The sequence below is a fragment of the Dryas octopetala genome, chromosome 3, assembly GCF_963921425.1.
Source record: "Dryas octopetala chromosome 3, drDryOcto1.1, whole genome shotgun sequence".
In the NCBI taxonomy this organism is placed as follows: Eukaryota; Viridiplantae; Streptophyta; class Magnoliopsida; order Rosales; family Rosaceae; genus Dryas; species Dryas octopetala.
The window spans coordinates 27,842,078-27,985,175 of NC_141368.1; the positions used below are offsets into that span (position 1 = coordinate 27,842,078).

General features: G+C 36.3%; 10 protein-coding genes and 3 pseudogenes across 18 annotated transcripts; 6 read left to right on the top strand and 7 right to left on the bottom strand.

Moving 5' to 3' along the window:
• Positions 1–13,529: 13,529 nt before the first annotated feature.
• On the bottom strand, positions 13,530–17,579 carry LOC147292221 (vicianin hydrolase-like). The gene is made up of 13 exons (XM_086235213.1): positions 17,362–17,579; positions 17,182–17,251; positions 16,730–16,788; positions 16,512–16,587; positions 16,077–16,154; positions 15,887–15,974; positions 15,518–15,770; positions 15,230–15,345; positions 14,921–15,141; positions 14,759–14,790; positions 14,311–14,413; positions 14,101–14,209; positions 13,530–13,807 (listed from the first exon to the last, which is right to left on the bottom strand). Exons 1-13 carry the CDS (start codon positions 17,548–17,550, stop codon positions 13,639–13,641), a joined length of 1,563 nt encoding a protein of 520 aa, XP_086091339.1. The 5' UTR covers positions 17,551–17,579; the 3' UTR covers positions 13,530–13,638.
• Positions 17,580–21,724: 4,145 nt separating this feature from the next.
• On the bottom strand, positions 21,725–29,649 carry LOC147292222 (beta-glucosidase 12-like; annotated as a pseudogene).
• A 14,062-nt stretch (positions 29,650–43,711) lies between these two features.
• Positions 43,712–50,733, top strand: LOC147292223 (phosphoribosylaminoimidazole-succinocarboxamide synthase, chloroplastic-like). 2 transcript variants are annotated; one of them, XM_086234767.1, is made up of 13 exons: positions 43,717–43,875; positions 44,976–45,549; positions 45,748–45,849; positions 46,038–46,167; positions 46,984–47,076; positions 47,152–47,240; positions 47,549–47,629; positions 48,181–48,270; positions 48,386–48,475; positions 48,620–48,670; positions 48,766–48,812; positions 50,157–50,214; positions 50,303–50,733. In XM_086234767.1, the coding sequence occupies exons 2-13, from the start codon at positions 45,232–45,234 to the stop codon at positions 50,360–50,362; spliced, it is 1,209 nt and encodes a 402-aa protein (XP_086090893.1). In that variant the 5' UTR covers positions 43,717–43,875; positions 44,976–45,231; the 3' UTR covers positions 50,363–50,733. The 2 variants fall into 2 exon arrangements, with proteins under 2 accessions (XP_086090894.1, XP_086090893.1); XM_086234768.1 differs by lacking the exon at positions 50,157–50,214 and having other exon boundaries at positions 43,712–43,875.
• LOC147292224 (glutathione transferase GST 23-like) lies at positions 50,556–53,094 on the top strand (annotated as a pseudogene).
• Positions 53,095–56,266: 3,172 nt separating this feature from the next.
• Positions 56,267–62,200, bottom strand: LOC147292225 (HIT-type Zinc finger family protein). 3 transcript variants are annotated; one of them, XM_086236519.1, is made up of 6 exons: positions 61,964–62,200; positions 59,666–59,905; positions 58,895–59,096; positions 58,344–58,412; positions 58,113–58,242; positions 56,267–57,457 (listed from the first exon to the last, which is right to left on the bottom strand). In XM_086236519.1, the coding sequence occupies exons 1-6, from the start codon at positions 61,989–61,991 to the stop codon at positions 56,840–56,842; spliced, it is 1,287 nt and encodes a 428-aa protein (XP_086092645.1). In that variant the 5' UTR covers positions 61,992–62,200; the 3' UTR covers positions 56,267–56,839. The 3 variants fall into 3 exon arrangements, with proteins under 3 accessions (XP_086092645.1, XP_086092644.1, XP_086092646.1); XM_086236518.1 differs by having other exon boundaries at positions 56,268–57,457; positions 59,666–60,025; XM_086236520.1 differs by having other exon boundaries at positions 56,268–57,457; positions 59,666–60,058.
• A 6,937-nt stretch (positions 62,201–69,137) lies between these two features.
• Positions 69,138–73,294, bottom strand: LOC147292226 (Protein kinase superfamily protein). Of its 3 annotated transcripts, none has more exons than XM_086238644.1 (8): positions 73,135–73,294; positions 72,225–72,739; positions 71,712–71,877; positions 71,572–71,622; positions 71,288–71,470; positions 71,061–71,154; positions 69,950–70,719; positions 69,138–69,840 (listed from the first exon to the last, which is right to left on the bottom strand). In XM_086238644.1, the coding sequence occupies exons 2-8, from the start codon at positions 72,686–72,688 to the stop codon at positions 69,490–69,492; spliced, it is 2,079 nt and encodes a 692-aa protein (XP_086094770.1). In that variant the 5' UTR covers positions 72,689–72,739; positions 73,135–73,294; the 3' UTR covers positions 69,138–69,489. The 3 variants fall into 3 exon arrangements, with proteins under 3 accessions (XP_086094770.1, XP_086094771.1, XP_086094769.1); XM_086238645.1 differs by having other exon boundaries at positions 69,138–69,837; positions 69,950–70,722; XM_086238643.1 differs by having other exon boundaries at positions 69,950–70,722.
• Positions 73,295–83,184: 9,890 nt separating this feature from the next.
• On the top strand, positions 83,185–89,414 carry EML4 (Emsy N Terminus (ENT) domain-containing protein). The gene is made up of 10 exons (XM_086235258.1): positions 83,185–83,578; positions 85,922–86,136; positions 86,236–86,345; positions 86,462–86,726; positions 86,825–87,043; positions 87,150–87,218; positions 88,049–88,291; positions 88,390–88,458; positions 88,564–88,627; positions 88,959–89,414. Exons 1-10 carry the CDS (start codon positions 83,551–83,553, stop codon positions 89,000–89,002), a joined length of 1,326 nt encoding a protein of 441 aa, XP_086091384.1. The 5' UTR covers positions 83,185–83,550; the 3' UTR covers positions 89,003–89,414.
• Positions 89,415–91,664: 2,250 nt separating this feature from the next.
• On the bottom strand, positions 91,665–92,369 carry LOC147292228 (uncharacterized). Its single transcript, XM_086236152.1, has one exon. It carries the CDS (start codon positions 92,367–92,369, stop codon positions 91,665–91,667), a length of 705 nt encoding a protein of 234 aa, XP_086092278.1.
• A 6,189-nt stretch (positions 92,370–98,558) lies between these two features.
• Positions 98,559–99,178, top strand: LOC147292229 (uncharacterized). The gene is made up of 2 exons (XM_086236153.1): positions 98,559–98,831; positions 98,891–99,178. The coding sequence occupies exons 1-2, from the start codon at positions 98,559–98,561 to the stop codon at positions 99,176–99,178; spliced, it is 561 nt and encodes a 186-aa protein (XP_086092279.1).
• A 6,858-nt stretch (positions 99,179–106,036) lies between these two features.
• On the bottom strand, positions 106,037–110,309 carry LOC147292230 (DNA-binding bromodomain-containing protein). The gene is made up of 3 exons (XM_086238723.1): positions 109,695–110,309; positions 108,986–109,610; positions 106,037–107,331 (listed from the first exon to the last, which is right to left on the bottom strand). The coding sequence occupies exons 1-3, from the start codon at positions 110,099–110,101 to the stop codon at positions 106,249–106,251; spliced, it is 2,115 nt and encodes a 704-aa protein (XP_086094849.1). The 5' UTR covers positions 110,102–110,309; the 3' UTR covers positions 106,037–106,248.
• Positions 110,310–112,622: 2,313 nt separating this feature from the next.
• LOC147292231 (protein N-terminal asparagine amidohydrolase family protein) lies at positions 112,623–117,696 on the bottom strand. 4 transcript variants are annotated; one of them, XM_086236258.1, is made up of 9 exons: positions 117,518–117,696; positions 116,526–116,711; positions 116,048–116,112; positions 115,841–115,940; positions 115,675–115,713; positions 115,379–115,570; positions 114,799–114,977; positions 114,448–114,567; positions 112,623–113,968 (listed from the first exon to the last, which is right to left on the bottom strand). In XM_086236258.1, exons 1-9 carry the CDS (start codon positions 117,569–117,571, stop codon positions 113,848–113,850), a joined length of 1,056 nt encoding a protein of 351 aa, XP_086092384.1. In that variant the 5' UTR covers positions 117,572–117,696; the 3' UTR covers positions 112,623–113,847. The 4 variants fall into 4 exon arrangements, with proteins under 4 accessions (XP_086092384.1, XP_086092385.1, XP_086092386.1 ...); XM_086236259.1 differs by lacking the exon at positions 115,675–115,713; XM_086236260.1 differs by lacking the exon at positions 115,379–115,570 and having other exon boundaries at positions 117,518–117,695.
• Positions 117,697–118,403: 707 nt separating this feature from the next.
• Positions 118,404–125,179, top strand: LOC147292232 (proline-rich family protein). Its single transcript, XM_086237143.1, has 7 exons — positions 118,404–118,907; positions 119,785–119,834; positions 119,956–120,001; positions 121,503–121,580; positions 123,360–123,479; positions 124,129–124,208; positions 124,621–125,179. The coding sequence occupies exons 1-7, from the start codon at positions 118,509–118,511 to the stop codon at positions 124,727–124,729; spliced, it is 882 nt and encodes a 293-aa protein (XP_086093269.1). The 5' UTR covers positions 118,404–118,508; the 3' UTR covers positions 124,730–125,179.
• Positions 125,180–131,615: 6,436 nt separating this feature from the next.
• On the top strand, positions 131,616–132,389 carry LOC147292233 (secreted RxLR effector protein 161 pseudogene; annotated as a pseudogene).
• Positions 132,390–143,098: the final 10,709 nt, after the last annotated feature.

Here is a 143,098-nt window from a genome sequence, read left to right on the forward strand (position 1 = left end):
TTGAATCTATAATTAAAAATTAAGTAAAATTAAGGAGAAAAAATTTAAGCAGAGGATCCGATATAGGTATAGTAACAGTCGGAAGCAGTTTTTAGTTGGATTTGAATTCACCCGACTACTCTTAGTTTCTGATAGCGAATTTTCTTTGGTTAGGTGTTAGTTTTGTTAGCTTCTTGTTTCGGTGCGGTATATTCTTTGTACTTTGTTTTTTGTTTTGGGTTTCTCCCTTTTACTGCAATTCTTTTTTGGCCAAAAAAAAAAAAACACCGACTAAAAAAATATTTAGATGGTTTACAAACAAGATAGTTAGGGTCATTAACAGAACAATATGTACATAAGTACAATCTTACTGTTAAAAGCCGGATCCGATCCGCCCTATCTATTTGTCTCTTTTTTTCAAATGGGTATAAAAAATTAAAGTTCAGAATCAATTTATATTTAAATAAACGAAAACTTGGCATATCAACACAAATATTGATTGGATGAATGTAGCTTGATGGATGATATTGTTGGGAGGGTTTTGATTGAGAGAGAGAGACAGAGACAGAGAGAGAGTGAGAGACCAGAATGTTGCTTTGTGAAAGTATCCCAGATACTTGGTCCCCTTCCATCTATAAATGCTGCTCCTTCAGACTGATAGAGTGAAGAAACAAAATAATTAGTTCTAAGAAAATGATTACACACATGCTAAAATTAATGTACATATATAACAAGAAAACTTGTATGTGTGTGTATATGAGCGTGTGCAGAGAGTGTGTCTATTTCAATTATCTCGTATAAATTAACACACCTGATAGGCGGCTGAACCAGCACCAAAAATGAATCCAGTTGGGAAACTGGATCGATTAAATGGCATGGAATAATGAGTTGGTGTTGGTGTGGTGGTGGTGGTGGTGGTGGTGCTGATGACCAAAAAGCAAGTAGCCCGCAGCTGCAGGGCTACAATAAGCTGGAACAACACCAAGCGTCGACCTTCAAATGCCATATATAATGTCTGGCTCGAATTGCTCTTCAACCCTAATGGCCAGGCTTTATTTATACACTTCCTAGCTAGCTAGAATGATCATGTATGGTGCATGTCTATCAAAACTCATGCAGCTCGATCGATCAGCTACACAGTAAAATGACTGACCACATTAAACCATTGACAGTGCTGATCGTGCTGCTGTCGGAAATGATTATCACTTATCAGGGGTTGGAGACGCTACCCTCTAATACATTAAAAGAACTCGTGTATGTATAAATGTATAATAATAATTTAATTATTTGACAGACTTTATTATATATTTTATTAAAATGATATGGATATATGTATATATCTGCATTATCGATCCTCCATTAATTTACTGATTCCATTGATGTGACCTGCCTGCGCTGGACCCCGAAATGTTCGTGCCAAAGACTTTTGTGATGAGAGAGAGAGAGAGAGAGAGAGAGAGAGAGAGCTACCAGGCAGTGGAGTGGAGCTAGGACAGGTTTTGTGGGCCTTAATGTAACGCCCATTCTTCATTCAAAAGCAGGCCTCATGCCTAAGCCATTTTGAAAAGAAATTTGAGATCAGACCCAATTCCAAAATCTGGCCGGTTTTGGCTGGCATCTGTGAATCATTAATTTGGCTGAGTGAGTCGTAACCGAGAGAAAAAAAAAAAAAAATTCCTAGTTTTATGTCATCAAGTGAATCGTTAAATCTGTTTATATGGGACGAATACATGCCATTTTATTTTTGATACAAATTTTGACACAAATTTTAATAGATTTACTCTATATAAGATTTTAACGATCCAAACCATTTATATTTTAAATCTTCATTAAAAGATCATTCTTACAAATAATTAAGTAAATCGAAAACTGTTTACCTACAAAAATTAAGTGATCAACAAAATAAACAGTTAAAATATTGATCATTTAATCTTTGTAAGTAAATGGTTTCCGATTTACCTAATTTTTTATAAATATGATCTTTCAATGGAGACCTAAAAAATAGATAATTCGGATCGTTAAACTTTTGTATGTAGTGGGCCCTATTAAAAACTTGTGTCAAAACTTGTATAAAAAATAGAATGTTATGGATCCATCTCCCTGTTTATATATCATATGATGTTCGTGCTACATTGAAATTCTTTCTTCCATAAAATGAACCTTACATTGAAATTCTTTCTTCCATAAAATGAACCTCCGGTAGTTGTTGTCCTGAAGATTTGGTGTGGTCATAATTAATTTATTTGTAAATAACCCTTGATTAATTAGCATTATTATTAATGGTTGCTGCCATATATGCAACTAATTATTTTAAGCATTAGCGTGAAACACATGCTGGGCTTGAAAAGTAACAAGCACATTGTTCCTTTGCTTTCTTGAATTTTTATAATTTTGTCGATAACTTGGAAGGGTTATAACTTATAAGTAAGTGTCAACATATATCTTTACAAAAAAAAAAGTGTCATTTATAGATTGCCGGCCCTACTTTTCACGGAGATTTGCCCTACTATTCAAGGAGATTGCCTGCCCTACTCTCGTATCTTTTGTATATTTGGCAAAAAAGAAGAAGTAAAAAATTCATTGCGTCCTGATCTTTAAATTTAATGAAAAACCAACCATGTGTGTATTTGACAGCTGTACATCTTATGCACCTCTCCTTGTCCAGGCAAGAAAACGACGAAAAAGGAAATAAGAAAAAAAAAAACGTGAATTGCCCCTGAAAGGTCAATATCTTATCAGTACTCGCCTCTGTATGTATCATCAAAGCCCGTTTTAAATTAAAAAAGAAAAATTCATAATATAAATGTAGATATTTTATATATAGATGCGAAAGGAATTGGAAAAGTGAAATAATGTACAATTTGAAGTATATAAGAAAAGAGTAAATTATAAATTTAGTCTACTTATTTTATACTTAGTTCAATTTTAGTCTATGATTTTTTTTCAATTCAATTTTGATCTACTTATTTTATACCTAGTTTACTTTTGGTCTACGATCTTTTTTAAGTTATAATTTTAAATCATTTTGATTGTGTTGTTTCTATTTTATAGTCATATTTCATCATTTCTTCATCATATAAACCAATTTGGAGTATTAGTTAACAATTATTTATTATCAATAATATTGAAGCATTTTAAAATAAAACTTCATACATATTATTTAGGCTTATTTGCACATTTGGCACCTAGCTTTAAGGTTTTATCTCAATTTACCCTTTTACATTTTTTTTGTCTCACATAACCTCCTAAACTTTTATGTCATGTCTCACATTGCCCGATTCTGTCAACTCCGTCTATACCATCGTTAAAAATGTTGACGTGGCAGGGTAATTTCGTCTTTTCAGCCACAGAGGTGCCATGTTTGTGCCATGTGGTAATTTGTGAGACCCAATATGCCATGTTGGCAACCCAAAATTCTAGATTGTGTGGGGTGGGTTGAGGTGGGGCTGGAGGCGGAGGAGGAGGGTGGGAGGGGTTTGAGTGGGGCGGGGGAGGGGCTAGGTTGGGAGGAGACAATCGGGGAGAGGCTGGGGTTGGGGGGAGAAGGCCGGGGAGGGGGGCTGCTGCTGGGTAGGGAAGAAGATAAAAGGGCGGGCAGGCTGTTGCTGGGTGGGGGTGCGACGGGGCTGGGTAGGGGTGCGATGGGGCTGGGTGGGCGGGGCTGTGGCTGGGTGTCTGGGGCTGGGTGCGGTGGAAGGCGGGGCAGGGCCTGGGCCTGGGCCTGGGCCTGGGGGGTGGGCCGAGTTGGGGCTGAGCGGGGCAGAGCAAGGGCTGGTTGGGGGTGGGCCGATCTGGGGTGGGGTTGGGCTGTGTGGGGAGGATCGGGGAAGGGTGAGGCTGGGCGGGGCGGGGCTGGGTGGTACGGAGCTTGGCTGGGCGGGGAGGAGTTGGGGCAGTGGGTGGAGGTGGAGGTGGGGTGAGGCGGGGCTGGGTTGGGGAGGGTGGACAGGGATAGGTAGGCAGGGAGGGAGGGAGCTGGGTAGGTGGGGTGGATGGGGCTGGGTTGGGGTGGTGGACGGGGATAGGTAGGCGGGGAAGGAGGGGGCTAGGTGGGTGGGGTAGACAGGGCTGTGTTGGGAGGGTGGACGGGGATTGGTGGCGGGGAGGGAGGGGGGTTGGGTCAGGGTTGGGAGGAGTGCGACGGGGTCGGGTGGGTTGGGTTGGTTTGGGGGGAAGGTGCGACATTGCGACGATGGAGGGGGTGGCCGGAATGGTGGGGAGGGGGAGGGGGAGGGGGCTGGCATGCGTAGGGAAATGAGGGGTTTGGTTTTTTTTTTTTTAATTTAATTGATTTTAAATATTTTATTTTTAAAATATTATTTTAATTTAAAGTTTTATTGTTTTATTAATTTAAATATTGTTTTAAAAATATTTTACGGCTGAAATGACAAGATTACCCTTCCACGTCAGCATTTTTAACTGTGGTGTTGACGAAGTTGACGGAATCGGGCAAAGTGAGACACAGAATAAAAGTTCAGGGAGTTATGTGAGACAAAAAAATATAAGGGGGTAAATTGAGACAAAACCTTAGAGTCAAGTGCTAAATGTGCAAATAAGCCTATTATTTATCTATTTGATTAACAATATTAGTAACTCTTCTAGTATTGGGCTTATATTGTTCATATTACAACAAATTGAATCAAAGCCGATGACAAACACATGGTAAAATAGGTGACTCAAATAAAATTCATGACGAGGTGTAGTGGGACGCAAGGATGAAAATATCACTAATATCGACGATATTTCGACCGAGATATCGGCTTTTCTAGAGGCCGATATTTAAATGCCATGTAAAATATTTCTTTCGTATATCAGCGAGCGAGTGATCGGAGGTATTAGCGAGTTATTGAAACGGACTCTTGATCAATAAACCCCTCATGGCTCAGATCCTTATTTATAAATTAAGAATAAGGATAAGATAGTCACAATAAAGTAATAAATTTAATAAAATGAGGACGAGCATAAGCCATTGGGTTAGTTGGTCACTGCGGCTTATGCTCACCCAAAATCTCGTAGAAGAAGAAGTATTTATGTTGTTTTGAAAAACAACTTCCGGCAACACCCTTTGTCGCCATTACAGAAGGGCTCCTTTAAAGTCTCAATCCTAGAAAGCGAACAAGTAAAAGTGTACACTTAGAATAGTTAGAAATTGCAGTGGATATTGAAAGACCGGCAGGTTTATTGCGAGTTATCGGCAATTTCAGTCTCTATCACTACCAAAAAAAGGAAAGAAAAAAAGAGCTTAGGCGACGAAATGATTTCGTTGCCCAAAATACGATTCCGTTGCCTAAAGTTTTGGGCGACGAAATCACTTTGTCGAGAGATTCGTCGCTCAAATCTCATCGCACTGGACATTAGGGGACGAAATCATGCTTTCGTCGCCTAAGGCTACTTTCGGACACGAACCAAAATTCATCTCCCCTCGTTGATTTGGGCGACAAAGCTATTAATCGTCGTCTAAAGATACCTTAGGCAACGCATATATTTGTCACTCAAAGGCACTTTAGACCATGAACCATAATTATGTCGCCCTAAGATATCTTAGGAGACGAATTTGATTCGTCTGCCAAGACCTTTTTGGGCGACGACATCATTTTTTTGTCACCTAAAGTACCTTTGGGAGACGAACCAGATTCGTCAACCAAGGTTTTTTTATTTTTTATTTATTTATTTATCATAAAACTATATAACACAAAATTTATTAATAAATTTATATTAACACAAATTAGCAAAAAATTAATAATTATATCAAAATATCCATACAAACAATAACTAATGACCCTAGTGGTCAATCTATCCTAAGTCGATCGCATCATCGAAATCCCTGGTTGTCGTGGCGGCGGCTTTTACATCTGAAACCCAGGTAGGTACTAGGTGAACATCTGATGCATGTGTGCCTGCATGTGTGCCTGCATCTGACTCATATGTGTCTGTATCAAGGTCTCGCGAGTCGCACTCTAGGAATCTAGCTGATGTTGCAACTGCTCTACTCGAGCGGTCAGTTCAGCGACGGCTGCAAATGGCTGAGAATAAGACGAGGAGGCGTTGACGTCACGAACCCGACCATATCTCATGTCGCGTATCTCCCTACCGGGTCTAACACCCAATGCGTCTGTCATAATACAAAGGCAGGAATCAAGAACGAGTACTTGGATCGACTCCAATGGAGTGTCAGGAAGGTGATGGCTGACCAACTCCTCCAAATACCTCGTCCTTATGGCCACCATCTCATCCTTAAAAATGGTATACACAAGTTAGAAATTAGGAAATTAAATATAAATAAAAAAATTGTGAAAAAATTAAAAGATAAAAAACTAACGTGTTCTGCTATGGCCGCATCACATCCGGGTTGCACATAGACATTTGCGTAGGTGTCGATCTCTAGGAATTGCGAACCTGCCTGAAAAAGAAAATAATGTTTTCAAAGTCCCAAATAATACTAACGAATATATATGTATTATATTAAATAATGATGTACCAAACGTCGCGACTCCAACCTGTATGAGATGGGCTTCGAACCACCATGATGGTCAATCCTTGTTGGCGCTTTCCGGTTCTTAACATTGGCGGTCAACTTCTTCTGTTAAATACAAATTGTAAATGTGCTAGTGCATATACAATAAAGGTATAACATAAGAAATAGTATTTTGAAGTCTTAAAATGATATAACGTACCAAATACTTAGGAGTCTGGAATTCCGTGTACAAATACTACCACTGGTCAAGCTGATCTACCAGTTCCTCAGGGGGGTTGGCCAATGCCTTAGCTACCGACGCCCACATCATGTATTCTCTATGCAGCTTGTACTTCCACTGCTTGTAAGTACTGTTGAATAAATCCTGCACATACCGAGTTGTGATGGCATCCTCCCCTACGTTGTAATATACCTGAAAAGAATAAATATTAAATTTTTAGGGTTGATCAAATTCATCATTTTGTATTAATCGAGCTATACTCACAGAGATTAATCTCATCATGCGATCCTTGTGAGCGAGATCAAGCTTTTTACAACTGGGGCAAGCATGGGCAGTTGGTACGGACAAGCCCCTTGACGTCGTGCGCAAACATAATGTGGACCTTCAGGCCAGCCGATCGTCGGTGATCATCCGCGAACATGATTGGAATCCTCGTCTTCATCGCGCGCATGATATTTGCCGACTTTAACCCTCTACATGACCCCATCGACGCTTTGGTACCTACAAAAGTAAATATAACAATTAATTTTATTGTAATCTTATAATGTATAAATACAATTGAATCTAAACAAAATAAGTATTAACATTTCTCTTACCCTAGCCGGGTGATGTCTCTCCATCTCTCAGACATCACCCGGGAGTTATGACGATGAGGCGTGGGCAGCTGCATCACCGACCTAACCATAATTGTGAGATCGGCGAGCCCTCTGGGACACAGGAGCTGACCCAGTACTCGAGTCAGGTAGTGGAGGTATAGTGGGTTTCGAGGCGACCTTGGGCTGGATAATCGGCCTGGACGTCCTAGATCCACTCGCCCTTATTATCAAACTCATCTGCACAATTTAATAAATATTTATATTAATCAGAAATAAAATTGTTATCTGAATCACCAACTTACCATTTAAATATATGACCAACTTAAGAGATATAAATAGCAAACCAAAGTAATGACTTACTAATCTGAATCACCATTATCACTAGAAATACTAATTTCTTGGTCATCTGAACTACTTGCATACACCACTTCAACATCAGCATCATCATCATCATCATCATCATCGATGAAATCATCAACATCAATTCGCGGAAGAGACCTGAAATCAATTGTTACGGCATCAATCAAAAAAAAAAACATAAATTCCACATAGAACAAGAAATAAATAAAAAAATTACCCACAAATTTTAGGTAGGCTTGCTGTAAGGAAGGTTTAGGGGTGGGGGTGGGATTTGTGGGTTTCGGGGGTGGGTTTTTGGGGGGCTGAAGGCGGGTGATCGAGAAAGATGGGAGAGAAAGATAGGAGCTAAGGAGCACCGGCGATCGGAAAGAGTTTGGTTTTGAGGATGGGTTTTGGGATTAGTGGGTTTCAATCGGAGAGAGATGGGAGAGATGAGGGAGAAAGAGAGCTGGGCCAGGCTGGGAGAAGCACCGGCGTCGGGGATGGAAAAAGATGGGCTGGGGTGGGCTGAGATCGAGAGAGATCAGAGATGAGAGAGTTTGAGAGTCACATCAAAAGAGAAAGAGAAAATGGGATTAAAAATCCTGAGCGCTTTAGGCGACGAAGCCCATTCGTCTCCCAAAGAATATTTAGGCGACGAAATGGTATATTTGTCGCCTAAAGCATGCTTTAGGCGACAAATGTGCTTCATCGCTTAAAAGACAAAATATTAAGACGTCATTTCACCCCGCCAAAGTTTTTACACTTTAGGCGACGGCCCATTTCGTCGCCCAAAGCATACATTCGTCGCCTACGGACCTTTTAATTAGAAAAACCATGATCGTCTATACATTCAAGATCTGATATCTAACTTCTACATCTCTGATTGACCTAATTTTTTGGAGGGAGGATCTTTGAGTAGAGAACTAAAAAATGAACGGTTCGGATCGTTAAAAACACAATCGGGATGTGAGTTTCTATATATACATACAAATGAAAAGTATAATTCTATTAACTTTTTCGTTGAACCCTTGTTGTTTTAATAATTATGAAGACCACAACGTGATTTCAACTATTGGAGCCGTTCATTTTCTATGTTCTTACTCAAAGATTATTCTTATAAAAAATTGGCCCAATTGGAATTCATATATCTATTCGATTATTATTAGAAAAATCACGATCGTTCATAAGTTCGAGCTTCGATACCTAACTTCTACATCTCCGATTGACCTAATTTTTTGGAAGGAAGATCTTTGAGTGGGGAACTAAAAAATGAATCGTTCGGATCATTAAAAACATGATTGAGATGTGAGCTTCTATATATAAATACACTTGAAGAGTATAATTCTATTAACTTTTTCGTTGAATTCTTGTTGTTTCAATAATTGTGAAGAGCACAACTTGATTTCAATGATCGAAGCCGTTTATTTTATATGTTCATACTCAAAAATCATCCTTGCAAAAAATTGGCCCAATCGGAATTCATCTACCCATTCAATTAACATTAGAAAAACCATGATCGTTCATTACTTCGACCACCGTTACCTAACTTCTACAACTTCGATTGGGCCAATTTTTTGCAGGGATGATCTTTGAGTCGGGAACTAAAAAATGAATGGTTCGAATTGTTGGAAACATGATCGCATTGTATGCTTATACATGCATAAAAATGCATACAAAAAATGCACTTAAGGACTTGGGAGACTAATATGCAGATTCATCGCCCAAAGTACCTTTAGCCGACGAATTCAACATTTCGTCGCCTAATGTTCCTTTTAGCAACTACATACCTACGTCGCTCAAAGTAACCTTAGGCGATGAATGTCGTATTTCGTCGCCCAAAGTACACTTAGGCGACGAATCTGCATATTCATCGTCCAAAGTACGACGCAAAGACCATTTTGGCACGTAACATTAGTTCATCGCTCAAAGGTTGTTTAGGAGATGAAAGTAATATTCGTCACCAAAAGTCTCTTTCGACAACGAAATATTGCGTCGCTCAAACTTTTATGGTTTTAGGCGACGAATATGGAAATCCGTTGCCCAAAGTGGGTTTAGGCAATGAATTTAGGTTCGTCGCCCAAAATGATTTTTCTTGTAGTGTATCTGGCTGTTGCGTGCAAGGATGAAGCTCACAGTTTGTGGCAAAAAACAAACAAAAGCTAGCAATTATGGCCTTATGGGTGGGTTAGGGGCTTGAGAATGGACTGATCCATATGGGCCAGTATGGATGTAGGCTGATATATTGGTTAAATAAATAATAATTTACTAGTATTTTGGGTAAAAAATAAAATTTACTAATATGTTGGGAAAGTAACTAATAGATTTACTTGAATATGGTTGTTTAATGTAATATGCTAGTGGGCTTCTATGTAATATGGGTTTGGAGATTTGGTTATGTTATTTAAGATAACCAATTAGGTTTCCTTTGAAAATTAAATATGTTCGTTAAGTTACACTGATATTTTCGATATCGATATCGATATATCCATCAATATATCCGTAGATTTACGCACCGATATTTAAGGAATTTCTAATATTTTCAACCTTGGTGGGCCAGACTCAAGAGGGCTCAATTTGGTCCGTAGTACAACAAATACGAGTTGAAATCTATTATCCCTTAAATCCCTATCCCTTCATTGTCTCCTATCCAAATTTTTTAGCATTTGTCCACTCACTTAACACCTCTTAACCAACATTAACATTATAACAAAAACAAACAAAAAAACTCATTCCTACTAGTTCCCAATCCGAATTAGCCATAACCCACTTCTCTTTTTTCATTCATTTCATGCCCAGCAATGAAGGTGTTCATAAGTTGCTCATCAAACCAGCTCGTTGCTCTATAGGCCATTTTAATAAATTGGGCCTTATACTCCTTCACTGGGCCCGTTTGGAGTAAATTGGTCATTTTTGCTTCAAAGACTGAAGAGTTACCAACCCCAAACTGATGGAGCAATAGATCCAATAACAAGGCCCAAGAGTCCTTGCGATACCTATGTTCGAATCAACACATCCAAAGGGATGCATCACTACCAAGCTGTATGCGACCACCGATACATTATGATGATCCAAAATTTCAAAATATTCGAAATATCATTCAGCTGAGGCAACTAAAACATAAGGGTCTTTGTCTTGGTAGCCATTAAAGTTAGAGAGGCCGAGCTTGGATTTGGAATAGAATGGGAAAGCTGGGTGGGGTATGTAATTTCTTGAAAGGGTTTGAGAATAGAAAATACGAATAGGCAGTGGTTGGGAGAAGGTTTGGGTGGGGGAAAAACTAATGGGTTGTTGTACGTGTTGGCTACATTGACTGGGTATAGTGGGTTATGTAAGCATTGAAGATTAACAGGGGTGGTCGTGTTAAGAGGCATGAATCGTCAAAAGCGGTTGGGAGGAAGGCCAAAACCTAGGACTGGTATAGGAAAGCCATGAGGGAGAGGTGGAGGAGCAGTTAAGGGGATGAAATTGTTAGGCAATGGTGGAAGCTTAAAGTAGGGGGTAGATAAGAGGATCGATATATATTAATTGGTGGGCAATAATGAGTAGGAAAAAGAACAAAAAGAGGGGGCTTGGGTTTTTTCAAGTTAAGTAGTATCGTTGCTACCTGTGTGATGTTAGCAGAGTTTGTCCAAAACTTATTTTTGAACATAAGCGATTTTGAGCCAAGGGATGCCTACATCGTTGTTTGTTGTACATATAGTCAAGGAGTTGGCGGAAAGTTGCAAACATGCTAGGAGTGTTGAAGTTAATGTCTAAACTGATATTTGCACGAAGGAAAAAGTTCTGGAAAATGTGGCCCAAGCCAACTTCTCCAGAAAACTGGAAGTTAGGAGGACAATCAATCGTCAAGACACTAACAATCGATCGTCAAGCCAACTTTGACAGAAAATATCTTTTATTGTTTTGCTTTTTGCTTTGACTTATATGTTAGATGGTTTGACACTCAAGCTCACAATTGATGGTTGAGATCATTATCATAGATATTTATGTTATTAAAGCTAAGTAGGAAGGTTTCATACTCAAGCTCATGTAATTGTCTTAGATAAACCTCCTCAAGATATTTATGTTGTCAATTGCTATGCAACTTGATATAAATATCACTTAGATGATATTGTATCAAATAGGCGTAGAGACACACTATGAGATGTAGATGACATTGGATCATCATCTCCATGAGTTGTAGGTGACAATGGATTATCACTTCCATGAGTTATAGATGACAATGCATGGATCATCACACCATAAGTTGAGATCTTTATGTTGTAGACTTAGGGACTTGTCCTAAACTTCACATAACAATCGATAATCATAATTAATGATATATGAAAAATGAATCCTCCAGGAGCTGTAGATGACAATGGATCATCACACCATGAGTTGAGATCTTTTAGGCAAATTCTTTTCTTTTATAAACTGGTGATTAGATACTGAATTGCAGGTCATAAATTTCAACTTGGTATCAGGTCTTCAAAATTCCAACATGGTATTAGAGCTTTGTTGATCAAAATTTCAACAAGGTATATGATCAAATTTCAACAAGGAGAGTCTAGTGTGCTTCTTGCTGGCCCAAAATCGAAGAGATATTGTCACCCGCTTAGGAAAGCTGAGCCGCCAACACTATCTACTGAGTCGCTTAATTTTGTAATTATCATACAATCACAGTTTGGTAACAAATATACTGAGTAGGGCTGAGAATGGGTTGGGTCGAGTCCATATCGGCCAAAAAACTAACGCACCCAATATTGTGGGTTGGTTGATGGTTGGCCACCCGACTTTGTCCATTGAAGTCAGGTCGGTTATGGCTATGGCCCGACTATTTTTTTTTTCACAACACAAATAACAAATTATACAATTATATACTCAATAGAGCTTGTAAAAACCAAATGTTTGTTAACTATAAAGAAAATAAGGATAACCACTTTCAAATATTTCCAAGTATTCTACTATAATTCCAAGTATTATACTATTCAAATTTCAGGCAATAGAACAGCATAATCACAATTCACAAGTTAGAACATTCAACCAAATACAAGCATTGGGCCTAATTTCACAACAGTTGAGGTTCAACAACATATAGTTGAATCAAACTCAAACCAATGACTAATTGAATATAAAGACAGAGAGGCTGAGGAGAGAGATCAGAGATGGACTTACATGAGATTAGCAATCGCAGACAACAGAGAGCAGAGGAACTGAACTGAGTAGCGGAGGTGGCTTCTTGGTCGCCGGCGAGAGAGAAGATGAGAGTGCAGAGATCACGGTCAAGAGAGAAGATGAAAGAGCACAGATTAGGGCTCATAGAGTGAGGGTGTGAGAGTGAATGATGTCTGATGAGAGAGCATAGATTAGGGCTTCTTGTTCGCTGAAAAGAGAGAAGATGATAGAACAGAGAATTAGGGCTGAGACTAAGAGAGTGATGAAATGAGTGAGTCGAGAGCCAGAGAGAAAGAGAGGTAGAGAGGAGAAGGGTCCTGGGCTCTGGTTTGTTTCCACTCTCACACAGTCACACACAAAGGCTGGTGCTACACAGGTAACACAGCCCAAGCTACAAAAGGCCCAAATTAATTTCATAAGGTCGGTTGTCGGGTTGCTGACTATCTCCCATATCCAAAAACGACCATCGAACCAACTATCGTGGGTCGGTTGGTAGCAACTGAACTGACTTTGTTGGGTCTGTTGTTGGTTGCATATCGGCCACAAAAACGGGTCGATTGTCGAGTAAAAATCGACCCATTTTAACCCTTAATATTGAGTGAGTGTTCAAATACTTAAACTAGCGTTTGAATGTTGAACGAGATTTTTAAGCCCAAATGAATGTCTTTCGTCCGCTTAATTTGTTCTTATACTAACAAACAAAAAATATGTACTACTTAAATTGGTATTTAAACTGATAAAGCATAAAGTTTTAATATTTAAAATGAATAAATTAAAAGTTGGGTATTATATAACAGACAAATTCGTGGCCTCGATATTGGGCTACGTATATTTATTCAACATGCTTACAATTATTGATTAATCATCATTAATCATTTGAGGAGGAACATCTTAAACCAATAGGCAGAGTACTTGAGATATCTTTTCAAGTTATTTTTGTAATCTATGTAAGTGAGCCCAAATCGAATAGTGTATCCTGAATCCCATTCATACACATCCAATAACGCCCATGCGAAGTATCCCTTCACCTTAACACCCTCCCTGCACATATCAAATTAAAATTCAAGTGCGTCAAAACTCAATTAAATTAGCTAGTACTATATATTTCTCTACCTCTTCGTGTAAGATACTTAAATTGAGGGATAAAATTATATTTTAAAGACTAGATTCACTTTAATTATTATTTATTTCAACAGTTATATTAAATTTAATCATTAAATATGTTTTTCATCAATTTAAATTTGGAGGTATTTCTATATTTTATTAATTTATATTACTTATTTATGGGGAAACCATATATATATATATATATGTGCTTGTACAGTTGTACTCACTTGATGGCTTTTAAAAGATATGAAAGATGGAGATAATGGTATCTTATCCTTGTACTATCCTTTAGAGCATTCTTAATGGGTAGGGAGCTATTATTTGCCTCACCAACACCTGCAACAACACAAAACAATATAATAATGTTATATATAGAAAGTTGAGAAAATGCAGTCATATATAGCTAGTCCATTAGAAAATTTATTAATTATATATACCATTTTCGGTAATGTAAATCTGCGGATTGTTGTAATGTTCCTTTATATGTAGCATAAGCTCGCGAATTCCCTTTGGATAGATGTAAAGCCAGCTCAAAGCAGTCTGCAAAATCAATCAATTAATCCACTGTCAATAAAAATGGTACACACATATTGACACATACATATGCATATTGTTTTCGCATAAATAAGTAGTGCACTAACAATTTGCCATTTTCATCGACTATGTACCTTTCCATGCATGTTTGGACTAATTTTCTGGATTACTATTTCTTGTTAAACAAATTTATATATATATTATCATACTATAAATTATAATCACAATCATGTAAACTCATGTACAAATGTGTGGTTCTAGCTAATTTATTATTTCTGACAATATATTATATCAAATATATATAATGTACATATACTCAAATAAAAGAGTGAGATTGAGAGGGAAGAGTACCGGTGAACCCAAAGTAACCCCATTTTTCTCATCTGTGGCAGAGGCAAAAGAGTAATTAAATGATTTCATTAATTAACAGGGAATAGATGAATAATAAAAATGTATATAGATCCAAAATTATATATTAAGTAAATGAGGTAATTAAATTAACAGTGAGCATACAAGAGAGAGTGGTATGCATGTCTCCAAAGAAACTTTGGTTGACAGCGCTAAAGGAGAGTGAGGACGCATCTGCATAAGTACTTGTGTAATAATTGACACCAAGGAAATCTAGGGATCCTTTGAGGAGCTTAGACTCTTCAATGGTGAATTTAGGCAACCTATCTCCCACTGTAGATCTCATGGTTTGGGGATAGTCCCCAAATGTAACAGGATGAGCAAACCTACAAATTAATTAGAATTACAATTACAATTAAATTGATAATTAAAACTAAATTGGTTGTCCTTGAAAAATATTAATTAATTGCTCACCATCCAAAAACATAATCAAGAGACCTAGAGGCTGCCCTCTTGCTTGCAGCTGTTTCCGATTTTGCTAAATACCAATATGTTACAACTGAAATTCCAATTTCGCCTTTCTGAAAGGCCTGCATTAAATTCAAATTTAGAATCTTTTACCACTTTAAAGAGAAAGAATTAAAATAATTAGTTTTATGAAATAGAAAATAAAATGAAATTAATAACTACAACACATAAAAATGAGGTATTTTCGGGTTTACGATTTAAGGTTTAGGGTATTTTTGAGTTCGTTTTACCAACCTGATACTTGGTCTTGTATAATTTCACAGTGTGTGCATGAGCAAGTAGTAGATGATGACCCACAATGTAGGGCTCTGTGGCAGAATTACCGACAGTGCAATTTCCGACATAGTTGGAACATCGACCCGGTGCATGAGTACCACCGTTGTACCCATTAACACAATATGTAACGGGTTCGTTCAGTGTAACCCAATTCTTTACTCGATCGCCAAATGTTTTGAAACAAAAGTTGGCATAATCTTGAAAGTCATCACTGTTAACCAAATTATTACCATTTAATACTATATCACAGTGATCTCCATAATCTTCAATTATGCAGGATGGGTTAGATGATCGAATTTAGTTTTGTCAGATATATTGAGGACTTACACAATTTTGGGGCTTAAAAATCCACCATACTTATCTTCAAGTGCCTGTGGTAGATCCCAATGGAAAAGCGTCACAAATGGCACTATTCCTGTTGTCAAGGAATAGGACTATATAAGTCAATAATAGGAGAATTAAGGGCCACTTTGTTGAAAGGAATAAATTGAGGAGAGGAAAATTGAAGAATAAATACCATTGGATAAGAGCTCATTTATAATATTATTGTAGAATTTGACCCCTTCGTGGTTCACTCCACCTTTAACATTTCCCTCTGTGGGGACAAATTAATTTGCAAAATATTCATCAGCATCGATCACTTGCAAATCAATTATCAAAACATATGTTATCAAAATTTAAATAAATAAATTGAACATACATCTCTCACATGGGTGCTCTTATTGAGATGAGCCTCAAAATATATATTATGGAACATATATATATGTGAGAAAAATAAGAAAATTAATGTTGAAAAAAATTTATGGTTGGGTTGAGTAGCATTTTTCATTTTCAAAATGATATATCCCCAGTACAAATTTAATTAAATTATGAGATCACTAGGTAGAGCAACAAATTTAAGCATACTATGCATGGTGGAGATGGATTAATCATTCACAGATGATATTCTTACTAGGTAGTATTCTTGACCATGAGATCGAAAATCTGAAGGAGTCCAAGCCGATTTTTTTGATCAATTTTATGTCTTCCTGTGTAACGTACAAATACAATAGAAAGCTGCATTCTATTAATTAATTAAAAACGTACGTATTATAAGTTTATCATAATTTAAAAAATAAGTATAACTAACACACAAATATATATATATATATGTTAAGGGAACATATATACCTTATAACGATGGTAAAAATCGTCGGCCACATCCCCATTGCTACCATCAGAAACTTTTTCTGCCATAGCAACTTAAAATTGGTAAAAAACATAATGGAGAAGTAACAATATTAACAGAAGGAAAAGGGATCCAGTATTACCATAATTTTGACATGAAAAAAAAAAAAAAGTTTTCATATCCTGTTGGTAACTAAAATATGGGTCGTCATCAATATATTAATCAAAATCTCCAAATACTATAGTAATTTATGATTAAACAAAAGATACCGCAACTGGGTAGAAGTGGACAAAGGGCAATACAACTGTACATCAGTGCTTTGCTTTTCGATGTAATTAAAATAAATATTTATTTTAAATTTATGAGTTTTGAATTTAGGGTCTTCTCCTACAAATTATAAATGAAATTATAGGATATTGAATAGGAATGGGAGGAGATTATGAGAGGGAGAAACCTGGATGTTTTCTGGTGAAAGTATCCCATATGCTTGGTCCCTTCCCATGGATAAGTGCTGCTCCTTCAGACTAATTAAAAAAGCAAGAAATTAAACAAATTAAAAACACATGGATAATAAGTATGGGTTCCAATAATGGAAGTGGGTGCACTATTTAATTGTATACACACAGTGACACACCTGATAAGCAGCTGTGCCAGCTCCAAATATGAAACCAGGTGGGAAGCTACTTCTATTAAATGGCATTGAATAATGACTGGGTTTCACTTTCACAGCACCCTCAGCGTTTCTTGCTAAGCCAAAAGCTATGACTATGAATAAGCAGCACAAGAGAAGAGGACCTCCTCCTCCTTCAGTACCCTTCATCATCCTGCAGCTTGCTCTGGTTTTCCACTCAAACCGCCTACACAATTTACATTATAACTACCTTCAATCTCTCATATTATATAGGACACTAGTTGGGTCACCCCTCTCTCCAAAATTACAATTTCGGTAGTGCCAGCGTATGATCAGAATCGTTTACTATTTAGATCACTTATTATAAATCATCTCTGCAAAAAATCAACTTAATCAAAAATCATTTGGTTATATAACTGTTGTTAATTAAATAGAAAAAATCAACGGTTTGGTCAAAAAATCACTCTTTAATTGAAAACTATCAATTTTTTCTACTTAATTGACAACAGTTATATAACCAAACGGTTTCCGATTGATTTGATTTTTTACAGAGATGATCTTCAATTGGTTATCTAAAAAGTGAACGGTTCCAATCATACACTGACATTGCCAAAATCGAAATTTGGGGGGATGGAGTGACCTTGGAATACCCCATGAGAGTGACCCAAATATTGTCCTATTATATATAAGGAGGGATCGAGTTCAAAAAAATTGCCTGTTTGGTATTCCAGTAGTGGCAATTATTGGGTATTATTGCACAGTGACAATTCTGACAAGGCTGCGTGTGCTGAGCGTTGTGCCCAGTGCATTTTTTCAGGTGATTTCATTAAGGTGGACTGTACTGGGACTTACTTTTTTTTTTTTTTTTTATAGTGGGCCTTAAAAAAAGTTTTTTTTTTTCAAAAACAAAAACATGTATTTTAGATATAAAATATGTTTGGTAGACCATTATTAAAAACAGATTGTAGAAAAAAAAAAAACAAGCCTTTTTTAAAATTGATAAAACATTGTTTTTCTTCTTTTTCTTTTTTTTACGCTTCATTCTTTTTTAGAAGCCATTATTTTTAAAATTTAAAAATTATTCTCAAATTTCATACCAAATAAATTAGTTTTCAAATTTTAACAATTAATTTTAAAAACTCACATTTGAAAAAAAAAAAATTTGAGTGATAACTCAAACTTACAGAATGAATAATTGACTGGTATACCATTAATATTATACAAGACATGTTTCCCACATGGACCTGTACATCATTCAATATGATCAAAATGTCACAAAAATAATTGGTGGTGTCCTCTACCCATATGAGAAATCAAATAAATAAACAGTTTAAAATATGTAAAGTCGTCCATATTGCAATTTTTAATGGATTATTATTTCTTTCTCAGTCTATCACTAGCGACTAAGTTATTATTTCTTTACTAGTCCGACAAAACAATTATTTATATAATGGGGTGGACCACTCTATGGTAACTGGTATGAAATCTTGCCGCCCACAGTGTAAACTTTGGATAATTCTATAAAAAAAAAAATATGTTTGGATTTAAAAAAATCAAATTACAATTTACACCTTTGAGATTTGGAGTGTTTCACAATTTGCACCCTATAGTTTTAAATTTTTCAATTTAATACCTAATGTTTTGATTTACTTACAATTGACTACTATCATATTTCTGACTGTCTAATTATACGTCAATTGATAACTTGACAATTGCGTTTCTTACATTTTTGCCAACCTGTGAGGTCGAACAATCTCTCTACATATGTATTTTCAGTACATCAAATTTGATATGAATTTTAGGAAGTCATTTAAAAATCAAAAATTCATATCAAACTGCTGAAGCACTTCTTATGGGTCTTGAGAGATCGTTCTGCCTTATAAGTCAACAAAATATGGGACACGCATATTTCACGTCATCAATTAATATTTAATTAGTTAGTCAGATAAAAATAATAATTAATTATAATTAAATCAAAATATTAGATACTAAACATAAAAAAATTAAAATAATATGGTACAAGTTGTGAAATGTCTAAATTTCAGTGATGTTAACTGTAATTTGCTAAAAAAAAAAAAAAAGAGAAAAAAGAAGCAGTGACCAGTTGTCAAAAGCACAACACGTGCCAAATGACAGTGGGGAACACAACACGAATTGCTTTTGTCTAATAATTGTACTAGCTAAAGTTAAAAGGAGCCCTTGCCTTTTTTGATTTGTCATTAAAGGAGCGCTTTTTTATACAATGCATGCAAAAATTGTCGCAGAGTGGAGTTGGACTGGTGTCACTGGCCACAGGCCCACAACTCATTACCCCATTCATCACCTCTCTCCATTTATTTTTTTGTTACCACTATCTCTCTCCACTTCATATCTTATGATCCCACCAAAACAAATAAAAGGGGACCATATATTCGTTTCTCTTCATGTAAATACTAAATAAAGATTGGAAATAATTTTGAAAAATATATCTTGAAAATGAAAAGTCATATATATATATATATATTTTGGTTGGATGTGCATTTATATCCATTAGGATTCACCAATATATATGTTAAATAAATTTCCTAAAAGGAAAATTAACTGTTGCTTTGCATATATCCAAAAGGTTCCTATTTACGTATGTACTAGTGTACTAGTATAAAAGGGTATCACACCTTCTCGTTTTGGCCGGTTTTCGCTTGCTCTCTTTGCAGATTTCATGGATGTCGTTTCAGATGGTACAATTTGTCAATTTGCATGTTCGATCTCCGGGGAGTGACTCAAGGCTAATTAGAGGATTATGATGAATTAGGGATTTGCTACTCGGGTGCTACCGTCAAATTGTTCGAATCGTTGGCCGGGCCTTCTTTTGTGTTTGGGATTTGGACCTACCTTTTAATTTGTTGGCTTTTTGAACCTTTATGTTGTACTTTGTTTCTATGTCTGTTGGGCTTCTTAGATTTTGCCTTTTGCTTTTGCACTAGCCTGGTAGGTTATTGGGCTTTTTTATAGCAAAGTGCAAATCTTTCCTTTTAATCCAATGTAAGTACTGTTGAAAAAAAAAAAAAAACAGCCCTAAAAAAGCATTGTCAGAAATTTAAACTCTCTATAAATTAAATTTTAAATCACACTATTCATTTTATCTCTCAAATACATTACTTTGCTTGTCATAGCTACATCATACATGTACAAATGGTAATTAATTAGGAGTTCTCAATCTTCTTCTTGCTCACTTATCATAAAATTGGGCATGAGTTTGAAAACTGCCGATTTGGATGCAGATGTAAAACATTAAATCATTCATGGAGAGATGCATAATATGACAGGAAATTAGTAAAATACTATTTTGTGTACAAATACTATTGGTTTTTCCCAATTAAGGGTTTTCTACATCCACAAATCTATGTGTTCATTGTGTTTATTTGTGATTGCCATGTTTTGTTGATTGATTCATATTAATTTAATCCGCTGATTAATTAATCAATTTGGTAAAATTAAAATTAGTTAAATTTTTTAGAAAGTCTAGTCACCCTCCTCTAGGCTTATTTAGTGATCTATTTGAGAATTTCACTATGTATTTCCTTGGTTGCTCTACTAAGATTGAACTTTCTCTCAATACCAATTTTAAATGAAAGTCATCTTTCTGTAGTCTTCAATCAAATCTTATTGCTCTTGTATTTATTTTCTTGGTTATTCATGTTCAAAGTCCTAGATAATCATAGGCAAGAAAAGAATCTACATAAGTTTTATGTTCCTTTCCCTGTCGTACAATCGTTGGTTAAAAGTTAAGGACCATGATCCTCTATCCATTTGCCTCTCATGCATTTAATCTTGGCTATCAACTCTCCTACATCTTCCCCTTTCTTTCTCTCTCTACTCTCTTTTTGATGGCCAAGATAAAAGCATAATAGAAAAATGAGTAGGCAAATGGGTAAGGGATCCTATTCCAAAAGTTAGATATTTAAGCTGGCACATTAAATTTTGTTTCTATTTTTCGCATAAAGTCTTATCATTTTTTAATCGACTATTTCAAGTCGATTAGTGGCATGCTCGCATCCACGCCAAAGGTCGAAAACCTCGCATCGCCATAGGCAAGGCATGTTGTGATCGATCTCGGCCATCCACAAGGCCAAGACATTTTTTGGCCATAACATAAATATATACTCCTATATGGATCATTTGTAGGAGTGCCCAATAAAAGTTGAGCTTCATTAACATATATTTATGTGACTGATTAGTGCATCCTTCTTACTTTCAACAATGCGCTGTTCTGAATATGAAGTTCTTTGAAAAATGTAGCAGATCGAGTTGATCCATATATATATCTTGTTATAAATGATCATTTGTTGGTTTAATCTCAGTAATATGCATAGATAATAGGTGAATGTCAATGGATAAGAAACTTGTTAAACCATTTGGCTGAGTTTTTGGGATATCTTCTCAACCCATCCTTGTAATCAACATAGACCATTCCAAAGCGGACAGTGTAACCATCACTCCATTCAAAGTTGTCCAACAATGACCATGCAAAATGTCCCTTCACCTTCACCCCATTCCTACAAATTAAAATCCAATTAATCAATTAATTAAACTCATTGATCAGTGCCTGCCAAACAACAATATTAAATACTTGGAAGCTGGACCTAGTGAATATTCATGTAATTAATTAAATTAATTAAAGACTCACTTTATGGCAATATGGACAAATGAAAGATGATCAGCATAGAAGTTTATTCTCATATTGTCCTCCAATGACAATGAATCATCATTATGCTCGTCGACTCCTGCAAAATTAAGGATTAAGAGGGTACATTTGAACTAATCCATGTACCAAAACAATTTAATGGTTGGAATATTTGAATTTTTTTTTTATACAACTACTCTCTCCCATGACCGCGAGAGAATTAATAGTTATATACAATCATTTTTCTCAATATTTACCCAAAAACTGTTAAACGACCATTGTAATTAAATTTTACCATTCTCGGTTATATAAATGACTGGATCATGATACTTGTTCTTTATGTATACCAATAGATCGTGTATTCCTTGTGGATAGACATAGAGCCAGTCCGAGGCAGCCTGTCATTCATTTACAATACAATCAGACTATTTACATTAATACATATATGCATGATTCAATTGATATACTATTAGTTTTCTTTCCGATTACATTAGAAGGAATCCAACATTTAATCTATTCTAATTCTTTAAGTTAATTTGACAGATGATCAGTCCATCGTGCACTAAGGCACTATGTCATGTATCCTCTAGAAATTATCATGAATTAGCTTGTACTGCTATTTAGACAACTTCAACCGATCATCTTGTATATCATCTTTTTAATAGAGATAGAAATCATACAAGTGAGTTTCACATAAATGAATATCACCTCTATTAGAGAGATAATACACAAAATAATCAATGTATATAATCCAAATAGTTTTATTATTGCTTATTTGATTTGTAAACATTTATATTGTATAAGTATAAATTAATTGTCAATGACTATTTGGTCTAGTGGATGACATCTGATCTCTCTTAATTTATTGGAGTAGATCCTGAGTTCAAATCTAATGAACGATAATTGAACGAACAATAAAAAAAAAAGTATAATTACTCATTTCTAAATAAGTTCATATATACCTTTCGACCAATAGGCACCCCATGTCGCTCAACTGATGCAACAAATCACATGAACAAATAATGTGAAAATTAATTAGGTACTATGTATATATTAAAAAACCATGCAGAACCAACTTTAATTAATAATCAATTAGCAGACTAATTGATGAGTACTCACTGGTAATACCAACGCAATTGTCTGTAAAGTAGCTTGGATTTTGAGTTGTGCAATAAGAACCATTTCTTGCATAATATGCAGTGTAATAGTTTAACCCAATGAAGTCGAAAGACCCTTTCACCATTGAAGATTGCTCTTTAGAAAATTTTGGCAGTCGATTTCCAACATAGGCAACCATCTCAGGTGGGTAACTACCTGAATTTAGTGGTTCCATAAACCTGCAGGAAAAGTCGTGATTATCAAAAGAAACATATACATATATATATATATATATATATATACTAGTCTTCGGTTCAATTCAAGGATGCAGCATATTGAGCACCCTCACTGTATGTGCTTCTAATTTCTAAAATTCTAGCTCACCACTCATTTGGTTTTGTATTCATTGATGGATGTGTATGACCCATAATAGTAAAAAGTTAGCATTATTGTTTTTATTTGAGAGAGCACAATTTAAAAGTAAAAACTTTTTCAATATCACGAAGAATAATATCAATAAACTAATAATTAGTAGCACAAAGTAGCATTGTATAAAGATACATATATAATAAAATTTCTTAGTAGGTACACTCTGTTATTAACAGCCATTCAGAACAAATGTTTATCCATATTGGATGGGATCGAACTCAAACTATGGAACATAATTTCAACTCTGTTTTAGAGACAAAATTTTAAAAATACTGTGGGGTTTTTTCTTTTTGGGTTGTGGGTTAGATAGCCTTGGAAATTAAAGAGATTTTTGTGGACTGGGTCGGGGTATAGCCCAGTCAGCCATCCAAGTGGCTTTAATGTTTTATCACATCGAAATCAATTGCAAGATACATACCAACCAAACATGAAAGCAAGGGCTCGAGATGCTGCTTCCTTGTCTGTAGTTGACTGAGACAGCGGCTCTACCCAGGGAGAATTTAGTGCAATGCCGATTTGGCCTGTCTGTGACATCTACAAAAATCATATATACGCACACTTTGAATTTGTTGTACCTTTAAGTTATATATAAATTAATTACTTTATTGGATTTCTAGTAAGGAATAAAATTTTAGATTTCGAGGGAATTTCAACAAAAATTTTGAAGATTTTTAAATTTCAACAAAAATTAGACGAAAACGACGAAAATTGCTATTAAAATACGGAAATTTTGAATGAAACTTTACCATATGTTTATTTAACATATTATCTACTACACTGATAAAAAACATTGAACAAACCAAATTATATGGTAGATTTTATGTAATATGTGATGAATATAATGCGCACTAGAGGTAAATACTGTTAAATAAAAGTAATATAATGAATAAGGACCCGTTTGGCACTGCTTCTTAGAAGCACTTTTATTTAGTAGTGCTTTTATCAAAAGCGCTTATGTTAAGAAGCACATATAAATTTTTATAAAACTTCTAATTCGTTTATGCAAAAGCACTTGAAAGTGCTTCTTGAGAAAGCACCTGTTAGGTGCTTCTCAAAAAACCCCTTAGAAGTGCTTTTATAACTTAAAAGCACTTCTAATTATTTTTGCCAAACGCTATCAAAAGTGCTTTTACTAATTTGAAAGCGCTTTTGACAATTTTAAAAGCAGTGCCAAACGAGCCCTAAATAAAATTAGTATATTTTTTATATTCTATAATCTATACATGAAACTCTATACATGAAACTCTATACTTTATATGCCCTAATGTTACATTAAACTCTATATACTCTATATTTTTTAGGATATGATATAAGATATTAGGATTTATGCCCTTCAGAGTATTTTTAATTATTTTTTATATAGAAATGTATTATGATTTAAGGTTTAAAGATAACTAAACGAAATCTCAAGAGAATCAAACGAAACCCCAAACCCTTTTTTTTCTTTCCAATTGTCCAAAGACCTCAAACCCTAATCAACCCTAAACCTTTTTTTTTTTTTTTCCTTTCTGGCTTTCACTTCTTCCCGTGACTTTTTTCTTCCCTTTCATTTCTCTCTCTCCCAGCCGCCACTGTGTCGCATACTCGCATATCAGCATATGGCATATAATTGATATATCTCTTTCTCTTCAATCTCTCTCCTCCGGTCCTCTCTCTCTCTCTCTCTCTCTCTCTCTCTCTCTCTCTCTCTCTCCCTCCCCGATCTCTTCTCTCTCGTCCCTCCCCAATCATGCTGGTGGCTGAGTTTGTAACTGCCAGCAAGGAGAAGACAGACAGAGAAAAATGGCTGGGTTTGTTCCTCTGAGCGAAATTTCGAGAAATTCGATAATTTTGGCGAAAAATTCATGAACTAGTGTTAAAATATTCATACCCCCAAAAAACGAAATTTAACTCCTTAAGGCTATACCATAAATATATCCTATATTATTAAATTTACTCAACCCTACCTCCTAAACCATAAACCACTCCAAAGACCCTAAATTATATTAAACTTATATACTTACAAACTTATATAAAATTATAAACTTAAATACTCCATAGTGATATTTAGTTTATAAACTTATATAAAATTACTAAATGCATATTATAATTTTTCTATAAAAAAAAAAAACCATATTATAGTTTATATTGTTTTAAGGGCAAATTACACAAAAGTATCTTAACTAACCACCCTATTTTACTTTAGTACCCCAATAAAAAAAAGTTGCTCGTAGGTACCTCAATTACTGATTTTGCACACCCAGGTACCCCCGTCAACTTTTTTGTCAGGCCTGCCGTTAATTGCTTACGTGGCACACTGACATACCCTTAGAAACATGCCACGTGGACAAAAAAATAATAAAAATAAAATAAATTTTAAAAAATGAACTAATTATTTAAACAAAAAAACAAAAAAAATGGAGTTGCAGGGGCTAGCTTGCAGCCTCCCTCCGCCTCCTACCCCACCCTCCGAGACCCACCCATCTCCGACCCCAGCCAACTTGCCGCCAACCCAAACCACCACGCCGCCGACCCACCCCCTCTCTTTCCACGCCCCTCTTCTCTCTCTCTCTCTCTCTCTCTCTCTCTCTCTCTCTCTCCCCGAAACCCCAGCCCAAGCCCAACCCCGAGCCCAGTGACCCACCCCCTCCTCCCTCCGCCTCCCCCAGTGACCCACCCACCTCCCTCCCCTCTCCGGCCACCAGCTCCATCTCTCTCTTTCTGTCACTCTCTCTCCCTCTGTTTCTCTCTCTCTTTCTTATAGATCTGAACGAAGGTGGAGCTCAGGGCAGGCAGGCGGGTCGGGGCTGGGGTTTCGGGGAGAGAGAGAGAGAGAGAGTAAGGCAGAGAGAGAGGGGAGAGAAAGGAGATGGGTGGCTCGGTAGGGGAGAGAGAGAGCTAGGCAAAGAGAGAAAGTGAGGGGCGAGGAGAGAGAGAGAGAGTGAGGCAGAGAGAGAAGAGGGGGAGAGAGAAAGGGGGTGGGTGGTCGAGTGGGTCGGCGGTGTGGTGGGTGGATCGGCGGCAGGGTAGCTGGGGTCGGAGGGGTGGATGGCTGGGTTGGGTGGGTCTCAGAGAGAGGGGTGGGAGGTGGAGGGAGGCTGGGAACTAGCCCCTGCAACTCCATTTTTTTAGTTTTTAATTTTTAATTTTTAATTTTTTTTTGTTTTTTTAAATAATTAGTTCATTTTTTAAAATTTATTTATTTTTTATTTTTTTTTTGTCCACGTGGCATGTTTCTAAGAGTATGTCAGTGTGCCACGTAGGCAATTAACGACAGACTTGACGGAAAAGTAAACGGAGGTACCTGGGTGTACAAAATCAGTAATTAAGGTATACCTACGAGCAACTTTTTTTTTATTGGGGTACTCAAGTGAAATAGAGTGATTAGTTGAGGTACTTTTATGTAATTTGCCCTTGTTTTAAACTTTTAATTATGTTTTATTACATTTTTAATACCCTAATATTTGACAAAAAAAATCTTTAAGTATGTACTGTATATAGTTTTAGTACAAAGTTTTTAATTAAACTAGTTAATACTTAATAGTAATACCCATAGATTATGTAATTATGTTTTTTTTTTTGTACAAAAATTATATAATTATGTGTATATAGTTGTTTAGTTTATATATGTTTTTATTTTTTTATTAAATTTTTTATACATGAAATTTCTAAAACTCTAAAAATCTAAAAAATTATAAAACATATTACTTCCACCACATGATTCGAACACAAGACCAATAGAAAAAGGAAAGCCCAACATTGAATTGTTATGAGTTTTTGTCCAAAATATTATATTTATACTCATATTCTTTAATAAACTAATATTAATATATTATATATTAAGTTGTTAACCAAAGAACCCTAACATATGATACATATCTGATATCTCTTAAGTGTTCATTCTTTCTCAACTTTGTGCCGCCTCTTCTCTTCTCTCTCTCTCTCTCTCTCTCTCATATCTTTGTTTCTCAGTTCTCTCTCTCCCCTCTCTCTGTTGCATCTCTGTCACTTTACTCTCTTTTGCCCGCCGATCTCTGTTTTGGGTCACCGGGAAGGGGGGGAAGCCAGCGGGGGAGGGAGCTGGAAAATGTAGAGAAGTCGCCGGGGGGGTTGGGAAGTGCAGAGAAGTCGCCGAGGGGAGGGCTGGAAAATGCTAAAAATGGATGGGTTTATTGAAATTTGGGCGAAATTTCGCCGAAAGTTTACAAAAACATGTGTGATGCCACAGCTTCGAAATTTCGGTAGAGCGAAATTTCACGAAATTTTGAAAATATATTTCGTCGAAAAATTAACAAAAATTAATAGATATGTTATAAAATTTCGGGATCTCCAAAAAACGAAAATTTCGCCAAAATTTTTGAAATTTCATTCTTTGGTTTCTAGTGAGTCGGTGTGTAGTAAAAAAAAAAAATTGAAAAACATATTATTTCTAGTAATTAGGAAGCTTCAAATAAAGTTGTCCTTATTTTAAGATTAGTAAGACATCTTCTTTAGGCACCACTCAGTAATGCAGTTCAATAATTCAAACTGTTCATTTTTTAAGTCTTTCATTAAAGATTATCCATGCAAACAGATAGACAAATCAGTAATTGTTTAGTTTTCGAAAGTATGCAGAAAAACACATTTCGGTAAATTAAATTGAATTGATGTTGACCATAATAAACTAGCTAAAAAGTATCTGATTTGGCTAATTTTTTACAAAGTAATTTTTTAATGATGTCATAAAATAAGGATAATTTTGATCATTAAATTGTTGGCCCAAAATAGAATGTCTTTATTTTCTTAAAGTACATACATCCTTATTTAAGCTCCATGCATTTTCAAGTAATGAAATATAATTACCTGGTATTTATCCTTATAAACTTTGACTGCAGCTGCATGAGCTAAAATCTGATGGTGAGAAACCAAGTAGGGTTCAATCCCTGAATCACCGCCGGTGCAGTTCAAAGACATCCACTTTGAGCATCTTGCTGGTGGGAATATATGCACCGTTTGCATATCCCATGGTTGCGAATGTGAGTGGCTCATTCAGGGTGATCCAGTGCTTCACCCTATCACCAAACTCTCTGAAGCATAACTCAGCGTATTCTTTGAAGTCATTTCTGTAATTAATTAGTCAGATGATTATCATATATATAGTTAGTTAATTTGCATTAATTGTTTAAAATCATGCATAGTTTGAGGTAGTTTAAGGACGTGTTTGGAAGTGTCTTCAAAAGGCTTAAATGTGTGTTTAGATAATCAAAAAATGTTTTAAATTTATATCATTTGGCATAAATAGTTAAAAATATTTTTTTATACAAGTACTTTTTAGTGTTTTCTAGAGAAGTTCATGTGTAAAGCGCATCTGTCAACGTAAATTAGACCGACGAGCACTCAGCAGCTGTATCTGCAGTTTGAGGTAAATATACAGTTGAGCTGCATCTATATTTACAATTACCGCTCAATCCAAGCACTTGACACTTTTTTCCGAATGCTCTATATATGGTAATATGTGTAGGAACTTGATTTTGCAATCAGATAACCTTGTGAATATGTGTGTAGGAACTTGATTTTGCAATCAGATAACCTTGTGGTTAATATCTGGTTAATATTAATGTTTTTTATCCTTCTAATTAAAGCACTTTTAAAATTATCCAAAATTACTTACACAATTTTGAAGTGCAGAAAACCCCCATATGCATCTTCCAGGGTTTGTGGAAGGTCCCAGTGGAATAGAGTCACAAATGGCTGCAATCCTGAAAACTAGAACAAGATTAGAGGTATGTAAACAGAAATGTTTTTTGTCAAATTTTGAATCTGTTGCGCCATTGATGAAGTGGAATTTTGAATGATTTATGATCCAAATTTACATTCTGGCAAAAAGTCATTGAATTCTGACCATTGGATAAGAGCTCGTTGATGAGATTGTTGTAATATTTGATGCCAACTGGGTTCACTCCCCCACTTAAGGTTCCACCTAAAACATATATGCTTAAACTTTAATTCATTAGACATTAGCAGGGCATTAATATGAATTTTGAAGTTGAGATGGTTGATGTCGTACGGGGTAAGAGTCTAGACCACGAAATCGAAAACCTGTAAGCATCAAATCCGATGCCCTTCATTATACCAACATCTTCCTGTCAATTCAATTCGATCATTTTTTAATTAAATTACAACATTGTCCATGGATTAATTGGCTGCATGATATAGCATTCCTCTATGGACCATATATAATAAACAAAATCAATGTGATTTCGAGAAGTTAAATAAAACAAAATGATAACGTGCCATGCATTTCTGAATTAAAAAATTAAATCGTGCCATGCCTATTAATCTGGAAAACAAGAATAATTAATTAATAGTGTGGCCGGCCAAGGCACTTGGCACAGTGATGAGGTGATTAAAATATGGTCTCATTTTCTATAATGATATATATATATATATTCACATTATACTCTAAAAGTATTTATACCTTTTTTTTTTAATATTTTAATTTCCTTCAGATCTACTTTAAAATGAAAGTTTTCATGCATATATACAACCGTCCAAAACAAATTAAATAGGTTGGCGTGAAGAATACCTTATAACGGGAATATGAATCAATTGCTCGCGCTCCACTACTATGGTCCTTAATCTTACCTGCGTGCAGCACCCAAAATTATATCTCCTAATATTAATTAACTAATGATTATTAAATTAATGAGTATATATAGGAATTAGCACATAATTACAAATAGGGATGTAAATGGTGGTTTTGGTCATTTACCTAATAATGCTTCTCTGCTTATATAACAATTTTCATTCAACTACTAGTACTAGGTACAGTGACGGATCCAGGATCCACACCTTGGGGGGTCATGGTGTAAATGTGGTGGTGGGCAGTTGACCGGTGGCGGCGGCGGTGGGCAGGGACAAGCGGCGGCAAATTGTTGTTGGGTGTTGGTTTAGGGTTGGGTATTGAGAATTTTGGGGTTTGGTTCATGGGTTAATTACTTGAGGTTCTGCAATTTGGGGGCTAGAAAAATGGGGGGCTCGAGTAGAGGTTGATGTGTATTTTTTTTTTTTTCCTACATCCTGGCTCAAAACGGCGGGATACTTAAAAAAAATATTAAGCCTGTCTCAAAACGGTGTCGTTTTGGCAGGCAAACCAGAAAAAAAAAAAAAAAAAAAAAAAATGCAGCAGCGAAAGCTACTCACCTGCTCTTGCTCTGCTCAAGGGGACAATTCTTCAAGCAGGTGGTGGGCATTTCATCAACTTGGGGTCTTGGGGGGTCGCCGTCCTGAGCTTCGGGGGGTCACCATGTCGCTGTCCACAGCTTCGAGTGCTTCATGCTCCAGCCTTTGGGGGGTCGCCCGACCTCCTACCCATGAACGTGCGTCCATCCCTGACTAGGTATGCACATGGCTGGCACAATCTTTTTGAAGAAATTTAGGCTTTCATTTCAAAACTAATTAATAATAAGAAAAATAGTTCAAACCGTTATAAATCATTAACAAAGCCATCATATTTTCAATATGAGATTTCTCTAGACACTTTTTTCTTTGGTGACTGAGACCGCAGCTACTTCTCTTTAATTTTAAATATATGGCATGCCTATCAGTCTATCAATGGGTGCCACATCATGGTATAGATCGAGCATATATAGATAGTGGTGGCAAAGTGGTCATTTTAGACGGTGATTAATTAATTGGTTCCTGCACGATCTCTTGCACTCCCAAGTAGTTGAGAAGAGTACGTGGTCATGGAGGATAACCAACATTAGAATTTAGATTAATGAAATCAAGCTAGCTAATACACTACTACGAGATCTAGAGAGAGAGAGAGAGAGAGAGAGAGAGAGAGAGAGAGAGAGAGAGTCTTACCTGGGTATCTCCAAGTGAAGGTGTCCCATATACTTGGTCCTCTACCAAATTCATTCGCTGCACCTTCATACTGTGTTATCAAGAGGAAATTAATTAACCAAATAAAATCCCTTCACACTGGTCATATATATTTATAAGTTTCTCTTAAGAGACTGTAAATCTCAATCCATATATCCAAGTAAAAATCAACTTAATCAGATTCAAAAGTGTATTTTTCAGTTGTCATACATAAATAATTAAATTCACATAATTAAGTGTCTTAGATTTTCATTTTAATGGCGAAGGCTTAATTAATGCTACTAAATTCTCACAAAAAAAAAAAAAGGCTACTAAATATAATTATATATGAAAATTTAAGTACCTGATAAGAAGATGATGCAGTGCCGAAGATGAAATCTGATGGGAAATTGGTGCGGTTAAACCAAGTGGAGTCATTATTTTGTTTTTGTGCGACAACCACTGCATCAAGCATTGAGTTCAGCATTACAACCAGGATAAAAAACAGACAGAGGTAGTGGTGGTGGAGACGCCCCTTAACCCCCATTCTTGCGTTGTTGATCACCTAATGAGCCTTGATTTTCTCACCTATTGCTATTGCACGAACTTCATATGTCACCCCTTTGTATATATATAGTCTAATAAATTCGATCAATGGAGCAGAGCATAACATTCATGAATCTATTATTAATTTCTGACCTTTTCTATATGCTTTTCTTATCCAATCAATGACTTCCGCATCACATATCCGATGTGAATTTTTTATAAGCAAAATTAGAATTTAGTCCTAATATTTCTTATTCGAAAAAAAAAACTTTTTGATTTTTTTTTTTCTATATAAAATCTTTGTTTTTTTAAATAAAGTCTTTTGACTATTGCTTTGTCAAATAAATATGTCATTATTTTTATTTTTTGAGAGTATAGGGGGTACGGGTTCACCTCATACCTTCCTACGGTATAGAATGAGGTTTGTGGAGGTTGCATATTAGGTTTTAACTCTAGATTTTGGGCAGAATCTCAGAGTTAAAACTTAAAATAAAGCCAACAAACCAAGGCTTGAAGAATAAGTAAAAATACATTGCCGAGCACTCGACGCCTGGTATGTGTGAAAAAAAATAGAAACTAATGCACCAATATTATGTAACATGGAATGATTACAAAATTAAGACTTTAGTTAGAATTTTAAAAGCTAAAAGGTTTTATTCAGTAAATAATAAAACTAAAAGACCTAAATGAAAGTCTCTTTTTTGATATTCTCAATACGCTTCCTCATATGTGGTTGAATTGTGCTAAACGTGTGAATTGATTTTAGTGAGTGACGTGGAGCATGTATATAAGACCAATTAAGTCTAACATGTAGATGTATTTGCCTGCTGATATGCCACGAACTAACTAAAACCCAATTAGTAATGTATAGAAAAACGACTTATGAGGTTGAGGTGAGTAGTGGTCTCGATACGGAGGTGGAGGACTGAGGCTACTCTATATCTCTATTCCTCTCTCTATTGAAAGGAAGAGGCGACTGATTCCGATCGTAGTACTTCGGGGCGGTGACTTGGCGGGTGGTCGAGGTCCCTATCGGCTCTGTCGTTGCCTCGGTCTCTTTCATCTCTGTCCCTAAGAAAACCCTAAATAAAAAAAAATTAAACCCAAATCAGTTAGGGTGATGAGCTTCAGTGACATAGAGAAAGAGAGAACCCAGGATGAGATAGAGAGAAAGAGAGAACTCATGAGTGATGACTAATCTTACCTTTTGGCTACAACCTAGGATGATGAGGCAAATCGCGTGCACTTAACCACCAACGCCAACGCCAAGGTCCACCACGCGATGGCAACTTCGACCGTGAGAACGAGAATGAGGGCGTCGAGTGTGGTCTTGATCAGTGAAGGTGTGTGTGTGTGTGTGAGAGAGAGAGAGAGAGAGAGAGAGAGAGAGAGAGTGAAGTATGAGAGTGTTTCTGTTTGTGTTTGAGAGGGGAGGGTATTAGGTGTAAGTGTTGGGAATATAGTCAAAAAATTTAATTTGTCTTAAAATTTTTATTCTAATTTTTTTTAGCTGAAATAAAGATATCAGTTTTTACATATCAGTAACTTATACCAAAAACTTTAGATATCAGATTTTGAAACATAACGATATATAAATGTGTTTAGACATCAATTTTAAAAAACTAAAAATCCATCTGATATTAAAAACTTTTACAATATCAATTTCGTTAAAACTGATATCTATGTAGAAATATCTATTAAGGTTTTTCTTATAGTGAATTGTTCTATGGCAGCATGAACACACATATCTTTAGATTACAAATTTTTGCTAACCACGTTAATACTAAACAAAATGTCATGCTAAATAGTCATACCAAGTAAGAACTCAAAACTTTCAAGATCTTTTACTAAAGTTTTAGCTTAATTCTCTCTTTGTCTTGGCATCATCACTTACTTTTTTTAATTCCAACAAAGTTGTTCTTATTTGGGAAGCTTGATATCTTATGACTTTAACACTATTAATTTGACTCTCTCAACAAGTTGTGGATAATGCCTTTAAAGTTAAACCATGTACATTATTTTGTAAAATTTTCCATCTTTTAGGAGAACTAGAAAACAAACAATATATGCATTGAACCACTCCAAAAAAAAAAAGAAACTGCTTAAACACAAGAGAGTGTCATATCACTAAGAGTTAAATTAAGACTATGACAAACTCATGGAATGTACAAAGCTCTAGGGTTTATTTCACGCAATCTATTTTGCACCCCTTGGTTTTTTCCTTTCATGTTAGAGCCATTATTAAAACCTTGCCCCCTCGCATTATTAATATTAAGATCAAGAGATTCATTAAAAAGACTCAATTCAGATGTATCATCCACTTTTAAAAACTCTAAAAAATACTCTTCTACTATTATTGGACTAGTTGACATGTCTACACTTCGTAATTTTAAAGTCATTTGCTCTTGGTGGCTTACATCTGGAGTACAATCAAGAATCACCGAAAAATATTTAGCCTCTTTAATTTTTTTAATGATTGCATTTCTAATATTAGAGGCTAACACATTAATCAACTCATTTTGAATTTTATGACTAAGATAGACTAGTGATGATGAATTGTATTTTCTTGAATGCGTTGGATATGATCTTCATCACTAAATCAAATTCTTATTATTATCTTGGTAAATTTTCTCATTGGTTCCATGAAAAGTCAAATTATATTTAGCAATAAATTTTAGGCTTATTATCACTTTCGCCCCCTGACATTGTAACTAAATCTCGATTTACCCCCTCTCGTTTTAATTGTCTCAGTTTGCCACCTGATATTATACTTTGTGTTTCAATTTGCCATTTTGGCTCAATTCCGTCATAACTTCTGTTAGAAAAGCTGACGTGGTGCCAATGCGGCATGACACTTTGGTCATTTCGCCCAACTTGGACTACTCAGCATCTCTCATTTTGTCACATAGACTCAAAAGTGTCACCCATTTAATTTAATACAAAACTTAAAAATGTAAAACAAAAAATTAAAATAAAAAAATTATAAGAAACAAATTTAAAAAAAACTCTCTCCCTCTCCACCCTGCCCCACCCCCACTCCCACCCCTTCCCCCTCCCCCCCAACCCGACCCCTTGGCCACGTCGCACCTCCCCCTCCCACCACCACCCTCTCCCTCCTCTCCTCTCCTCCATCGCCAGCAACTCCATTCTTGATTCTTTCACAAAAAAATAAAAACGACAAAAAACAATCGTCGTCTTTGCGAGTGCAAGACCGAATCTTGTAAATAAGATTAAAAACAACGAAGACGCAACAGAGGGAACCGAGAGAAGACGCAATCTTGGCCAGAACTTGAATCCCATCGGGACTCTCCGATTTGGGTTTCGCATTGAGGTTCTCTGCTTTCGAATCCTTCTCTTTCTGCTTCGAAACGAGTGAAACGAGCTGCTCCAAAGCCTCCTTGGCTCTCTTCTTGGCCAAGACGGTCTCCTTAACGCGGCGCTTAGCGTTAAGCCTGGCAGCGACGGCGGCTTTGGTCATTGAAGAGGCGGTGACGAGGGCCTTGGTGGAGTCCCTGTTGACGATAAGGGTTTTGGGGTTATTGTCGTGGTGGCTGTTGGGGTTGAAAAACGTGAAGGTGGGTTGGGAGCAGGGAGGGCACTGGAAGTTGTTGAAGGAGGAATTGGCGGTGATGCAAGGGAAGTGAGAGATGGAGGGGCATTTGAGGCACATAACGTTGGGTGGGAGGGGGAGGTGCGACAGGGCCAAGGGGTCGGGTTAGGGGGTGGCTTGGGTGAGGGTTGGGTGGAGGTGCGACAGGGCCAGGGGGTTGGGTTGGGGGGAAGGGGAGGGGTGGGGAAGGGGGTGGCCTAGGTGGGGGAAGGGGTTGAAGGCTGGGTTTAGGGGGAGGGGCTGGGTTCCGGGAGGATTTCTTTGATTTTTTAAATTATGTTTTGTTTTAATTTTTTGTTTTAAAGTTGCGATTTTTTAAGTTTTGTACTAAATTAAAGGGGTGGTTCCACTTGGCCAAAAAAAAAAAAAAAAAAAAAAAGGGGTGGTTCCCACTTTTGGATCTATGTGACAAAATAAAGGATGCTGAGTGGTTAGGGTGGTCAAAATGACTAATATATTCTGTCAGGTAGGCCCCACATCAGTAAAACTAACGGAGGTTATGATGGAATTAAGCTAAAAGCCGGGCATATTGAAACATGGAGTATAATATCATATGACAAATTGAGACAATTGAAACGAGAGGAGGTGAATCAAAATTTTGTTACAACGTCAGAGGACAAAAGTGATAATAAGCCTAAATCAGCAGCAATTATTCTTTTTAAAACCAATTTGGAACTTTTTTTTTTCTCTTTGTTTATTTGCTCCAAAGAAAGAGATGCTGATTGCTCAGTTTTATTGCTCAAAATTTCATTATTTGAAGCATTCATATCATTTTCATTTACACCCAAAGCACCAACCTCATTGAGTTGATTTTCATCATTTTCAGTTTCTCTTAATTCTTCTAAATTACTTGGTTCAGTTGTTTGTTATGATTCATTAACTAAACCTTCAACTGAATTTTCACTCGAGCATGCAACCTGCTTTCTTATTAATAAATTTTCAAGAACTCCTTTTTGAGATTATGTTAATTGTTCTATTCTTTTTTCACTTCCAGAGTGATGTTTTTTAGGTAACATGCTTATGCTTATGCTAGAGACAATTAGACCAAAAAACAAAAAAAATACAAACACACAAACAGGAAAATTCCAAGGACTAACAGCAAGAGAGGGTGAGTCAAAGAACAACAACACCTGAATGTCCAGCTCTTTTAGTTGAAGATCGAATTCCTCTGTCCAACTCCTTCTCGAATGTCCCTGTTCTGTATGTTCGATAGAGCTAATATTCCTCCCCACTGAAAGTCTGAAAGTGCTCAAAAGCCATTTTCCTCTTGCTTATCAGATCGTGATCCCCAAGCAGATGAAGGTATTGGCGTATTGCTCTTGCCTTTCAGTTTCAGCCTTTACGCCTTCCTCTTGCCAAAACCCAAAAGCCTTTTTCCTCTAATTCCTTTTCCTCCATCAATGTGCTTTGTTTAATGGGCCTTTGTTACTCTGTATTGACTCTGTGCCCCTCTTCAGGGCAGGCACTGGGTAGAGTCTTAGTACTCTAGCTTCTAACATGGTGTGTCCCCATGGTGCCAAAGTGTAACATTGTGCGGATAGTGTTATTTTGGGTTCAAAATCATTCATGTGATTGATCGCATGGTGTTGTGTTAAAACTGTCACAGGGACAAGTTTCTTTTCCATGGAGATGTATTCTTTGAACTTTGAAGGCTAAAAGAGTGACATCCCATGCGAACCAGCGCTTTTGCAGCTGCATGTTACGGTTTAGCTCTTGTTCTTGTTGGGCCTGGCAATAGTAATAATTTAATAAAGATGATTTATACAATAGGCTTGCATATAAAAAAAAATGAAAACCAAAAGGTCAAAATAACTCAATGATTACCTGTTAAAAGACAATTTTAAAAAATGTGCTCTTCCATATAAATGTGGGCTTTGCATACCTCTCGTCTTCAATACAAAATCACAATATGCTTCTTTTAAAGTACTTACATCTTTTCCTGGCCAAAAAAAGTACTTACATCTCTTAACATATCTCAAATCATAATCTAGTTATGATAAATGCATTTCTTGTTGTTACAGCTAGTAACTGTATAACATATAAGAGTTGGGAAAAAACTTGCAAGTAACTATATAACATATAATTTATATAAGAGTTGAGAAAAACTTGCATGCAACGTGTGTATATTACATATAACTTATACAAAAGTTGAGAAAAACTTGCATGCAACGTGTGTACACATAATTCCTTTTACAATAAATTGTTACATAAAAATCATCACCTAGCTTCCCAATTGGCAGTACACCCAAAAATTTCAATTAAATAAAAGAAAAAAAAAGACAAATAAAAAAAAAAAGGAAAAGAGAAAGCTTGAAATAATTTCATGGCAAATGCAAATTCGCAGCCATCTCTGCATTATCGCCATTGTGCCTTCGCTTGCGGCAGTTCTACACGACACCACAAATGGCAGTAACGACCTCCAAGCACTATACGAGTCGTAAAAAGACCATCGGTCTACAAACACCGGCGAACACACCACCAGCGACCCAAATGCCCTCCTCTGCCTCTTTCTTAAGTAACAGTCACCCTTGCTCCATCGACGACACCGACAAAGCCATTGAACTTGGGGAAGCCCGATCTATATGACCACTGCATCATCATCATTGTCGGATCTGTATGCTCCACCAACGGCTCCATCATTATCTCTAGCAACTATGACAGGTTTTGCAACACTTGGGATGCCTATATTGGCCACTACATCGATTTCCCAACCAGTGGTCAGAGAGGGGAAGAAAGGTAGGCGGTTTGGGTTCTCGATGTGGGGGAGGCGTGCTCGGTCGGTGGCTGGAAATGGGGAGGGAGTTGGGTGGAGGGTGGAGGGTGGTGGGTTTGGGGAGGGAGGAAGGTTTGGGATTGCTAGGATTTACTTTTTTTCTTCTTTTAATTTATTTTAAATATTTTTTGTATTATTTTCAAAGTTTTTGTTAATTTTTTATTATTTTGGGTCTATGTGGCTATTTTTAAATGTAAGTCAATATTTAGTGGTGGGTTCGCGGGTGCCTCGTCAGCACCATATATGTAGATAACGGTCAGAGTAACGAAGGTACTAAGTTAACGAGATATTGAAGTTGATGTACCCGAATAAAAGTTTTTGAACCTGAGGTACCAAGTTGAAAAATGGTGTAAAGTTGAAGTATATAATTGTAATTAACTCTAAAGTTTAAAACAATATGGTTTATATTGTTTTAATTAGGTTTTGTTTATAACTTTATAAAACAATATTGTTTATATAGTTTTGTTTTGTTTTGTTTATATTGTTTTATATAAACTATATTGTTTTTTTTTTGGTAATTATATAAAGGGCAAATTACATAAAAGTACCTCAACTAACCACCCTATTTCACTTGAGTACCCCAATAAAAAAAAGTTGCTCGTAGGTACCTCAATTACTGATTTTGCACACCCAGGTACCTCCGTCAACTTTTCCGTCTAGGTGGCATTAACTGTCCACGTGGCACACTGACATACCTTTAAAAAAATGCCACGTGGACAAAACAATAATAAAAAATGAAATAATTATTTTAAAGAACTAAAAAAATTAAAAACACAATAATTAAATTAAAAAAAAGAAAAAAAAAAAAGAAAAAATGGAGCATTGTTGCAGCACCCCTCCCTCTGCCTCCCACCCCTTCCTTCGAGACCCACCCAACCCAGCCACCCACCCCTCCGACCCAGCCACCACGCCGCCGACCCTCTCTTTCCCCGCCCCTCTTCTCTCTCTCTCTCTCTCTCTCTCTCTCTCCCCGAAACCCCAGCTATCTTTTTGTCCTCCCTCGCGTCGGCCACCCAACCCACCCACCTCCCTCCCTCCCCCTCTCCGGACACCAGCTATACCCCTCCCCCTCCCTTCCCTACCACCATCATTGTAGATCGCGTTGGTCACCCAACCCACGTTAAGCCCAAGATCGCATTGGTCACCTTCTTCTTCCTTCTTATTCTGCAATTCTCCCTTCTTCTTCTACAATTTTCACTAATCCAGCAATTCCAAGATGCAATAACCCAACCAAAACTGCAACTAAATTTCTTAGAGGCCTCAAATGCATCCCCAAAAAATTAATCAAATAATAAATTAAACAAATAATCTAACAAAACACCCGGACCTATTTGTTAGTCTGGGAATAATCCACCATATACTCATAGGCATCAGCCTGAGCATTAACCCTAGTCTCAGTCCCCTCAATTATTTTTGCAACTACCAAACAAGTGGGTTCTTCCATTTCCATCAAACTTAATATCTCAATTCAAGTTTTTTTTTATTTTTTTATTTGGGTCAGGAGAAAAAAACACAAATTTCAAGAAAAAATAATTGAATTTCAGAAGAATACCTCCTTGGTGCAAGCCCTGAGAAGCCATGAGCATGATCTTGGACCCATTGGTGACCTTAGACTCCCTCACTGTCATTCCAGTGGGTTGGGTGGCTGACGAGGAGAAGGCGGAGGGAGGAGAAATCGGGGCTGCACACCCAGATCTGAGAGTGAGTGAGAGAGAGAGTGTGTGTGACAAAAAGAGAGAAAGAGAGAGGGATGAAGTTGGTGGCCGGAAAGGGGGAGGGAGGTGGGTGGGTTGGGTGGCCGACGTAGTGGAGGCGGAGGGAGGAGGGCTCGGGACTGCCAGCAGCCAACATGTTTTTTTCTTAATTTTTTTTAATTAATTATTGGGTTTTTAATTTTTTTAATAATTATTTTATTTTTTAAAGTTTATTTAATTTTAATTTTAATTTTTTTGTCCACGTGGCATTTTTTTAAAGCCATGTTAATCCGCCACGTAGGCAGTTAACGGCCATCCAGACGGAAAAGTTGACGGAGGTATCTGAGTGTATCAGTAATTGAGGTACCTACAAGCAACTTTTTTTATTGGGGTACTCAAGTGAAATAGGGTGGTTAGTTGAGGTACTTTTGTGTAATTTGCCCTTATATAAACTATATTGTTTTATATTGTTTTTAGTATAGTTTAGTTTAATTTATAAAGAATGTTGCTATTTGCACACCCTCAGTACTTAATTAATGAATTTACAAAATTATTCTAATGTGAAAAATACCTAAAGGACAATTCACACACCATTTCTCTCATTTTTCATCTCTCTCCTCTCTCCCTTTCTCTGTCTAACCAAATCAGAAAGAGAAGATCCCAGCCTTTCTCTCTCTCAACCAGCCATCTCCCGGTCAAATCAGAAAGAGAAGATCCCAGCCTTTCTCTCTCTCAACCAGCCATCTCCCGGTGAGCTCCCCTCAACGGCGCAGACCCCCATCATCCTTCACTCTCTCCTCTCTCTTTCCCTTTCTTTGTCTCTGTTCGAGGAAGCCATGGCAGACAACTCAGTGGACCAGTGCCAAACTGTCTCGGGTCGTAGTCCTTAGTTTTTGCACGCGGTGGTGGGCAGAGGCGGCGTGTTGCGAGCTGGTGGTCGGCGCAGAGAAAGCTGGCACGAGGTTGAAGGAATCTAGGTATCCATTCCAAAACCAATTGGCAATAGGAGGAGTAACTCAAACCCTTATAAGCCACTATGCAAGGTTATACTTGTCCAATGTGGGATAACACTCCACATTCTCACAGAGGCGTGGTCAGGCACGAGCTGGGCAGAGGCACAGGCTCTCTCTCTCAAGAGAGACCCTGTGGCATTATCACTCGTCTTCTTTTTTTGGAAAAATTGAGTTATGCGGACACTTATTGAAATATTAGTTTCTTGTGTTGTTGATCCTAAAAGAATACATTGATGATACTGAAGATCTGATTAACATTAAATTGGTAAGGACTGATTAACAACTTCTATTTGTCTATTTCATAGATTGACTTTTCCCTATATTTCTTTGAATTACTATAATATATGTACAAATGAATTTTAATACACTTTGTTCATGGACAGGGCAATGTTCAGAACCATCTGATAAAATTTGAGTTGCTTCTTTCAACAGCTACCTTCATGGCTACAATTTTTGCTGCTGTTATAGAAGTATTTGGAATGAATTTTGAGGCTTCTGTTTTTCATTATCCATCTACATTCGTTGGGTTCTTGTTATTACTGGTGTTGCCTGTGGGTTCTTGCATGTACTTCTCTTTTCTGATTTATTTTAGGTACAAAAGGATCTTTCCATTGTAAAGTACATAGCGCAAGCTACTTCAATCAAAATGAAGACTCAGATTCTTTCAGTGAAATTGAATTTTGATTTCTTAAAAAGATAAAAGAATTTGGATTTTTCTTTTTTTTAATCAAGGAAAAGGAAAAACACACTTTGACTAGGCTGCTTGGTAAATTTCTAATGTGTTCTTCAGCTTAACATGCATGCATAAGGGGGAGATGCTGGTGTGTTTTTTTTTTTTGTCTGAGTTGATGGGGTGTGTTGGATAATGGGTATGTTGTGGTGAGAAATTTTGTGAAATGAATAAAATAAAAATATTATGGTAATTGAGATGTGTATGAGAAAATTTAATTGTAAGCAAGGAATAAAATTTCGGGTTTCGAGGAAATTTCGACGGAAATTTCAAAAATTTTTAAATTTCGACAAAAATTAGACGAAAACGACGAAAATTGTTATCAAAATACGGAAATTTTGAATGAAACTTTACCATATGTTTATTTAACATATTATCTACTAAATTGATAAAAAATATTGAAGAAACGAAATTATATAGTAGGTTTTATGTGATATAAGATGAATATAATGCTCGCTGGAGACAAATACTGTTAAATAAAATTAGTATAATGAATAAATGAAATTAGTATATTCTTTATACTCTATAATCTATACACTAAATCATAATACAAAACCATATATACTTTATATACCTAAATACTCTTTATACTCTATAATTTATACACCAAACTATATATACTCTATAATTTATACTCTATATTGTTTAGGATATGATATATGATATTAGAGTTTAGGTCCTTTAAGGTATATATTTTTAATTATTTTTTATATAGAAATGTATTAAGGTTTAAAAACAACTAAACAAAACTCCAAAATGGCCAAACAAAAACCCAAATCTTTTTTTTTTTTTTTTCCAAATTTCCAATTGCCCAAAGGCTCCAAATCCTAAATTATACACTCTAAAAATACTTTTCTATGCTCATGATGTTCAAATCATGTTTTTCAAAAAAAATATTATGTAAGAAATAAATAATAAAAAATAAATTGAAATTCATTGTGGGCCTTGTAGCATAAACTGACGTACATAATGTGGTTGGTGGGGGTGGGATCAAAGAGACATGAAATTAGTATGATTAACACATGACATGACTGAATCCGAGAGCCCAGCCAACCAAGAAGACTAATATACGCACCGGGAGTTGTAGACTTGTAGGCTTTTTAGTAACTTTTCAATTGAGTTCCTACTTTTTAGGGGAAAAGAAAAATGAATTTCTTTCAATTGAGAAGAAAAAAATAAAAGTTCAAAGACAGTAAGCTTCCTGCCTTCCTCTTTTCTTTTCATTTTTGTTTCCTTTTTTTTTGTTTCCTTTCATTCCCCGTGACTCCCCAGTTCCCACTCTTCTATTCCTCTCAGTCCTTCTCATCTTCTCTTTCTCCCTCCCAGTACGCCCTCCCTCCCTGATTTCTTCTTTCTCCTCCCTCTCCCTCCCTGATCTGTTCCTCCTTTCTCCTTCCCCAATCTCCCTCTCTTCCTCCTCTCCCTCCCCAATCTCTTCTCTCCACCGATTTCTTCTCTCTCTAATCTCTTCTCGCCCCCTTTCTTCCCCAGTCAATAAAAACACCTCTCATTCCCCTTTTTTTTAGAACCTTTAGGGAAAAATGGACGATCTCTTTTCTCCTCTGGGTTTGTGAATTTGATCGAAATTTTGGCGAAATTTCGCTCAAATTGACCAAAAGATGCCTCGAAATTTCGGCGAAATTTGATGAAAAATGGATGAACATGTGATAAAATTTTGATGGCCCTGAAAAACGAAATTTAATTTCTTGATTGTAAGAGAAGTGTGAGGGTGTAAAATAAGAAAAAATAAAAAAATGGTGTGCAAAAAACAAATAAAAGTGTGTGCATATACCAACACTTTACAAAACAATACGAACTTTATAAAACAATATAAACTATAAATTGATAATTAGGTTTTATTACATTTTTAATACCCTAAATAATGTCTGACAAAAAAAAAAAAAACACTAATGTCCTCTCTCATTCTCGATCTCACTCACTATCTTCTGATTCTTCTCTCACACTCCCACTCTCTCTCAGTCTCGATCTAAAACCCAGAAACCGGCCCGGCAGCCCCCTCCGTCTCGCCACCCTCTCGCCCCTCCGTCTTGCACTCTCGCCCCTCCGTCTCGCATTCTCTCCCCTCCGTCTCGCCCAGTCGCCCCTCTGTCTCGCCGGCGCTGCCTCCCTCCAATTGGTATTGTTAAAGTTTCAACTTTTTACTATATTCTTTGGATTTTGGTATGTGGGTATGGTGCGCTTGTTAAATTCTATCACTCTATAACTGCTATTTATGTTAATTTGAATTGGTTGAATGGATTGAAGGAGAAATATGTGATTTTCGTTATCCCCATTTAGTCTGAATTGCGAATTTTAGAGATGGGTTTGCTGCTAAACTGTTACTTAGGCCAAAAAAAAAAAGGGGGGTCGGGGATATGGGGTGGGTTCGGGAAGACTCTCCCTGGCGGGGTCGGGGACGGGAATCCCCCTTTAAATACCCGGGGATATGGGGCGGATTCGGCGACCCGCCCCGTTGCCATCCCAAACCAGTATCGCTTGCGGACAGATCAAACGGTTTACAAATTTATACCCTATGATAGAAATGAGTGAATCTGTTGATTCAATGATGAAAAATGCAACGTCCGTTCCTCATATATCGTCCATTAATATATTCAATATCTCTTGATTATTTCATCCTATGTTTAGGAGTCTGCAAAAGTAACTTTGACATATTCTTGGCGAAAGGGTAAAGCACATAATTAGTATCCTCTGCATGCTTTTCACATGCATTTCATGAATATGTTGCATGTATTTATGTCATAAGTGTGGAGGTGGAAAAATTCAACTGCTTCTCCCTTTTATGATTGTAATTTGCATTTTGCAATGAATGTTGATGTACTGATGTTGGTGCATATATAAACATAAGTAACAGACCAGTCAAACTTGAAAAGAGATTGATCGAGTTGTCTTCAGCCTAGGATTGATGCCTCTCATCACTTCCATATTCTGATGCAAAGTCAGGAGGATATAATGTCAATGTCCCCTTCAATTAGTTTTGGGATTTCTAAAATATACAAAATTACACTCTACATATACCTCTACAATGGAAAATACTAACACATATTTTCTGATATGACGGTGACAATTTATGTAAAGTTCTCATATCAATTATTATAGTCAACTTATAATACCTACTATTGGGAATCTATTATTGGGTTATCCTAGGCCTTATGGGCTACTATTATACTACTGAGCCTTGTCTGCTAACCCTATTATCTAATTTGTTGCTGGTCCCAGGTTGTTAATAACAAATAACGAAGAGGCTGGTTCTCAGCCTTTTTAAAAAGACTCTCAGCCTCTCGCAGAATCGATCAGTTCTCAAGTCGCTGCTGCACCCAGCCTCTCCCACTCACGCTGCTCTCTCTCTCTCTCTCTCTCTCTCTCTGCAAAACCCATCGCCGCCATCGCCTCTCTCTCCCACTCACGCTGCTCTTTGGCCTCTCGCTGCCTCTCGCTGCCTCACTCTCTTTCGGCCGGCAGTTCCTTTCCCGAAATGGCTCAATCTACACCAAGATTAATACCTCCCAAAACCCTCATCCCCAAGCTCCCAATCCCCAACCCCTCCTTCTCTCCCAGCTCTTCCCTTAAAACCCCAAAACCCAAATCCAGAAACTTCCCAACCATCTCTGTCTCGGCGATTGCTGGCCAAAATCAACAGAAACACCAGCAAACGCCGTCCTTGGATGCTGTGTTCAATGGTGCTCGCAAAGAAGAGGTACTAGGTGCCATTGGGAGCTCGTTGTCCAACTGTCTCTCCGAAACCAACCTGCACCTCACAGTTCCTGGCATCAAATCCAAAATCAGAGGCAAGGTAATACCAAAGGAAAAGAAAAGCATTTTCTTTTTGCTTTATTTTGTGTCTGGTTGCTCTCTGCAGTCTTTGGTTGTCATACTTTGTCAATATCTCTAGTCAATTGAGCTTAATAAACAACTTGGCTTTAGCTAAAAGCAACCAACTTGTGGGTTTTTAATTTAGTGGGAAATAGTTTGGTAATTCTCTGTTTTACAGGTTAGAGATGTTTATGACAGTGGGGATTATCTAGTAATGGTGACGACAGATCGGCAGAGTGCATTTGACAGAATTCTTGCTTCCATTCCCTTCAAAGGTCAGGTTTGTTCCCAGTTCCCATCCCAAAGAAAAGAAATTTCTTAAGTGAGTTTTTTGTATTGGGTCAAGATGAATTTTTTATAGAAAAAGAAACAAAGAATGGCCAGATCGCTATTTGATTAAATACTCACTACATGGCTGATAGATAATTAGGAATGGTATCTGAATTTATTTGGTTCTATGATTTTCAGGTCCTTAATGAGACAAGTTTGTGGTGGTTTGACAAAACTCAACACATAACTTCAAATGCAGTTGTATCAGTTCCAGATGAAAATGTAACAATTGCAAAAAAATGTTCTGTTTTTCCCGTTGAGTTTGTGGGTAAGATATTCTAATTGTAGTTTTTTCCATTTTAGTTGGCTAGCAAACCACTTCGCTTGCATTGTCATTGAAATTTCCTACAATTTTGAGTAGAGGAAGATGCTAACTTGGTAAAAGCAATAAACTTTGTGTTAAAGATGTTTAATATAACCAATGCATTGGTGGAAAATAAAATTGGAGGAAGATGGATTTTCTGCTATACTTATCTCATATTAATAAGTAATAAAAAATTTAAGTAGTTAGTATCCTAGAGAGTAATTGTTTAATGTCCCGGCATATTTGTATATGGGGCGTAGGAATATGGCTTCAACTTTCAGTAGAAGTTATTGATCCGCATTTGTCTTAGTTTGGAAGCTTGGTGTTGGAACCTCCATCTTAACTATTTTGTTACTCCATATGGAGGTATTAGATACTTCCTAATTTGTATTCCAGTTGTGGTTCTAGTTTAAATCTTTCCCTTTTTTCTTCTCAGAATCATGAAGGAACACTTCTTTAAATAATATTATATATAAAATCTTGGTCATGAAAATTTCATGATAAGCTTATAACCCAATCAGAGAGTAATTTCTGAGACTTGACTTTATAATAAATCTTCTGACGAGTTGATTGGCTCTTTATTTTCTTTTTCCTTGTCACGGTTAATTAGTAGTTGTTGAATCCACATTGGCATAGTCCATGATGTTTCTTGTTGTAACTTGTAAGTGATAGAATGTTATCATTCAACCATTTTGAGCTATTTGAAGATGAAGGTACTTTTAGCCTTTACATTCATTAAGCCATCAAAGTCTTTACACTACTTGTGTTGCTAATTTGTAGTCAGAGGTTTTGTGACGGGAAGTACTGATACATCATTATGGACGATCTACAAGAGAGGCATACGAAATTACTGCGGCAATGTACTTCCAGACGGTGTGTTTTCTACTTAATGTCCTTCTTTCATTTTAATCCAGAAATTTTCAATCTGATGGTTTATTAATGTTATAGGCTTGGTAAAAAGCCAAAAGCTTCCTGAAAATATTCTCACACCAACAACCAAGGCTGCAGATCATGATGTTCCTGTTACTTCAGATGAGGTTTGGTTTCTTTGATACCATTTGTTTACTTTAAAGGTGAAAAAATGGGATGTAGAAGAGAAAAACTTGTTAGAATAGGGCCATTAGGCTGACAACCTAATAACAGATAAGTCAAGATTCGAATTCATGTTGGAGATGAAACCAAGTTGATACAGGACATTTTGCTGGATTTGTATTGGAATGGAATGTATTGTATCTACAAAGATGTGTTTATATATATGTATTGCTGCTATTGCTTGCGTGTGTCATGCTTTGATCTCCTCTATACATTTAGGTTAGTTAGCTTATCTGATGCAATTATCACACAGATCATTGAACGTGGACTGATGACTCAAGCCGAGTATGATGAAGTAAGTAGCAAAGCATTAAGCTTGTTCGAGTATGGCCAGGTAACTTGCTTTTCTTGTTGTTGTCTTATTGTTATGAGCCTTTTAAAATATAATTATCCAGAAGAAACATCATGGGACTACATCAATCAACACATAGGTTTTCCAAATGAGATTGTATTGTAGTCTTATAGAATGGAACCATGAGGCTACAATGAGGAAAAATTGGAAGAGCAACAAATTCTTTTGAGAAGTTCATATAACCTTTGATTTTTGATTTTTTAAATTTTTACTGATTGTGTATCTAGCATGTAGGCTCAGACATCTGTGTCATATGCTTTGATCTTGTACTTAAAAAAAATTTCTTGTGTTCTGGTGTCAAATGCACCATGTCCTTTTTACCTAGACACTCGGACAATTTTTTTGTTTGTCTATAATTCTCTTTTTGAGCATACATACTGGTCAAATCCAAATAAATAATATTGGCCAAGTAATCAGCTGTACATGTGTGGGCAATTATCATAGTTGAGTTTAGATGCTGCTCCAATCAACTTCTTATCAAATAATAAATCTCAGCCAAGGTAAAAAGTTTGACCATTTCATTCATGTTGCAGCGCGTGGCTTTGGAACGTGGCTTGATATTGGTAGACACCAAGTATGAATTTGGAAAGGGACAAGATGGTTCCATTCTTTTGATTGATGAGGTTTAACTTTGTCTTGTTTAATGTATTTATGGTTCTTTTTTCACTCACAGTACACATGTTCAGATGATGTCATGGGAGTTTAATTTTATTATATTTTATTTTCTTGCCATTATAGGTGCATACACCTGATTCAAGCAGATATTGGATTGCACACACTTATGAGGAACGATTTCAGAATGGTCTTGAACCTGAAAATGTTGATAAGGTATGGTAGGCATTGTATTTTATACTATCACGTTCCATGTGCTGTTTTTTCCTTTCCTTTTTCTTTTGTTTGTTTTTTTTTTTACTCACAATCTTATAGAGCAATTATTATCAGCAAGCTGACATTTAAATACTTAATTCTAAGGAGTTCTTGAGGTTGTGGTTCAAAGATCACTGCAATCCGTATGAAGATGAGGTAGTTTACATAAAGTCCAATTATATTTTCCTTTTAGGTTTGGGAATTTGAGCATGTGAAAACATCAATCTCACGCTGATGATACAAAAATTTAGGTCCTCCCTCCTGCTCCTGAAGAACTTGTTTCTGAACTAGCTTGGAGGTATGTCACTTGTTTATCGTGCCTTATCATAATTTGTACCGTATAAAGTGTCTTCTACATGCTTTATGGAGGTTAAATTTGTCGATCCATTTTTTCCCATTATTTTACTATTATTGTGATTATGATTGTGAGTGTTATTGCTATGTTGATGTTTACATGTCATGTAGATCAGCGGAAAGCATAAAGAATGATTTCTCGAGTCATGTATATCTTTAGTTATATTGGTTTTGGTCCTATACTCCTAGGAGTCTTGTAAAATAGTGATCACTTGCTGCTGATGACCTGAATACTTGCTGTCTGAGCATACTGTAGAGTTTCTGTTGAATTCTATGGTATAAATAACTAGTTATGGTTTTTGTTTTGTCTAATTATGGTTGGTCTGAAGCATAACCTAAAGACAGAATTGCTGGATTTCTTGTTCATGTTTTTTTCAACAAGATCATGCCAAACAACTAAATAGTATTTTTGATAACTTATTCAGAGTTGCAACCAAATGCTAGATTTAGGTTCTTGGTAGTGCAGTGTACCTGTTTAAGGTGCAGAGGAAACAAGGAGTGCTAACCAGGCCAGTCAATTTAGCAAGTCAGGGGTGGGCTGGACATAGGTTCAAATCCTTCCATAGTTGATAGAAAATAACTATTTGACTTGTTATAAGTTCTACTTGAGAATCCATTTACTGATGGAACACCAACTAAATTGAAAGACGTGACACCCAGGAATGGTTTTCCCACCTTGAGTGATGAGGAATTAGTTAGGTCATTCTATTTGAATAAAACAAGGTAAGGAATAATATTGAGGTAATGCTTGACATCTTTGTTCATCCTTCTTTCCCTACTAAGATTGTGGCCCTAAGAACGTTCCACTGATATCTCAAGTTTCAAGTGTCAACTCTTCTTTTGACCGAGTCTATAAGTGCAAAAATGATCTCTCACACTGGGTGTGAACGTCTTCCTCTACAAATTGCTAGTCAAATTGTTTTTTTAATGTTGATCATCATGTTCTCGTTATTTTAGGTCTTTAGGATGATTCTTCAACCTAAAAGATTTCTCAGCAAGTTTCTTTCTTTTTGTAAAGTATTTACTCCACTGTTACCTTTCATAAATATTGAAAATACAAAAGAAGAAAAGAATTTTCTTCTCCCTCACTTTCCCCTCCCTCTCTCCTCCCCTCTCTGAGCCGGACGAGCTGGCTCCTTGTGTTTAAATGGAATCACCATTGTGTTTATTGTGTTGTTGCTTTCGTTTTGATCAACTCCATAGTGTAAGTTTTGAGATTTTTGTATCCACCATTAGTATATGTTTCAGTTACTCATATAGTAGTACTGATATTGCTCTACAATGGCAGATATATTTTCTTGTATGAGACAATAACAAAATCAAAATTCAAGATGCCTTTGACAGAGGTAAAAAAATAAAAAATAAAGCTTCTTGTAATTGATATGTTATTATGATGTATAAATCATTGTGACATAATTTTGGTTTTCAATTCAGGAGCCAATACATGATCGGATATCTCGAAATGTTGCCCAGGCACTGTCATTTCTGAAGTAACTTCATAGTATGAAGCATGAATTTTGTATTGGAACTGACTTACTCCCCCAACCCCCTCGCCCTCTGCCACTCATAAAGAAGATAAATTATGGTTCATTTAGTCTTAGGGTGCACCTTGTTTGTTGTTTCATGGATATTGCTATGGGGGAGCAATATTTTCGGTATGATGGTATCCAATGGTTTGTATCAAACAATGAGGTGGGTAACTTGGTATAATTAAGCCAAATCATTTTGCAACTTACTATTGTAGGCTTTTTTACTTATGAAAATGAGGAAGATTGGCTTTAATGTATTACAGTGGCAGATGGTGCTTTTAACTCCTGTTTTTTAGGAAAATTTAATTTTGATATAGTGAAATTATCATTTGCCCATGCTTGTTTGTGGTTTAAGCAAATGATTTGGTTATTGTATATGACTGGACGCGCGCACAAAAAAGTACAATACAGGTAGACCTACCAACGATCTTCTTGGGCTCCCATTGAATAATGATTTTGTCAAAGATAAATTACCGTAACAAATCATGGATAAAGTGCATATGCTATCATTTTTTAGAAAAAGATCATAGATGTGAAAATTGGATGACTCGATTGAGTTCGTCTGTTGTGTGGATTTGTATGCCATACAAACAGATTCAATAGAAAATTTTGCAATTTTTTTGTTGTACGTTATGCGTACTGATCAAATTCTTGAGTGCATTTAGAAGCTCATTTTAACTCTTATTATTTTCCTCCCTTTTTTTAACTCCCATTTCCTATTCTTTAATCACTTTGTGCATTATGTGTGATTTTTTTCCCATGCAACAATATCTCCTATTACGTTCAACAGTGTTTGTAAACTAAGTCAACCTCTTCTACAAGTGTGTGCGCGAGCTGCCCGTCATTACTAAATTAATGAAAGTGCATTGAAGTCTTGAAGAGTTGGGCCATTAACATGAAGTTTGAAAAGTATATAGAAGAAGCTAGAAGAGAAAACGCTTGGAGGCTCCAAACAAAAAAGAAATAGGTATTTTTTGACCAGAAAGGAAAAATGTTGAAGGCAGTGTATTAATAGAAGAATACTACCACCAATAGATTGGGTTTAGTTACCATCAACTTTGCTTTGCGTAGTTGACTAGGAAAATCCCTCTAGTCAAACATTGGCTATGTGTGACTGTAAGAATAATTTTCATCCAAATTTGAAAATCAAGCTGCCATGCAGTAATGCACTGTGTCAATCTCTGACCATTCTCATCTCCCTTTAGGGGAAAGTTCTACATTGCTGGTGGCTTAGGTGTTACCAACAAAACAAGTTCCATATCTAAACTTTAATTGATGTGACATAATAAGAAACTCCTATATTATATTATATCAGTTAGAATCAAACAGGTTAGTGTTTCATAACAGCATTGACTTAGCTCCGCGTATATACACTTGTGATAGGAGCAACTGACTTCGCGTCATCTGACTTGGTTAAGATGTGTGTAATAATTGCCATGTTCGGAAGGGAATATAAATCAGATGAGTGGCAAAAATTAACCATGTTTGGAGAGGCTGTGAAGGTGCTCGGGTATTTAGAGTTGAATGGGCTATGAAACTGAAAGAGGTTCAGTGCCAGTATGTTGAAGAGGACCTCCCAAACAAAAGTCCCCTGCTCTTGCAGTACAAACCTGTGCACAAAAAGGTACCAGTTCTTGTGCATGATTGAAAGCCCTTGGCTGAGTCACTTGTTATACTTGAATACATTATACATTGATGAGACATGGAAGCAAAATTCAATACTGCCAGAAGAACCCTATGAAAGGGCACAGGCACGCTTCTGGGCCAAATTCAGACGAAAAGAGGTAATTGAACAAGCTATATTGTAATACTGTTAACACTCTGCTTCATATATATGATCTTGGATCAACAAGTCCTAATGTTCTATTAGTTTCATACAATTCACAAAAACCAATTGGGTTAATTCAGCATTCCAATGCAACATTACTTCTGTAATTACTAGCATGAGAAAAAAGCTCACAAATGCAGAAGATACTGCAAAATCTTTCTGGTTTGATAGTGCTACAGGTTACAGGGTTACTATGAGTTCATTCACCAAAGAAAGGGGAGGAGAGAGAAGGCTGCAAAAGAAGCTCAAGAGAATCTTAAGATCCTAGAAAGTGGACTCCGGGGAAAGTACTTCTTTGGAGGTGAAAGCATAGGCTTTGTGGACATAGCTGCTAGGTGGGTTGGATGCTGGGCTACAATAGTCGAGGAGATTGCAGGTGTAAACCTGATTGATACCGAGACAATACCTCTGCTCAACGCTTGGTTTGGAAGAGTTCTTGAGGTTCCCATTCTTAAAGAATGCCTGCCACCTCAAGATAGATGTGGCCATATACAACTTCATCATCTCGTTAGAGAGATGAGGGCTCATAATCAGCCCCAACCCACAGCATGAGAGCCTCAGCTTTCTCCATGTCCCTTTCCACAACGTAACCACGAAGAAGCGGGAGACAAGCAGCTTTTTGTGAAGCAGCGTCAGTTAGACTCTCAAAATACTCTTCAGCTTCCAGAATACCATTCACTTTGAGGATTGATTCCAATCGCATGGCATGATCAGCCGGCGATATCCGCAAATTGCTTTGAGTTTCCATCCATGTTAGTATCCGATATCAACAAGAAAAGAATCTAATTTCAAACAAACCCCACTCATTATGCCACAAAGGTACACAGAGCCCTTCCTCATGTAAGTAAAAAAGGGAGAAATTTCACTAAAAAAAATGGGTTGTATTATAAACTCTTCATTAAACCATAATGGAGGTTTTTGGGCCTAACTGTAATTAGCCTAATATAAATTCAAAACAAACACTGCCCAAAAAAATCAACAATCAACCACAAGAAAGTAGAAAACAAAGCATAATTGGCAACAACAAAGTTTGCAACTTGACCAATCTATAAGTGAGAACAAGTAAAATTAGCCAAAATTTGTTCTATTTATAGACTTATAGCATTTTTTTAAGGGACAAAAAGACTTTTGGTCCCAAAAGCAGATTTGGTCCATCTGGTTTTAAAACTCAACATTTGATCTCTCTGTTCTACACAACATCAAATGTGGAGTTTTGAAATCCCGACCAAATATGTTTTCGGGGTAAGATACAGGTACCAAAATTTTTTTTCCCTTTTTTTTAAAGAAATTTATATAACTCTCGAAGAATTGCTTGAACTCATCAAAAAATGTTTGACTATGGGTGTAAATGAGTTGAGTCAAACCAAATACCATCATGCTCAAGCTTATATCGAGCTTGAGCTTGACTTGACTTGTTTCTTATACGTGCCGAGCTCGAACGAGCCAAAAAAAACAAGCTTAATACAACTCAACCTATATTGAGCCAATTTACATAATGTATGACTGCTGCTATATGCACATTCCTTCTTACTACACACCCATATTGACAATTAACACCTAATAACAAAAGATCATAAAGGACAACAAAAAAAAATTCTAAATGATAAAAAAACAAAAGTATTGAGAACCTACTCCACCTCCTCCTATCGAGACTACTTGATGTGAGATACACCACTATTTAGTAATAGTACTTGCGGGTTAGAATTTTAAAATCCTAAGAAAGTAACTAAAAGTCTTGGTTGGACACTGTCTTTGTTGTAGATGTATGTTTTAAGTTGCAGATACAAGGTTGAGATCAGAGATGCAGGTTGCATCTACAACTAGCGAGTGCTGACAAGAAACGTCAAGCACTCGATAAGAATTGCCGAGCGCTTGATAGGATTTTTGTCCTACAACTTAAGTTTTGGACCGGGTGAAATTGGGCTTATATTTCTTAATCATTTTGAGCTTCTACTTAAAGCACCCTTAATTTATAGTAAGTTTTAGTAATCTCTTTTGACTTAATTGGAACAATAGTCCTTCAACTTTTCCTCGATTCCTACTTTAGTCCTCCAACTCTTTTTTAAATCGAGGGGTCCTTAAATTTTTCCAATTTTTTGCACTTTAGTCCATTCTGTCTATTTCATTTACATTTATGTTAAAATTGGTCATGTGCCTCTTACATTACCACTTAAAAAAGGACAAAAACATCCATCTACATATGAATTTAAGGTTGGGTGTGGATTTTTAGCACAAATGGATCGAGGGTGGGAATAGAGGGACATTGGGAAAAATAACCAGGGTTAGAGGATGGCAAGGTTAATAGTGTCCATGAATGTTTTTGCCCTTAAAAAAGTGGTCACATGAGAAGCAAAGAATTGAGGAAATATAAACATAATAGACGATAAATTGGAAAAACTGTAAAAGTTTAAGGATCTTTGGTTTAAAAAAGGAGTTGAAGGACTAAAGTAGAAATTGAGGAAAAGTTGAAGGAATATTCCTCCAATAAAGCCTTTTCGGTGGTGAGAAGTTTTCAGTAATCTTTCATATATTGGTATTATTTAATAATAATTTTGATAATCTTGTATTTTTGTTTTATGTTCAACTAATCAAGAAATGTAGCAGCAACCCTATCTGAGTTTGACTCCGAAGATTACCAAACATTTGTGCTTGATGGTATTATCTTCCGGCCATTCAATTTGAACAATGAGCAGATGTATGGATACTTTGACCAAGAGAAATTTCATGTGAGGGAAAAGGAAGAAGCTAGGGATCCGTGATTGCTAATGACGTTTGAGTTAACATAAGCGACTGATATTCTGTTTGACATCTATGGTAATTAATTACCATATATAACTTCCCTCCATGGGAAATTGGTAATTAATTATCCTGAATTTGGGGAAATAGGAAGATGGCCACCAGGCACCAGCTAACTAACATGTTACAAAATATTTATAGAGATGCCACGTCTAAACCGATATTACAAAAAGAGATAATTAAGATTAGGTCATTTAAAAAAATAATTTTTTAAATAGAGACCGGAGATGTTTTAAAATTTATAAAAAAAATTATTTTAATTCATAATAATTTATAAGAAAATTCATTTTCATTCATAATAAAGTCCTTTTAATTTATAAGAAAATCATTTTTATTCATAATAAAATCATTCCCCAATTTGAAGGGTATTTTTTCCTATTTGAAGGGTATTTTTCCTTCTAGGGTGTAGAGTAGATTTTGTTGTGGCTGTATGTTAGATTTTAACTCCGGTCCACCCAAAATCTTAGAGTTAAAACCTAACATAAAGCTGTCAAAGAAAAAAAATAAAAAGACTTAATTAAAAACCCTTAATCACTATCGGTCTTAGTCTAAAAAAGATTCATAAAATGAACTGGATTCTAAATCTCCCTTTAAAAAATTTAGGAGTGGAAAGAATCTAAATCAATATTTAGATCCATTGGAGCCAAATAGACTTCGGGGAAGATGACTTCACACGACCCACCTTTGTAATCAATATATGAAACTCTAGTATTCACTTTACAAATGAAAGCTTTATATTTTGGCAACCAGTGTTACATATACATCATACTTAGGGGTGGGTTTTATTCCCAAAATACCGCAAAATCCTGATACCATACCGTTTCCGATTCTAATGGTACGGTATGTTTTTGGCCATTTGCGGTATCGGCACAAATATCGTTCCGTTCCTGCAAAAATGGTATCAAAAATGGTATAGGTATTTGAATACCATCGGTATTCCAATACCGCATATATATCATCAATCTCACTGTTGCCTCCACTCCATCTCCTCCATCTATCTGTCTCTAGAAGCAAACTCTCTCTCTTGGTCGCCTCCACTTCTTCATTTTTGGCCTCCCTCTCTCTTACCACTGTCACCACCATCGCCTCCCTCTGTCAATCTCTCCCTCTATCTCTCACCACGTCACCACCATCGCCTCCCTCTGTCAATCTCTCCCTCTATCTCTCACCACGTCACTACCATCGCCTCCCTCTGTCATTCTCTCCCTCTCTCTCACCTCCCTCTGGCATTCTCTCCCTCTGTCTCTCACCTCCATCACCACCATCGCCCTCTGTCAATCTCTCTCAATTTGGATAGTGTCGGAATGCCCATTACTGTTCCGACACCGTCTCATTCCGACCGATACCGTATTAAGCAGTTTTCGACCACCGTCGACACAATATCGGAATTCAATTCTTCTTCCTCGACTCCTAACGGTCGGAGTGTGGTATGGGGAATACGGTACGGTTACCATACCGTTCCCAGCCCTAATCATACTTCATTCATTTAAACAATAAATATCAAAGTAGTACTTAATGGTAGCAACAAATTATGTCTCTCCCAACCATTTCAAAGACTGAATTAATAAAACCAGATACAATTATCCAATGATCCGAATAGGTATGGTTGCAGAGATATCCAATTTCTTAATTGGACCAAGATGAACCCTGTTACAAGACTTCAGGAATCGACTTGTCATGTGACAGCTGATGGGAAAAGCAAAAGCCTCTTAAGATTTCATACAACGAAATGAAATGCTTTTAAGTCAGTTATCACCGGTTACCAAATGCTTCACAGGAATATCTAGAACAGCCAGAGCTTCTGAGTTTTAAGTCCAATTATTCTAAAATTTCTCCCTCCTCTATGTCATCATCTGCTAATAAGAATTCCCTAACAAGTGAAATTTTTCCTTCTTCTACCCCTTCTTCCTTGTTAAATTCACCTTCCAAATCAAGAAAATCATCAGGATTGATTTCGGCAATAAGATCTGAATACGCGTCTATTAAGCCTTGATCAAAATTAAAATCCATGTCTTCAAAAGATCCTTCTTCCTTAACCTTGGAACTGGAATGTGAACCATTGCCTCCTGCTACTGTTGCAGACAAAGACTTATCTGATGAATTATTTAGTGCTTTCTCACACCTGCTTCTACTGGAGATATGAGGCAGGGAACTTGAAGTCTCATGTTTCATGAGATCAAACACCTTAGGATGGCTGTTGTCTTCCTCTAATTCCTCCTCCTTAAAGGGTACACCTCCAGGGCTCGGATCATTGCTTTCATAAGTCTTAAGCTCTGGTTTGCGAACAGTAGGAGCGGAATCTTTAACTACTTCAAAATCCACACTGTGTGAAGGGAGAAAAACATAAATGACCGGGTATTCCAAAATAACTAAGTTGGCTAATTGCTGCCTTATTGGAACTCTTATGTCCAACTCACAGAAAGGTGATCTAGCGCCCTGTAACAACAGCCAAAAGATAAAAATAAAAAGAATTGTTTATTAGGCAGTATTTGCTATATTTCCAACATAAGTAATACAACCATTACAAAGTAGGTATATTACAATTAAAAGCCAACTCTAATTTGGCCCAGTGAACACAATTTTTCGTCATAGTCATAGCCCAACCTAACTGTCTATGTATGTTTTGACCTACAAGTATACCCATTTATTATATAAAATTATATGCATACATATATATATAAATATATATTCCTGCAAGAGAAGCGTGTCCATGAAAACCAAGTTAATTGCAACTTCAACACCATAGCAGTTGGGCAAAGCATAAGTCAGCCTACAAGATTAAAAGATGGTAGGAAGATGATGCACCATCAACCAAAGCAGTTTCCAATCCATCATAGACACACACAATGCATTTTAGACACACACATTGCAAGGTACATCAGACGTAATGGTGCATGATAACAGTCACACAGTTTAGGCTCACTGCTGGAGACTGCACTTTTTGCGTTAGGGCCAGAATAAACACTGGTTGGATATCCTTAACCTGACCAAGGGGGTACCTAGCTGGTTAACTATTTTCAGGTTTCAACTTGATATTCTAGATGTTCACAGTTAATTATTAAACATCAACCAGAAAACAAAAATTACAAACCTGATATCTACGGATAAAAAGCTTAAGACAATCCAACTTCTCCTTGCAGAATAGCCTTAACGGATGATTCCATGGGCCAGGTTTTAGATGGTTCTCAATAATAGAGTAGAGGTTCATGTTTTCATTTGCTCTGCATGAACATCAAAATGCATCAGTTTTCAAAGTATTGTACCCAGGCCTTAACTAGGAAATTAAACATCACTAGATTGCTCAAAGAAGAAAGACTCTCACCCATGGTCAATTAGAACAACATCTGTTGAGTGAAATCGCCATTCAATCGTCCATGAGATGCATTTCTTCCTGAAGCAGATCACACAAACATAAATAATTAAGAAAACTAATAACTGATTTAGAGCCCCACTGTGGCAATCTTCAAATCAACCACACTCAAAGAACTAAGTCTCCTGTATCACTCATGAAGAATCATAAAAAAGTCAATCAACATGTAAAGGTCAAGACACGCATCATCTCCTTTCAATTTTTGTAACCCCTTCCACTTGAACAACATTTAAGAGATTTAACAAGGAAAAAGAAGAAGAAGAAGAAGAAGAAGAAGAAGAAGAAGAAGAAGAACGAAGTCATCGGATATCATACTTCTCATAGAGACAAGAAGTTTGCAACTTGATGACTTATTGCTTCATACCACAGTGGAATTAAAATAACATGTCAGAACACTAAACTATCATCTTCATGAAACGCAGGTATCCCAAAGCATATGCAGGGACCAAGGAATAATCCATCCTCCCATCAATCTAGAGTGAAAAGTTTTGAGAAAATTTTACCTTTGATCATATCGAGTTTGATTCTTCTCCCTTTTTGACATTCCACTTGGTAGAAGTAATAGCTTAGTTCTGCGACTGGCAGCAGCACTCCGAAGGCTTTTAAGGTGATATGGCAGCCTAAAATAATGATATCTACATAACTTATTTCTCAATCTCTGAGAAGATTCAGCAACCCTCTTCACTTCCTCAAGCAAATTGAAGTCTGCACAGAGAATTTTCCAATACAGATGCAATGGTTAAAATATGTGAGAACGAAAACCAAGAAAATTAAAGCCAACTCTCGAGCTTAACATGCAAAATTCTTTAAACATGAAAAAAGGTATGGAATTCTGCCTAAGAAGAAAACAAAAGAATGAATTTGACTGGTTATATCCTATACATTATTTATCTTAAAAACCTCCAAAAGGGTTCTCAAAGTTCATGAAGACATATCAAACAATGCTAAAATTAACAACAAACATTGCACTTTATCCATAAAAGCATTCCGGACGAAAGAACAAGCAGTGATATTCAACAAAAGAAGTCAAATCTTCTAAAGTTAATTCCCACAGCTAGAAACAGTTTTTAACCATACAATAAGTATTCAAGTTTCATTAAAGCATTCTCAAGCAGACTATAACATACCCATAAAACATAAAAAATAATAACAGAGCCTTAAAGGGTATTGAAATTCACATCCAACATATCAATTTTTTCAAGGAAAGAAACAACCCACCATTATTAAAACTTCTCAAACTGAAAACATTGAATAAAATGCGTATTGGAAGATACCAGAAAGCAGCTGATTATCGTCTATCTGAGAGAGCGGGACAAACTGGGTTTGTTTCCTCTTGCCCATGCAACCAGTACGTTGTTTGTGAGCTTTGATGCATGGTAAGCTACAGGAGCGTATGGAGCAGCCTGGACATTTGTACTTTGATGGGTTCGCTTTGCACTCGTTGCATACTTCTGGGTCTTTCAGTTTTGGGTTTGCTGAAGCTAGTTCTCCTCGTTCCTCCATTTTCACACACACTGAGAGGGGTTTGGGTGGGGAGGGACAAATCAAGGGATCAAATGTTGGTCCTTCAGCAGGCTTACTCACAATGACACTAGATGAAACCCTATTAGAAACTTGACCCCTTCCTGTTAAACCTGAGGAAGGATACTACTTCATTGAGATGAGGTCTGCAACATCGCCAGAATTTACAGGAATGTGGAAAACTAAAATCAAAAAGAGAGTTTCTTGCAGGTTGCCAATCCATGACAAACCAAAAGTGATATACAATGATCTGATTTTAAAATCAATGCACAGAAACAGTTCTGCAAGCTTCTACTCAGCAGGTTCTTAAGTGCATATGTATAGGAAAAAAATTAAATTGAAAATAAAGGCAGATTGACAAACACTCAAGAACTAACCGGGTTGACAACAAAAGCAGATTAACTTCTACACATCAAGCTCAAAAAGATAATTCCCTTACATATATATTCCGCATTTTAAAATGAAGAACTCATTCAAAGAACTCATCTTATAGAACATCTCCAAAACCATTTGGTCCTCAAGATGCATTAAACTGCCTTTCCAAGTAAAGTTCAATTCAAAACAAAGAAGCATCTGACAGCTCTCAAGTCATCTTTAAGTGAACCCAATTAAACTTCAATTAAGAACCCTATGTATCATATGATATGTCAATACATAATGTATTGTATGATACGGGTAGCATATTGTTAGGTACATCACAATCAACATACAATGGTGAGATACAGATGAGATGGCAAAACATGTATTATATATCATAACTACTAGCTTTATCACAGTGCGGGAAAAATTTATAGCAAAATGGCACCGCTGAGGTTTTTTTTTTTTGTAAGATATCAGAACTAAGGTATGGCATGACATAATATCTTAACAACACAAGCTTTTGTTTAGGAACTGAAACTAGATGTAAAACCAAACTTCAAAGAAACAAACGCACTAGTGCCTGAAAAAGCTGAAAGAAAGTTCAAACAGCACACAGATTAAAACCAAATACATGCATAGGTGCCCTCATGTAAAGAGTCAAAGGCTTTCTTCTGCTGGCATACACTTTTGATGCCCTTATTCTACATAAATTCTCACCCACAATATCCTCTTCTGGAAAGGTTCCACTGTGAATGTGTTAACCCCTAACATGCATATTTGACATAACAAATACATAATCATGCTTAAAAGTATGACTGTTTCTCTTATCAATTAATTTGTAAACCATTGGAGATCAGCAAAACCAATGTCATACAATGTGGAAGATTCCTACTTTCTTATTTTCCCCTAAAACTCTGGAATGTGGTCAGCAGCAGTAATTTTCAAAGAAACGATCAACCGTCTGGTGCTTAGTGATGCTAAATTAATCTCTTAAGATATAAGTTCAATCATTTCTATTAAATTTTTAGTTCAATTTGCTTTAGCAAATTTAGATATGTATATTTCTTAATTTGCATCACAATTAGCTCCTTATTTTTTCCTAATAGTTTTTCCTCCCTATCTTTTTTTTCCATCTCGTTTTAATTTATTTTCTATGATAGAAAACAATTCTTTCTTCTTATTCTAAGTTTTGTGTCAACTAATAAATTGTGTGAATCGTAGAAAAATTGATTTCAAATCCTCCTCTCTCTCTCTCTCTTCAGCAACCTAAAAAAGCATCAATCCCACATAAAATTTTACTCAAAAGGAACCCCAAATTTCGAAAACCAAGAATTTGAGGTTTAGTTCTTTACAATCTTTGATACAAGAACTCCAACATTAAAGGTTCAAACTCAAATAGTCTAAAGCAACAACTTGCTACCAGTCCACCAAAGAACCTCATGCTTTGTCACAATGACATGGCTAAAGTCACCAAGCAATTGAATTTATATCACTAAACACCATAATTACAGTTGGGGACCCGAATTCGCTCAATGCAACCAACCCCAGAACCCCCATATACTGTTCCGAGCAGCAAAAATAGAATTTTGTTCAGAATTAAAAATTCAAACCCTAACCCAAATTCAGCAAATAAAGAACTTCAAGTAAACCCTAATTACTGAAAAGAATGAATCTCTTAAAAGTAAACTTACCGCTGCTATCGTAGGGCTCGTAGTCCATGGGCAGTTGAAACCCTCATCAAAATCGAAACACAGCTCCAAAACGACACCGCACGAAAATCGCAAAACAACGACGGGGTTGAAGATTGAAGAGTGTGTCTTCTGTGTTCGCGTTTCGTGGAGAAGAGGTTTTGGAAAGTATAGAGAGTGAAATTAGTGGCGGTCGGAAGAGAAATCAGTGCCACTGGAGAACCCACACCACTCTTGTCTGCTGAGTAGAGAAATTTGGAAAACTAAAAATTTGTTTAACCTTTTAACCATGTTTAAAAAAAATCAAGGATTAAAGTTTTAAAGATTAAAAAGAAAAAAAAGTTAAAAGTCTTTAATTAACTTAAATTTGAGTTAATTTTTTAAATTTCTTGCGACTTTCTTTTTTCTTTCTCTTTCTCCGGTATTTTTTTTTCTAAAAATAAAAAAACTAAAGGATTACAGACTCCTAAAAAATAAAGTTAACACACCCATCTTAAAATTAAAAAAGAAAAATTTACTCTACACACCCAATCAAATTTATAAAAGTAAATAATTTTAAAGTCCATTATACCCCTATTATTAAATTAACCTACTTAATATTTTCAAGAGCAAATGACAACAATGATCTTCAAACTTTACCCTTTTGTATCACTTTAGTCTACAACTTAATTTTTTTTTAATTCTATAGTCCGCGAACTTTCACCGTGTATCACTTAAGTTCATTCTGTCAATTTCATCCACTTTTTCCGTTAAGTTTAGTCACGTATCAAGCATGTAAACCACTTTTGAAATGTAAAAATGATAACTCCCCTCTTTCTTTCCCCAACGTATATACATGACTAAAATTGACCAAAAATTTACAGATGAAATTGACGGAATGAACTAAAGTGATACACAGGTGAAAATTCATAGATTATATAATTCAAAAAATAAGTTCATGAACCAAAGTGATACTAAAAGTAAAGTTTGAAAACCATTATTATAATTTTCTCTATTTTAAAATCTTAAAAAGGTCCACATAATGGCAAATAAATCAACTTTTCAAAAAAAAAAAAAAAAGCGCTTAAAATGACCAAAAGAAAAAAAAGTGCTTGATGTGTTTTATGGTGTTTATAATTCTTGTTTGACAAGAACTATGCAACGGTAGTTCCTATTCGATAGGAATTTTGTAATGACAAATATAATAAGGGTAGATGTGACTCCATAAGCTTTAGTTTTTTAGCAAATTACATTTAAATCAATAAAACATTTCAATATTACATAAAAGTTAATGTAAATTTTATTTTCCCATAAAAGTCAATGAGTTTTGAAATTATATCTCATTTTAGTCACTAAACTCAATCCACTTGATTATGTCATGTATTTTGGTGCATTAGAAAATTTCAATTTGCTCATCCCTTTTTTTATTACTTATGAGCGTAAAATTATGACGTTGCCCTTAATTTAGTTTATGGTATAGAAATGAGGTGCATGGTATATAAATGGGGTTTAGGGTTTAGAATTAGGATTTTAGAGCTTATGGCTTATGATTTAGGTTTCGGGTTTTTGGTGCCCAAAACCTGTGAGCTAAGTCGTTTTGCTGCGTAGCAGTCAAACACAAACCTAATACAAATCTAAATTTGAATGGTAATGTACGTTTATTAATTTATTGTAATTTATCTTTTTTTCATTTTGGTCAATAGTGATTAAAAAATGAAATTATGAAAAATTGCATTGATTAAAATTTAATTGTAAAAAGTTTTATTAATTTAGGGAGACTTAGAGTTCAGTCCATTTTATGAGTATTTCTTAAACTAAAACCGGTAGTGATTTAGGATTTTTAATTAAGTTATTTTATTTTTTTTCTTTGACGGCTTTATATTAGGTTTTAACTTCAAGATTTTGGGCATACAGCCTCTATTAAGCCCACTCTACACCCTAGGAGGGGAAATACCCTTCAAATAGAAGGAAATACCCTTCAAATCGAGGAATTATTTTATTATGAATTAAAATGATTTTCTTATACATAAATTATTATGAAATAAAAAGATTTTCTTATAAATTTTAAAATACCCCCAGTCTCCATCTAAAAATTGTTTTTCTAAAAGATCTAAGTCTAATTATCTCATTAATTTATTTGTAATTAGCCCTGCATTTTTTGCATTTTATGTTGGTTAATGAACTTTTAACAAATTTATAAGAGAAAGACAAAAGGTATGTTTACACCTTTTTTTAGTATAGTTTTTGTTGAATAGTGGCCACATTGTAAAACATGAAAAAAAAAAAAAAAAAAAAAAAAAAAAAAAAAAAAAAAAAAAAAAAAAAAAAAAAAAAAGAGTAAAAAGCGTACGCTAATGTAACACCCCAAATTTTACTAATTTTGGTTTTGGTGGTGTTACTAAATTTATTATAGTTTAGAACTAATATTTACATTTTTCTTAGCAACCACAAACATGAATTTGATTCACATGCTTGGATTAATGAAAAGTTACTTTCTTTTATACACTTGTTACAATTATAATTATGTGTTGCTTATTTTGGATTTCCATATTTGATTAAATGATTATACATGCACAATTTGTCTTGTGGAAACAATTAAATTGCTTAAGTGTTTCATTAAGCCTGACTCATTAGAGACTAGCTTATAACCCATAATTCACTTCTTCAGCAGCATCAGAAGTTGTGCTTTGCTAGTGTGGTTGATATGCAAAATCTATAGGGAAGGCAATGGGATGTTGATGCTCTATCGTGGCTATCGGAGGAAAAAGAATATCTCAAATGCATTTGAGTGAATGAATTTTTCCTAATATGAAAAAGAGAGATAGCCACACACTATGAGAGGACATATATAAAAATGGGATTAATGCCAATTTGGTCTTCAGAGTATTATATTTGTATCAATTTGGTCCCTAAACTTCTAATTTGAAAAATTTAGTCCCCAGACTTTTTCAATTTTGCCAATTGGGGTTGTTCAGTCAATTTACACATTTTCCGTCCAATTATGTCAATTTTGAAAGTTCAATTATGTCAATTTTGAAAGTTCAATTATGTACTATTACTTTCAATTATGTACTTTTGAAATAAATTATTGTGAAACATACAAGAATGGTGAAGGGCACAAACTAGAATTATTGTCCTATTATGAAATGAAATTGACTGAACAACCTCAATTGGCAAAATTGAAAAAAGTATAGGGACTAAATCTTCCAAATTAGAAGTCTGAGGACCAAACTAATACAAGTATAATAGTTTAGGAACCAAATTGACATTAATCCCTATAAAAAAATAGTATTGTTTAGCTCATCAAAATTGGAATTATTAATGAGCTTATAAATGCTGAAACCATTAAATCTTTTATTCCTCCCAGAGGTTTCAATTGAAATTGCTAGAAGAAGTGGATTAATTGTAATGAGAAACAAATCTAGTTCAAATAGAACAATAAGTACTCACTGCTAAAACATCATACCAAGTCATACATATTATAGAGAAATCTAGTTCAAGTGAAACAATAAGTACTCACTGCCTAAACATCAACAACCAAACCATATATATATATAATAGAGACATTGATCTGCCAAACCTAATTCATTAATTTTGAGTCCCAGATTAAAAAAATAAATTAATTAATTAATTAATAGAAATAGCAAGAAATAGCAAAAATATAGTCCAAATAACAAAAATACAGACCTGATATTGCTTCTTGCTTGCTGCTACTTAGTAAGAAATAGCATTGGATTGATCAAGTAAGACAAGGCTCTCTACAAAAGAATCCATTGACTAGTAGTCAGACCCATCATCAACTCCAGAATATTTAACTTGTTTGGTCTTAAAATCCACCATTAGCAAGTGCGTACGTACCACTTTTAGTAACCATTTTGAACACTTGTTCGCCACTGCTTTTAAAAGCAAAAGGGATGGGACTGGCCTCTTGGTCGTGTTGAAGTGTGAAGCCAATTTCAAAGAAGTTTTGATGTGTTTTGGCAAGTGGAATTATTCCAAGAACTTTTGGGATTAATCCACTAAAGAAGGCAACAAGGTTGTGAGTGTGTATTGGTGTCTGTCCAAAATGGCTCGAGCCATTTTTTACACCGAGCAATAAGCTCGAGCTGTTTTTAACAGAGGCAAAGCCGCTGCCTCGGCCCTTTTTACTTATGCGAATTTTGACCTCCAAATGTTCCCATTTTGCCCTAATATAAGCCTTAAGTCTTATGCGGTGTAAATAGGAACTTATGGGCATTCTAAACCTTGATTTTTCATATTTAGAGAGAGTGAAAAGAGAGGGGAGAGAAGGAGAGAAACACTTGAGAGATTTGAGTGAGAAATCTTGTAATCCCTAAGAGTGAGTGAGAGATACACTTGTGAACTCTTGTATTTGGGGATTCTCCCTCTTGTTCTTCTTCTTATTCAGTAGTGGAACCTTAGCAACTCCGTGGACGTAGCCCATTTGGTCACATTGGCCGGGTGAACCACGTTACATCGGTGTGTTCTTTGTTTTGCTTGCTTGTTGGGTGTTGCTATTTATTGGGGTTTGTTTGCTCTTGACCTAAAATATTTGGAATTTGTTGGCATTTTTGGATTTCTTTGTTGTTGTCTATTGTTGCTTGCACTTTTTATTAATTGGCTAGCTAGGGATTGGGTCTTAAATCCCCTACAAGTCGTGCTGGGTTACACTATATAATTTAGTCCACGATTCCGCCGCACCGGCCATACTATTGCATGACCCATAGGTGGAGATCATAACTTGTTATTCCTAGTCTTAGGTCAATCTCAACCTCAACGTCAATCAAGGCAAGGGAGTCCTCATGTATTGAAAGAATGGGGTAACAACCTGGTATGGTTTCTCAAAGCTTCAGGCATCTTTATCTCACCAAATGATTCAGTGACCATATCAAAGGACACAATGAGACATTCTTCCCAGTTTCTGTGACGAGGTACAAGCCAATGTAGAGCATCACTGACAAAAACATGTCTAAGAGGTTTAGGGTTTTGTTGAGCAAGACGAAAGGAACCAAGAAAAGCAACATCAACTAGACTAAGAGTCTTCCAAGAGCCTCTGGGTAAGGAGTAAACCTAGCTTAACCCCAAATGGGGTGTCCCCAACAGAACTACTAGAAGAAATATTACTCAAAATCCTCAAAACCTTTATAATCATTGGTCTGCGAATCATAGCCAAAGGTAGAATTTTGTATAAGCCTATCATCACCAATAATATGATCCCTGATAAAGGGGAGTAATAAAAATGCTAGGCAAAGTCACAAATTTTATAACCGAAGGGTTCCAAATTATTGTAGGGACTGGAGTAAGCAATCGTCATTAGCAAGGCAAATGAGGTCGTTACAAGTTCCGACCAGATTGAAACACTCACTTGAAGAACTAACTTTGTCTCTTAGGTAGGGAGGTTTGTAAGGTAATTTGTAAGTGAAAGGAGTTATAAACTTGGTATTGGTATTATTGATAATGGCATACTCACCACCAAATCCAAATCCAAATCCAAATGCAGATGCAGCAGGCTTATCCCAATACAACAAGAATGCATTATCTTTGAACTGCCTTAGTAGAAGGAGACTACCAACATCATCATCGTTTCTATTTTGGTTTTGGTTTTGGTTTCGACTGAGATGGTCGCCAATCAAGGTAGAGCTTTTGATCAGACATCTCACCACGTTACACTTGATTACAGATTTGACGGACGGCAACCTCTCCAGGATTTCGCCTATGATTTTTTTAGGAAGATGCTCTTTCACTGAAAACTAACGTTCTTGTCATTACTTTTTTAAATTAGCTGCTACTGCTTTGAATTCTATGACTATATTTTTGCTACTGGTCTAATTCTAATTGACAATTATAATTTCAGGATTTAGGGATTTTATCTTCTTCTACTTTATGACAATAGTTTTGATCGAGCACGGCCACACCGTACAGACGATGACTATGTTTATGTTGTTGCTGACCACCTGGAGACCACCGCAGAGATCTCAATTTGATTCACAATTAATAAAATGTCTTAACGATTACAAACCCAAACTAGCCTTTATATAAGAAACTAAACTCATTCTGTTTCTGACTAGGAAAAGTAAATATTAAGTCCAAATTAACTAAAGGAAACTAACCTAGAATTAGGGGTGGGCAAAAATACCAAAAAATCGAGTTTCGAATCAAACCGATCCGATCGGTTTGGTTTGGTTTTTTTTTTTTTTTTGATTATCAAACCAAACCAAAGTTTACGATTCGATTTTGTTTTCAATATTGAAATTTGTGGTTGTAACCGAACCACACTTATAATATATATTAATTGGTTTATATATAGTTTTAACACCTATTATAGAGTAAATTAAACCCCCTATTATAATTTATATATGTTTGTATATATCTATTATAGTTTATATACTTTATATTTATATAGTTTATATAGTATATAGTTTATAGTTTATAGTTTATAGGTTTAGTCTATAGTTCGTATATATAGTTTATAGGTCGCATCCTTCTCTCTCTCTCTCTCTCCTCTCCTCTTGGCCGCTCTCTATCTCACTTCCATCTCTCTGATTTTGATATTGTTTCTTAGCTTGTGGTTATGCGGTTATTCGAACCAACCAAAAAAAAAGCTCGGTTAACCGAACTTGTTGGTTTTGGCTAGGGACAATTTGGTTTTGGTTCTTCAATTGGCCATTTTGAAAATTTTGGTTTGGTTATGGATATTGCTGTGGTTTGATTTTTCGAACCGTGCCCACCCCTACCTGGAATCCAAATTGCAAAACCAAAACATGAAAACCAAACTTTCCTAAAGGTAACTAGTTGATGAAACCCACATGGCCCGCTGCCCAAATCACCATTTACATCACAGCAAATGGTATCTGCTAGTATGGTTGCTATGCAAAATCTGTAGGCAAGGCAGCGGGATGTTGATGCTCTATCATGGCAATTGGAAAAAATCAAAAAATAATATCTATCAAGGTATTTAGGAAATTATGAGTGTGTTTTGAGTAAAACCAAATTAAGAAAGTTCATCAATTTTTGGAGTAAGAGTGAAATTGTCCTAGAAATGAAGTACAATAGACTATTTCCCAAGTAAAATACAAAGTGTTCAACACTTTTTAAGTTTGATCATACCAAATTAGCTTGAACTAGTACTTAGCTGTCTTGAGCTTTCATAAGGATTTATTATTTTGCAATTAGGATTAGTAAAAAGAGAAGACTAGTTGTCAACATTTTATGTCATTGGGTTGCCAAGGATAGAGGTCACTTCACATGCCAACACTACCAATGTCGATCAAATAGAGACTTTTTCCTTAGCCAACAATTCAGATATGCAGAAAAGTATACACTTGCAGTCTGCCAATCGGTCCAGACTGAGAAACATATGTGTACATGTTCCACCACAGAAGAGGCAGAACAGAATCTATAAAACACCAGCACACTCAAAAGCACAAAATCAAATTCAAACGAAAGCCATGTATCTCTTAATTTCCACTCTCATTTTGCTGACCATTGTTTCCAACAACATTGTCAGGGTTATCAAATATCTCCTTAAAGCATCCCAGTTTTTGCCTTAATTAGAAGCCAGCCCATCCAGCAGGTTGAGAAGCTGACTTGCTCTCCATAACCTTTGCATCGCCAAAGCGCTGAGAACTATTTCCTTCACCCATAGGTCTTGATATCTGTGTGCTTCCAGTGGGCACAGCAGTAAAACTCTCTGCTCCAAAACCCCACGATTCAAAACCAGTTTTTACTTGAGTGGCTTGCTTGTTCTGGTGACCATTTCTTGTCCTGACAGATTTGCTGGTGTTGTCTGTTGAAGAAGGCTGCAGAGGTTTGGGCTCCTCTACAAACGGCTGCCATGACTTTGGCTCTGGACTTGAAGTTTGCTGGAGTTCCCAAATAGTTCCTTCAATCTTCTCCCTCTGCTGCAGAAGTAATAAATTCTATCAAGTAAATAAATACTAGAGAGGAAACAACTAAAATTTAAAAGTCAAAACAGTTGTAAAATTAACACACAAATTATTCAAAAGATACCGGCAAATTGACAGATGGCTGGACTCCAGGTGAAGATTGATTTCTCAAAGCATCTTTATTCGGTGACGGTGTTTTAGCAGCAAGCGTCTGCTTAAGCTCCTGTAACTCCTGCCTTTGAGATCGGCAGATGGCAGATAGCTTTTCAAATTTGGAAGTTATTTCAGCCTTTTCCAAGTTGGCTTGCTTCAGCTGCTCTTTTAATCTCTCTACTTCAGCCTCTAATGCTTCTTTTTCTGATTTCTTATTACTAGCTCCTGAGCTGAGCTTCTTAGTATCAAATTCAGCAACAAAAGAGTTAAATGCTGAGTCTTGAAAACTAGTTGCACTCTCAGATTTAGATGCCTTTGGCTTCTCAGCAGCATGGTCTGTATCCTTCTGAAAGAAACTTATTTCAAAGTCCTTTGAAGGTCCATCCTCAGGCTTATGCGATTTCGCATGCGAGTTTTTCCGTGTAGCATAAGTTTGTGCATTTTCCTCTTTTATAGGGGCACTGTTCTTGGGTAAAGGATGAATCTCCAGATGAACCCCTTCAAGTTTAATTGTGTTGTGACTGGATGGTTCATCATCAAACTTAGGTATACTCTTTTCTTCAGCAAGTGAGTTATCTGCATGCTGAGTGGACCAGAATGCACCAAGCGGTGCTCCACCTCCCCCTGCCCTAGACGTAGTTGACAATTGTGATGAATTTCTAGCTGATTCTCCAACTGAAGGTGGTGGTGGTGGACTTCTACGAGGCACCGGGGATGACTTGTTTGCAGGCTTTGGAAAACCTGCTGATTTGCAATAAAGGAGTCACATCAAAACTGACAGCTTCAAACATCAATTCTTTTTAATTAATATTTTTGATCTTATACTCTTAGAAGTTTCAATAGAGTAGTGATACTACTTTCAAAACTGAAAGCGGAATTTGTTTGACAGGAAGAAAAAGGTAGAAATAAGGTTTAAACGTCAAAGACAACAAAAACCACAATGTCAAGCACTTCTTAGAATTGCAATTGAGTTCTGGCATAATTTCAACAAGGATCATTGAGGACCAAATAACAAATTCATTCCATACAGGTAACAACGAAGTTTTAGCTAACATGTAATGCTCTGATGTTCCCATCCTCACCTTCATGTTTTTCATAAGAGTTCATTTCAGGTGGCCCATCCGGTAAAGACTTCTGTAAACCAACTGGTATCTGCTCATTAACACGAAACCACACCTGCCAGCACCAAGGGGGGAAAAACATTAGTAAAAAGTGTTAGAATTTTCACACCTACTGTTGCATGGACGCAAATGATCTAAAACTAACCTAAATTCATGGAGATGAATGGCCAATCAAGCAAAGCGCTTGCCTGCGTGATGTCTGGTCTGTCGTCTGGTGAAGCCTGAAGCATATCTCTGATTAGATCTGTAATAGACGAGCTGTATTTGGGTAACTCTGGAATGCGATAGTTTCCATTTAAGATCTGCAGCTTTGACTCTCCATCGAATGCACTTTTGAAGTAGCAAATGCGAAAGAGAAGGCAGCCAAGAGCCTGCAAAAAGAAAGTACAGTCTCAGCTCTCAGTAACATTTGAAAAATAATATTTAACTGTTTCAAAACTTCTGAGTGGTCTAGAGGACCCAATTGACTTACCCATATGTCTACTTTCTCGTTTAAAAGTTCTCTCCGAAACAGATCCCACATCTAATTCAAAAGGAGGAAGAAATGAATCAAACATTTTTAAAAATTGAAGATTACATGTTGAGGTATTGAAAACAAGTTTTTGGTTCAACCTCAGGGGCTCTATAGGCAGGTGTTGTGTGCTTTCTGATATTGTCTTCTTCAATACCCATTTCTTCAGGCTTCTCAAACCGCTTGTGATTGGTAGAGGTGCTTCCAAAATCACACAACTTCCATATTCCATCAGGCCCCAACAGAACATTCTCAGCTTTCAAGTCCCTGAACATGCAATTAGGACATTAAGTATCAATTATTAAATGTTTATTGAGGAGTACATGAATATAAAATTTATCTTTCATTAATATGACAATTTCTTAATCATTCTCACTTTAAATGATCAGATCTATTCTCATTTTCATCTTACATGGGATTAAAACAGATTACAATGGATGGGTAATGGTTTGAAAAAAATTATGTTTCAAGTTTCAACCAGAACAACAATATATCAAGATTATTAAGCATCACTGACACTGAGTTGTTAATGCATCTGATTGACAAAACAAGGTGAACCATAATCATACCGACATTGTCAATATAAGAATTGTTAACTGAAAGATGATGATTACCTATGAGCAATGGGTGGGGACTGAGAGTGCATTGCAAAAACCGCATTACACACATCTCTGAAGATTGCAAGCACCTGTTTCTCATCGAAAAAACCAGCTCCTCTACTTTCCAGTACAGTAACCAAAGACTTTTCACAAAACTCCATGACAAGGAGTGCTTCCTTTGTGCGCCCCATATCCAAGATGGTATGGGCATGGAGTGTGACAACATTGGGATGTCCTCTGAGTGACTTCATGACCGAGATCTCCTTCATCACCAACTCCAGCAACTCCTCATCATTACATATGATGTGCTTCAAAGCATACTGCTTCGACATATGCACGGCGTCCCGCGCTAAGTAAACGCAGGAGAACCCTCCCTCGGCAATGGCATTCCTCACATGAATCTTGAGATTCCCAACATCAATGGACCGGCCTTCGAGCCCAGTTGGCTCCTTATGCATGAAAGGCTTGAACCTCCACATGATGAATGTATGGATGGATGGATGGATACAAATACAATGAACACCAAAACACTGCGTAGCAACACCATGCATCAAAATTAAAACCCATTAAAGAAAATCAAAACCCATTAAAGATGATCACTTATTAAAGCATTTACATGAATCGCCAACTTCGAATTTGTTGGGATAAAGAAAAACTGCAAGTCGATCACTGTTTCACTAGCTAACCCATTAATTCATTTTAGATATACAATTGTTTCATGTTTTCAAATGAATAATAACCTCGATTAAATCCTGAAATCGATGTTTGAACAAAAAGCAGAACCCAGAAAAAGAAAGTAAATAGCAAATGGATGGATCTGAAGCTACAAAAAGGATCAAATTCCTAGAAGCAGATCTGAAGAATGAAGCTGAAGCAAACACAATAATCAATGAAATGGAAATTAGACCGGCCGTTGTGGGTGTACCTTGAGGTATTAGATTGGGAATTGGGTTTGGAGCTTCAGAGAATCAGAGATCTAATATGAAGAAGGGCTTAGATTACGTGCTCATTCAGACTCTGTGTCTCTCTGAAAGAGCCTTTTGTCCAAATTCTTTTATTTAAAGAAAGTAAGAAACACAAAAATCATAATATAATAGTAAAATTATTAATTAATAATAATATAATATAAATGGAAAATGGATGGAGAGAGAGAAATGAAGGTGGGGCGGGCCGGCGGCAAATCGAAATGGCAGTATCTACTGGGCCTCTATATAAGACCTGCTCCATGTACCTGGGCATGGGTTCTCTGCTTTTGCTGTAGGAACCGGTCTAGATCAGGACCTATGACTATGAGATCATTGAGGAATGACCCTTGTCACCATTACGTGTAATTAGACTATTGGGAGATGACTGGTGTCGTAATTTGTTTGGGGATGAAATTTTTCCATGCTGAAATTTTAATAACAATTGTCAATTACAGACTTACAGTGACTAGTCTTGCGGCACGCGCTAGGACATTGGCTGGGTTGGGACCCAAATCTCGGACACCCCCCCTTCCCACCAAAGAGCGCAGTAGTTTCATGACACGGATCGATTTGTCAAAATCCCAAATTGATCACTAAATAAGCTTTAAAGGAGGTATATATGTTTAAAATTCAATCCAAAGTTAAATTAATTACCAAGTTGGTTAAAATTATGCAGCGGATTAAACAATTAAAACAACTGATCAACTTTTACATCAATCACAAACAATTTGTTGACGCGCAAAATTTTTTATTGAACCACGGAATCTAGTCCACATAAGCAATCACTATGATAATTTGAAAAGATAAATTCATTTACAAGTATAACTCAAACTAGACTCATTCTAGATAGTACACTCTTTGAAGAAGTGGTCCTATCTTTCGTCTAAACTTTTTTAGTGGGTCAAAACCGTTTCATTTGCTTTTGGCCTTAAATCTGGTTGCTTGTTTTATTTCCTATCCTATTTTTAGGTTGGAGATGCAAGTTGCATATGCAATTGTCGAGTGCTTGGTAAAAATTTTGTTATGGGACTTAAGTTTTGAGCCGGATAGACTTTTAGTTAAATTTTTTTTCTCATTTTGGCTTTTTACTTAAATTACCCATAAAATTATTTACTTTTATAAATTTGGTTGGATGTTTAGAGTAAATTTTTCTTTTTTAAAATTTAAGATGGGTTTGTTAAGTAGATATTGTTGTAAGTATCATTAATTATGTGGATGTCCATTATCATGTTTAATATTTATCTCTTATATTTATCTAGAGCAATTGTATAGATAATTAAGAGAAGTCCAATACAATGTAAAATAAGAGACCTTAAGGGTTTATCTTTATTCATCCAAGAGCCTATAAATAGAGGTCTTATTGAATGAGAAAGATATTCTGATTTCTTCCCACTTATCTCTCTTGTGCTCTTTTATATATATTTCTCTTTTTTTTTTTTTTATAACACGTTATCGACACGATAGTTTCTCTTATATTATTTTATTTTCTTATAAACTCTTCTAGATTTAAGAGTCATATGGTGCAACTTGCTTTTGACCAATTCTCTTAATCTTAGAGTTGTTCTATTTATATGTTTATGTTTTATTCATTTATTGTCGTTCTCTACTTAGCGAAATTATACAGATGTTTTACCTCAATCTTTGAAAATTCACGTCAATCTTTGCAAATTCAGGATGATGTGCACAACAACTTGAATGGTGTTTAACATCCATAAACTACCAATGTGCTATGTGGATATTAAATTTAATTTTACTCAATAAAAGCACAATTGTTTTTTTTTTTAATGAATGCAATTACTAGATTGGTTGCTTTGGCGTATTGCAAGTGGGTTAAAGAATGCTATATAGGCTGTGTTGTTGTTGGTATTTCATTGGTGTTGTTGAATATTGAGATGGTTTTATTCTACTTCCTTTTTCTATATACGTGCAATTTATGAGATTTGAGATAAACATTTGACAGTTTGTTACGAAAATAATTTATAATTCATCGATATGCATGTCTATTTATGGTTTACGGTTTATATCATTGTCATTGCAACTCTTATTTATATATGTTATGTGACTTATGTCTTTTTGTTTTATGTATAAAAACACATATAATATTAATGTTATATAAGAAGAATTTAAACCATCAGAACTAACCATGCTAACTAATTACTAACTAGTTATTAACTTAATACAAAACTAACCATACTTTTGGGCCCACCACATAACTAATCTCATAATCCGAACCATTCATTTTTTAGGTTATACTTCAAAAATCATCATTGTAAAAAATCAAGTACATTAGAAATCATTTAGTCATCTAATTGTGATCAAATAAATAGACAGTTACTGTTTTTAATAAAAGCATATAAATAATTGTTATCATAATCAAATGGCTAAATGACTTTCGATTTTGAGATTTTTGATAGAGATGATCTTTGAAGTATGGCCTAAAAAATGGATGGTTCGGATTTTGAGATTACATTATGCAGTGGGCCCAACAGGGTGGTTAGCTTTATATTAACATGCTAATAAGTTAGTTTTAGAGCATTCTTGTATATAAGAAGAATCTAAATCATCAGTATTGCTTCTTTGTTTCCACATTTTATATAAGGTTAATCTAAGGCAATACAAAGCCCTGGAACATTACAAGAGACCCAAAGTTCTACAACTCTAAAGTTAAAGTTTGCTATCATTTTATTTCAATTTATGAGGTATTTTTACCAAACAAAACACTTGCACTATATTCTGACTCCTTATATTAATATCGAACTTTGATTGTATAATATTGCTCTAAAAGTTTTGTGATCAATGGCCAATCGTGCTCCCTTTTGTTTAATAGTCATTAGTTTATGTCTTTGATAAACACATGTCAATCGTAACTTATCCAAAGACTTCGTGTGGAAGCATTATGTTTAGATGTATACTTATATATATATATATATAGGTCTATTCAGGTGTCAAGCGCTTGGAGACCATTGCCGAGCACTCGGTAGTGCAAAAAAATTTTGCACCGAACGCTTGGACCTGCTTTTTCAGCATTTATATTATGGTTTAGCTCTGGAATTTGCCCAAAATCTCAAAGCTAAACCTTAACATAACGCCTCCATAAAAGGCCATTCTATATCCTATGAGGAGATAGGGTGAACCCATCTGCCTATGCCCTCAAAACCAGGAGGAGGAAGCAGAGCTAGCCTATTTTAAAAAATCTTCGCCGAGCTCTAGGCATAGCTACCGAGTGCTCGGTGGCACGTTCGCACCTGATCGAATCTGTATATATATAAAGGAATTACACTTTCAATTTTTATTGTATCTCCAATAGATTTATATGCCAGATAACTTCATTACATTTTATGTTAGTTATTTAATGTGATTTTACTAGTTCTTTTAATTATGGTTATTTTTTTAATACTCTATACATATTGTACATGTTTTATGAACAGGACTAAAAGTTCCTTTATACTTGAATAAAATCAATTAAGGGACAGAAGATCTTTAATTCTCATTAAATCAATTAAGGGCTAGAAATTTCTTAATTATCATGAAATTAATTGAGGGCCAAAAGATCCTCAATCCTTATTAAATTGATTAAGGGCTAGAAGATCATTAATCATCATGAAATTGAATGAGTAACTAGAAGTTCCTCAATTCTTTTACAATCGAATGAGAGTCAAGAGTAACTCAATTCTTATACAATTAAATGAGTGCAAATGTCTCAATTCTTATCAAATTATTGAAGGCTCAAACACCTTCACATTTATTAAAATCAATGGGGCCCTAAAGTTTCTCAATAAAATTGGAACCCGATGCTACTCAATTGAATCAGAACATAAAGTTCATTAATCAAATAGAATAAAACTTCTCTATGTTTACATGAATGGAAACCAAAAGTTCTATGTTACTTGATTTCTTTTATCAGAACCAGAAGTTTCCTTATTGCAATGTTTTACAGTTGCAATTGTTATATTTAATTCCTTGTTTTAAATCTTTGCTTTAAATTATTTTATTCATATAGACCTATAGTCCTAAGCATCGAACCTGAAGTTTCGAGTAATCATGTAATTAGATAAGGACTTGAAGCTCCTTGGATCTTGCCATGTTATCAAATCATAAACTTATTGGTTTTTTTAAAGAACCTGAAGTCCTATGAGGTTTAAATATCCTGATATTCAAAATAAGGCCTAAATACATATTTTAAAACCCAGAACTTAAAGTTTTGGAAATATGTTAATATAAACGTGGAGTTCATGTTATGGATCCTAATGGAATATATATATTATAAACCCAAAGTTTGTATATTGTCAACATTGATTGAATCAAAAGTTCTACATCGAATTTAAGTATACGTACAGTTAATTTTGGAACATGAAGTTCCTTATTCCTTGTTTTTACTCAAGTTCATGAACATTAGGATTAGAACTTGTAGTTCTACATCAAACAGTCAAATCATAACCTGAACTTCTTTGACTCTTTGTTCATTATCCGAGGTATGAAACTTGGAAAATTCGTAGAGAACCTAAGTTTCTTATACTTCTGATTGATTAGAACCTGCAGTTCTATGTACATTATTACCCAATCAAGTTAAATTCAAAGTTTCTTGTTTTTCATACTCTATGTTATAGAATCAAATTGAAGAAGAAGATCTTTGATCTATTATTCCATTTAGAACTCCAATTTTCACAGTTCAATATTTTTCCTTATGAACCTGAAGTTCTTGATCAAGTTTTGATTAAGCTAGAAGTCTTAATTCATACAATTAATTAAAACTTATAGTTCTATGCTTTAACAAAGTTTAAGAACCTGAAATATATTCTACCTATATTTTGTATAGGAACTTGAAGTTCCATGACTTTTAATGAACTTAAAGTTTCATAGCTTTAATTTAGAACATGTTGGCTTATGTTCATATTTGTTCTCTGCATTTTTTACATTTTCTTATATTTTCTTATTCATTAGAACATCATTTTATGATTATTTACCTACTTATTTATTGGTTGTATCACAGTATCACTTTCTCATTTTTTACCTTATTTAATTTATTGATTATCTTATTATAACCTGAAGTTGTATCTAATATGATATGGAGTTAGATGCTGAAGAATTATTTGAAACCAGAAGTTTTATATATCTACAAGTGAATTGCAAGCCTAATTATGTTTCATCTTTATATAACCTGAAGTTATATAAGTACTTGATTTTGTATAACCACTCACTCTATTGCTTTTTATTTATGCATTTATGAATATTTTCAGCCGTTAGGGGAAGAAATATATAACCATTCATGAAGAACGGTGTGAAATAACATAATATGCATCTACTTTTCTATCATCTAGTCTTTATCACATCGTTCACTAGGAGAATGAGATATGAATCTAGTGGATGCATTTATTCAAAAGCTAGATGCATATATATATACAACAAAACTGCAAAGTCACATATGCAATTTTTTAAATATGCCTACGTGGATTGATGTCCTAGCATGGTAGTCCATCAATTTAGCAGAAAATGATTTATTGCATGCTTGAGGCATGACGAATCTATAGGTTCCAAAGTTTAACTCCCCAGAAGTGGAGAGTATATGAAATGGTCCACACAAACCCAATTAATTAAATTTAAAGATCTACATTCTTTACACAAATCATCCTTAAAAAGACTATAAAAGCCCCCGAAGAAACATGGGTACCTGATTACAAAGATATATTTCTATTTAATGCATGCAAATGAGAATTGTTAGATCATTGATATATTGATGATTGTTTATATATAGTAGCTACTAAAAATCATTAAGGGGTTTAATGATGTGGAATGTCGACAAAATTAAATGATTGGCCAAACTAGAAAGAGGCAATTCTAATAGAATTGAACATCATTAAAAACGTAGAATAATAAGAACATATAGTTCAAACATCTTGAAAGTTATAGAGTGTTTGAAATAAAGTGAATGAAATCACTATATATAATGGCACAAGGTTTCTCTAAAGAAATATGGGGTTGTAATTATGAAAAATATATATTCTCCTGTTATAAATGCAACCGCGTTTTAACAAATCTGGTAAATTTAATGTGTTTATTACATATGGTGATTTACATACCATATGAAAATCTTTAAAGATTATGAAATGCTTGAAGTATATCGCCAGAAGCGATTTCCTAAGGGATATAGCAAAAATTACTAGTAAAATCATGAATTGAAAACTATAAAGTGCCATGAAATATTATATGCTTGAAGCAAATCCTTGAAGGATTAAAAGAACCTGAAGCTCAAAGTATGCACTCAACTTTATCACCATGAATATGGTCAAAATTGCTTCATTGAGTACTTTGATTAAAACTCGAATTTAAAAAATGTTGCAACATATATATTCAAACTCTTGAAAGAAGTTATGAATTAATTGAGGGTTCTGAAGAGCTCTAAAGATTATCGAATGCTTGAATATTGGATTTAAAATAAATGTCATTGGGAAATGAAAATAGGGTCTCGAGTTGCAGATTGAGTATTGTGCTACTGGAATTTTTATGCACCAACGGTCGTTTGGTCTTGGCATTGAGAATGATGACTTGCTTCCTAAGGAAGATGGAGAAATTAAAAATCTTTGGTACAGAAGCACCATATCTTAGTGTAATTGGTGCCTTATTCAATTTAGCACATTGAAGTAAACAGAATATAGTATTGTTGATTGTGTCATGTAATTTTTCCAATACTCAAAAGTATTTCCATAATAATTAATCTCTTTTTGTCATTATTTTGATATCCTTATCTATAATAGAGAGAGAACTGTTTTTAACCACTTTATTTTGTTAGTATTGCACTATTGCTCTAACCTCAACATGAATTCCATGGATGATGACAAGCATATATCCCCTGAAAGTCTAGAAGCCATATTCATACAAGCATTGCCAAACTTTACTCTCTAGAAAATGGGATATGAGATATCACTTTTTGCTGGATTATTGAGCCAGTCAAATTAAAGCTTGTTGTTATCAGAGGGAGCATCATGCTATTTTGTGTGTTGTACTTTTTTTTTCCTTCAACTAGGTTTTTTGTCCCATTGGGTTTTTCTTAGCAAGATTTTAATGAGGCAAAGCGCATCCAATATTGTATCAATGATATTGCAAAATGGTGCACTCTTTTTCCTTCATTTTGGTTTTGTCTCATTGACTTTTTCAAACAAGGTTTTAACAATGCAACCTTCACTGATGGGAGAAATATATCAACATCAGGGAAAGCGTGGCATCAAACAAAGTGATCACATTGTACTCTTTTCCCTTCATACGAGGTTTTTATCCCATTGGGATTTCCTGACAAGGTTTTAATGAGGCAGTGTCGCGCACTCGCCATAGTTATCAGAAATACATGAAGATTGTACTTTTTTCCTTAACTAGTCTTTTTCCCATATAGTTTTGGCTAATAAGGTTTTTAATAAGGCATCTGTCATTGATTGGTGGACATTCAAGTGAAAGTGTTGTAAGCTAGTATCATTAATTATATGGATGTCCATTATCCTGTTTATATTTATCCCCTATATTTATCTAGAGAAATTGTATAGATAATTGAGAGGAGTCAAATTCAATGTAAAATATTAGACCTTAAGGGCCCGTTTGGTTTAAGTTTTGAAAGCCTGAGAATGGGAAATCAATTTCATTTCCATGTTTGGTAAGTACATGGAAGAAATCATTTCCTGACCTAAGAGAATCTTATGCCCTTATTAGAGGGAAAATAAAATCCTTGCTCCAGCTTGGGTTTTGTTTTCACTCCTCTTGGGAAAACATTTATTGCTTCTTTTTTGGACAAAACTAACCCTGTTATTATTTTAAAATGTCATCTCTATTGTCATTCTTTAAATAAATAATACATGATGGTATAATTGAAAAATTGACACTTTTTATTTCTAATTCTTGCACAAATCAAACATGCGAATGGAAATAAAAAGGTAATTTCTGGTTTATTTTTCTAAGATTATCAAACACAGGAAAGGGAATTTTCCTTTTCCCCCGAAAAATGCAAAGGGATTGATTTCCTTGGATGATCTTAAGAGCCTATAAATAGAAGTCTTATGTGAATAAGAAAGATACTTTGATTCTCTCTCTTGTGCTCTTTTATATTTTATATTTTCCTTTTATTGTAGGTTTATTCGCACCAATGTTCTCTGAAAATAAGATTTTTTCTTATTTTACCCCCCGAATTTTACAAACTCTTTTAGTTCACCATATTTCGTCAAGTCTGTCAATAGCTCCTTTAAAAAAGCAGACGTGGCCGCCTAAGTAGCATGAATGAGCCCTTTTAATATTATTTAAGATGCCATGTGGATAAACAATTAATAAAAAAATGTAGGTTTTCATTTTGTCCATTAGTTAATTTTAAAAAAATATTTTTTAAAAAACTATTTTTAAGAAGTTTACACTGTTCATTTTAAAAAAGTATTTTACACAAATTAAAAAAACTAAAATTTAAAAAGATAAAAGAAATAATTTCAAACAAAAAGGCAATACAAGAAAAAAAAAAAAATAGAAAAACCCCACCCCACCCAGCCACCAACGCAACACCCCTCCCTCTCTCCTCTTTCTTTGTCATCACTGAGCAAAATGGGTTTCCCACACCCACTTTGCTTCTCCTCCTAATCCCATTATTTCTCACCACACCCACCTCAGCCGCCACCTTCAACTGCACCACCACCTTATCCCCCAACTGCCACGTGCTCATCGACTACGTCACCCCAAACGCCACCACCCTCAAATCCATCAAAACCATTTTCAACATCACCCACCTCCGCTTCCTCCTTGGCCCCAACAACCTCCCCCTCTCCACCACACCAAACCTCTCATACCCGCAAACCATCGAATCATAAATCCCCTTCCCCTGCCTCTGCTTCAACGGCTCTGGCACCAGATCTAGACCAAGTCGAAATCCAGTCACCGGGTTGGTGGGGTGAGGTGGTTGGCCCGAAAGAGGAGTTGCCGGTAGGGGGCGGCGGCTGGGTTTAGGGTGGGGGATATGAAGTTATGAACTCTCTTTTTTTTCTTCTGAACTTTCTAATTTCTAATTTTTTAGTTTTTTAATTTGATATAAATTAAGTTTTAATTGACTTTTAATTTTTGTTATAAGATCATTTTTTATTAATTTTTTGTACACTTGGTGTCTTACATACCAAAATGCACATCCACGTAAGTGCTATGTCAATTTTTTTGGCGGAGCTCGTGACAGATTTGATGGAATATGATAAATTACAATAACTTGTAAAGTTTGTGGGGTAAAGTAAAAATATTAAAATTTAAAGGGATAAAGTAAGAAAAAATCATATTTTCAGGGGGTATTGTGCGTAGGGGTGAAAACGAACCGAGCCAAGCCGAATACTACCATGCTTAAGCTTGACTTGTTTTAAATTTTTCGAGCTTAAACTTGGTTTAACTTGTTTTTTATACGAGCCGAGCTCGAATGAGGAAAAAAAAAATTGAACCCGATACGAACTCGAAAAAATATTAATTTTTATCAAACATTTTCTTCTTGAAAGCATTATAATATGTTAATTTAACTTAGAGTTAATATACATTTTTAATTAAATTAGATAGACACCAAATATTTTTTTAAAACACTATGTAGATGAATATGATTTCCATGAAATACAACTGTACTAAATAATTCCATTTAAACATTCATAACTTATAACACTTGCAAAAATTTTCATTAAAAAAAAGACATAAGATAGTAGAAGTCTTATAACTAAACAATACAAAAACAAAGTAAGAAATAAAAATAACAAATTCTCATATAAGCTTTAGAAAATGAGGTATAAAACATATAAACTAGAAAATACGAATTACTTATAAACTTTTTAAACCAAATATACTAAAATTCAAGCTTGATTTATTTCTTAAATGAGCGAGCCTCCATTAGATCTATTTTTTTACGAGTCGAGCTTAAAACAAACCGGAGAGGTAATACAGCCCTAATTATGCGAATAAGGCTTTATTTTATAACAGATATGACATTTTTTTTTATTTTTTGGGAGCCCGTAAGCTTTCGATTTTCTTATTTTTTTTAATTTTTGGAGCAAAAATAATGGAGAAAGAGAAAGAAGAAAGAAAGTCGCAAACCCATACAATAGTGAGAAGACAAGAGTGGTGTGGGTTCTCCAGTGGCACTGATTTCTCCTCCGACCGCCACTAATTTCACTCTTTATACTCTCCAAAACCTCTTCTACACGAAACGCGAACACAGAAGACACACTCTTCAATCTTCAACCTCGTCGTCGTTTTGCGATTTCGTGCCGTGTCGTTTTGGAGCTGTTCGGACCTCAAATCCTCTGTCAGAGCATATTCGTATTCGCTGCCAAGTTCAGTGTAGAAAGTATTGGGTTTTGGGTTTCGATTTTGATTGAGGGTTTCAACTGCCCATGGACTACGAGCCCTACGATAGCAGCGGTAAGTTTACTTTTAAGAGATTCATTCTTTTCAGTAATTAGGGTTTACTTGAAGTAGTTCTTTATTTGCTGAATTTGGGTTAGGGTTTGAATTTTTAATTCTGGACAAAATTCTATTTTTGCCGCTCGGAACAGTATATGGGGGTTCTGGGGTTGGTTGCAGTGAGCGGATTAGGGTTTCCAACTGTAATTATGGTGTTTAGTGATAGAAATTCAATTGCTTGGTGACTTTAGCTATGCCATTGTGACAAATCATGAGGTTCTGTGGTGGACTGGTAGCAAGTTGTTGCTTAAGTTGTTGCTTTAGACTATTTGAGTTTGAGCCTTTAATGTTGGAGTTCTTGTATCAAATATTAAAAAGAACTAAACCTCAAATTAACTTCAATTTGTATATTTTTTTTTCTTTAAATTGATTAGTTCTTCCTGGTTTTCGAAATTTGGGTTTCCTTTTGAGTAAAAGTTTATGTGGGATTGATGCTTTTTTAGGTTGCTGTTGAGAGAGAAAGGAGGATTTGAAATCAATTTTTCTACAATTCACACAATTCATTAGTTGACACAAAAATTAGAATAAGAAAGAGAGAATTGTTTTCTATCATACAAAAGAAATTAAAACGAGAAGGAAAAAAAAGAAAGGGCGGAAAAACAATTAGGAAAAATTAAGGAGCTGTGATGCAAATTAAGAAATATATATATCTAAATTTGCTAAAGAAAATTGAACTAAAAATTTAATAGAAATGATTGAACTCATAACTTAAGAGATTAATTTAGCATCACTAAGCACCAGACGGTTGATCATGTCTTTGAAAATTACTGCTGCTGACCATATTTCAGAGTTGTAGGGGAAAACAAAAAAGAAGGAATCGTCCACATTGTATGACATTGGTTTTGCTGATCTCCAATGGTTTACAAATTATTTGATAAGAGAAACAGTCATACTTTTAAGCATGATTATGTATTTGTTATGGCAAATATGCATGTTTTTGTTATCCCACACAGTGGAACCTTTCCAGAAGGATATTGTGGGTGAGAATTTATGTAGAATAAGGGCATCAAAAGTGTATGCCAGCAGAAGAAAGCCTTTGACTCCCTGCATGAGGACACCTATGCATGTATATGGTTTTTAATCTGTCTACTGTCTGAACTTTCTTTCAGCGTTTTCAGGCACTAGTGAGTATGTTTCCTTGGAAGTTTGGTTTTACATCTAGGGCCCATTTGGCATTGCTTTTAGAATTGTCAAAAGAACTTTTGGTAGCATTTGGAAAAAATAAATAAAAGTGCTTCTAGGTTATAAAAGCGCTTTTAAGAGGTTTTTTGAGAAGCACTTGACAGCTGCTTCCTCATGAAGCACTTCCAAGTGCTTTTGCATGAATTACTTAGAATTTTTATAAAAATTTGTATATGCTTCTTAGCAGAAGCGCTTCCAGTAAAAGTGCTACTAAGTAAAAGCGCTTACTAAGAAGCAGTGCCAAACGGGCCCCTAGTTTCAGTTACTAAACAAAAGCTTCTGTTGTTTAGATATTATGTTATGCCTTACCGTAGTTATGATATCTTATAAAAAAAAATAAAAAAAAAAACCTCAGCGGTGCCATTTTGCTATAAATTTTTCCCGCACTGTGATAAAGCTAGTAGTTATGATATAATACATGATTTGCCATCTCATCTGTATCTCACCATTGTATGTTGATTGTGATGTACCTAACAATATGCTTCCTGTATCATGCAATACATTATGTATTGACATATCATATGATACATAGGGTTCTTATTTGAAGTTTAACTGGGTTCACTTAAAGATGACTTGAGAGCTCTCGGATGCTTCTTTATTTTGAATTAAACTTCACTTGGAAAGGCAGTTTAATGCATCTTGAGGGCCAAAATGGTTTTGGAGATGTTCTATAAAAGATGAGTTCTTTGAATGAGTTCTTCATTTTAAAATGCAGAAAATATATATGAAGGCAATCATCTTTTTGGGCTTGATGTGTAGAAGTTAATCTGCTTTTGTTGTCAACCTGGTTAGTTCTTGGGTGTTTGCCTCTTCCAGAAATTAGAGATTTGGCTCTGAGAAGTTTTATTTTCAAATTTCAATTAAATTTTTTTCCTATACATTTGTGCTTAAGGACCTATTGAGTAGAAGCTTGCAGAACTGTTTCCATGCATTGATTATAAAATCAGATCATTGTATATCACTGTTGGTTTGTCATGCATTGGCAACCTGCAAGAAGCTTTCTCTTTTTTATTTTAGTTTTCCACATTTGTGTAAATTCTGGCCATGTTGCAGACCTCATCTCATTCACATTATTGATTTTATGTTGCATTCATTCTGAACAAAAAAATAAAAGTGCAGGAACTGATGATGATCTTCCTCCATCACACCAAAATAGAATTCCTAGAGGAGGAGGGGGTCGTGTTGCAGGGAATGGAAGATCTGCTGTGGGTTCCGTCCCATATCCTAGGACGTACGGCGAACCTGATATGGAAGCACAAATTCACCAGCTTGAGCAAGAAGCATACAGTTCAGTTCTAAGAGCCTTTAAAGCTCAAGCTGATCTCATTACTTGGGTACTTCAGTCATTTTTTTTTTTTTTTCTCATGGTCTAATATTTTTAAATTTGTTTGATCCGGTTTAAATGACTGCTACGTGAAATGCATTTTCTTCAGGAAAAGGAAAGTTTGATAACAGAACTGAGAAAGGAGTTGAGATTATCAAATGAGGAGCACAGAGAACTTCTAGGACGGGTTAATGCAGATGATGTCATACGGAGGATAAGGTATATGATAGATTTAAGAAACAAGCTTTGTTGTCTAATTGAGAAATGAGACCTAGAATTTGGCTACTTTGTCTCTTTTGTCTTTTAATGGGTGCTGTGTTGGGTGGTTCCATCAGGGAGTGGAGACAGGCAGGTGGGGTTCAACCGGGCATGCTCAGTACTGTTCAAGCTGTTCATGATCCATTACCCAGTCCTACTGTCTCTGCATCTCGCAGGAAACCGAAAATGACTCAATCAGTACATTCACAATCCTTCGTTGGGCCATCACCACCGTTTCACCCACAGTCAGTTATAACATCCCACCAGCCATCTTCATCTACTGCAAAAAGAGGATCTGTCCCAGCCCCAGCCCCAGGAGCCAAGGGCAAGAAACATAAACCGGTGAGTTGGGGATTATGATATATGGAGTAATACATAAAAGAAGTTTGCAAGTTTTTTATTTATTTGCTTGTTTTCCTTTTGTCACATTTTGTTCTCAGGGTCAAATTTTAGCTGGTGCTTCTTCAATGAAGCAGTATCCTTCCTCAGGTCCAACAGGAAAGGGTCAAGTTTCTAATAGAGTTTCATCTAGTGCCATTGTGAGTGAGCCTGCTGAAGGAGCAACATTTGATCCCTTGATTGGAAAGAAAGTAAGGACTAGGTGGCCCGATGACAACAATTTTTATGAAGCTGTTATAACTGACTATAATGCAGCTGAGGTATCTGTGGCTCTTACAAGTCTTTTATACATAAGATGTTCAGTTTGCAGTAAAGTTATGAACCTGACATTTGTTTTTCTTTTTTTCTTTTTTTAATCTTTGTCAGGGACGACATGCCCTAGTCTATGATATTAATTCTGCAAATGAAACGTGGGAGTGGGTTAATCTATCAGAGGTATATTTGACGCTTTTTCCCTAGGATTTGAAGTATTCTTGCTAACATGTCATTTTCATTACATATATTTCTCCAAATTGTGCCTTGTAAAGCTATAAATACCAGATGTGTATTTAAGTGGTGAGATGTGTATCGAAAGCTGAACTGTCGATGCTTCAATATTTGGGGGGGAGGATTAGAAATGAAATCCAAACAGTATTTGGCCAATTGGGTGCTGTCAGCTGATTAATACATAAATTAACACAACTTGCTCCAAGTAGTGCTTGCCCTATTCTCCTAGCCTCCCACCAAGTACTTTGCATTTTAGATTAATTTATTTTGGAATGATTTTTGTGTTGATATTGATGAATATTTTGAGTTTTAAGGTCCATAGATTTTTAATGTTATATTAGTGCTGGTAAAAAAATTCCCTATGCAGAAGAAATGTGGTAAAACAAAAAAAAAAAATTTAGATAAAAATATGATTTATGCTAAAAAGAGATGTTTGTTGCTTTCAAGACTTGACTTAAATATGTTGTCATGATAGCAAGGGCTTCAGATCTCTCTCTCTCTCTCTCTCTCTCTCTCTCTCTCTCTCTCTCTCTCTCTCTCACATTAAGTTCTAGCTTTTTGGTGGATAAAATGTAAAGGAGAAAAAAATAAAATAAAATAAAATGTAAAGGAGAAAAAGGTATATGATTTTTGGACTTGCCATCCTCTTAACTTCTACAGTTCAAAGTGCATATCCCGTGTTTGAATGATGAATGATTGGATTTATCCCTCTCAATAATGATATTTTAACTTCAGATGTTATTCATCTCCCTTATGTTGGCTTATAATTATTTATGCAGATATCTCCTGAGGATATTCAATGGGTGGGTGAAGATCCTGGAATCTCACATCGTGGGGGTTATGGTGGGTCAGGTCATGGGATGAATAGATCAGTTGGCCGTGACTCTCTTCCAGTTGCTGGAAGAGGTAGAGGGATTCCAAAGGGTCAATTGAGAAAAGATTTTCTGCCATCACAGAATGGCATTGGAAAGAAGGCTCCAGATGATATACAGTTGCTTCACACAGATACTTTAATTAAGGAGGTTAGTAGAAGCAGGTTGATCCAATATATATAGTCAATAAATTTGTTGGTTTCATAATTTCATTTCACAAAGCTTCAATTTCTGGTAAATTTTGACAGGTAGAGAGGGTCTTTGGTGCAAATCATCCAGATCCAGTTGAAATTGAGAAGGCAAAGAAAGTGTTGAAAGTATGAATGGCAACCTTAGCATTCGTTTTCTTTTTTCTTTTTAATTTCATCAGAAGGCTTTCCTTTTTATTTGCACAACTGATCTCTTAACTTCACTCTGTGCAGGAGCATGAACAAGCACTTATTGATGCAATTTCAAAGCTTGCTAATATTTCTGATGGTGAAAACGGTAAGTCTTGTTCATCTTTGTTTTGTTTTTCAGAGCTTACCTTCCTGCATATCAGCTAGTAATTAATTAGTGCCCACCAATTAGAGCCTGCTTAGGGTTTAGGATTTAGTAATTAATAGTGCTCACCAATCAGTTAGTATTTTTATATGTTCAATTTGGCACCTATGTAGAATGTCTCGGAAATAGAATAGCATAGCAGTTGTATTAGCGTACAACTGGATCTTGATGCCTTGTGCTATATTTGACATGAGTTTGCTCACCTTTGTGCTTTATTTCTAGTGTGATTTTGTTTCTTGATGCCTCATCTTGGGCCTTTTTCTTTAAACTGCAGAGGGTGGTCACCAGTTCTTACAGCAATCAATGGATCGTGAATGAATGGATGACTGGATTAGATTTGAATCAGTAAAGTGCACAGTTGTGATTAAAAGTCTGAAAGTGGGCAACAATAAGATAGGCAAGCTATTAGGATGCAGAAAGAAGTGAGAAATATCTGGTTTGAAGGCCACTATTTTTGTACAATGATATCTTTATTATGTAACCCCCAACATGTTAAAACTCTGGGCTTGGGTCTTTTCAGGATAGGCATTATTGTAGGATGGGAATTGCTGTAGCTGGGTAATAATTTATTTTTGATGCTTTGTTAACCTAGGAAAGGGCTGATGCTTGTGTAATTTATTTATAAATAGTGGAAATTAAGTTAATTAACCTAGGAAAAGGCTGATGCTTGTGTAATTTATTTATAAAATAGTGATTAGTGTGCCCTCAAGTGCAATTTATTCTGACTGCCCTTCTTGGTTTTGCAGCTTTTGCTTTAGTTAGATGGTAGCTGATGTGGTAATGTTATATAATTAATAATATGAGGTGACATGGATTTTGACTTTTATTTATCTTTTAAGTAAAACTGTACAATTAAAAAAACAAACAAAAAACTAGGGAGTCTCCATCCTTGTACCAGCTGCCATCTAAGATGGTTAGTTAATGTGGTTAGATTAATGTGTACAAATAACATTATTGAAATCTTCATTTCTGGTTGGCCAATGGTTCTCCATTTTCACTTTAAAAATAAAAACACTGCAAAAGCCTTCAATTACTTGGCTGGAAAATGAGTTTGGGAGGCAGATCTGATCTGCCATGACGTTGGAGATGAGAGGGGAATGGTTAGCGTATATATGGATAATTTTTTGTTGTTGAAAATTGGCGTTCTTGTGGTGTTGGGTATTTCAGTTGGAACATGCTGTAGAGATTTGGACGAGGAGTTTGGAGGCGGAGAGGACGGTGGTGAACGGAGAGAAAGCAGGTGTTGGGGATGGAGAGAAGTTAATTATTTTTACTTTTTTATTATGTTTTAATAAAATATAACAGTGTTAACACTTCTACAACTATTTTTTAAATGTAAAGACACATGTCATCAATAAAGATGCAAAGGCATACCTAATCAAAATCAAGAACTAATAATCTGTAATCAACTCAATCTTAGCAACTAAATAGACCAAAAACCAAACCTCCAGCCCCCTTTGGCAATCCCATTGACTAAAGACCAAAAACTAAACCTCTAGCATCTAGGAAAACTTCTATTTAGTTCATTTAATTTAATAATTTACTGAATAAAACCTTATAACTTTTAAAATTCTAATTAAAGTCCAATAATATTGTAACCATTCCAAATTACATAACATTGGTCCATTAGTTTCAATTTTTTCACACATACTAGGTGTTGAACTCTTGGCGATTATTTTCAAGTGTTAGACAATGCATTTTTACTTATTCTCAAACCCTGGTTTGTCGGCTTTATATTAGGTTTTAACTTTATGATTTTTTACAAACCTCATTCTTTACCCTAAAAAGGTATGAGGTGAATCCGTACCTTATACCCTCAAAAAATAAAAAAATAATGACATATTTCTTTGACAAGGCAATAGTCAAAGGGCTTTATTTAAAAAAAATAAGAACTTTATTTGAGGAAAAAAAAAGTCATAAGGTTTTTTTTTTAAATAAGAAATGTTAGAATGACTAAACTCTAATTTTCTCTTTTTATTTTGCTTAACAAACTTTTATTATATTTTCTAAAAGTATAGTGGGTTGCTGGGTTTATTCTATTGTTTGTATGTGAGCCTCAACTGTTACTGGGCTAAATATATCTATGTATATCTTTGTGGCCTGGGCCCAATGTAAATTCCATATATATATATATATATATATAATATATAGCTGTGGGCTGAGAATTTTGAGGCCCTTAGAAGTGTGAGGCCCTGTATGGTCCCACCGTTTAGCACCGCATCAAATCCACTCTAGCTTAGCAACTAATTTAAGTAAATTAACAAAAAGTCATAAAAAATTACAAGTTTCACTGAAAAATTCATGTAAAAGATCTATTTATTTTGAAGAAGTGATTTAATACTAAACTTTTTTCCCGACTCTAATGTAAAACTCACAGAGTTACACTTTATCTTGTTATAATGTAGTATGTAAATAATTACACTTCATTTTGTTATAATGCAATATATAACTCTATAACATTATAATTTTATAAAATTACACTTTATTGAATAATATGGTATTAATTGTTGAGAAATTTGCACATTTACCACCTAGACTATAACGGGTATATGCATTTACCACTCAAACAAAAAAAAAAAAATTTACTATTTGCAATCAATACTTTGCATGGGAGTGTATTAAAAAACTTTTTTTCTCATAAAATATTTATTTAAAACTTAAAGTAAATTGAGAAAAACTAAAATTTTAAAGTTAAGAATAAATAATTAAAACCCAAACCCCACCACCTGTATCCCTCCCCTTTCTCTAGCCCCTCCCCTCTCTCCGACCTCAGTGACACACTGGTGAATCTGCACCATACCTCTCCCATCTCCTTTTTTTTTTTTTTTTTTTTTTTTTCTTTCTCCTCTCTCTCTTTCTTCCTCTCCCCCTCTTTTTCTTTCTGTCTGTGTGTTTTCCAGGACTTTGATTGAGAAGGAGAAAAAGAAGGGTCCCAATTTTTCGATCTTTTTTTTGAGAAGAAGCTGTGGCAATTTATTAATCAAAGATCAGTGTACACTGCTTCAAGAAGCCATAAAGGCAGTACATCAGTCCAAAAACAAACACCTATGTGGGTCTTAGCAAACTGAGCTAATTGGTGAGCCACCAAACTTGTCTTGCGACTACGAAACTGGCAGGTAGCCCCTGCAAAGGAGGCCAAAAGTAGCTTAATTTCCTCCACTAAAACTCTATCTGCATGCCTACAGGGACCTTCCTTAGTGATACAACGGACTGCAAATTCCGCATCCATTTCAAGTATAATGCGTTGAGCACCCAAATCCATTGCCAGTGTGAACCCCAGCACCGCGGCAAGAAGTTCAGTGACGTGTGGCAAGAAAGATCCTGGCACCTGCTTAGTCGCTGCCACCAAAACATTGCCAAAGCTGTCGCGAATTACGGCACCCATCCCGAAGCGCCGATGTCCACTGAGAACGCCCCCGTCCACATTGATTTTCACTATCCCCTCTGGTGGTTTTTCCCACTGGCCTGGCCCAGGTTGCACACACCTCTGCTCCACCAAACTCGAATTAGCTTCCTTGAATTCCATTGCAAAATGAACCAAACGGCAAAAGGCTTCCTCAGGCACCTCTCTTACATTATTATGGACCCAATTATTCCTCAAATTCCAAATACCACAGCAAAGAAAGGCAAAGAGAGTCAACTCATCCATGGAGAGAACCCTCTGAGCATATTGACATAAATCCATAACAGACCCCCCCCATTGGCCACCCCACATCCGCACTCAAAAAGGATTGTCTCCAGATGGCTTTGGCAGCTTTGCATTCCCAGATGGCATGTAAGGAAGTCTCAGCCCGATGATGGCAACAGGGACAGAAAGGATCGGCACGAATCTTACGCTGAAACAAGTTAGCATTGCAAAGGAGAATTCCAGAACACTAGCGCCACAAGAAAAGCTTGACCTTTCCAGGAATTTTGAGCTTCCAAACCCCCCACCAGAAGCCTTCCTGAGAATTATGGGAAGATCCCTCTGCACCCCCAGCCCTTCGTTTCTCAGAGACAGCCAACCAGTATCCACTTTTTACCGAGTAATAGGCATTCTTTGAGTAATGCCATATTTGGGTGTCCGCCAAATGCATGCGGCTGAGAGGAATACTGACCATCATGTCAGCTTCAGAAAAAGCAAAATGAGCATAAATAAGATCATAGTTCCACTTACTCCCGTCAGTAATGAGGTCGCTTACATGAAGATCAGTGGCAAGCGAGCGAGGGGATTGCACTCGGAAGGTGGTCGGAGAGGGCAACCATCCATCCTCATATACTGAAATGTTCTCACCTATGCCCACTCTCCATCTCATGCCAGCAAGAAGTAATTCCCTAGCCCATAACAGTGACCTACAAAATAGTGAAGGCCTAGAGCCCAGATATGCATTTGTAAACTGATCCATAGGGAAGTATTTCCCTTTGATAACCCGGCATACCAACGCATTCGATGTCGTTAAAATCCTCTAGCCATGCTTTGCTAACAAAGCTTTGTTGAAACTTTCCAAATCCCTGAAACCCAAACCTCCTTCCAACTTCGATACACACATTCTCCCCCATTGCATCCAATGTAAACCATGTTTATTCTTGTTTCCCCACCAGAACCGAGAAACTAAGGAGGTGATCTCTCTGCATATCTTCTTGGGTAATCGGAAAATGCTCATAGAATAGGTGGGGATGGCCTGTATCACCGCCTTCATTAGCACCTCCTTCCCGACCTTAGAGAGCAGTTTTTCTTGCCACCCATTTAGCCGCTGCCACACACGTTCTTTTAATGGGTGAAACAAGTGTTCCCTTCCTTTCCCCGCTACTGTAGGCAAACCCAAATATTTTTCATGGCATTGAACAATCGGGACACCCAATACTTGGGAGATAATTGTGCGGTACAGATGCTCAGCATTCTTGCTAAAACAAATAGCAAATTTAAAAAAATTCACAGCTTGTCCCAAGGTTTCTTCATATACTCTCAATATCATCTTGATTTCCAAAGCGGCCTCAATTGTCGCTTCCAAAAAGAAGAGACTATCGTCGGCGTAGAACAGATGCGTGATGGAAGGGGCAAAAGAGCCCGCTTTGACTCCGTGGATGAGATTCCTCCGTTTTGTAGCGTAAAGCAAAGAACTAAACCCCTCCGCACACATCAAAATAAATAAGGGGATAGAGGGCAGCCTTGACGCAGGCCCCGTTGTGGGGTAATATGACCCAATGGAACCCCCCTCCAAAGTACCGAAAACTGTACAGTGGTAATGCAGTCCATGATTCTTCCAACCCAGTGCTCATGAAATCCTAATTTCAGCATTATAGCTTCTAGAAAACTCCATTCAACTTTGTCATACGCCTTAACCATATCGAGTTTAAGAGTCATCTTGGGCGTTGTGGTGGCATTCTGTGTCTTAATTGTGTGGGTGGTCTCAAAGGCATCAACCAGATTGTCAATTATTTGACGGCCTAGGGCAAAGGCGCTTTGATTCTCAGAGATCACATGTGGGAGCACCCCTTTCATCCTGTTTGCGAATATCTTAGCGACAAGCTTATAAAGAACATTGCACAAGGTGATGGGCCGAAAGTCAGTTACCCGTTTTGGCTTATCAACTTTAGGAATGAGCGCGATAAAAGTGTCGTTTACGCTACCCACACTACAATTACCGTTTAGCACCGATAGACTGAAGTCCACCACCCTATCCCCCACTATGTGCCAATTTTTTTGGTAAAATAGTGCAGGCATACCGTCCGGCCCCGAGGATTTTGTTGGAAACATCTGAAAAGTGCCCATTCGACCCCCTCCCGCGTGAAAGGAAACAGTAGCCGGGTGTTCATATCCTCTGTGATCTTTGGCACCACAGTGTTCAGGAGTCTCTGCATGCCAATACCACCAGTCGAAGTGAAGAGAGTGTTAAAATAATCACAAAACATACCACCCACTGCACCATCATCGGTAATCCACTCATTCTGATCATCAAGAATACCATAAATATGGTTTCGTCGGCCTCGCTCCCTGGCATGAGCATGAAAAAAATGGGTGTTCTTGTCACCCTCCCGTAGCCAAGAAATTATAGAACGTTGCCGCCAGTATGATTTGTCCTCCTCGATTAGCCTTTCCAGCGAACCCTCCAGTTCCCTTAGTTTACCACAGCGTGTGGTGGGGTTGGAAGACGCCTTGACCTTCTCAATCTCTAATTGAATCTTTGTGATTTGTTTTTGGCGGCTTCGGAAAAGCTTAGAGCTCCAAATTTTCAACCTACTAGCGCAATTATTTATACCTTGCATTAGGGCGGCCCCCTCAGACATCAGATTCTCCCAAACACTTCGAATTATATCTTCACACCCATTCTCACGATACCATCGTTGTTCAAAGTGAAATCTGCGACGACGTTGTGCAGGCTGGTTGTTAGAGGTGCGTGGCGTTAACCGGGCCAGAATTGAAATGTGATCCGATCCAGGGAGTTGGATGTGTTGGGTCGTTACCTCCCCAAATAAATCAAACATACCACGATTCACCACCACCCGGTCCAATCGTTCTTTAACATAGCAGACCCCAGCTCGTCTACATTCCCAAGTGAAAGGATTACCCGCAAAAGGAACATCAGAAAGATTGCACCAATTTTTCGATCTTGAAGGGGACAAGTTGGATCGGTTTGGAGATTGCCCATTTGTGCTTTTTGGCTAATTGCTTTCGTCTACATATGCAAGCTATGCAGATGACTATGGAGACAAGGACCACAAATGTGGATGCGCAAGATAAGCTGAGAATGAGAGTCCTTTGTTTTCGGGGTTTTGGATTTGATGGCGATTTGGTTTTTTTGTGGGTTTATGTTTTTTGAGGAGTTTTTTAGGCTGGATTGTTGAATGTGGTGGTGGGGTGTGAAGAAGCCAACAAGTGCGTGATCCCACTCGCCGCCTGCATCGCCCTGATCCGGGCCCACCCCGACATCCCCACGCTCCCCTATGCCCCTTTCTGCTGCAAGACTTGCTCCGCCGTCTTCAATATGCTGAGGGAACAACCTTGGTCTTTGTGGATTACCTTTGAAAAGTTAAGTGCCAGCTTTGGAGGTGGTTGTGGTGGAGATAGTGAGGGAGAGAAACAGAAGGAAGGAAGGAGGGAGGACTGGTGGCAAAGGCTTTTTTTTTTTTTTAATATTTTCTTTTTCATTTTTCATTTTTAAGTTTTAAGTTTTAAGTTTCTTTTTTAATTAGATTTGAGTAATATTTTTATTTAAGAAAAATTAGTGGATAAAAAAAATGAATTTTTAAATTTTATACAAGGGTAAAATAGGGATTTTGTTATAATTTAACAAAAAATGTGACGAAAGTGGGACATTACTACACGGATAAAAGTCTATATGCCAATTAGTAAAAAAATTTTGTTTGGGTGGTAAATGCACACACCCCTCATAGTCTGGGTGGTAAATGTGCAAATTTCTCTTAATTGTTTTAAAGTTTAAGCATTTAGAGTTTAGGTTTTATGACTTCATATTTAGAGTTTTAGGACTTTAGTCCTAAATTCTAAATTTTAAATATTATACCATAAACCATAAGCTCTCAAAACAATTTAAAAATTAATTTAACTAAAACTTTTCAAAAATTAATTTAACTAAAACTTGAGTATGCTTGAATACTTTACTTGGGTTTGCTTGAGTTTAAATAGTACTGAATACTTCATATTTGATTTTTGTTGAATTATGGCTTAAAAATATTTTGTGACTTAAAATATATAGATTATAAGTTTGACTTTATGACTAAAAAATATTATATGTCATGACTCAAGTAATTTTTTGTCTAGGGAGTTATATACAAAGGTTTAAAATTCGCAATTTTCGGCGAAATTTCGTCGAAAATTTTGATTTTAGGGGTTCCAAAATTTTAATACACATTCGACAAAATTTCGGAATATTTGTTGCAAGATTTCGTTTAACAACCAATGTTTTTTACCTAACCAATTTTTTTGAATTTGAGAGAAATTTTGACGAAATTTCGCTTACTTACCCAACTAACCCTCACATTCTCACATGCACAGTCACACACCTTTCTTGATCTCAAACTCAATCTGCAGCGCCGCTTTCTCTCCTCTCTCCTCTCTCCTCTCTCCTTCGTCTTCTCCTTGGCTTGCTGGACGCCTGGACTAGACTGGACTCATCTCTCTCTCTCTCTCTCTCTTCTATGTCTCTCTTCTCACCAGTTCTTTGTTTGTGTTCTCGGACTTCTCTGTCTTCTCACCAACTCCGGCCACCTCAAAGCCACTCCGACCTCTCTCTCTCTTAATCCCTGAAATCAGTTTGTAAGTAATGGATTTATAGTTAAAAATTTTTAAGATAAATTATTATCACCTATTAATATATTATCTAAGATCAATATCATATTTTGGGTTTACATGTAAATTATATTGATCTTGGGTTAATTTATGTAAGATAAATTATACTGATCTTGGGTTGATTTATATAGATTTGGAATTAATTGTATGATTTTTGGTTGATTTTGATTTGTATATTTGTATGATTTTGGGTTAATTTTGAATCTTTAATCGTATAATTTTGGAATTGATTGTATAATTTTAAGTTGATTTTGATTTGTATGATTTGTGTAATTTGTATGATATATAAATATTGATATGGAAGTTGAAATTGGTGATATGATATGGAATTGTAATTAGTATGATTCGTTAATAATTAATATGGAATTTGTATGATTTGTTAATAGTATCTAATATGTATCATGTATGGAATTGTCAAATTGGTAATTTAGAATTAGTGAAATTAATATGGAGTTAGTAATAAATTAATAATTAATATGAAATTAGTAATATGGAAATGAAATTGGTGATATGATATAAAATTACAAATTAGTAATATAGAATTGCCAATTGGTAATATCAATATGATATGAAATTACTAATTAGTAATAAGTTAATAACTAATATGATATTAATTTTTTGGTGATATACTGATATGATATTAATATGGAATTTAACTCTCTTGTTAATTGTTATTGTGTTACTATTATGTCTTTTTGTTATTAGGAATTTAGGATTCAATGGCCAGTGGAAGGAAATCAGGTGATCCAGCTTGGGATCATGTCGATCCACTACCGGGTAGCAAACAAGGTTCAATATGCAAATATTGTGGCCTTGTAATAAAGGGTGCTGGAGTGACACGACTGAAACACCACCTTAGTGTTTTGGATCCTAGAAACAATGCGCAACGATGCAATAGTGTCCCACTAGAAGTGAAACAATTCATCATTGCAGGGATGCAACACAAACAACACCAAAAGAGCAAAAAAATACAAAGGATGGAAGAGATCAGGGAAGAGCTTCGAGGACAAGGTCATATTGAGCTGAGTGATGATGATGAGGATCATAATGATGATATGGGGCCTCAAGAGCGAAGAGAATTTTGAGTTGCACTTCGAGCCTCTAGAGCAGCAGAATTGCAGAGGAACACTTACATAAAGTCCCAAATAGGGGACAAGGTTCTTGGTCAAGTAATGGTGCACAGATGCAAAGAGGATCAAGCATGAGGGAATCATAACCAAGACCTTTAGTAGCACCAAGCTTGTACAAGACAGCTTAAGCATGCCAAAATAGTGTTAAAAATCTCTTTTCCGGAGGGTCAATCAAAGATGGGATGCAACGCTTGATCAACAAGTTCTTCATATATGAAAATGTTCCTCCTTCAAAAGCAGCATCTCATCATTAAAAAATTTGGTGATAGGATGTCAACAAGCAGGAGTAGGAGTGGAACCTCCAACACCCTATCAGATATGTACCGGATTTTTGGACCAAGAGTTTCAAGAAATGCAAGAGCATGTTAACAAATTGAAGACCGATTGGGCAACTTATAATTGTACAATCATGTGCGATGGTTGGACAGGTCCAACAAAACTGTCTAACATAAACTTTATGGCCTACTCAAAAGGGAAGTTGTTATTCCTTAAGTCCGTTGATTCTTCAGATTTCATAAAGGATCATCAATATATTTATGGGCTACTGAAGGATGTAATCACGGAGGTTGAAGAGGAGAATGTTGTTCAAGTTGTGACCGACAATGGTTCCGCATTTGTCAAAGCAGGTAAGAAGTTAATGAACAAATACAATGTGTACTGGACGTCGTGTGCAGCACATTGCATTGATCTAATGTTTGAAGAGATAGGGAAGAAAGAACATGTTGCTAATGTGATTAAAAGCCAGAATGATCATGAGTTATATTTACAACCATAACTGGTTTGGCAAAGATGCGAGAGATCAAGAAGGGAGATATTGTTCGTCTTGGTGCCACCCGATTTGCTACAAACTATATTGCATTGGATAGTTTGTATGGTAAGATGATGGGGCTGAAGCAATTGTTCACCAGTGATGATTGGGGTCGTAGAAATTTTCGGTGTTCAGATGTAGGCATCATGGTTGAAAATATAATTCTTGATCACTCTTTTTGGCAACAGGTGCATAAGGTGTGCAGTCTGTTTGAACCTCTCTACGTAGTTTTACGTATTGTCGACACAGAAGTGTATCCTACAATGTGATCAATTTATGAGTTGATGTGTGTCGTGAAGGGAAAGGCTAGAAAAAAAAAACAGGGTGCACGGTGGATGATAAAAATCATCAACGATCGATGGTTTAAAACGTTACAACACGATTTGCATGCAGCTGGTAACCCAATAATTTATTTGTTATTTTGGTACCGCATTTTTTTTAATTGATTTAGCTTTCAATTAATGTACTAAATTATTAATTATGTATTTCTATATTTACTTGATGTATAATTGCAGCCTATTATTTAAATCCTCGCTATCAATATAGATATGGCGTTGGAGATATATGATGGTGAACTTATTAGGGCTGTGCACAACGTATTCTCCAAATTGGATCCCTATTCACCAGAAGTTTGCCAATTTAGACATGAGGTAAAAATAATTTGTCATAAAGCTTATAAGAATCCTTACGAAAAATATTAATATTTTATAGAATTTGATTGTCTTAAATTATATATTTGATTGATATTGTATAATTTGTATTGTATTTGTATCTAGTTAACATATTTTAAAGATGGTCGGAAAATGTTCGGAGAGCGAGCTGCAAAGGCCGCTAAATCACGAATGTCTCCTAGTGAGTATACATCGTACTTGTATAAGTTAGATTAACTTAAATATTTATTTTTATAGTTATACTTACACAAACGAATTTTTCATTTCAGGTGAATGGTGGGTCATGTATGTGAGTAATGCACCTACTGTGAGAAAGTTAGCTATCAAAGTTTTATCACAAACAACGTCATCATCAGCTTGTGAAAGAAACTGGAGTACTTTCGCACTCATACACACCAAACAACGAAACAGGCTCTCATATAGTAGGTTAGAAAAGATGGTATATTGCTACTATAACATGAGGCTTGCATTTCGAGACAAGAAAGCAGAGGAGGATCGCGTCGATGAATATTATCCGCTGGATATATATATGATGCTGTTATAGGGGATGATGATGTGGAGGGAAACCAGCTTTATCAGTGGATTAGGCCCCTCCATTTAGATGATGATGCAGGCAATCCAGATCCTGATATTGCAGCTCAAGCACGCCAGGAAGGTATCAATGTGGATGGAGTTCTAAATGAAGAGGTGAGCCCTACTGAAAGTTTTGATGAACTTATGCAACCAAGGTTGACACATCGTAATGAGCTAGTTCCCACTAATCCTTCTCCATCAGGCAACTTTGACACAAGATCGGGCACTCCTACCAACAGTGAAGGTAGAGGTAGTGGTAGTGATGGTGGTGGTGGTGGTGGTGGTGGTGGTGGTGTAAATGAAGATTGCACTAGATATTCTCAAGAGTATATGAGCCCATTTTCTATCGAAGCAAACTACACACATGCAACACAAGATGAAGATCATGGGAGTAGGCATGTCGGACTAGGAATTGGTGCCACAGGAAAAGGCTATAGTCTATAGTCTATAGTTGCAGACAAATAGGTCATGAGAGTTTGACACAAGAAGAAGAGAATTCATTATCCACCACTTTTGGCTCTATGGGGGTAGGAAGTAACAATTATAATTATGGGCAAAACCCTCTAATATTCTACCCACCACATCTGCCTTAATCGGTTGAGTCTGATATGAACTCATTGGCACAACAAGAGACAAACTCTTCAAATGAGTATGCTTATGGGCAAATTCAACCACAACAGGTTCTTGATTCATATGATTGGCATGTTGGCAATTACATGCAAAATTCTGCTGGAGAAGTATCTTGAGGTGATTATTTTTCGCATTACACCTATTCTGGACATGATGATACTGAAGATAGCGAAAATTTTGAACCTCCTAGAAACTCTATGTGGTATTGATTACTTTTGTAATTCATGTGGCAATATTGTAGTAAAAATAAAATTGAGGTATTATTGAAGTAATTATTAATTAGTGAAGCATTTTGTTAACAGTATATATTTGTCTCCGGCGCGCATTATATTCATCACATATCACATGAAACTTACCATATAATTTGGTTTCTTCAATGTTTTTTATTAATGTAGTAGATAATATGTTAAATAAACATATGGTAAAGTTTCATTCAAAATTTTCATATTTTGATAGCAATTTACGTCGATTCGGTCGAATTTTTGTCGAAATTTAAAAATCTTCGAAATTTCTTCGAAACTCGAAATTTTATTCCTTAGTTATATATGCTACTTTTTCTTGCCTCTTTTACGCATTATGTTTGCTAGCTGATTAGACCATGCTCTGTGACCATTGGTAAATGATCAATGAATAATTGTGGTAGGGTTTGGGGTTCTAATACTAGGAAAAAATTTACTCAAGTAAAGTTGGTTTTACTTTCATGTATATACATGTAGAATTAGGGGTGGGTTCGGTACGGGAACCGTACCGAACCTTTAATACCGCATGCCGGCCGAAGGAGGTCGGAATCCTTGTATTTCGGCTCTGATACCGTACCGCTAGAATGCGGTAACCCCACTTATCGGTGCGGTACGGTGTTTTGCGGCATCGGGCGGTATTGGTAATACCGAAGTACCGAACACCTGAATTGCACAGCCTAATGGATATTCGATAGCAGCAGTTTATTGCAAACACTCATCAAATCTGCAATTTGAAGCCTAAAATGCTGTTCAACCAAAATAAAATATGGATTCAAAATGGCCAGATGGAAGGCAGCAATATGTTCTACAAATATGTCATCCATAATTCCATACAAATATACAATATACAATACCAATACCTAAACAAATATTCAAAATCACATATCAATATGTCATCCATAATTCCATATCAATACCTAAACAAATCCAAGTCTCACACACATACACTTAACCTGTGAATAATTAACAAATTAGAAGGAGGAAAATGGCATTAGAAATCATACAAATGAAACAGCCATTAGAAATCAACCTTAAGTTACAACCTTGCAAATTACAAACTTAAGTTTAAAACTTAAATTATACAAATGAAACAAGTTCAACAACCATCAGAAATCAACCTCTGCAGCTGGAAAATGGCAGATGGAAGGCAGCAGACAGAAATAATCAACCTCTGCAGCTGGAAAATGGCAGATGGAAGGCAGCAAATGAAACAACCATCAGAAATCAACCTCTGCACCAAACCAAGTAACTTAGTAACAACCTGCAAACAGAAATAATCAAACTAGGCAGCCAGCAAGTACCTCAGATTTAATCATGTAGTAGTAGAAGAAAGAGGCATGGCACTTGCACTGGGTCCACTTGCACTTGCACTTGCACTTCCTTGAATCAAAGTGGAGGCTGCATGTAAAATAAATTACAAACTTAGACACAGAACAGAACAATCAATATAATTTAAATTGTATTGAAATTTGAAACACCAAAATCTTACTTGCTTCTATTTCTTCAAGATCCCTATAAAATTCAACCTCTTCGTCCATTGGTTCCTTGTAGAAGCTAAATTCTTCGGCTCTAAGCCAATCATTAGTACACACTAATGCCTCTACCATTTTTGGAGTCAATGACGCTCTAAAAGGATCAACAATCCTCCCTCCTAGGCTAAAAGCATTCTCACTAGCAACGGTAGAACTTGGAATTGCAAAGATATCCTTGGCAATCTTTGCAAGGATTGGATATCTTGTTGCATTCACTTTCCACCAATTCAAGATGTTGAAATCAGCCGATGTTGCACTCTCAAAAGGATCCAACAAGTATTTATCTACTTCATTGGATACTTCCACAAGTCGTTGCTCAACCCTTTGTTGTATAAGGACTCTCCACATTTCGGCTCCTAGATCTTCTTCTACATCATCATCAGCCATCTCAATCCTTACCCGACCCCCTACATATCGGGCAGCTTCACTCTCATTGGTTCCACTCCCTTTATACTCATCATACAAAGCAAGCAAGCATTGTTTAACCTCACCCACAACTTCTTCAACCCTAGATGGATCGGCTCCAATATTGGAGAAGGATATTTTAATCATTTCAAATTTAAGTCTAGGGTCTAGTGCTTCAGCTACAAATACAAGCTTGTTTATTATCTCAAAACTCCCCCAATACTTGTCAAATTTGGCCATCATCGAAGAAGCCACCCTTTGCAATGTAGGATCTCTTACATCACTCACTTTTTTCAGTATCTCACTTTGTAACCCAACCATTTGTTGCCAAATTATGGGTGAAGTACAAGTCTTGGTGGCACTAAGTTTCAATGTTGTTTGATAAAATCTTTTAAGAAAATGCACATAGGCTTTTGCCTTGTCCCAATCCTCATCTCCCGGGGGCCCCACTCTCTTAACTAGGTTTCTTGATGCATCCTTTTCATACTCATTAAAATAACTCACAAAAGGAGCCGATTCATCCCCCATCCTTTTGAACACCATCCTATACTTGAATGCACTGTCAAGCATCTTATAAGTGGCATTCCACCTTGTAGAAACATCCATAGGCACATTTGCCATCTTGTCCATGCACTCTAAGATGGCAAATTGCCTAAACTTGTCTAACCTAGCTGGGGATGAGTGAATGTACTTCACACAATTCCTTATCCCCTCAATTGAGCTATAAAGCTCCTTCAACCCATCCTTCACAATTAAATTCAAGATGTGACAAGCACACCTCATATGCAAGTACTTGCCATCAAGCATTAAAGTTTTTAATGCCTTGAACCTTTTGGCCTTGTACTCAACAGCCCCATCATTTGTCTTAGCATTATCCACTGTAATGCTAAACACCTTTTTTATCCCCCAACTGTTCAAACACCCCTCTAGACACCTCCCTATATCTTCCCCCTTGTGACTTGTGATCTTAGTGAAATTAATGATCCTTTTATGCAAATTCCAGTCACTGTCCAAGAAATGGGCAGTGACTACCATATAATTGATGTTTTGGATCGAGGTCCAAGTATCGGTTGTGATACTTACCCTTTGGTCACCTATCACACTTAATATCTTAGCCCTTTCCACTAAGAACAAATCCCACACTAGGGCAGCCACCTTCTTCCTATCGGGAATCTTGAACCTAGGTTGAAGATCTTTGATGAAGGCTCTCCACCCTTTTCCCTCAACTGTCCTAAAGGGCTGCTCATCAATAATGATGTATTGCACGAGCATTTGTTCATGTCTTTGTTGGTTAAAGGACCAAGGAACCAAAGGAGCACCAATTGTCTCATTTGTCAATAAAGGTTGAGTAGGATCCCCCTTATCATAAAAAGGACTAAGCTTGCATCTATCTAGGTGACTTCTCAACCCAGTGGTCCCATTCTTCCTAGAATCAGCAGGTACCTCCTTTTGGCAATAGTTGCAAACCCCCATGGTATGCTTTACCCCCTTATCATCTGTTTTTTGGATTTTCTTGCAGTGTTCCCACACAATAGAACTACCCTTTTTCCTCTTTCCTCCCACTTCAGCGACTGTTTGGGGTTGAGATTGTGTTTGTGGTGAAGGTTGTGTTTGGGGTGAAGGTTGTGTTTGTGTTTGGGATTGTGGTACAGACCCTAATGAGGCACCTAGTGTATTTGATTGGCTAGAGGAATCCATCATATCCTAAAACAGAGACACAAATCTTAGGTGGAAAAATGCAACCTTGCAAAATGCAAATCATACAACCTTGTAATCTAATACACTAATACATGTCAATTAGTCAATATGTCATACTAATACTAACATTTCAGCAAGCACAAAGCACAATTAACAATCACATATTTACATTACACAATCCCAAAATCAAAGCACAATTAACAAGCAGCACAAACCCTTAACCCCAAAATCAAAATCACATATTCACATTACACAATCCCATTACTTCAATTTATTCAAAATCAAACCCAATTTATGTCAACTAAGCCAAACTAAGTTACTAAGCCATCAAATATTGAAATCCATATACCTGATCGTTGCCACCAGCCAGCTTCACTCTCAATCTCTTAACAGTAAGCAACTAAGCACTAAGCACTAAGCACTAAGCAACACGAAGCTTCAACCTTGCAAGGAAACCATGAAGATCAATTATATTTCAAGCCATTTATATATGCAGATTACAAACCCTAACCCAAAACCCTTAATTAATCCCTAATTTTAAAACCCTAATTGAGAAATTATCCTAATTCGAAACCCTAAATTGAAACCCTAATGAATTCCTAACAAACAAAATATAAATTGAAACTTTGAAACCCTAAATTTAAACCCCAATAAATTGAAACCCAAAAAACCCCAATTCGAAACCCTAATTGAGCAATTACCTTCTGATTGGCGTGGCGTGGGTGATTGGGCCGTGAGACAGAGAGAGAGAGGCGACGAGTAACGACGGTGGTTAGACAGAGAGAGAGGCGACAATGGTTACTGGTTAGACAGAGAGAGAGGTGGTGATTGGTGAGAGTCGTCAGACAAAGAGAGAAAGGGAGAAAGGGAGAAAGGGAGGCGACGGTGGCTGAACTGGTGGTTTAAGGTGGTGGTGGGTCGTGTTTGGGGTCTAAGATGGTGGTGGTGGTGGTCGGAGATGCTGTAGTGGTGGTCACTGGAGATGGCGAGATGCTGTAGTGGTTGGGAATTTGGGATCGCACAAGGAGACTTCGAGAGTGAGAGAGAGACAGAGACTTCGAGAGTGAAACCAAAAAAAAAAATCTGTATCGGTATAAAATTAATCAAATAAATGTATAAAAATGATTTTTTTATTTTTTTTTTAAATTGGGATTCGGTATCGGTATACCGCCGGTATTGCATTCCGTAAGCCGATGCCTTTACCAAAATAGACGGTTCGGAACTAATACCGAAATGGCGGTATCGGTTACCTCAATTTTCGGTAATTGTCGGTGCACTTTGCGGTCGGCTCTCGATAAATTTCGGTAATTCGGCATAAAATCCCAGCCCTATGTAGAATCATATCATAATTTTTGCAAATTACACTTCCACCACAAATATACAACAAGAATATCATAATGAATGAGAGCATTAACTAGCTTTGGTGTAACATAGATCAAAGGGAAAAGAGATGCATAGTTACAAGGACAAGAAGGTCAAAAACTACAAGTGCTAATCAAGTGCCAAACTAGGAATAATAGTGTTAATTGCCTAATATACACAACAGATTGAGAAAGAAGTAGCCCATGCATATATAAAGCTACTCAATTAATTACCTTCTAGACCGTTTTCTGGGCCGCCTAGAAGCCTCCTTCCCCCCACTTTCCCTTGTCCGCTTTGGTGAAACTCCATTGGCCTCAGCTGCCGCCGCCGCCTTCTTCGGCGGTCTTCCGACACTTCGCTTGGACGGACTGCTTTCTTCCTTATTATTCACTTGTTTCCTATCACCACTTTGCCTCAATACCCTTTCTTTAACTTTATGCTCAACCTTGCCAGTACTCCCCCTCCTCTTCTGTTCTCCACCTCTAGTACTAGTACCACCACCACTCTTCAATGTGTCCACAGCAGAATTACGCTTTATTCTCTTCAAGAAATCTGCTGCTGCACTTCGCTTCTTGTCCAATGCCGCTGCCTCTCGATCGGTGGTGGTTTTTGTCTTCTTATCAGCTTTCGGAGCTTCACTGGCGGCTTTCGAGCCTTGTTTCTTGCTGGAAGTACTACCATTATTTGTGACATTTTCGTGATGAGTCGTCGTGGTCCTTCTCGAGCTTCTGGTTCCAGTTACCGTATTGCTTTCTTTATTGGCTTTAGCAGCACTCTTCAGTACTGAACCACCATGTTCTTCAGCCACATTATTTGGTGGTTTAAGATCAAAAGCTGGTTTCTTCTCGTCCTTTTGTTGTTGTTGTTGTTGTTGTTGCTGCTGCTGCTCCGTACCCTTGGGTTTTGATGAAATTGAGCTTCGTTTTCGGCAGACTATGATGGGTGCAGTCGACTTGTGCTTGGCAAGCAAGGAGTCGGACCTTTCGAGCTCATGAGGACGTTTGGGTGGTGGTTGGGTTGGACAGCTTGGACTTGCAGGTCGTGGCAATGAGTCTGATGGCTCCAATGAAGGGTCGGGTCTGGTGATTAGACTATTCTTCTTCATTTCGTTTAAGACGAGGCGTCGAAGTTGGTGAGCGGTGAGTGACTCAACAGAGGATTTGGGGAAGAAAACAACGGCGTTGCTGAAGAGGAGCAGGAGATCTCGGTAGAATGTGAGAGTGCAAGAGGAATAGGAGTCCTTGTTGAGTTTTGTTTGTATTGTTTCCAGGTCTACATGCTGCTGGACCATGCTCTTGTACCTCTCACTTTCCTGCATGCACACACCACAGTTTGAATTTTCATGTGCATAAATAAAAACCATACTCTTTCTTTGCATGTGGACCCAAAAAAAAATATATATATATATCCTATTAGCAAAAAAAAAAGCAGTCTCACACTAATAACGAATTATTATAGTAATGTTTAGAACTAGGTCAAACATGAATTGGGAATTGCAAATGTGTAAGCCCCATTCCCATTCCAAATTGAAAAATGGGCTTTTGAACACTTTCCTCATTAAAATATGGGCTCTCAAGTCACAAAAGCAAGGGTCCACTATTCACAAGGAAAATTCATCTTGGGCCTATCTGCTTAGTAGGATAAAGAAAAAAGCAAAAAGACCTCATTGGCCCATATGGCAATAAAAAATGAAAATTGAATTAAATCGAAATTAACTCAACTTTAGACAGACGCTTGTCCCTCTAATACTCCATATTTTCGCAAAAAACCAAATAAAGGCATTTATGAAAAGTACATAGCAACAAAAGAATCTGGAGGCTCAATCCCAAAAGATTTTTATATAAAAATAAAGAAATGAAAAAAATCTTCGATGAAAAGAGGTGGGAGGCATGCCTAATGGGGTCCATGGTGGTGAAGAATCCACCCCGTTTGTATGACGCCTTTTTATTTTATAAATTTATGGATTGAGTAAAAAGGCTCCGCGACCAACCTACGGATGTTACGGTGTAAGCAAAATGTTTTAGTATTTATAAACTTTAAACTTTTTTCTTTTGGAATTTATTATACCAAAGGTGTTTAAAGTCAAAAGCAAAATCAATTTTTTTTTTTTTTTTAAACCGTGATTTAGGAGTTATGAGCATGCACACACCCTATGTGATGTATCTAACATAGATGCTAGATATCTTATCCGGGCCTAAACATAAAACTCATGTGACTACATGTTTATCATTACCAACTTTAAAATTCAATCGAACGATTGATATTTATATATGTTTTATTAAAACGAACAAAAATGTATACCCAGTTCAGTTCAATAAGCAATTTAATAAAAGAGATGAGTGAAAAATAACATATTTATTAATTTAATACGATTGTAAAATTAATAATTTATTAAAATAAATCTAATCATTGTCCTTATGACTCCTTCGTATATTTAAAGTCTCCATTTTTTATCATGTTAAGTCTTTAAGTGAATCAGATTATCAGAGTATTATGAATCGCTTTAGCCATTGGAGAGAACAGTAGGGGAGTGGTCAGTCACTACTAGTCTAGTCAGTAATTTTCAGCCGCATGCGTGCGTTTTTTCATCTTTACTTGTTTAGAGCAACCAAAGGTCCAAAACCATCTTCAAGTGGTCCCAAATTATTGGAAACATCATGACCACTTGTTGAGCACAAGTACAATAAAATGCTAACAAAAAAAAAAAACTAAATAAATTGTTAAAAAACAAAAAAGATTTATGTCTTTCAGTTTTGGTTTTTTAAATACTATATTCATAATATCCCTATTGATAATTTTTTTTTTTTGGCCATTCTATTGATAATTTGTTAACTTGCCATTGTTTGGTGCATGCATGTGTCGAAGCTTGAAATTAATTTGGAATTTGGATGCGAATTAAATAAAAATTTAAAAGGAGAAAAAATTAACGAGGAAAATAAGGAAATAATCGAAATAAGCAAAAATACCTGGCTTGCGAGGCGTCGCTCGAACAAGGAGCTATGCTCGTGCGCTCGGATCAACTGGAGAACCGCAACCAACGGCTGTGATTTCAGCAATACCTCGTCTGAAGGCAGGTCCATTCTGCGACGTCGTTTCCTATTCCTTTTCCTCGTCAAGCTCGCCGAACTCTGCGCCTCACTGCTCTCCCTCTCCCTCATCTCCCCCGAGGACGCCGCCGCCGCCGCACCTTTCCGCTTCTTTGCCACAGTTTCGGAGCTTCCTTTATCCGAATCCGACTCCGACTCCAAGTTCCCGCCCGGCCCTTTCTCCGGTTCAACCGAACCGGTCGGGACCGGGTCCGGTTCGGATACTACGCGGTCACCTTCTCGACCGGGTTTGTTGTTGTCCTGGCTTTTGGAGCAGGTGGAATTGGAGCCGTTCACCGACTGGTTCTCGTGGTCGGGTTGTTGGAGCGGCGGGTCGGGCTTGTCGTCCGGTTGTTCGTCGTGATGTGGTTTTTTGTCGTTTTCTGATCTGTGTCCCTTGCCCTTGGAGTCCTCCTCCAGATCTGGTTTGGTTTCACCATCCTCGCCGTCTTTCAAGCTCTCCCCTCGCTCCTCCTCCAACCTCTTCACCTTCAACTGCAACGACCTGACCATTAAAACAACTCAGATCTAAAAATCTTACGTGAAAATAAAAATATTTAAAAAATAAAAATAAAAAAGTAATAATTACGGGATGGAGACGTCGTAGCGATGGAGCTCTTGACGAAGCTGAGCAACGCGGAGTTCCCTGAGGTCGTCGAGCCAGGGGATAGGGTCGTGGTCTGCCACAACGTCGTCGTTTAGGGATGAGGTGAATCGGCGGCGGAGGTCGTGGTACTTGAGCTTGCAGTCGTAGGCGGTGGTGAGGAGGTGAGGGAGGGAGGTCTTGGCCTGGATTTCCATGGCGACCGAGTCCCAGTCCTTGAAGCCGTGCCGTTTAACGGCGCACGCTAGCAACAGCTCCTCCCATGTTCCCCACGTCGACGACGACGTCGTTTCGTGTTGTTGAGTCTTAGTATTACCGCCACCGCCACCTTTCATCGTCACGACGTCGTCTCTGGAGTCGGGATTGGAGTCCGTCATTATTTTGTTCATCATATCGTTCCATCTACTCTTATATTCTCATCCCTCCATTTTGTGCTTTCAAATAATATGAGCAGCTTCTTTTTTGTTTTTGAATTTGATTTTTTATTTTGTTTTTGGTTTTGTTTTCTTGGGTTTAATTAATTAAACACCTACCTAAAACAGATCGTTGCTGTTGGTGTTGTTCTTGGATTGGGTGGGTGGGTAGCTTTCCGTGCGTGAATGTGTTTGTGTTTCTTTCACTCTTTTATGTATATGTGTGTGTATAAATATATATACGCGACTGAAAAATGGAAAGTGGGAAGCGGCTAAATGAGCTAATTGACCATCTTATCCCTATTTAAGTATACATGTTATTGTATTCACTAAGGATTTGGTTGTCCTTTAAATGTCATCCCCATTTATTCAATCTTCAATTCTTCTCCATGTAGGATTGTTGGGCATTGTTAGCCTGATTAGAGTCGTGCCCTCTCATGCACAGACCCACTTTCTTTGGATCTTAACTTATGTTAAATTCATATGATTTACTTCCATAAAATTTATTTTATTATATAGACATGCATGTGTTACATACACACACTCATTCTTAAATATTAATAATATTCATCTTTTTGCTCTTAAGGTATAATTTTTTATCATTAAATCAAAATGTGTAAGATACAATGACTGTAGCACATATGTTATATTCCTTTACATTACAACCAAGGACAAATTTATAAAAACCCAATTTTTTAATGATTTGATTACATACTCATGGAGTTTCAAGTCGTCACGTTATCACTACTATCAAATCGTTAAGAAATTTAAAAAATTTAATAAATTTGGCCTTGATTGCAAACTAAAATAAATCGTAGCTATTGGTTTGAAATTTTTTTGGATCACGGACTCCACATCAATAAAAAACTGTCATTTATATATTTTAATCAATGATATTTATAGATAAAATAAAGAAAATAAATTTAAATAATTTTTGAATAAAATACCTAAGGCACCCCTAATATTTGTTGTTTTTTTTTTTAGAAAGGTTGTTTGCATTTCAAAAACAACTTTTTGCATTCCATGCTCATGCATTTGTAGAAGAGTGTCAATGTCATCTCTCTTTTTTTTTTCTTTTCCTTTCTGAGTTCACACTAGTATTTTTCTTTTCCTTTCTGAGTTCACACTAGTATGTTTGGTCTGGTTAGTATCCACAACCACAATCTCATATTCTCATTACTCGTAATTCGTAAATAACAAGAAGGTGAAATGTCACTTTACATATTACTTGACTATATATGTGAACCCTTTGTGATTTGTTGCACCATACTCAGACAGTAGATTGTGATGCTTCTTTCTTCTTCTCCCAAGTCCTAAAATGGTATGGTATGCTTTCTTTGCCATTTACACAATCATGCATGGGTCATTAGGTATTTGGGTTGGGTGGGAATTGGGAAACTATATCATATTCATATTATTCGTATAGTTTCCTCTCTCACGACTCCTGAATGGCCCATCCAAATTTCCAAACCAAATTCACATCTTAACTCGCATTCATTACCTCACCCATGATTTTTAAGTAAATGCTCAAAATTATATCTTTGTACATAGTATTGTGTATCCTCTCCTTGGGCCTCATCTTTATCACACCATCACACTTCACTAGGCTAACCCAATGGGCCGCCAAACACAATTGCAAGCCATGCGCCCATGCCCGAACTCTATTTTACTTAAGATTGGATGATGTTTTTTTATTTTTTGTTTGGTGAAGTTATCTCATAAGGGCTAACCACTCAAAAAAATCACTTATTAAGAAATTATGTGTCTATCTCTCTCATAATAAGACCTAGCACCTAATAAGAGAAATAAATACAACGAATATAAAAATGACACAAGTGGTTCGGCAGGAAGCCACTGAACAATCAATGATAGTTCGGCAGGTATCTGTCAAACAAATTGGTTTCGTTCGACAGCTTACTACTGAATGAAACTGAAAGATTTGACAGCTTACTACCGAATGAAACTGAAATGTTAGGTAGACCAGTGCTGGACGACCTGCGAAACCCTATAATCAAAACCTGAAGTTTCAATCTTGAAACCTAGAAAACCCGTACTCCAAATTATCTCAAACACACAAAAATAGGTCTTGAGATGGATTAAATTTGATAAAAAAGGCTATATTTGCATATGAATAAAAAAAAAATTTAGCTTAGGTATACCTATGAGTTGGCAACAATAGCTATGGTGTTGCAGTAAGGTGGTGAGACCACCAACAGCGGATTGACGGCGGTGGTGACGGCTCCGATGACGATGTTGGTATACATGGGTGTGTTCTTGGCTAGAATCGAGTGGGGGTGAGGTATTTTCTGAAAGGGTTGAGTGAGTGTGTATTGTTTTTTATGGATTGGATGAAGTGTGTAAGAGAAATTTGATAAGATTAATGAATTGGAGTATTTAGGTAATTGTGAGGGGTGTGTATATGAGAAATTTCAATAGTGGGAGCAGTGTGGAGGTATGAAGTGAGGAAAAATGAGAAAAATGTATGCAAATAGTAGCACTCTTGTTTTATTCATTTAGTTAACACCTTTAAATATGTGATAATTACAGCCGAATAAGAGAAAAAAGTGGAAAAAGCATGCAACTAATCCTCTAAGCCCTCTAATGCCAACATGTAGTAAAAAAGGATTAGTCTAACTCCACTAATCCTATCTTCCCCCTAATGATAACTAACCCAAGTCTTATCTGACTAGAAGCCTATCTTATCCAAACCAAAACAACATTTTAACTTGAAAAAAAAAAAAAAAGGTTACATTTATTCCTCCTAAACAAGTAGCCTTGTCCTCATGTCGCAAGCCTCAACCACAGTCATCTTGTTCCATGCGCACATCGTCTGCTTCCCAACAAAACGAGATTATAAATAAATTCTTGCACTGATATCCAGACTTGATTTGTTCATCGCAATTGAAACATAGCCCTTTATTTCTCCGCTTTTGCATCTCACTAGTTGTTAGTTGCTTCACTCAAAGCGGAGATGAAACATGTGATGATTTGATTTGGTTGGAATTTTCTCGTTGTTGAGATAAATTACGTGCCTCAAACCAACAGGGTAACCCAATGGCCGCTGATAAGGATGCATGACACCCCACAAGCACATGAGCTTGATTGTGTCTTTCAACCCGCTAATGAAGCAACTCACTTGTCAGCCTTGTGGAAGATATCCAGCTCTCGAACTCTGTTTGATAATCACGCACAGATCCCAGCTGCTGTAATTTCACCAAATCACCGAACAAGTCTTGGAACTGTGTTGGGGCCAAATCGAGCGTGCAACCCCTCACAGAATTGAGCTCAAGAAACTTCATAGCCCAACATGCAGTAAAAATAAGATAAGTCTAACTCCAATAATCCTATCTTCCCACTAACCATAACCAACCCAAGTCTTATCTGACTAGGAGTCTATCTTATTCAAACTATGGAAAAAAAAAAAAAAAAAACATTTTAAATTGAAATTAAAAACAAGGTGACATATTAACTTTGTTAATTTAGCTTCATCGGTTATGACCTTGAACTGAACAGACCTGAGTTGGATCACTTGCTACATGAAATCAGTTCTTATTTACCCAATGGCAATTTAAATATGGTTTCACTTGCTACACAAATTGCAAATCACCTAATGGGAATGAGTAAAAGAAGTGTGTATTTGGCCACAATATCGTCCAAATGAGGAATGGAACTTATTTAAGCAACTGACACAGAGGTCAAGTTAAGAAAGAACCTTCGTCTAATGACTAATTTATCAACACCTTTTGGCTTTTCCAGCCTCCGTTGGCCGTCCTCTCAAATATGCGTGGCTGTTTCTTAGGAAAGGTTTCTCTCCAATCTGGGTGTTCAATCAAGTAGTCCCACTGCCTGAAGAGGAAGAACAAAAAATTATCATTTTATAATGAATTGTTTTTCTCCATATTGTGCATGCTCAAAAGGCTATCATGGTACCAGCTCCAGCAAGATTATATCATAAGCTTAAAGCAATATCTGGAAATTAATATTATTGTATGGGATGAAGATATCCTTTTTCTAAGAAATGCAAAGGTATAGGGGTTGGCTGATAGATTAAGACGCCACAGGACAGAAAAATTAACGCGCCAAAACTATGAAGAAATCTTATGAAAACTTCAATGCATCTAATTGTGATCCACTTGCTCCAGATTTCCTACTCAACTCTTTAGTTTTTTATTATGTAGAAATATCTTCCTTTTTTTTTTTCTTTTTCCAATACTTTGTGCGTGAGCGCCACATGTTTCATGTTTGCATAACCAACGCTTCAAACTCAAACTATCAAACAGAAGTTTGAAAACTCTAAAACAGGTCTAATGATGATTTGTGCATACCTTCTTATATTCTCCACAAAATCTGGGGCCTCAGCAGAAGGCGAAGTAGAACACATAAGGAGGATTTCTGAATCAGAATAATGTTGAAGTGACACAGCAATATGTAATTGGCGTTTGGTCCTACATTAATAGAAAAAAGTAGAGCGCAAAGCATAAATACAATGGGAAAATGATGGACATACAACTACAAACGTAAGAAAAATGGAAGATATATGTACGGTCAGGGATGCTGGAATAGTTGAACACAATGCAAAACTTGTACAGCTGAGCTTCTAACAGTTTTTTTTCGGAACAAAGATATTTTTAGAGATATTGAAGCCGAAGACATATATCATGAAGTAAAACTCTCACCAGCAGCATGGGGCTATTTCAAATTGATCAGTTTGGGTATCATATGTTTCCAGTAATTTTCCTTTCCAACTGGAGTCCTCATAGGATGCAGAAACTCGAATTCTCCTGACAATTTCATCAGGACATCTTGAGGTTCTGTCAAAACTAGCTGGAATAATAGACCCAGTGGAAGTAACTACCTGAAGAAGAAGAGTACAAAAATTTAACAGAACACAACACACACACACATTACCGGACATTGCAAACATCACAGAGGATCACTGTGAGTGGTTGACCACACAGTGAAGTCAACACGGTCTACAGTGTTGAGGGGCATAGTGTATCAGCAACATCCCAGAAGTGAAACACCCTATATAACCATAAATCTATGTCTGCAAAATGCATGTAGACACAAAATAGATTTGTTGATAACTGAATGCATGCTGTACCATGTCCTATTTTCTCATGAATTGTATTTAATATTTTTCTAGGTGCTATATATTCTAATAATGAAAGAAAAAGGCTTGCTTTTCTGCATAGACCTAAATGAACATGAACCCTACAATAAATTGATATAGAAACTCATGAAGTTCAAGCTAACCATGAACCCATTGAAAATGGGGTATGCATTTCCCTCAGGATCCCTTCTAGTGTTATGCCCAAGAATGCAGAGAGTTCGAATTTGAAATTTCTCGGGTCTCTTCGATAAAGTTTCAATAATTTTGGCACTTAAAGGAAAGGAATAACCATCCAACTTTGCGTGACTCTCTGATTGAGTGTTACAGTTACCATGCTGCACACAAAGTTCAATACATTTCAGCTTCAATTATTCTGTCTCTGAGTGGATAACTACATCTCTGGAAAATCAATAACAAAGTAAAGGATGCTGGGACAAACATTAGGTGAAACATCTTCAAAACCACCAACTAAATGCACCTGCATTTGGTGGATATGCAAAAAAAAAAAAAAAAAGATAAACTTTTATTCATGCTGCATAATATAAAATCAATTAGAAAATATAATTATTTAAGAAACAGATTATTTCAGAATTATAGAAAAATACATCTAACTCTGCATCCTTATTGTGATCAACAAGTAGTGACAACATCTGGGAGAGACCCATATCCACAATGTTTGGAGAATCCATATGGGCAACTGAGGTCCTGCGGTTTGAAAACAAAACGAGAAAAGCAAAACCAAATATAAAAGAACTCTTTGAAAATTGCTAAGCTCTTCAACAAATTATATTTCTAATAAAACCATTTCTTACATTCCATTTCCTGGGTTCCGGATGGCAACACCCACACAGGTTGTTGCTTCATCAGTGCCAACAAGCTTTGATGAGGAAGATCAAGAACAATGAAATGATGTTAGTGAAGTGAAAAATTAACAATACTCTTGATGCTAAATTTTCAATTGCCACAAAAGCACTCAGTTGATGACAATCAATCATATGGATAAAAACAATTAACATTCTGATGAGACTACTAACAGTAAATACTTTTTTTTTTTTTAAAGAAATCTTACTATTCAAGATACATTACATCCTTCTGTCAAGGGCCTGAGAACATGATGGTTTTCCATATGATATATATCAGTTAGAAGAAATGTTAAACAGTTGAACTGGAATTGTATAATAATTAGTGAATTAAGAAAAGGTTAAAATACTGTCTTTCTCCGGTATAAATGAAAATTTCATGACATAAATTCACAGGTGTTTGCCTAAAGAAATAAAGAAATAAACGTACATCCACGAATGCAGGATCAACAGTTGCATATTCTCTTTGGAACAAATAAACCCATTTACTAAGTGGTGATCCCTCTGGACCTGACTCTTCAGGTACTGAGAACTTCCTCTCCGGCACAGTCTTCAATTCATTTGAGGCAGATACCAGAACAGGGTGTTCCATCAAAGCAACCAGAGTATCCCATCCCTGTTCATAAGCAAAAGTTACGAGGTCTATTATGCATTCATTACATAAAGTACATGAATTTGCAAGCAGTTTATCAGTCAGATGAAAATCCATGATTCTGTTTCTGATATATTGCAGTTATTTGAAGTTCTAGTTGACTTCAATTATACATGTAAGATTTGTAAAACACAAACTTCATACCATACTCTTCTTGCAGAGTACAGGTGTGAAGGCTGTGAAGCTAGAATTTTTACTTTTAAATTTGTTCAACATTTGCATCACATGCATGCTAGCGCCATCACAATCCTCCTTACCAGCAGCAGATCAGAAACTGACATGTATACAAAATGGGCATGTCAGACTGTGATTTGCTGGTAAGGAGTGACATGTATACAAAATGGGCAATGTCAGACTGGGATTTTCACATAATAATTCAAAGTTTGAACCACAAAGATTAACTATTTATACATATAGAAAATATAGTTACTGAGATGAGAGTTTCTGTAACCCTCAAAAGCTCAAATTGCATTAGAAATATAAATGAAATGTTTGCTACAAATGCATATACAATCCGAACCCTCTACTTGGCACAAATTTCGAATCTTTCATTAAATTCGCCTCAAGTAAGGCAAGCAGTAATCAGTCACTTTATTGTTTTGGTTCTTTTCAACATATTTCTCAGCAACCAGACAAAGATAAAATGTAAAATGGGTTTTCCATTCTGTGAACTAAGCAGATGAGTATATGAAATACTTGCAATGAGTGAAAGAAAAAAATAACGAAAAATAAAAAGAACAGGAAAAAAAACCCCAATATAGAGAAAGTACTTGAGGCGATGTAGATGAGTCAGAATGAAAAGAAACCCCATCAACAAAGATCATGATTTTGGAACAAAACAAGCTTCTGACTTCAACGAGACAGCGAGAGAGACTGAGAGAGAATTGCAGAGTAAAAGGAAGACTCACAGATGGAGAGGAAATTGGAGTACGGCTCAGACTCAAAGTGACAGCTGGTTTAGACTTTAGTGTCATTCATCCCGCAGCCTATTGGTTCATTGGGCTTTGACCCAACTTTGTCAGACCAAAATAGGACCCAACTTGATGGGCCGAGTGAACATGTTCATTCAATAAATAAATGCTCAATATTTCACTTTAAATATAATTTTCTTGAATTTTCAGATTATGTATTTATAGTTATTAAAAAATGAAGACTAATTGTGTGTCAAAAAATATATAAAAGAGATACAAATGTAGAGTTGTGCATATAGTTTGGTTGTTGACTTGCGAGCCGGTCCATCCTAGTATTTTGATGGATTATCGGCTTGCGCGGACCATGGATCGACTTAATTTATTAAAAAATTACACATTTATTAATACAAAGATGAAATACAAAGATAGAAAAAAATGAAGATAGTTTTTTTTTGGGTCAATAAAGAAAATTGGAGATTGATGCTTAAATTTTAATCAAGTGTTTGAACTGAGCTAGGGGTTTTGCTAGACCATAAATATCATTGTTTATTTTTGGTAGGACTCAAAATATTATTTGACACTCAGTTTAACAGTCTAGTTTGGAATTAAATTTTATTTTAATACTAAAAGATTAGGACCCCAAACCGCATATTTTATGAACCGAAATCTAAAAAAATAAGATGCACAAAAGTGAGCGTCAAAAGCGAGCGGTGGGGACTGGGGAGCAACTGTTTTGTTTTGTTTTTTTCAACTTTGAAATTAAAACTTGAAAACTTGAAAACCAAAGCGTACCAAAATTCCCAAAATTCCCCGCCAGCAGTCTCAAGTCTCAAGCAGACCACCACCAAACATGGCCATAGATCCCAACCACACCACCACCACAACCACCACCACGGGGCCCACCTCAAGACCCGTATCTCCAGTCCCTCCTCCTCATCTCTTCACAGCCCAACTACCACCACCACCACCACCAGCAGCTCATCCGGGCATTCTGTACCCGGTTGCTTCCTCGGGTCGGGGCTTCATTCCCAAGCCCATTCGGCCCGTACCCACCACAACCGCTGACCACACAGTCACTGTGGCCAACCCAGGTGGTGGGGCCTACAACCCATCTCGGCCGCCGCTCATCAGTTTCCCTCCTCATCCTCATTCTGCTGCTGTGCATTTGATGAGACCCAACACCCACAACTTACCCCCCTCTCCTCTTCTCCCTCATCTTAAGGGCCTTCCCCTTTCTGCAACCCCCGAGGTTTCTTCGTTTTTCTCTTCTTCTTATTCTTCTTTTCTGTGCTAGATTTAAACTTGTGCTTTTCTGTTTTCTTGTTTCTTTTGGTTTTTTGATAATGGGTTGTTCCTATTTTTACACTCAATTATTCTTTACATATGTTTTTATATGGAAAATTACACTTTAGAGTGAACTTGTATTAGGCTTTCATATAGAATGCTTTGACTCAGAAAAGCCCTTTTCTTTATCTTCTCAATGCTCGATTAATCGTGGTCATAATTTTCACATTTAATGCTAGTTATCCACATATTATATTGCACCTATACCTTAAAAGTTAAAACTGAATGATTAGCAGAGTGAAGGCAATGGTGCATGATCCCATTACCTTCATATGGGTTTTTCTAGATTCATTACTGCACACATCTCTGAAATCATCTTATTTGTTGAATTTATCAGGGGAATAGAATGTCAAATTGACATATAGAAATAGTAAAAAGATGGGTACAATTGTCCTTCTCTTTCTTTTCTACCCATATATTTATGTGTATCATTTCAATCTGTGATTGAAGATATGCCTTATCAGAAGCTTTGAATTTGATCACTTTGAAGAATGCATATATTTGCAGATGTTGATGCTTCAGACTCTTAAATAGGAGAAAGAATTAATTGTAGCAATGCAGACTTTAGTTTTCCTATAGTTAGTGAAACACTTCATTGAGAGCAGGCTTCTACAAGTCTAACCATAAGGAATGTTCTATGCAACCTGAATATAGGATTTTTACATTTAGTTTTTTTCTGTGCCTTTATTGTCATTTTGTATCAACATTATCATCTTGTTGAATCAGAATGCAAGATTTGGTGCCTTCATTGTCATTTATTCAGCGTCTTCTCTCTGTTTTAGGTTGCTCCTCTATCTTCAGTTCCTGACTGCAATGGTAATAAAGACAATAGGTAATGTTCTATGTAATTTGTCAACATTTATTTCTAATTATTCTATTTGCAATAAGGATTTTATTTTTAATTTTTTAATTTTGCACTGACATAAATAGTATTCTTGTTGTGCTTTCTGTAGGGATAAAAGCAGAGATGATACGTTAGCCGTCGTTAGAGATCGAAAAGTAAGAAAACGCTCATGCTTGCTGATTGGCTGTGCATTTACAATATCTATATGTCAGAAAATGCTCTTAAGACTTACAATTAAATTTGACTTAATTTGAAAAGGTTACTCTCTTGTTGATGTCAAAAGATCCCTTGGTGGAGGTCATGTTCACATGATATCTCTGCCCATTATCATGTGCACATTCTATCCCTTAATCTACTTTATAACACTTGATCTCATTGTAATTTTACATGTGTGGTGTGGATTTTGATAGATTCAATGGTCCATGCATTTCCTTGATCATTTGATAGGTTCATTCTAGTAAGAGGAGCTAGTGGTTAAAAGGGGAGCATAATTAGTGGAACAAATGGCTATCTCATGCTATATTGAAGATATATTTTTGAAAGTTTTTAAGTTGTTGGTCGAAGGATTTGTCCTTATATTTCATTGATGAAGGCTTTTTATGGAAATAACTGCAGATGATAGAAACAACCTAGACTGTGATTGATTTTCCTATTCAGATCTCTATTAAAAATCTTTACATTTTTGTTTTATTTCTTATTTTCATTTTTTTTTAAAAGGGCATTGTGGTTGTGAATCTGCAACTTTTGCTGGTGAGTCACATACTCCACCCATATAAAGCACATAAAACAAATTATTTGTAATGAGATGACTTTAGGTGTGGTACAGATCAATTCTTCCCCTTTGCAGGGCCCCGGTCACTTTATTTTGACTTGAGGGAAGAGAATCTATCTAGTTACCTTGAGCAGAGGTCTGGACCATGTTTAAATTCTGTCTAATGTTGTTGAAATTGGCTGGATTAGAATCAGCATTATATTAATATTTTAATTTGTTGTTCTTTTTACTTATATTTGAGGGAAGAAAACTGTCATTAGATGTTTCTCTTTCCTTTAAATTTCCTTGAATGATTAGTAAGAGAGAAAAAATCAGATATGTTTTTGTTCTTTCTTTACATTATAACATGTATCTACTATCTACATCCTATGATGGCAGTGTAGAGTGAGCACAACAATGTGCAGGCATCGTTTTGAGAATTACCTTCGGACTGAGAGAGCTGCTCTAGAGAACCTTAATGTGTGTGAGTGTGCATCTGTACATATTGTATGTGTAGGCAGAATAGTGTGGTGTCTATGATACACATAAATATTCCACTTGCAAATATGTAGTAATGCATTCTAGTTATTGGGCATAGTCATCCACGGATATGTCTTGAATGACCTCTCTTTACATGAAAGAGAGCGGTGTGAGGGGGAAGGGAAGGGAGGGAGAATGTGGGGTCACAACTTTGTTGGTTGACTTGACCCCAAATCAACATCGTGCAAGCTTGGGCAGAACTTTTTTAGTTAGGTTTGGATTTAATTAGGAACTGTTGAGCTGACTCCCGGTCTTTTGGCCTCCTGTGGAGACTCTACATAATCTGATCCAACCCAATCCCCATCAAACATAATACTTATTTTACCAATTATGTTGGTGTTAATTACTTTCAATTATGTATGCAGGTCAGGATAACAGATGGAGCTTCTCTATATGTGCTGTGCCGGTCATGGTTGAGGAATGGTGTCCCTGAAGAAAATCAGGTTGGCATCATTTTGGACCTATTGGTTGGGATTTATTTTCTGTATGCATGTCCTTTTTTTTTTTTTTGCTTTATGCTATAGCATTATGACACTCAATTGTCTGCAAGCTTAAATTTTTGTTCAATTCAACCTAAGTTTTCGTTAGAAAGGCTTAAATCTACAAATGCAACTTCATATAGACTTGTTAATATTTCAAGAATACAAGTTACCTGAAATAATGGTTTGTTAAGCAATCTTTTGAAATCATCCAGTCCAAACTCTATGCTAACGTCTCCAGAATTAATTATCTGGTCATATGAAACAGTGGATCTGTTATGAAGTATCATCTTATTACTACCTTTACAAGCTAATCTACTTTCTTATTGCACAGAAAATAAATCTCTTAACACACTTGTTAGGATAAAATGCCTTACTGTGGTATTAGTAGCTTCACATCATCGCCATCAAAATGCTGTGGTCCTCCTACAACAGAAAAAGAAGATGGCTTGTATTTTTGTCAGCTATCTGTGTGATGGATTCACGTATTTTTATGGCCTAACACATTCATTAGGATACATTTGTTACTTGTTAGATATCCAACATCGCTAGGACAATCCTCCCATTACAAGCCGGTTTTTAAGGATGAGTTAGGCCTATGGGGCTTTAACATGGTATCAGAGTCTGGTGTATTTTTGGCCATTTGTGCCCGATAACCCGTTTGGAGGGGGACATGCGAGTGGCAGGGGGTCCACCCTGGCATTGAGGGGGGATGTACAATGTATAAGCCATATCACCTGGATATAGTTGGCATGTACAGTGTATAAGTCTTGGGCAATCCTCCCTTACAAGTAGGTTTTTGAGGATGAGTTAGGCCCATGGGGCTTTAACAACATGTGCTTATATAGTTATATTGCTTTTATATTTTCTTACCCCAACAAGGCAAGACTGCAATTGAGTTTAGATAGTTTGTGCCTGTAATTAGAAGATAGGTATTTCACATCTTATATTTGAAGACTATTCAATCTGGATACAAGTCAGTTTTAGGTTAGAGCACATATAACTTCAATGGCTTGTATTTCAACTGCTCTAGAATGACTTGACTGGAAGACATATAATGTGCCCAGCCCTATATCTTCTGCTTAACACACTATATATCTATCCACACAGATCACCCCTTATTTCTGTAGCTGTTAGTTTTTGTCACATGATAGTAGTGATAAATTAATAATTGTTACACTCATTTGTGGGTTTATTGTACCAATTGAAATTGGGAAGATACCGACCACATTATTGGAACTTTTACTTCCCTTTAGAATATTAGTTTCCAGATCAAATTATTTCATTTTATTGCATTTAATTTGTGTTCCAATTTTATGGTTTCATTAAGTAATATATAAGTTATAGTAGTCACTGAGGAAATTCCCCCACTGTATCAAGGGTCTTATCTTTGTTTTACAAATTACAGCTGATACGAAGTGTGCAGTGGCAGAGGGTTGTGACTTGTGTGACATCAACTAAAAAATTTAGTCAAATCTCTAATGACATAAATGTGTAAATTATTAAATTGATTTTTGAGGTGGTTCTGCTGTTTCGTGCTGCATTATCATCCTTCTTTTCATGCAGTCCCCTTGAATATTTGGGTTCTGCTTAATCTTCTTTGGGCTTGGGCTTTGGCTTTGCATGTAGAATTAGAATGTGGGGACTAGTGTTATTATTTTATTTTTTTTCCATTGGCCTTTTTTACTTTTATTTTCTAATGCTTTTCCCCTAATGCTCTGGGAATTTTGATTCGATTGGCAGCCACAATATGGTGATGCTGTAAGGTCTCTTCCAAAACCTTCACCTATACCTATGGCAAGTGCTACTCTGCCGAAGAAGGAAGAAGGTGAAGAAGAAGATGATGATGAAGATGAAGATGAGGTTGGGCTTTCTGATAACTATTGTTATTAAGTAATCAATCATTGTTTTTAGTTGAGTGCCTTGTGTTAAGCTCTGGGTACTTTGAAGTTTGAACATGATGGTTGTGATCATGTAATGCAAGTCCTCCTTTATTCCATGGGAAACTCATTGCATGATACTACATTTCTAGTTTCATGGGTGATTGAGAAAATATATTGATACATAGATAAAACATGGATGCATTCATTGTATGCTACCACATTTTTGAGTTTCAGAGAAAAAAGAGAAAGTAAATTGGTACATAGATAAAACATGCTTGCATGAATACAATTATATATAATATATTCTGTCAAATTTGGAGGATCAGAGGTTCTTAACCACCCGAACACCGCAGGTGGGCGATAGGTTTGTGTTATTCATGTGTTAGAGATACTTAATTCTGCCTTTTATTTTATGTTTTTAAGCTTTAAATAAAAAATTGGTTTACCTTTTAGACAGGATGGTTTTACTTTCGAATGTGTTGAATCTACTAAGTTTTATATTAAAGGGCATTGAAATTAAAAGTTGAAGCTTCTATCTTTTTTCATCTATTCTTTTCCATGCCAAATGATTGCATCTATAGCACTTAACTAGATCATTGCAAGTTGAGTTTCCTTGTTATTGCTTTCAGGATGAGGAATCCATTGAACATTCATCACCACAAGATCTGTTAAAAAGACATGTCATACGTGCTAGAAAGGTTCGAGCACGGTAAGTTTCTCACACCAACTAGTTCTGTTACACACACAAACATATGGCTATTCGATTGTTACAAATTTTTCGTATTTTTCCTTTGTTAAGGATTAATAAGGCTGATTTACATACCTAAACATTTACTAGCCAGAATGGCAGTCTGAACTATTGATCAGGTGGATTCTTGTTTGAATGTATAGTCTAGATTGACAGTAGGCAACATGACATGCAAGATATTTGGCAAGAGAACATTACACCCTATATATATTTATATATTGTTATACTTTATACCTTTTTATAACTTTTTGGGTAAAGAAGAGTCATATTACATATTTCGAGATCTGATGCATTTCAAAAAAGTTGGAATAACTCTTTTTGCAGATAAAACATACTGCAAATGCTGACTAGCTATTTGGTGTTTTACTTGTAGATTAAGAGAAGAACGCCTGCGGCGAATTGCAAGGTACAAGTCTAGGCTTGCTCTTCTCCTTCCACCACTGGTAGAACAGTTCAGAAATGATCTAGCTGCTGGAAACTAATCCATGCTAACTCTATCAGACAGCATTAACATTTAGCACCTTCACGGACTTTCTCCCCAAATTAGTAGTTTCATGTTTAGTTCTTTCAGGAGTGAGGAAAAAGTTAATCATCCAACTTTGGTGGCAGAGTGTTAGATATTCAAGCAAGTTCACTGTATAAATTGTCTTGTTAGTCCCTTTTATAGATAGTTGTACATTTGTTACACTTTGCTGTAATATTCACATTGTTGTGCCACCATCAATAAGATTAGAAATGTTGTTATGCCCAGGGTAGATGTTAACAAAAGCTTGAGAACTGTATCAGGTTCCCATCTTTTTTCCTGCCATGGGTTGTAACTTGAGTGTTGTGAATTTTCTGCTCCAAATAGTTCAGTTGTTGAGGCTGAGATTATGTCTGCATGTCTGGTTATTGTGAAATTTTCTTCGTAATCAATTTTCATAGATTTCCTATATCAGAGGATGCAATGAACTGATGTTCTTCAGGCGTGTAAGAGATCTTGTTATATTCTTTTTCTTAAATTATTGGTTTTCATTTGTAAATTATATTTGGTAATTCGTTTTTATTTATTGCCGGAGAATTGTATTTAATGAGTAACTGAGTCACTGACTGATAGAATTGGAGCATCTATTTCTACTGCTTATTGTCTATCTATAATTTTCGTATATAATTTTATTCTACCCCTTTCCCTATATGAATTGGAGCTTCTATTTCTAATCCTTAGGTTAGTTGAATTACTCTTTACTCTTAAGTTCAATGTTCATTAGAAGTGCCAAAACAAAATTGAATTCTACCTCTTTCCCTATGTAACAACAAATAACTTTTCTCCTTTTTGGTTACAGTGATAATTTTCTAAAAATGGATACTTTATTTGCAACACTTAAAATGGATTAATGGACTCTTTATCACGTATCAAAACAAACCAAAAGGAGTGGGTGGAAAGGAAAAGATTATAATAGGTTCAGGAGGTTCAGGTTCGATTTTTCTTCAATGTAACTAAAAAGACAAATGAAAAATGAACCTTTGATGTATTTTTTTTTGTTTGTGGTAGGCAACTCTTTGACGTATTCAAACAAAGTCAAAAAAAAAAAGAAAAAAGTCGAGAACTAGAGTGGTTGGTAGTTGTTACTTGACTCTTTAGAACTCAGCCAATACAGAAACTATGAACTGTTTAATGGTTGAGAGCCCAAATAACTAAAGTTGGTGAAAGCAGTGATGTCATTACTCCTTTAGTCATTAGGCAGCCGAGAAAAAATAAAATGAAGCACATCAAAATTCCTCCATCAACATTTTCCAAATCCTCATCATAAAAATAATTATACTAATCATTTCTACAACCACACTGACACTACTCACAATTATATGTAAATTTTAAAATATTTTTGTCTTGTGCAATTTATATCAATTTTCTTATACATGTGTTCAATGGATAAGGAATGAGTTTGAAGAGTTTCACACTCAAGTTTTCTCCGTATTCTATATATTAAGAAAGAATATGACAATGCCTGCCTATATTAATATTCTATCTTACACCCTTCAAATTCCATATCATTGCAAACTTGCGTGAGGAATATGGCACCCTCTCATCCACATATTCTTTCTTTTTTTCTTTTTGATAAACTATTAAAATTTGTTGAGGCCTTTTTTTTTTCCTCTTTAAAATACTTTTTGGGGCAGTTAGTAAGTAGCCTAATTTGAAGGGCCATATAATTTGCCTTTCTGCACTCAAGTTAGATCATCTCCCTCCGCTCTAAATAAAAAAAATAAAAAAAAAACTATGTTTGGGAGTTAATTATGAAACGACTCTAAAATGAGATTCTAGCGCTATAAACACATCACAAATTTCATTAAAAAGCTCGAGATGTAGTGTAGGGTCTGGAAGGTTTGAATATGCAACAACTACTACATTGACCGTCTAGCCCTAAAATGAATTATCATGCTGTAGTACAGTAGTACCTCACTTCTATAACCAAATAATCAAAGGTTCTTTTCAATTTTAGTACTTAACTTTGACTTATGTCTTAATTTTGTATGTAATAGGTACCAAATCAATTCTGTCGGTTTAATTAACAAAAGTTGATTTTTTCAGGGGTAGTTAGGTCTTTTCATCATCTTCATCTTCTCTTCCCTATAATTCTTCTCCCTGCCCCCACCCACGCCACCTTCTCCTCCTCTCTTTTTTGTTATTGACCAACTTTCAGGCAGCACCTTCTTCCCTGAGAGCATTAGGGCACTCCTAAGACCCAATCCGCTTATGCATTGCATGTAAGAAATTAATGGACTTGCGCATTGTTCTAATAAAGATATCAATACCTTACCATTGCTTAATTGACAAGTAACAGAATTATTAATCAATACCAAGACTGTAAGCACAATCTAGCAAGGATACTAATCCTAATTGGATAAAGAAGACTTGGTTGACTGCAGGCCTTTTTTTTTTTTACATAAGCAAAGGTATATTCAGAATAGGATTTGTATATGAGTTACATTAAGATAGAAATTCTAGAATCCCTTAATGGAAGGGACTAGGATTTCTCTGATACTCTATATAAGTAATAGTCCCCGGTCACACAGCAATAAAGTCATATTTCTGAGTTCCATTGTGAGAGAGGCTTTCAGTTTCCTGGCTGTGCTGACTGGAAGATTATTGCTGCACAACATCGTTTTCAGAACCCCTGCATCATGTCGACATCTGGTTAGATATATCAAATATGATGTGTTTGCTTATTGATATAACAATGATACAATGCTTGAGTTTGTTCATTACTGGTGTATGCTTACAGATGTTGGAAACACTGACATGTGGTATCAGAGCCATCATACACCAATTCAAGTTTACAGTATAATCATTGTTTTCAGTTTTTAGTTTAATCAAACATAACTGTATTATTATTTTTTATTTAAGTTTTGCCTGCTACATTTATTTCTTATGCTGTAGTTGGTTTCGATTCTGGATAAAATTTTTTCATTGCTCAAATTTTATATTTCACTCAATTTGATATGTTAGTTTGTGTGCATATACTAACACCTGATATTTTTTTTTTTTGGTTCGAAGTATAAAATCAATTGTATGTACACTGTATTATATCACAATAGCAATTATATCCGCTGCAGAATTGTCAAAGTTCTAACAATTCTATTTAAGCATGTGGTCTGGTGCTTACTCATTATTCTCATGATATCAGGAAACACAAATACTCCTATATTATGAGCACTATGACTAACACCAAAGAATCACCAGATTACTAAACAGTAGTTCTGCAATTTTAGGTGTTCTAATTTTTGAATACTTAAGATTGCAAAACTAATATGCTTCAGTCTTCTTATGTGATCAAATTTTCTTTTGGTTTTTGTTTCTGTTAAACAAATTGCAGACACAAAGTCAAAATAAATGATCTTATAAAAGGGTGGAAGGATGATTCATGATACGAATTCTTGGCTGCATGCTCAACACAAATCTGATCATGTAGCCAAAGAACACTTGCAGTACAGGGTATATATTTTCACACGAAATATATTATGATCAATTTATAGTGATTTTTGATTTATGCAGCATCCATGAGTTTCTCCAACATTGAGCCACTGAATGGACATAATTACAAAAAGTGGAAGCAAGACATAGAGATTGTCCTGGGGCTCAATGATTTGGACATGGCACTTAGGGAGAAACAACCAGCTGCACTTACAGCAACTAGCTCTGCAGAAGAAAAACTTGAGTTTAAGAAATGGGAGAAAGCAAACAGGATGGCACTACTAATTATCAAAAGGAACATGGCTGATATTGTCAAGGGAGGAATTGATGAGAATGACAGTGCAAAGGCTTATTTTGATTCCATTGGGGAGAAGTACAAGGAATCAGAAAAGGCTGAGACAAGTAACCTGATGGCTGCATTAACAGGAAAGACGTTTGATGGCACTGGCAGTGTAAGGGAATATATTATGTCATTGATTGACATTGCAGCAAAACTAAAAGCTTTGAAAATCCCTATTGTTGATGAATTTATTGTGCATCAAGTGTTAATGACATTACCAGATCAGTATGAGCACTTGATCTCCATTTATAGTGCACAGAAGGAAAAGTGGACTCTGAATGAACTCATTGGCATGTGTCTTCAAGAGGAAGAAAGGAGCAAGAAAGGAAAGGCAGTGGCGGATGTGAATTTTGTGCAAAGGACCAACAATGGTAAGAAATTTTTCAAAACCAACAAAAGGAACTTCACGAAACCCAAAGGTGCACCAGACAATGCAAGCAACTCAAAATCCACTCCTGATGGCCTCAAGACAGTGAAAACCTCTAAGTCTAAATGTTTTCACTGTCATAAGGCTGGCCATTTTAAGAAAAATTGTGAGAAGTGGAAAGCATGGATGATTAAGAAAGGTAATCCACATTGTTGTTACTTGGAAATTAATCTTGTTGATTCTCCTATTAATTCTTGGTGGTTAGATACAGGCTCACCCATTCATATTGCAAATTCTTTGCAGGGTATCACAAGAAGGAGGACACCAAGGAAGGATGAAGTCAACATCCGAGTAGGCAATGGAATGCAAGTAGCTGTCAAGGCTATAGAAGTTGCCAGCATTAGATTAGGATCTGGTCTTGACTTAGAATTAGATGAAGTTTTTGTTATACCTTCATTAAGAAGGAATTTGGTTTCGGTTGTTAAGTTGGTTAGGAAAAATTATGAATTTATCATTAATAAAGCTGGTTTGCAATTTTCTCTTAATTCTTCGATTGTTGGTACTGCTGCACTTGTTAATGATCACTGGAAATTAGTTTGTGCTGAACAAAATGAAGTAAATGATATTAATATTTCATCTGCTGTTAAGAGAACAAGAAGCAATGAAAATTCATCAGTGTTATGGCACAAACGACTTGCTCATATATCCAAAGAAAGGATGCAGATCTTGATTAAAGAAAAACACATTCCAAACCTTGATTTTTCTGATTTTGGAGACTGTATTGAGTGTATCAAAGGGAAAACAACAAGCTCTAGAAAAATAGGTGCTAACAGAAGCCATGAATTACTTGAAATAATCCACACTGACATTTGTGGACCATTTTCTTGTAAAACAATATGCAAGAACTCCTATTTTATCTTGTTTATTGATGATTTTTCAAGATATTGCACTTTGTACCTTATTTCCGAAAAGTCACAGGCACTTGATTTCTTCAAGATTTTTAAATTAGAAGCAGAAAAACAACTTGGCAAGCAAATAAAAATTGTAAGGTCAGATCGAGGAGGAGAATTCTATGGCAAGTACAGTGAAACAGGGCAAAGTATGGGACCTTTTGCTAAGTATTTATAGGAAAATGGTATTCAGGCACAATATACAACACCAGGCACTCCACAGCAAAATGGAGTTGCTGAAAGGAGGAATAGAACCCTCATGGAGATGGTAAGATGTATGATGTGTACTACTAAACTTCCTAAATTCCTATGGGGAGAGGCCTTAAAGACTGCGAATTATGTGACCAACAGAACTCCAAGTAAGGTACTAGACAAAACCCCTTTTGAGCTTTGGACAGGAAGAAAACCAGGCTTGCTACATTTACACGTATGGGGATGCAAAGCAGAAGCGAGATTGTACAATCCAGATCAGAAAAAGCTAGATGCCAGGACAACAAGTGGTTTCTTCATTGGTTACCCCGAAAAATCTAAGGGATATAGATTCTTTTGCCCATCCAATTCTACTAGAATAGTAGAGACAAACATTGCAAAGTTTATAGAAGAAGCAACCTCGACAAGTGAATCTGCAGTGAGAGATTTTGAACTAGAAGAGGTTAAAAGTGATCAACAATCACCGAATGCTTGCTTACCATTTTCAGATCAAAATTTTTTGGTACCTACAATTCAGACCACCTTGGAACCACAAGCTGCAGTGGCGACTGAAGCAGCCCAGATTGAACCACAAACTCAAGTGAATACACAACAAAATGACAATGACATTGAGTAACATACTGAGGACATTCCTAGAAGGCAATCTACCAGGCAAAGGAAATCAGCCTTGTCAGAGGATTATGTGCTTTATTTACAAGAAATAGATTTTGATGTAGGAGAAGAAACTGATCCTAGAAACTTCACACAAGCAATAAGTAGTACAAACTCACTGAAGTGGCAGGAAGCAATGAAAGCTGAGTTAGATTCGATGCAGGTAAATCAAGTATGGGAATTAACTGAAGTACCAAAAGGATTTAAACCAATTGGCTGCAAATGGATTTTTAAAACAAAGAAAAATCCTGATGGTAGCATAGAGAGGCATAAAGCAAGGTTGGTAGCAAAGGGGTTCACTCAAAAGGAAGGGATAGATTACACTGAGACATTTTCTCCAGTCTCAAGTAAGGATGCTTTTAGAGTCATTATGGCTTTAGTGGCACACTTTGACATGGAGCTGCACCAGATGGATGTTAAAACTGCGTTTCTGAATGGGGAGTTGGAAGAAGAAATATACATGACTCAACCTGAAGGCTTTATAAGGGATGGACAGAATCATCTTGCTTGCAAATTAAGGAAGTCAATTTATGGACTCAAACAAGCATCAAGACAGTGGTATGTCAAGTTTGACTCAGTAATCACAACTTTTGGTTTTCAGGAAAATTCTGCATATGAATGTATATATCTCAAACTGAGTGGGAGTGATTTCATCTTCCTAATTCTCTATGTAGACGACATTCTACTAGCCAGCAGCAATAAGAAACTCTTACATGAAACTAAGGACTTCTTATCAAATAATTTTGAAATGAAGGACCTTGGTGAGGCATCTTATGTTCTTGGGATAGCGATCAAGAGAGATAGAAAGAATTTTCTGTTGGGATTGTCACAACAAGCTTACATTAAATGAGTTCTTAAAAGATTTGACATGGTGAATTGTAAGTCAGGAGATTCACCAATGTCGAAAGGGGACAAATTTAGCAAGAAACAATGTCCCACAAATGAACAAGAAATTTTGTTCATGAAAGATAAACCTTATGCATCATTGGTTGGGTCCATAATGTATGCTCAGCTTTGTACCAGACCCGACTTGGCTTTTGCAGTTGGTATGTTGGGAAGGTATCAGATAAACCCAGGACAAGCTCACTGGGTTGCAGGGAAAAAGGTGCTCAGATATTTGAAAAGGACAATGGATCACATGCTGGTGTTCAGAAGGGTAAAAGACTTAGAGTTAATTGGATATTCTGATTCAGATTTTGCAGGATGTGTGGACAGTTTAAAGTCCACAACTGGATATGTTTTCATGCTTGGAGGAGCAGCTGTCTCGTGGAAAAGTGTAAAACAAACATTAACCACAACATCCACTATGCAGGCTGAGTATGTAGCAGTGTATGAAGCAGCAACACATGCCATTTGGTTGAAAAGTTTTATGCAGGAAACAAAAATTATCAAGTCAGCATCTAATCCTATAAGGATTTTCTGTGATAACAGTGGGGCAGTCATTTTCTCTAAGAACAGTAAAAGAACATCCAAGTCTAAGCACATTGGAACAAAGTTTTTGATGGTAAGAGAGAATGTCAGAGCAGGAGAGTTGCAGATCGAGTATGTGAACACTAAAGAGCAGCTGGCAGATCCATTTACTAAAGCCTTAGCAGTAGGAATTTTCAAACAACATGTGACAAATATGGGAGTATTGGAGGATTTAAAGGCAGCAATTCAGTGGGAGTTTTAGTTATAGTGGGAGCATCCAAAAGTTGTAGAATTTTCAAAATTTAAGTCAGCGTGATAGTTGATTTTCTGCAGTATCAGTAGTAAATGCAGAACAATAAATGCCATTGGTTCATTATTGAACATTTAAGTCAATTATGTGGTGTTAAGGTTGAACTGGTATAATCATGATTTCAGTTTTTGCTAGTTCAATTTTAATGCTTACATATAATCATCATTTTCTGTTAAAAGTCCTAACAGTATTTATGTTTATTGGTGAAATTTTCTATAGACTACAGATAATAACATTGTTATTCAGGTTATACCATGTATGATAAGAGCATAATGTTTTTCACATATGCATATAGTTATCTTGCTTTTGAGTTTCAGAGATATTGTATTAAGGATAACAATATCATATGGGAGGACCAAGTTTACAAGTTGAGATACGACTAAGGCACTGGTATCTTGTAAACTAAATTTTATACTTTGCTGATGACTTTGTCAAGTACAGTTGCGAATATCAGTGATTATAAAGAGTTTGAGCATTATCATAGCTCTGTTACACCTTGTAGTCTGATGTTTGACGATGTGCTTAGACATAGTTGAATTGAGTCTAGTTTTGCAAATATTCTGAGCGCTATTGCAGATTGCTTGCAGTAATGAGTAAGCATATTGGTTAAGAACAATGCTTGTCCAAGTGGAAGAATGTAAGAAATTAATGGACTTGCGCATTGTTCTAATAAAGATATCAATACCTTACCATTGCTTAATTGACAAGTAACAGAATTATTAATCAATACCAAGACTGTAAGCACAATCCAGCAAGGATACTAATCCTAATTGGATAAAGAAGACTCGGTTGACTGCAGGCCTTTTTTTTTTTACATAAGCAAAGGTATATTCAGAATAGGATTTGTATATGAGTTACATTAAGATAGAAATTCTAGAATCCCTTAATGGAAGGGACTAGGATTTCTCTGATGCTTTATATAAGTAATAGTCCCCGGTCACACAGCGATAAAGTCATATTTCTGAGTTCCATTGTGAGAGAGGCTTTCAGTTTCCTGGCTGTGCTGACTGGAAGATTATTGCTGCACAACATCGTTTTCAGAACCCCTGCATCATGTCGACATCTGGTTAGATATATCAAATATGATGTGTTTGCTTATTGATATAACAATGATACAATGCTTGAGTTTGTTCATTACTGGTGTATGCTTACAGATGTTGGAAACACTGACATTGCAAACCAGCACTAATGGAGTGGTTTCAGTGAATAAAAACCATCTCAATGCTTTTGTGCTGTAGGCATTCTTAAAATCCTAAAGATAAAGTGAGATTCCATCATAAAGAGAGGTAGACGGCTCTTTAGGCTTTAGCAAAACCATTCAAATAACTCTAAACATAAGGAGAAATTATATGGGCCTTCATCTGGGGGCGTAAGGTTTGAAGGGATTGGGTAATGCATAAATATCAAGCCAAATTCTTCTTTATGAACGAAATTTTAGAAAGGTCCAAAAAAATAATGGAATTTAGAAGAAGACAAAATGTGGGTTCTCAATTGGCATCCCTACCCTGCTAAACCACTCCTGCAATAATCCCTTCTTCTTCATTTTCCTGCCTCTGCAGATCCCCCATGGTCCATGCCCAAACCTGATAGGATTAGAGCATCCAACCCAAAACCAATTGGCAATGGGTGGAGAGGCCCAAGACTTATAAGCACATATGCTAAGCCTTAGTATTCCGATATGGGACATTGCTTCACATTACTCTCAACACGCCCCCGCACGTGTGGCGATATTTTGAGCCTTACACGTGAACAAATTATATTGGGTGACGTGGGAGCACGTGTGACCGTTGGGCCTTACACGCGGATAACCAAGCTTTGATACCATGATAGAATTAGAGCATCCAACCCAAAACCAATTGGCAATGGGTGGAGAGGCCCAACACTTGTATGCACATATGCTAAGCTCTAGTTTTCCGATGTGGGACATTGCTCCACATTACTCTCAACACGCCCCCGCACGTGTGGCGAGATTTTTGAGAGTAATGTGGAGCAATGTCCCACATCGGAAAACTAAGGCTTAGCATATGTGCTTATAAGTCTTGAGCCTCTCCACCAATTGCCAATTGGTTTTGGGGTTGGATGCTCTAATTCTATCATGGTATCAGAGCTTGGGTATCCGCGTGTAAGGCCCAACGGTCACACGTGCTCCCACGTCACCCAATATAATTTGTTCACGTGTAAGGCTCAAAATATCGCCACACGTGCGGGGGCGTGTTGAGAGTAATGTGGAGCAATGTCCCACATCGGAAAACTAAGGCTTAGCATATGTGCTTATAAGTCTTGGGCCTCTCCACCCATTGCCAATTGGTTTTGGGTTGGATGCTCTAATTCTATCACCACCCGGCCCTTTTTTTTTTTTTTCTTCTTCTCCTTCTTCTTCTCCTTCTTCTTCTTCTTCTTTCTTTCTTTCTTTCTTCAGATCCATTAAAAAAAAAAAAAAAAAAAAAAAAAAAAAAAAACTAACGTTTCTCCCCAGATGTTGGATCAGTGGTGAATTGACAACAGAAAATAAAGAGATATTAAAATTAAATTGAATATTTAAAACAAAACCAACCCTCAAAATTACATAAAATTAAAATTTGATTTGTATTTAGTTTAAATTTATAATTTTTTATAGCATGAATATGCCGACATGAAACGAGTTTCCCACAGAGCATTTTTTTCTTTCATCCGAGGACCCTTGATTTCCTTGGACCACGTAAGAATTCATCGTCCGATTGAATCTTTTTATTCCCATTAGAAACTGTCGATTCTCTGACTTTTTTCTTTGTTTTGCATTGTTTTTATCGTAAAAAGAGCTTTGTATCAAGCTAAGACTCAATCTTCTGATGTTGCATAAGTTATTTACTACTCTTTCACACGATTTGAGAGGTTTTTCTTACTCATTAAAGTAAGCAAAACTCTGTTTCCATCGAAAATTGAATGGAGTTTTCTCGTATTTCGACCGGAGAATCTAACAGATACGAGAATTGATAAGGGGAATAGAGATGATGATAGAGATCATACTGAGACCTTGAAATAACCATCATAAAAGCATTCGTATACATAGTCAAGCGCGACCCTGAGAACTTTGTTTATGAAATTATCACCCACATTAGCACACACAAGACAGTGACAATGATCATAATATCTCACATCCAACATAACAAATATTCAATGTTGATGATTAACTATTATCAGAGATGTCAACAAGGTCAGATCATGGCAATAGGAATGATATGCATGCTCATTTCAAATAAAATGCATGCGTACCTTTGCCACCCTACAGAAGTATAATCACTTGTAAAGAAATATAGTGGACCAACCCTAGCCGGTACCATACCCACTACTAGCTGGGCAACAATCGATCTCTAGTAGCAAGAACGTCCTTACGCAAACACCTACGATATTATTGCGATTCGTATCCTAGTGACACAAAAGATGTAACTACGCGATTGTATAAAAACATACTTGACTACCCCAAGGGAGAGCCTCAACTCACTAGGATACCTATCCAAGACTTGAAGTGGATGGAGCCGCCGAAATTCGAGGAAGGCACCGGTGGGTTTCTAGGGTTTCGTTTTGGGGATTTTCAATTAAGAAATAATCTGACATATGCAACACCAATGGAAATAGCAAGAAAGGAGAAGCCAAACCCCGATGGTTTCATTGTCATATGCTGCTAAGGTCACCAAAAATTGGTAAAGGAAGCAGCAGATCTTTAGCCCTTCGAAATGCCATGTGCGGTGGTCGTCAGGGAAATCAAAAGCCACCAAAAGAATCGGCATTACTAGAGAATGTTTTAGGACTAACTTGACAGCGAAAGGTCGCTGAAGTCGGAAAGTCACAGAAGAAGAAGGCCAGCTCTTGTTGGGTTCTAATTGAGTTTGTATCTGGATATATGTTTAGGTCGGCGAAGGCTAGGGGAAGAAAGAAGAGCGAGAGACGATCAATTTGGTGGTGGTCTCACCGCTGTTGGCCGTTGGATGACGGAGAGGTTACGATGAGAGAGAGAGAGAGAGAGAGAGAGAGAGAGAGGGTGTGGCTATTGTGTTAGGGTTTTAGAGAAATGAGAGATGAAATGCTTAAGTTTGGTTTTTAAACAAAACCCTAGGATGCGAATAGTTAATCAAACAAAAAACAATTACAAATCTTGAGACTTTGACATGCATGTTTACAACTTTGTTAGTTTGAAATTCTATTCTATAAATACTTCATTCGAATATATTATTATTAATAGTCTCATTTTTTAAGGAACAAGTTTTGAGCAACTGTAATAACTTATTATATTGAATGGTTGAATCAAATACAACAAGTTAATGAGTAATCTATTTAGAAATTACACATACATTCAATCTTATGGTGATTATCCATTGTTCCTCAGTCACTCAAAATTTGTCCATTAAAAAAATATTTATGTCATTATCAAAATTCCACTATATATTCATACCTCTTTATAATATGTTTGGATTGTCTTTTATCATTTATAAGCTAGTGATTAATAAAGCTTTGACAAAAGTCATATACCATTTTTTTTTTTTTTTGCTATAGTTGTCTTACCCTCGAGGCTCGACACAAATCACAATATGCTATATCATGAAAGAAAAAAAAAAATTTAAATCTGTGTACGTTATTTTCTAATGTATATTTCGCACTATAAATGATACATGATATATGGAGAATAAATTTTATATTATACAGTATACACACCTTATATTTTATATAGGCACTTAAAGCCTCTCTATTACAAAAGAAAATTTTATATAGGCACCCATGCATGATGCATGCATACATGTGTGTTCTGCTTGCGCCACGTGTAGTACTGCAAATTGCAACATCTAATTAATTAGCTCAATTAGCTTGAGTCTAGCTTTCCATACAACCTTAACCATATCCACAATAAAAGCAGTCGATCTTCTTCAAAAAGTTGCCGATGAGATTAAGGGTGAAGGAAGCCAAAAGAGATCCAGGAGATAAAGGTGTATAAAAGTGTTGTCAGTGATGTTCATTGGTTAAAAGATTTTGTTTTGTTTAACATAAACTTTACTTTGGTTGAAACTTTTTTGATTAAGCGGGTTTCTTTTCAACATTGCTAAGGCTGTGTTGGGTTCATTAGAATAAACTTGGAATAGAATGACATATATTCCCATTGAATAGTTTGTGGATAAATCCACGAAGGTTCAGCGACCAACCGCAAATTTCCATGTGGCATCATGAATCTTGCCTGGCATTTTGACTCCTTAGCAATTCACTTGATTGGTGGTGTATATCTACTAACGTCTTGGCTCTGATCAGTTAGATCACTTTCGGTCTGAACCGAACTCATTTCTTGAAGATTGCTCGCTTTTATTCGAATGCACATCTTCACGTACGCCAGTCGGCTCGGTATCTCTAATGTAATCTAACCGATCCGATCTTTCAAAAGATCATTTTTGACTCGTTTTCTTGGTTTCCAAGTACCTAGTTCGGCTCAGGCTATCTATGGGCCTATCAGGCACATCCCTCAACCCTCAGGCGATGATTTAGGGAAAATACCTATATCCAGTTCGGATCGGATTTACCATTCCACCGCTATACTAAAAAAATCAGAATTAGGATGAACCGCCAAACTTGGGTATTTATGATGAGACATGCTATAAAGTCTGACAATCTAGGCTCCAGTAATGACTTTTGGGACAATCAACTATGACTAATCACATTTGCATTCAATACAGGCATTGAATGCGTAAGTGCTTGGTAGCTGTGCATGGCACTGTTCCGAACCCTAGACGTGACTTCTTCACCAGCGTTCATCTTCATGCAGGTAAACTTCCCTTGTCCTTCCTTTTGCCTATATATATAAGTCCACTCATATGCACAAAAAGGGGAGTCACAACAACACAAGAAAAATATACACAACCCCTAAGAATATCCAGAAGTTCTTACCTTGTTCTTCGTTATTCTTCAAAATCCAACATTTGTTCTTGCTTGTTCTTCCCTATTCTTATTCAAACATCATCTAAGATACATCATTGACTTCATTATCGGAGTATATTAGGCTGGTATCACATCGGTCCATGCATGTTACTTTAATCTTTGTTCATGCTGGAAGGGTTCATCAAGATATATCATCTAACAATCCAACAAGCTTTGTTTATCACCAGTCAAGGGTACAATCATCGTACATCTCATCTCTTTGACGTTGCTGCAACATTTTGACGGATTTTTGCATCAACAAATAGTTCTTATTTTGTGGACCCTCTCTTTATCTTCAATTCTTCATCTTTATTTTCACTTTTTCATCTTTATTTTCACTTTTTTCTTCTTTAATTTTAATTAATTAAAAATGATAAATCAAAAACAATTTTCCGTGAACAAATTAACCAAAGAAAAGTCCAAACAATTAACCAAACAATTTTCCGTGAACAATTTTAACAATTAATTTGGTGGCTTGTTGTCTGCTACTTTAGTTTTTTCTGTTTGTTGTTTGTATTGCCTGTGGGCTTTGTTCTTTAATGGATTTCTTCATTTGGCGGGGGAAAAAAAAAAAAAAAAACCAAAGAAAAGTCCTCTACCACAAATACAATCTTTGAAGTGGCAAAAAAGTCGTCTTAGGCCTCTTAGATATCACGAATTTCCCTTCCGAATATAAAACATAAAATACAGTAAAAGATAATTAGGAATTGTTCGAAATAAGATAAATAAAACTTTTGGAATAGCCAACTAAACGGGTTTTAATCTTCTATCTTTATTCGTTCTTTCTCGAAAAAACTTATATGTTTTCTTTTTAAAAAAGTTTATGAAATATTAGCGTGATGGACATAAAACATCGAACAAATTAATCATCTAGATGACACATAATATTGGGATAATGGGACATGTACTTTCTATTGAGGTGATTAGGTGAAGTTGTTTCTTTTACATTGTAAATAATTCCCATAAATTGTAGTGTTGTGTCATGTCTAATCTCCCACGGCATGGAGGGCCAACAATTCAAAAACTTTACGACAAATCTTTAAATAATTTTATATAAAGATCGAATTTTTATACGAGAGAATTTCATTTTAAATTGATGATAAATATGATAAAAGAATATGATGATATCATTGATGTATAGATAGACCAAATCAACCCTATTAAGCAATCATGTTGGTTGTTTGTCGTGGGCTCATCTTTTGAAAGCATTATTTCATTGTATTCTATGTGCAAGGACCACAAAAATGATTATCATTATATACTCGGATCAAATCTAATATAGATTCTTTTTATAGTAGAGATCTGACATTATATTACACATATCGTGCGTGTTCAAATCATGCAATACTTGTGTAAAAAAAAAAAAAGAATCATGCAAAAATTAGATAAAACTAAATATTATTGTGTAGTATTGAAAAGAAAATTAAGGCATCTTCACGATTTTGATACCAATATTTTGATTTTCTTACGTAAAGAATAAAGGATTGGTAGTATACTCAATGAGGATAGATTAAAGTGATTAAAATTTAGTTACAAGGCTTAAACTTTAATGTTTAGTCTATGGGTTATAGAACTTCATCCCTCAAACTTAAATTAAAACATTAAACCCTTATAAAGTTTGAATTTTTATGAATTTGAAACAGTCACAAATGTATAGCAAACTAATTTGTGACCTAATCCAAAATATTTTGCTTTAGGTTAGTACCTAAACTAAAAAAATTTAGTGTCTTGCTGCTTTGCTGAAAAACTATTGATATTTGGTATTGAATTCTAATTTTCTATGATTTTTATCATTTTAACTGATAATTAATGTTTTGTACCATCCCTTTAATAGATGAGACCTATACAATGAATGGTGGATCCAAACATGTAAATATTTCTTCTATTAGAGACAAAACTCCCCTATATCATAAGTACGTGTTAGAATTGTGTGGCTTGATACAAGACATATATGAAAGCAGATGAAGTTAATCCTATATTGAATTTTTGATACAATTCGATCTCTACAATATATGAGTTGGATGATTCATTACTAACAACACTAAGACATTTTAAGATAAAACTTCATATATGGATAAACTAATTGAGAAAAATGAATCAATGTGTATATTAGACTATGAGTAATGCTATGGAGACCATGTCTAATACAAGTATAGGTCCTACCCATTAGAAAAAAAGGTACACACGTGACACCAATAATGTGGTATATTTAGCATTAGTGATTAGACTATTATGGTATGTTTACTTACATAGAATAAGAGTGGAAAAAATAGAAATCACTTTTATTCCACTCTAAACCCCATGTTTTTTAAGCAATCACACTCCTTAGGGGGACTTGGTATTTTCTCCAATTCTATTTGAAGTCATAGCTTCGTACCAAAATTATTCTCAAACTTTTTTATTAACCCCAAATACTCATTCAGAGAATAAAACCTAGATACATATTTTGTACAAAGGTATTTTAGTATTAAATTAGTTTTGATTATGATTTATTATCATTAATAAATATATGAGTAAGAATCATCTTTATTTTCCTTCTAATTGAAAATAGTTAATAAAGATCTTAATTGAAATGACTCCTCCGAATTCTAATTCCTTATCTCCACCGTTCCTTTTCTCTCCCGTTCTTTCACTTTGTAAATTATTTTTTGGGTTAATTACAAATATATACCTCAACTATACATCACTTATCAATTGGGTACCTCAAGTTTAAAAACTTTCATTAGGGTACATCAACTTATGTTTTTTGTCAATTGAATACCTCCGTTACTTTGACCGTTAGAAGGACCGTTAACTACTTATGTGGCGCTGACGTGGCACAAGCGGACCCACCACTAAACGTTGACTTGTCTTTTAAAAAAAGCCACCTGGACAAAAATTTATAAAAAAATCAATAAAATCCTTAAAATTATATAAAATTGAAAAAAAAAAAAAAAAAAAAAAAAACGAAGCCAGGCCGGCCTCCCCTGCCCGGCCTCACCTCCCCACCTAGCCCTCTCATTCCCCCTTCCTCCCCCACCCTTCCCCCACCCAGGCCACCCTTCCACATCCCCCGTCCTTCCCCCCCAAACCCAGGCCACACCTTCCCCCCGCCACCCCACCCCACCCCGACCAGACCCGACCCACCTCCCTCCTCTCACTTTCTCTTTCTCTTTCTCTCTGCCTCCCCTCCCCTCTGCAACACCTCATTCTTCCACCAATCCCCGCCCCTCCCTCTGCCACCCAACCCCAGCCAGCTCCATCGCACCCCCCCACCCCAGCCCGCCCCTATCCTGCCCAACCCAGCCTCTTCCTTTTCTCCGACGCCCTTCACCCCCAATTTTATTTACTCAACTCCTTCACCGTCTTGAACTTCGCATCAGAAACCCTAAGCACATTTCCATTATCGTCCTCTTCCTTCAATTCGACCTCGAACTTTCTGGGTAGGCCTTTGCGCTCGTCGTCGATGTTGAAGAGCTCCGAGAGAGTGTTCCGAGCCCTAACGTCGCAGGACTTGCGTCGAGTCGAGTATGGAAGGTTGTTGGCTGATAAATCTAGTCCTTGGCCGGAGCTAGGACTTGCGCTGAGTCGGGTCTGGAGAGTTGTTGGCATGATTTGCTGCGTCGGAGCTCTTACCCGAAATGTGGGTTCCGGGTTGGGGTTTCGGGGTGAGCGGCGGAGTCGAGACCGGCTAGGCGTTCGCGGAGGCATGGGGCGCAGAAACCGATGATGAGGCTGGCAGGGTGGCGGTGACAGGTAGAGAGGCGGTGGGTTTGGGCTTGGGCTTGGGCTTGGGCTTGGGCTTGTCGGGACAGGGCTACGATTGGAGGTTTGCGGTGGTGGTGGTCAGTGGGTGCATGTGGAGGGTGGCAGACTTGGGGAGGGGGAGGGAGGAGGGTGTGGGCTGCGAGTTGCTGGCCAGAAAGGGGGAGGGAGGCGAAGAGAGAAGGGTTGAGGGTGAAGTTGCTGGGTTCTCAGCCATTTTTTTTTTTAATTTTTTAATTTTGTGTTTATTTTTTATATTTTGTATCATTTTTTAAACTCTAATTAGGTTTTTTACTTAATTTTTATCCACCTGTCTATTTTTAAATGCCAAGTGAATGTGCCACATCAGCACCACATTATTAGTTAACGGTTAGACTAACGGTCAGACTAACGGAGGTATTCAATTGACAAAAAACATAAGTTGATGTACCCTAATGAAAGTTTTTAAACTTGAGGTACCCAATTGATAAGTGATGTATAGTTGAGGTATATATATGTAATTAACCCTTATTTTTTGGACTTGGTTCGTGGAGTCTGACAAAGGAATTCATGGGCATTCATCTGACAAGAATAGTTTTCAAAGCTGGTGGCAACTCACGTGCCTTGCAACGTTGATATTTATAATGACTAACGAGCAGGGTACTTGCTTGAGTACTCATAATTGGAGATTGTACATGTGGTACCCACTTTAAAGGGACACATTCATCAACATGACATTCCTGTCCCTACCCACCCAAACCCTATTTGTCTTCTCCATTTGTTCCCAAACAACACCTCTTTTGGCTGCAAACACTCCCTACCATCTCCCAAGTCCCAAACCCAACTCCTACTTTCTATCAACTATGACTCTATGAGATATGATATTATCTCAACCCCACGCCCACGCCCACGCCCACGCCCACGCCCACGCCTCCTCATCCAACCAATGCAATGCCTTTTGAATTTGAAATATTGAATTCAATGTATATATAATTCGAAAATGA

Bases quoted from the DNA above. Each gene is read 5' to 3' on its own strand.
- LOC147292228 (XM_086236152.1), bottom strand. From the start codon at position 92,369: ATGGATTTATGTCAATATGCTCAGAGGGTTCTCTCCATGGATGAGTTG.
- LOC147292223 (XM_086234767.1), top strand. From the start codon at position 45,232: ATGGCTCAATCTACACCAAGATTAATACCTCCCAAAACCCTCATCCCC. The intron at 47,630-48,180 runs GTAACTTGCTTT...TTCATGTTGCAG, and splicing joins GCTTGTTCGAGTATGGCCAG to CGCGTGGCTTTGGAACGTGG. The intron at 48,813-50,156 runs GTATGTCACTTG...CTACAATGGCAG, and splicing joins GTTTCTGAACTAGCTTGGAG to ATATATTTTCTTGTATGAGA.
- EML4 (XM_086235258.1), top strand. From the start codon at position 83,551: ATGGACTACGAGCCCTACGATAGCAGCG. The intron at 86,137-86,235 runs GTACTTCAGTCA...CATTTTCTTCAG, and splicing joins AAGCTGATCTCATTACTTGG to GAAAAGGAAAGTTTGATAAC. The intron at 88,628-88,958 runs GTAAGTCTTGTT...TTTAAACTGCAG, and splicing joins TATTTCTGATGGTGAAAACG to AGGGTGGTCACCAGTTCTTA.
- LOC147292231 (XM_086236258.1), bottom strand. From the start codon at position 117,571: ATGATCTTTGTTGATGGGGTTTCTTTTCATTCTGACTCATCTACATCG. The intron at 115,941-116,047 runs GTAAGAAATGGT...TTCAAACCGCAG, and splicing joins CGGAACCCAGGAAATGGAAT to GACCTCAGTTGCCCATATGG. The intron at 115,714-115,840 runs GTATTTTTCTAT...CACCAAATGCAG, and splicing joins ATAAGGATGCAGAGTTAGAT to GTGCATTTAGTTGGTGGTTT.
- LOC147292230 (XM_086238723.1), bottom strand. From the start codon at position 110,101: ATGATGAACAAAATAATGACGGACTCCAATCCCGACTCCAGAGACGAC. The intron at 109,611-109,694 runs GTAATTATTACT...TTTAATGGTCAG, and splicing joins CGCTACGACGTCTCCATCCC to GTCGTTGCAGTTGAAGGTGA. The intron at 107,332-108,985 runs GTATTTTTGCTT...GTGTGCATGCAG, and splicing joins AGCGACGCCTCGCAAGCCAG to GAAAGTGAGAGGTACAAGAG.
- LOC147292226 (XM_086238643.1), bottom strand. From the start codon at position 72,688: ATGTGGAGGTTCAAGCCTTTCATGCATAAGGAGCCAACTGGGCTCGAA. The intron at 71,623-71,711 runs GTTGAACCAAAA...CTTTTGAATTAG, and splicing joins CTGCCTATAGAGCCCCTGAG to ATGTGGGATCTGTTTCGGAG. The intron at 69,841-69,949 runs GTATCTTTTGAA...TTACTTCTGCAG, and splicing joins AGCCATCTGTCAATTTGCCG to CAGAGGGAGAAGATTGAAGG.
- LOC147292221 (XM_086235213.1), bottom strand. From the start codon at position 17,550: ATGATGAAGGGTACTGAAGGAGGAGGAGGTCCTCTTCTCTTGTGCTGC. The intron at 15,346-15,517 runs GTTGGTAAAACG...AATTTAATGCAG, and splicing joins TATACAAGACCAAGTATCAG to GCCTTTCAGAAAGGCGAAAT. The intron at 15,142-15,229 runs GTGAGCAATTAA...ATTAATTTGTAG, and splicing joins CTTGATTATGTTTTTGGATG to GTTTGCTCATCCTGTTACAT.
- LOC147292232 (XM_086237143.1), top strand. From the start codon at position 118,509: ATGGCCATAGATCCCAACCACACCACCACCACAACCACCACCACGGGG. The intron at 120,002-121,502 runs GTAAGAAAACGC...TTATGTATGCAG, and splicing joins CCGTCGTTAGAGATCGAAAA to GTCAGGATAACAGATGGAGC. The intron at 124,209-124,620 runs GTAAGTTTCTCA...TTTTACTTGTAG, and splicing joins GCTAGAAAGGTTCGAGCACG to ATTAAGAGAAGAACGCCTGC.
- LOC147292225 (XM_086236518.1), bottom strand. From the start codon at position 61,991: ATGGACTACGAGCCCTACGATAGCAGCG. The intron at 58,413-58,894 runs GTAAAATTTTCT...GATCTGCTTCAG, and splicing joins CAAACTCGATATGATCAAAG to GAAGAAATGCATCTCATGGA. The intron at 58,243-58,343 runs GTGAGAGTCTTT...ATGTTCATGCAG, and splicing joins GTTGTTCTAATTGACCATGG to AGCAAATGAAAACATGAACC.
- LOC147292229 (XM_086236153.1), top strand. From the start codon at position 98,559: ATGGCCTACTCAAAAGGGAAGTTGTTATTCCTTAAGTCCGTTGATTCT. The intron at 98,832-98,890 runs GTGATTAAAAGC...GGTTTGGCAAAG, and splicing joins AGAAAGAACATGTTGCTAAT to ATGCGAGAGATCAAGAAGGG.